This window comes from Sphaerodactylus townsendi, linkage group LG08 (genome assembly GCF_021028975.2).
Source record: "Sphaerodactylus townsendi isolate TG3544 linkage group LG08, MPM_Stown_v2.3, whole genome shotgun sequence".
Taxonomy (NCBI): domain Eukaryota; kingdom Metazoa; phylum Chordata; class Lepidosauria; order Squamata; family Sphaerodactylidae; genus Sphaerodactylus; species Sphaerodactylus townsendi.
Window position 1 is genome coordinate 81,240,688 of NC_059432.1, and position 121,787 is coordinate 81,362,474.

The 121,787-nt window shown below is 40.9% G+C and overlaps 3 protein-coding genes and 1 long non-coding RNA gene across 8 annotated transcripts; 3 read left to right on the top strand and 1 right to left on the bottom strand.

The window, feature by feature from the left end:
- The first annotated feature begins 2,478 nt into the window (after positions 1–2,478).
- On the top strand, positions 2,479–72,473 carry LOC125438371 (collagen alpha-3(IV) chain-like). The gene is made up of 50 exons (XM_048506799.1): positions 2,479–2,538; positions 3,855–3,899; positions 5,022–5,066; positions 5,285–5,347; positions 5,541–5,594; positions 5,919–5,945; positions 6,957–7,034; positions 8,020–8,082; positions 8,517–8,552; positions 8,647–8,688; positions 9,756–9,833; positions 10,945–11,007; positions 12,954–13,010; positions 13,555–13,599; positions 14,685–14,738; positions 16,471–16,512; positions 17,008–17,095; positions 18,671–18,706; positions 19,334–19,498; positions 20,514–20,606; positions 22,448–22,543; positions 24,065–24,135; positions 25,124–25,312; positions 27,863–28,031; positions 29,785–29,877; positions 30,802–30,906; positions 31,392–31,489; positions 33,580–33,730; positions 35,131–35,244; positions 37,215–37,382; positions 38,703–38,792; positions 39,313–39,366; positions 40,124–40,222; positions 42,347–42,436; positions 44,191–44,321; positions 44,403–44,529; positions 47,509–47,589; positions 50,103–50,201; positions 51,288–51,338; positions 51,777–51,962; positions 52,876–53,006; positions 54,456–54,528; positions 56,931–57,002; positions 57,088–57,207; positions 58,374–58,472; positions 60,602–60,814; positions 63,908–64,085; positions 65,275–65,389; positions 67,927–68,099; positions 70,163–72,473. Exons 3-50 carry the CDS (start codon positions 5,025–5,027, stop codon positions 70,251–70,253), a joined length of 4,653 nt encoding a protein of 1,550 aa, XP_048362756.1. The 5' UTR covers positions 2,479–2,538; positions 3,855–3,899; positions 5,022–5,024; the 3' UTR covers positions 70,254–72,473.
- Positions 72,474–73,586: 1,113 nt separating this feature from the next.
- On the top strand, positions 73,587–109,463 carry MFF (mitochondrial fission factor). 5 transcript variants are annotated; one of them, XM_048505765.1, is made up of 9 exons: positions 73,587–73,793; positions 76,152–76,314; positions 79,026–79,246; positions 81,139–81,311; positions 82,373–82,461; positions 88,055–88,213; positions 98,472–98,531; positions 106,362–106,446; positions 108,618–109,463. In XM_048505765.1, exons 2-9 carry the CDS (start codon positions 76,277–76,279, stop codon positions 108,747–108,749), a joined length of 957 nt encoding a protein of 318 aa, XP_048361722.1. In that variant the 5' UTR covers positions 73,587–73,793; positions 76,152–76,276; the 3' UTR covers positions 108,750–109,463. The 5 variants fall into 5 exon arrangements, with proteins under 5 accessions (XP_048361722.1, XP_048361724.1, XP_048361725.1 ...); XM_048505767.1 differs by lacking the exon at positions 98,472–98,531 and having other exon boundaries at positions 73,588–73,793; XM_048505768.1 differs by lacking the exon at positions 88,055–88,213 and having other exon boundaries at positions 73,588–73,793.
- LOC125437787 lies at positions 100,917–107,577 on the bottom strand. Its single transcript, XR_007245266.1, has 3 exons — positions 106,669–107,577; positions 103,943–103,983; positions 100,917–101,180 (listed from the first exon to the last, which is right to left on the bottom strand). It is a non-coding gene; the product is annotated as an uncharacterized LOC125437787 (long non-coding RNA).
- A 3,000-nt stretch (positions 109,464–112,463) lies between the features above and the next one.
- On the top strand, positions 112,464–120,880 carry MRPL44 (mitochondrial ribosomal protein L44). Its single transcript, XM_048505764.1, has 4 exons — positions 112,464–112,691; positions 114,341–114,809; positions 117,289–117,467; positions 120,257–120,880. Exons 1-4 carry the CDS (start codon positions 112,528–112,530, stop codon positions 120,426–120,428), a joined length of 984 nt encoding a protein of 327 aa, XP_048361721.1. The 5' UTR covers positions 112,464–112,527; the 3' UTR covers positions 120,429–120,880.
- The last annotated feature ends 907 nt before the right edge of the window (positions 120,881–121,787 follow it).

Consider the following 121,787-nt stretch of genomic DNA (forward strand, 5'->3'; position numbering starts at 1 on the left):
AGGATTACTAGTGGAGCACGATGTATCAGAAACTGCTATCACATATTTTGAAACTGCTGCGTATGGACGGTGGCCCCAGTTCAGTTCCATAAATACTCTGGCCATTTGAAAGGTTCTAGAATGAACAGAGGTCTTCCTCTTAAGTCCATGCATTCTTTCTTCTATGAAATTATAATGGCTAACAAATTTATGGCAGTGTACCCCCTCCAGTGGCAGATGCTGGAATAGCATAATATGCGAAAAAATTAAATCAGGTATGTAGGTTGCTCAATTATTGAAGTAATCACATGCTATGTAAAACAATGCCTTTATTAGGACTACCCAGTGTTCACATGTATTGATTAATTCTAATTAGGATATTATTTTACGCTGAAAAAAAAGTCTGTTTTATACCATCACTTTAGTTTCTGTTATAGTCCTATGATTGTGAGCGTAAAAACATTTCTTTCTTTTAACAGACATTCACATGCTAGATTTGCTGTTTAAAAAATAACTATGTATTAATATTTTAAGTGTGGTTTTTTCATTATTGTAATAACTTTAAAATCGGTCCTGAATGTGAAGCACAATATAAATTTTAGATCTATACAGCACAAAACATTACTGACTTTGAGAAATCTAACCTGTTAGGCCACTCGATCCAGAAGGCGGAGGGGGTAGTTTCATGGTGGCCAGACGTGGTGCAGCCCTGCCATCTCCAAAGAGGTTTGCAATGATGTGAGAAAAAGCAATGGGGCAGTGAAAAATACCTATGCACCTCAAATAGATGCACCATACTTTTAGCTGGCATAGGTGTACTCTAGCCAAAGGGGCTGTTCCCAGGCTGAAAACCCTCAGAAAGCTGACTAAAGTCAGTTCCGTCGCCATTTGTGCTCGCATGGCTCCTACACCTGAGGAACGACGGCACAGAACCAGCATTCTCATCCAGGTATGACATAGCAACATGGCTCCCTGGTGATGGCTTACGTGGCCCCATCGCTGGCATAGATGTTGCTTATGACACATGGAATGGCAGTTGCACCGGCATCAGGGTCACAGAGGCTCCACAGCCATTTTGTGTTCCCCACCCCCCACCCCACTTCCTGTAAACAAAGAAGTACCGATAATCATAGGCTCAAGCAATTTAGTTGTGAAGGAAGAATAATCAGGGGAAATCAGGATAATCAGGGGCGCTTGCTTATTCTGTTTACTTGATATAAAAATGTAATCCATTTTCAGTGATCCGAGTATACAGAGCTAACTAGGATTCAGAATTCACTGCAAACATTCTTTGATTTCAAAGCCACACAGACCAGTCAAGAAAGAATATTTTTATTGCCTGTATTGTCTTGTTTGCCTGTGTAACTTAATCCAAAGTATAGTTCCTGATTTGAGGTAACAAAGAAAAAGCATTTCAGAATTGGGATTTTAGTAGGAAGCCCCTCGGCCTCTGTGCCTTTGAAATAAGTTGTAACTAGCAAACCACCTTTGCTTCTCATGCACCTTGAAAGTCCCTTGCTGGAGACTCCGTCAATTGCTGTGACTTGATGGCTTTTTACACGCACATACACACAAATAACCTCCAGATGTGTTATGTGTTATAATGGCACCACTTTCAGAAAATGAAAGAGATCTTGTGAAAGCCTTCAGTCCTTCGGCGCTTGATTATTTTCGTTTCAGTGTAGAGCAGAACCAATAGACTGAAGTGACTATGTGTGAATTGATCTACTTTGCCTGGAAATGGTTATATGAGAATTTCACTGGGTGCCCAGCTTTGAATGTAGCACACACTTATGAGGCTAAACACCATATATTACCCATTATTTTCCACAGCTTTGATTTGTCATGATAAATTTGAACTAAACCCAAATTTTCAGTATGCAAATTTGAGTTTGAAGAGCTGTAGTAGTTTCAGCCGCTGCCAGAAAACTGGCACCACGGGCTCAACAGTTGGTGGCTTTATACCAGCTGTGCTGTTCAGTATTTCTCAATGGAATTTGAATTCTAGACTATTGATAATGTCCAAAGAGGGTGTCAGCTGTGTTGTTTGCACTGTTTGTACTCTCAGTTAACCAGTGTGTTGCAATGGGCCTGGGTAAACTAATTGAGGTTTAATTCTGAAATCACTATTTCTGGCAAAATTGCAACTACGGTATGGCCAGCTGGAGGTTCAGAAGGCAGCTTAACAGGAATCCAGCATATATCTTTCAAACAATCCGACAGCAGCACATCACATTGGTCCTCTTGTTATTCTCCTCCCAGCTACATCACAAGGGGCTGAAGCCAGGGATCCAACACAAGGCAGTAGAGTTTCTACAGTAGTAGTGGAGCAGTTGCTCGCAATCTGCTTTACCAGCTTTCTATTTTAAGGTGCAAAATCTGCAGTACATTTTCAGACAAACTAACATGAATGCATATAATGGCATGTAAATAATAATAATTTTAAAAGCATATAAATGCTTTTTCCAGGGTGAAAAGGGCTTTCCTGGTTTTCCTGGTTCAACTGGCCGTATAGGTTTCCCTGGCCCAGAGGGCCCTCAAGGGCCGCAAGGACCTAAGGTACTTGCAGTTTAAATATATATCCTCATGTGTTTCTCTGTGTGTGTTTGCTGTTGTGGGAGAGAGACTGCGAATAGCTTCATTGGAAAAAGTAGCAAATCATTCTAAATTGGTAGTTTAATGTAAAAGAAACATATTTAGAATAGATCTATTTCACATTTTTCATAGAACTTGCATTTGAGTCTTTGACAAATTCGTAATAAATTCTAAAAGCTCAATATGTTTTGACTGTCTATTTTCCACTTCTAACAATGGCACCTATTATTTAACAAAAAAATGTTACTTACTATTTAGTCGTGATCCAGAAATTATTTAAATCTGAATTCAATACATCACAAATGAAGCATTTTAAGTCCACTTGATTCCAATAGACTAGAGTTTGTTAACTTCCCACTTGATTCCAATAGAGTCTGTTAACTTCCCCAGTGAAATAGCGAAAATTAAAAGTGCTTAAGTTTGGATAAATTTTCCTGTTTTATATTAATTGATATGTATGAAATCAAACTCTTGTAACTTTGTAGCCTTAAACTGTCTGTCAACCTCATAGAGTTCATTCAGTGACACATCTAGCATTTTTCCTCAAGACAGTGGTTATTTTTAGTTACCTCATTGTAAATGTCAGCATGTATTGTTGTCTTGCAAATCAGTTAATAAATCAACAAATAGTGACAAGACATCTTCCTTGATATGGTTTAGCTTTAGCCTGTGGCTTGAATTTTTCCTTTCTCCCTCTTTTTTTCTAGTTGAGAATTAATACTACTCAAACTTATGCAGAGGAGTAGATAAAGAAAGAATGAAAAAGAAAATAAACCAATTTTTTAAAGCCCAGATTTTGAAGAGTTGGCCTGTGTATTAATTAAGTACCAAACTGTTCAACATATTAGGATGTGATAAAATGAATTAGAAATTAGAATTGAATGAGATGAATAAGAAGGTTACTTTATAGTTGAAAATATGATCTGTCATTCATTTTGTCTGTGAAAATTATATTCCATCAATTAGATATTACTTTTTTCTGTTGCCACATTTTAACCCTAGTGGTCAGTTGTCAGATCATTGCTTTGCATATTTTACTGGGGGGAAAAAAAGATTTCTTTGGGACTTATTTTTGTGTTTTTATTACATCTTTTGTTTTTCTTTCGAAAAAAGAAGGTATGCATTTTAGAAAGTCAGTATGCCAGTGGACTTGGTTGGATTAGCCGCTAGACTGCAACCAAAACAGGACCACAGAAGAAGAAAGAAATTTCCTCCTGGAATCTCCTGAAAAAGGATAAAGTTTTAGTTCTTCTAACTGTAACTCTCCTTTTGCTTTCTAGGGGTTTCCAGGCCTGGTAGGCTTTTCTGGGTCTAAAGGCTCAAGGGTTAGTATTTTGCGTAGTAGTATACTAATAACAAAATGCAAGCTCAAAGGGAATTACAAGAAGGGAGAACAATTTATAAATCTCACCCTCACTCCAAAATCTTTTCCTCCAGGATTCTGTAGATCCTCAGTGGTTTGAGAAGGCTAATTTATGCACCCCTTATCCTATAACTGCGGCCGTTTCTGCACGGCGACGATGGGGGTTGGGTCGGCGTATTCCACGCCGACCCAACCCCCCTGGGACCGTTCGCACAAACAGTCCCAGAAACAACCGGGAAGATGGCGCCGTGGAGCGCTGTTGCCTGGCCGACCTACCGTGGCCATCCGGCGTGTCGCCGAGGGCTGGGGACACGCCCCCCTTGCCCTGCGCGAGTGCTCTGGCATCGCAGGGCAGGGGGCGTGTCCCCAGGCCTCGGCAACGCACCGGACGGCCACAGACATGGTAGGTAGAGGGCAGAAGGGGGGGAGGACACCTTGGAGCCACTGCTGTTCGCACGGCAGCAGCTCCAAGCCGCCATTTTCCATAAACCTCGCTTCCCAAGTGAGGTTGGGAAACGGCGGCTTCGCGCCGCTTGGGCGAGGGCGGCGCGGCTGCGAAGCAGCTGTGCCCCCTGTGCGAATGGCTCCCTGGGGACGGCGTTTTTGCCATCCCCAGGGCGCCATAATCCGCCCGTGCGGAAAGGGCCTGCGCTTAACAGGCATTACTCATAGAGCTTATTCATCAAAGTCATTTGGGGTTCCTTCTAATGTTTTTCCAAGTAATGTTTTTCCAAGTACCAAGGGAGATTAAATTATTTAAATAAAAATCTAAAACTCACCTGAATCTGAACTGGCTGTACCTCAAGTAAGTTACTGGGATGAGAGTTTTATGCTTTGTGCATTTGCTATACATCTCAGGATGTTTTTCTCTGCCAGCTGAATTGTGTTATGGCACTTGTTCTAGAGTTAGTGAACAATATGCTCTGCAACCTTCACTCTGTGATTCCAGGAAGAGTTACATCTTTCTAAGCTTACTATCTTTAGGTTTTAAAAAGATTGTTTTATTTTAGTTCATTAAAAAAGTTTTATTTCATTAAGCACAACCATGCAATTGTTCTTTTTTCCTGTTCTGTCTTATTGTTAGGGAATGCCAGGAATACCTGGTTATTCAGGTCCTCCAGGTCTTTCAGTAAGTAAAGTAAAACTTTACATAACAAATTTCTAATGCATTTCTTACCTTAACCACCTTATCACTTGTTAATTTTATAAAACTTAAGAAGAGTTGTTGATTCCAGTATTTCATTACTCAAGTACAAACAGCATCTAATTTTGTTAATAATCAAAAGTCATATATGAGTTCTACATTTGCAATAATAGTCAATTTGGCAATGTTGTGACTTCTTTTAGGGTGAACCAGGAAACGCTGGTCTGCCAGGATGGCCCGGATTACCAGGATATAATGGAACCAAGGTAAGAATGTAACCAGTCAGTTGCTGACTACAGATAACCTGCATAGTTGTCAGTATATCAATCTGTGTCATGCCAGCACTGAAACCTGTAAAGTCAAAAGAAGGTGTGAATGTGGACTCAGAAATTTCTAAGGGCCTATTTCCCCTTTTTCTTTCTCTGCCAGTCTGTCTCTTATGGCCTCTTTATTTTCCAGGGTGATCGGGGATTCCCAGGGATTCCAGGACCAGGAGGATTTCCAGGATTACCAGTAAGTTTCAGTATTTCATGATTTACATTAACTGTGTGGTCCTGATTAGAGTTTCTTATAACTGTGGTTCAAAAAGAGGAAAAGACCGGGGATTGTATTCAAATTGTCAAAGTTTTTCTGTATGGGTCACTTACATTTTAAGAATGAGATCTGCTGTTCTTTGCAGCTTTGCTTTTTGCAAACTGTCCGTTTAAAATACTTTGCCACTTTGAACACCTTCTTCCCCCATGAGGCCCTACACCTTAAAGACTGCTTTGTTAAGTTATTGCTGTTAGATTTTATAATTTATAAAAGTATGTTTTACTTTTTTTTTTTGTCTCCTAGGGTCCTAAAGGCATCAAAGGAGAAAGGGTAAGTCTGTAAGCCAGTGAAAGTTCAGATTGGTTCGGAATAAGGTTGCTGGGTCCTGACTACGGCAGAACATCAGGGCTGGTTCAGTCCTTTTGCTGAGCAAGCACCCTCATTTGATGGCATCCTAGAGAGGACTAGGGAATGTGTGGGGTTGGCCCCCTTCCTTCAGGTTCCATGATGGATTCTAGACGTGGCATCTCTGTAGCCTCCCCAAGGACCTAGAAGGCATTGATAACAAGGCAAGGAGTTGGTCATGAGTACAAACCACACTTGTCACATCTTCTCAATTCCATTCAATTCAACCTTTAATGGCATACAAAACTGCAAATACATTCGTCACATCTTCTCACATAACCAGCATTTGATAATTATACAGTTATAGACGTTTGGATTGCTTAGGCAATGTACTGATTCTATAAAGCATATAATCCTCTTCATGTTACTCACGTGTAGATGCTTTTCAAGTCCAATTGAAAATGCTTGTCTTACCCTTTAAAGCCCCAAACAAATATTAAAGGACTGATTTTAAAGGGCTTTTTAAGAACTTCCTTAGAGATCTTGTTTGATGTACCACAGCAGTGGCACTAAGACTTTTTCTTGAGTTTACCACATTCCTCAGTGTTGCAGTTTTAAGGCAGCAAGAAAGCCAAACTGATTGTGTTTTTAAAGCCTTTTGAGTGGCCTTGGTAGCTGAAAGTCTGTGATACTGCTGCTAAGCCTACAATACTGTTTAATCGTTGTTAGAACCTTGGAAACTTGTAATCACAGATACTACACAAGAACTCCAGTTCCTGACTTTATTACTGCAACTCACTTTCTTAAATCCTCCGGCCGCCATCAGAGCATCATGTTATATTATGCTCTGTTTTCTGGCATAATTAGGATTTTTTGATACTGTCTGAGCATTCATCCTCTGTAGCCAAGTATGCTTGACCAATGGTTCATTTTTCTAACACATAGGATAACAGAAACATAATACATTGCATTAATTCACTTTTTCTAATTTCCAAGGGGTGTCCTGCAAATGGATATGATGAGGGTAACAGAGCAAGAGGTGATCCTGGGCCTCCGGGAATGCCTGGCTCTCAGGTAAGTTGTTACCACAAACATGATACTTAAGAATAAAAGAATCTTGGGCACTAAACAAATGTTGTGGTGACCTTAGGGGAGCTTGCTTAGTTGGAATGTAGAGGCAAAAAGTTCTGAAAACCTGTAAAATGGGCGGGGGGGGGGGGTAATATGGTTTCTGGCACCAACCATAGAATGGCTCAGTTCAGGACCTGGGACAGCAGTTCATGTGCCAGCTGGACAAAGGAAAGTCACCAGGGGCATCATTTCGCTCCCTCCTATATGTCCCTTTCTTAGCAGTGCTGGGGGGAGGGGTCTGTACGGATTGTGCAAAAAGTTCAGTAAGAAGTGGAATATCAATTTTCAGTAAATCAAATATTTTGATTTAGATACAAAAAGTAGAAAGGTTTTGGAGTGGGATAAAATAAAAACAGAAACAGCTAATTAGATTTCAGTCTAAAATACCATGTTGCTTCTTGCTTTTCCAATAGTAGTCAAGAATAAAACAAAGAACAATAACTGGGTTTCTTTTTAAAGATAACTTTAAAACATGTTGCCCAGATACCGCATTTCCCTGACCTATTAATGCGGGGATTTATGGACAAATCTTGAACGTCCATACACAGTTGTCATCTATATGCCATGCATTCAAAATATTGATAGAATTCTAAGGTCCTCCATTCACTGATTTACTGGAGGTGGGCTTTTTATTTTTCCAGTGTTGTAGTAGAAGTCTTTTAGCTGTAATAAGGGCATGGAGGATCCATTTTCAATCACCGTCGGTTAGTCTCCAAGAGATGTGCAGATAGCACATAAGCATCTTCAAAAATCAATGAACATTCTAATACAAAATCGATATGAGTCGTAACACTATACACATTAAAGCTCTAACACTCTGAGCCCGTGCAAACAGGGGGAACTGTCTAAAACTTGAATAAATAAATAACTATTTTGTATTTGCAAATTGTGTGGAAAATTTATTTGCATTTCTTGCCTTCACATAAAGGGTGAGCCAGGACCTCAAGGATTGCCAGGTGAAGTTGGAATGGAAGGTCCTCCAGGATTTCCAGTAAGAAGATAATCTGAATTTATTTGTTGATTAAATACTAGGATTATTCAAAGAGTTTCCATGACATTGTAATTAGAGTTTGTGAGATCCTATTTCATTAGGGCAATCACAAGATCCTTCACATCACTGCTGAAAAGTCAAATACTAGGAAATAAATTCATTGCTGCAAATACTATTTGCTGCAAAGCAGATCTCAGACTAGAATGTAACAATAACTCATTAAAAATCTTTTTTATTAAATTGTCTTATCAGTATTAATATTTTTTAAAATACACTCTTACGTAGTTTTACATCTGCAAGTGATCTCTCCTGATTTTCCTTCTTACAGTAAATAGTAGGTAGATATTAAGGCACCTCACTGCCTGTTTGTTCCTGTGACGAGCATAATGAAGCTTGAATCTGAATGTTTTTAACCTGTGTTTTTGCCCTCTTAGGGAGAACAAGGCAAATCAGGATTGCCAGGGCCCAAGGTATTTTCTGAATGTAATATAAAGACAAATGTTGACTTATATCTGTTGGGTGGTTTGGAGAAAAAATAAGAATAAATTTATATTTCTTTTATAGGGTCTCATGGGTGTTAAAGTCATTGGAGCCAAAGGTCGAGAGGTAACTGCACATACATGTGATTTATTTCTGTTTTGCTGCTCACTGAGAGCCTACAAGTACATGAGCTGTATCCATACCCTGTAGTCCTTTCTGCCACCATGCCTCTTCTATGGCACTACTGGCTCACCCCACCTCTCTCCCAACTCCACATGGAGTTTGGGGGCTTGCACACCATTCAACAGTGGGCTCAGCTTGGCTAGATCCAGCTTTAAACTGCTGGTTTCAAGTCTGCAGTTTAAAGCTTGACCTAGCTAGGCTAAACTGAGCTTAGTCAGGCCAGGTTTCACACTCAATTGTGTGCCCTGCCCTTGAACTCCATGTGGAATTTGGGGCAGGGTGCAGTTCAACTGTGGTTACTTAGAGGCTGTGGAGCAGATGAACCCTTCCAGGAATGGTGCCCAGGGTATGTGCTCTGCCTGTCCACATCCTAGATACACCTCTGGTGGCACGGTTTGTTTCACTAACAAATCAAATGCCCAAGTGTCATGCTATCATTGACTCATCTGAAGGATCATAAATCTGTGAAACCATAGAGTACCAAGGCCTAGACATCTGGCTGTTCTAAAATAAGAAAGGAACTTTTGAAACCACATTCTAAGACCAATGGATATTTATTAGTTGAGAACAGGTATTTATTGGGGTTAATTATAAGATTTCAAAGTTACATGGTTTCTTGAGCAGTCACTTGTATTTATTTATTTAGCACATTTTTATCCCCCCCCCCGCCCCATGTCATTCTACCTTTCCATTTTCTCTCCACAACAACTCTATGTAGTAGTTCAGGATTAAAGAGAGAGTGATATGCTCTCTGCTCTTCCTATAACCAGATACAGGTTTTCAGAAAATTATTATTTTCTGCCTTCTTTGATTTTCATGTTGTCTATTGATTTGCCAAAGAAATCAATGCTACTTACGGTATTTCCCCATTTTCCTTATTATTGTTCAATTATGTGTACCTTTCTTAAGCTTCACTTGTTTTAACATACATGTTCCTAGCTGCTGAAATCATAAACAGTAATAGTTCAATAGTTCTCATTAACTCCAATAGTTTTTCTTTCTAATTACAGGGTGACAGTGGATTAATGGGCCCCCCTGGACCACCAGGGACAGTTATTGTAACACTAACTGGAGCTGAAAATACAACGGTAATAGTACAATAAGCACGATTTACAACAATTGCTAGCAGTGTAGTCCTGAGCAGAGTTACACCTTTTAAAATATGTTTAAACTGAACAACTTAGAAGAGTGTAACTCTGTTTAGAATTGCACTTTAAATCATCAAATATATCTGTAACAAGTTTGAGATTTTCAACCATCAATATTCCTGCATGGCTCAGCAGGAAACACAAGGAAGGGTTCAAGGTTCTGAGGACCTGGAAAACAAGGAATGTTGTAGCACAGGATTTCCCAGCACTAACATTATGCTGTTGTGGTTAAGAGTGGGCAGACTCTAATCCGGAGAATTTGGTTCAATTCTTCACTCTTCCACATGAAGCCTCATGGATGACCATGGGCCACTCACAGTTCTCCTGGAACTCTCTGAGCCTGTGTAGAGGCAGGCAATGGCAAACCACCTCTGAAAGTCTCTTCCCTTGAAAACCCTACAGGGTCACCATGGCAGCTGTGGACTTAATGGTATTTTCCACCACCACCACCAACATTGCTTCTTCATTTCTTGTAAATCTAGGGTTAGCAGCAGTTGTCCCTAGTAATCCCTCTAAATCCCAGTTAGCAATTTGGCAAGAGAGCTGGAAGGCTGTTTTTTTTTTATTCTATTTTTTTAAATTTATAACTCACTCTTTTCCCTAATGGGAACCCAAAACAGTTTATCTCCATTCCAAAACTTTAACCTCATATCAACAACCCTGTGAAGTAGGTTGGTCAAAAGATTGTTCTGGGCCCAAGGTCATCTGATGAGCTTCCATGACAGAACGGGGATTCAAGGGATTCTCAAGATCCCTGCCTGCCATCCAAACTATGGCACCGCACCAGCTCTCGCCATTCACTTTTTTCCAGGTGAGCTTCCCAACTGGCAATTCCTATGTTGAACTGATCTTTTCAAGTAGGGAAGTTGTAGAACACAACCCTCCTTCTGGGAAATGGGCAGTTCTATAGAAGATGCTGAAAATATAAGAAATAAATTGCCTTTGTTCCTTTATATTACACTGTTGGGTACTGTTAGTTTTTTGTTTGTCTCTCTTCTTCAGTCATTATGCTTTCATTGAATTACCACCAATTTTAATACTTTTGGTACAGGAATTAACAGGAGATAAAGGAGAAAGGGGATCACCGGGACCCTCTGGACCATCAGGAGAATCAGTAAGTGTTTGTGTTGTTTTTGACAACTGTTCCTTTAATCTAGACCAAGGTTTTAGATTGTCCAAGCCTACTCCAGGCATTAGTGTGGGCAGGAACAGGAAGAAAGGAAGTTCTTGTTGCAGCAACTTCTGACAGGGAAAGAAGTTGATTAATTAAACTGTGCTGCTGTTTAAAACTGTGCTGCCTCCTTATTTAGATGCTAGCATTAAAGTGGCACTGAGACAGAATCTTCAGTAGTATATATTGCAACCCAAGCCAGACCATGGAAGTGGACAAGGCTTCTGCTGCTGTTTTTGTGCTGTTACACAGCCTCCAGTTGGCTTTTCAGAGGTGTGGAGAGGGAGAAAACATCAAAACCCTTCCCTGCCTCTGGAAAGCTCTCACTGGGGTCAGTGGACTTAGGCCACTCAAAAGGGTGGTGTAAGTCCAGGGCCAGGGCTGTGGCACAACTGGTTACAAATCCCAGGTGGGAGCTGATTAATATTAGCTCCACCCCCAGGAACACTCTGGCCTGGCCTCCCATGGTAGCATCCATTTTGGATGTCGGCACAGCCCTGCCATGACTGGGACTTCTGGCTTTTGTGTCAGTTGTACTGAGGAGTGCCTGGCCACTTGTATATCAGGCCCTCTGCTTGGTACATTTGCCCCTTGCACCAGTGGGTGCAAGGCTATGCCAACTCCACAGGTAGATCCACCACCACCCCTCCTGATTGAGCTGCCTGTGAACTATTAGCCTGAACTTTGGACAGAAAGTGGCATGATGTAGATCAGATATCAGAAGCTTAGCTGCATCAGTACTTGGAAGGGAGACCACCAAGGAAGGCTTTGCAAAGGAAGGCAAATGCAATGGCAGACCATTTGCCATGAAAACCCTTAGCCATCCTAAACAGAGTGACCCCCTTCGGAGCCCTTTGACTTGAATGGAAATAGAAGGATGGTTATGTGATTCTGAAAATAAAAGGAGCCACCCTGTATTTCCCAAAACCATGTGTCTGTCTACTCTTCAAGTATATTATAAAATAATGAATGTTCTTTTTGTACTCCCTACCAGAGACTCTTGGGGTAATATATGTATATTTGTTTTCTTGCCATAAAGTAGTTAGACTCTGGTATTGTAAAGTAGCCATGTTTTAGAGTCTGCTCACAAACAAAATTTCATTCATCTGGGGTAGGATCAACAAGCAAGGTCTAGGAGTTATCGGCTTAAAACCCAACTCCCAAATGTAAGGGGACCTAATTTGGATAGGCACCATGGTATGTGGGAAATGAAGGCTTAAGCTTTCCCCTATGCTATTTTCCCAGTCTAAAACCATAGTTGGGAATCATTATTTGTACCACCAAGAGAACCTATATGCAACCCATCAGTACAGTAAATATCCCCTGTGGGCAAATTACAGAGCCCTGGGGCTGTCTCAGGTTAGGAAAATGGCACAAGGGGAACACTTGAGCCCTCTCTCCCTGTGTCCTGAGATCCAGATCCAAACAAGGTCCCCACATGTCTGGAATTGTGTTCTGAACTGGGAAACTGCAGCACATAACTGATAGACAGGACCCAGGGAAAATATGAAGAAAACGTGACATGTAATTAAGCCTGTCAGTTGTAGAACTCCAGATGAATATATAGAACTCAGCTGAAAAAGGAGGGTGTACATAATGAAATACTGTCAATGAACCTGGACTGGGAGGAGCTTTATGAATGTTTTATGTGGATGAAGTTTTGTTTCTTGAAGCTCAAAAGGATTCAAATTCTAAATTCTGGAGGAGAGCCTCTAGAACCTGAAGTATTGTGCACTTATGCAGCTTTACAGCTTCAGTTAATATTCATTGATGGCAATTTTAGGATGCTACAGATGTGAAAATATTACAGGAAGATGCAAGCTTTGTGTTTGATGTGGAAGAACTTTTTTTTAACCCTCGTACCATGGTTTGATGGATCTTTGTTTTAGGGTTTACCTGGTGATTTTCAAAGTAAAAGAGGAGACACAGGAGAGCCAGGCTCTGAGGTGAGTAAACCTTTTGAAAAGACTGGTCTTTTTAAAAAGCTATTCAGTAGAAACATCATTACGCCCAGAAAATGCCAGGCTTACATTTAAATTCATTTATTATTGTCAGAGCAATGCTGGAAAAAAACTTAATTTTATCACAGTTAAGACTTAAAGACTTTATTTTTTTTTCATTGTGCCTTTTTTCTTCATCTTGCATGAAAATTTGGAGTGTTGATGCTGGGCAATTGTGTGTATCTTCTGTTTGCTGTCCGTTTCTCCTGTTATCTGTTGATTAGAGTTCTAATGTAACTACTGTGGTACCTTAACATGCTGCTGCTGTTGTTGTCATTGTCATCATATACTTTTAGAACTTTTGAAAAGCAGTATAAAGTGTCTTTAAAAATTCACAGTTCCGTAATTTCAACTTTACTAAATCATGCTTTACTATAATGATACATTGTATATCGGAGGAGCTGTTTACAGTATTTCCCTAATTTGTTCAATAATTACTATCATTTGCTAAGTATTTTGGTGATTTTTTCTTTTTCTTTTTTAAAATTAGGGTAAGCCTGGAAAGGATGGCATCCCTGGTCCTCCTGGCTTACGGGTAACCAGAACATCTTTAAGGGGTTTTTTTTTGTATTGTTTTGTGTAGTGGTAAAAGCACTAGACTAGGAGCAGAGAGACCCAGATTCCAATCCCCGTTTCCCATTTATTTGTTTGTTTGTTTGTTTATTTTTGAGATTTATTAATCGGCTTTCCCATGTCTGGCTCAGGGCAATGTGAAAACAGAATTGCAATACGTAAAAACTGTTTCGACATAAAAGACCCATGGTTTAAAAGACAAAAACCAATACCCAAAAGAATAAGATAAAACCACGTAGTCCATGGAATGCACTGGATCAGGGGTAGGGAACCTGCGGCTCTCCAGATGTTCAGGAACTACAATTCCCATCAGCCTCTGTCAGCATGGCCAATTGGCCATGCTGGTAGGGGCTGATGGGAATTGTAGTTCCTGAACATCTGGAGAGCCGCAGGTTCCCTACCCCTGCACTGGATGATGCTAGGGCCAGTCTTGCTGTCTCAGCTCAACTTATGTCAAAGAATTACTGTGAAGATAAAATGAAGGAGGGGAGAATGAGCACCTTGGAGGAAGGGTGGAATGAAAATACACTAAATAAATAAGTGTAGCACTAGTCAAGGCTTGGAAAGACCTTAGGATGCTGGCAAAAGAAATGACAGTCGATATCGTACCATCATTCCTGGATGGTGGCTCAGTACAGGTTGGATAAGAGTGGAGAAAGGCAATACAGGGCAGAAGAACCTCTCCTCATGTCGTGAAGTCTGGTTCACACATGCAGGAGAATGATATTGCATGTAATGTAAGGATGTGGCAGAGCTCTGCAGTGATAGAATGGACTGTGCCACTTCAGACTGTGGGTGAAGAACTGTAGCTCTGACTGTCTTCTTGCTTTAAAAATCAATGTCAGAGTGCTTGCAAGCAAGCAGGTGGGAGATGGGTAGGTTGACAGGAGGGGAGGCATCATGTGGTCAGTGATGGTGGGCCCTATCAGAAGCCCTAACCCAGGGTTTCCTTGTGACATTTCCAAATTTAGTACCGTTTAAGGTAAAATCCTGAAACACTTTTAAATGGTATATGAAATGAATATTAAACCAGTTATATTTCTGCAGGGAGCAAAAGGTGATCAAGGTTTGCAAGGATTGCCTGGAAAAGCTGGATTAAAGGTAAAATCAAAGAAACATTTTAATGTTTATAAAACTGATAATTAGCAAGAACACTGACAGGAATGAGGGCCACAAGTAGAAGTAGGAAAGTTCTTGAAATAGTTGAGCCTCTAGAATACTTGAAGGAGAAGAACATGCTTTCAAGACGCAAGCAACCTGATCGACAGGGCGTTGTCGGCAAGAGATGAGCAGAGGTGGTTAGCCATTGCCTTCCTCTGCACAGCAACCCAGTCTTCCTTGTTGTTCCATCCAAGTATCACCCAGGCTAGCCCTTTTTAGCTCCCAGGTTTTGACAAACCTGGGATAATCTGGCCCATTCAGGCTGCTCTAGAATGGTCCAGGGTATCAAAAGCAAACCAGAAAATTGGAAACAACAAAAGCAGAGTTCTTTATTCAAGACAAAATGCATGTTTATGCCAGAAGGGCCAAATCATTGCCATCAGGACTTTGTCAGGATGGTTCAAAGGACATAGTGTTGAAAGAGATGTAGCTATGTTTAAGGAATGAGAATATAAAGCCTATGGGAAGGACCATGCAAGCAACAGTCAACACTGGATCCCAGCAGTCGTGTAGACAAACCTTCAATATCCCCACTCCCACCCCAGATTCACTTATAGATGTGAGCCAATCAAAGGGATTGTAATGGCCAGCCAATCAAACCGAGGCTATCATTTATCTTATGGTGAAAGTTTTTCTATGGCAATAGAGATGGCATTCCTGCTTAGACACTTTCAAACCTTGGTCCAAACACCAGAGTTTCTGGCTGACTGGTGTTGACTAATACAGTAGTCTCTAACCTTATTGAGCCTGTGGAAACCTTGGGAATTCTGACCCAGGATGGTGAGCACAATCCCAAAATGGAAACTTAGTGTAGGGGGAAAGAAGGTTAGTTTTTAAAAAGTACACTGGGAAAGAGGAGTGAGAGAAAATAAAACACCATAATCACAGCTACTCCTGAAACAACATTGTTTAATCAGCATAGCCAATTGATCTTCAGTGGCAAATCAGAAGCCCAGCTGGTCAAGAGTCTCACCTGGCCCCACCTACCTTCTAAAGCATTTGGCGGGCACCAAGAAAAGAGTTGGCACATACTGTGGCACCCATTGGGGAATTAATTATTACAAAAAAATATATGTGCAGGCCCTACTGCAAAGCAAAATACTCTGGTATTCTCCCTGATCCCTGGCATGCATTCAGTGTTGAAGGGAGGGGAAACTGTGCCTGGGACATGAACTGCCCACACACCACCTCCCACTCCACCCCGACTCCGTCCCCGCCCCAACACATGAGCCCCCCAGATGTCCCCATTGCAGCTTTGCCTCTGCATGCATGGTTGGTTGCATTTACAATAATATAAAGGGGAAAGTCAATTTACAATAATTGGTTTAAGTTCTCTCCCATGCCCAATTAAAAATAATGTTGGTAAATCTGATTTTATTTGTTTTACCAAGTTTGTTAAAAATATATTCACGCAAAATTATATGAACTTAGTAAACCATTTGTTGCCTAAAAGCAGGTTTCAAAGTCAGTGTCGACCCCCGGTTTGCCACATGAACAAGCCCTGTGCTCATACATTCTCTCATAACTCTTGCATTTGGAAGCAGCTTTGTAATACTTCTTTGAAGCAAAACAAAAATATAGTTTACTGGTTCTGACTGCTTCAGATCGACAGTTTGTTTCTCAGATTTATTTCACTCTGACCAGTCTTTGTTTTATGTTGTTTTTAATACAGGGGAATAAAGGTGAAGTTGGCCAGCAAGGAATTCAAGGTCCAGTAAGTGCAAATTATGTTCACCTTGATGTAGCAGTTTATATCTCAAAATTTGAACATACACTGTAATAACTGCCTCACTTTTAGACATAAGAAGCTAAAATGTATATAAAAGATATTTCCGTTGTTTTTCCTTGCCCAGGAACCCTTAATCCCTGAACTCTTCTGTGATCATCCAGAAGAGGTCAGAACCTGAATGCTCAGGTTTCAAAACGCAGAACTGGCTATCATTGCCATGAGCCTACAGTCAATATACGTATACAGTCTAGTGCAGAAAAGGATCAAGTTCTAGTTTGGTCTGTAAACAATTAAAAGGTTAGAAGCAACAAATATAATTACATACATGCAGGAGGTAGAATTCTGAAAGAAGATGAGATGCCATCACACAATGGTAATTTATCTGTGTCAAACTCTTGCTTCTAGTGACTGTGCTTTTCTCTTCATTGTTACTATTTCTCTTCCTTTTCTTCTATCTTTCTCTCCCTCTTTTTTTTTAAGACAGAGTATTACAATGAGATGCCTGGTGAAAAAGGAAGTAAAGGCTACCCAGGGCCCCCAGGACCTAAAGGGCAGCCGGGAAGACCTGGTAAGAGACCTTAGCAGATTTCAGTCACATAGCAGGGGCTCGTTGTACATGGGCAGTGCAGGAAGAATCATCTGGCTGGGAGAACCATGTTTGCATCATGTGCTACTGCTGAAGAAATGTGGCTGGAGAAAGAGGGTGGGCTTTCAAATTATGTCTGACTAATTCATGCCAGGAGTGCTTTGTAAATTAGGCCTGGTTTGGTTTACACACAATATTCCTAGACTTCTGAGGTGGTAAAAAAGTAGTACGTACAGTAAACCTTTACCATTTGTGGATTTGTAACTCGTGATTTTATTTGTAGGTGGTCTAATCACATTCTCTTGTTTGCAGCCTGTTTTTAATCTGTCGCTGTCGCTGTCACTGTAATCTCTACATCATTAATTGTTGTGGGGAATGTAGTTGTTTTGATACTGGGAGGCTGCTGGGTGGATTTCACCATTCACTCCCAGGAATGGATTTGCCGCATAAATTGGGAGGTCTTCTGCAGTCAGTGACGTAGCTGCAATGGGGTCACATGGGGACATTTGCCTTGGGCGGGGCCCCATTGCATCATGTGGGGGGAGGCGAAAAATCACCCCCCACACTTCATGCTCACAGCCTGCTCCTCCTGGACCGACGCGCCAAGGAGGAGGCTGGGACAGCGCATGCCTCTCTCGGTGCATCCCTCTCCAAGAGGAACAGGGCTGACCCGGCACACCAAGGAGGGGGCTGGTGTGGCGTGTCCCTCTCTTGGCGCATCTCTCTCCAGGAGGAGCAGGGAATTAGACTAGGGCCCCTTCTGCACACGCAAAATAATGCATTTTCAAACCACTTTCACAACTGTTTGCAAGTGGTTTTTGCTATTCCGCACAGCTTCAAAGAGCACTGAAAACAGTTTGAAAGTGCATTATTCTGCATGTGCAGAATGAGCCAAAATGGCCTATATGTCCCCTTCAATGCTATGATGCTGTCCTTTTTCAGGCATCTTTCAGCAAGCACCTTACAACATACATGCTCAACAGGGCTTCCAAAACTCTTAATAAGAGGTTAGGGGTAATTAGAGGCCATGGCAGGAATAAGGCAAAGACAAAATATCACCTCTGAAAATACACTGCCACTACTATCTACCCTCATCTTATTGTAAAGCAAGCCATAGCTCTCCATCTTAAAAAAGACCTTACAAATGAAAAATATGGCACTTCTAGGATAAATGCCTGGAGCCTAGCCTATTTCTTGCTAAATTAGTTTCTTCTTGCAAGATGTTTTATGTAAGAGATTATTGGAAAATGTGATCCTTTATCTGCAGCTGGAAATTGTAACATCCAATCTACTGCCTTTCATTGCTGTTGCATAATGTCGTGTGTATAGATCCAAATTTAGTCTTTGAAAAGGGCTAAAAGGCAAGTTACATAAAGTGTTTACATCTTTTCAGCTTTCACTGCTGTACCGTGAATCATAGTCATTTGTTAGTGTGCCCACATACAAGCACAAAAAATACAGAAAGCTAGTATGGGTAATGTTCGCCAGATTGAGTTCACAGTAGACTATTTAAATAATACCAGCATAATCCAGGGTGTGAATATATTCTTTTTGCAGGGCTACAAGGTTCTCCTGGGGCACCTGGGAGGCCAGGTATGTATTATAGCAAAGATTGTCTCATGTTCCAATAATCCTGCTACCTCTTGCCTGTTTGGTTTTACACGTCATGAGGAGGCAGATGGGAAGCATCCATTAGAGGAAAGTGGACTACTTGCAACCACTTTCTTCTCAGGCTTGTGGTCTGTTTTCTGATTAACCAGAGTAATAGGTCTCCTTCTTCTTCACCTTCCCTCTTGTTCTGCCATTTACCTGCAGGTTTCTGGTCATAACTTGTTTCCTGCTTTCTCTCTTTTTTTCATGAGTAGTCTTATTCACAAACAAGTTATTGTTCACTTGAGAAGGCTTTCCTGCTGTTTACAGGAAACAGTTGAGGATACAAATGAACTCATTGCCATTTTTCAGCAGGGCTGTTTCTTCCCATCTGGCCCTCCCAGTTGTTGGGGAACTTTGTTAACATGGGAGTACCCCTTGAAATTCCATATTTGTACAAGAATTTGTGCCAGGAGAAAGTCAGTTTTAAAATGTTGAAATAGATGCTTCTGGATGACTGTGAACATTGGTACACACCAATAGTAGAAACAAATATTAGAAGTTCTAAAATATGGTGTTAGTTTATTGCAATCATTTCAACAACTGCCTAATTATAAAATTTTACATTAGGTGTTTCCAGAGCTAGTCCCAGAGGTCCACAAGGTGCTCCAGGCCCCAAAGGAAGTAAAGGAGAGAGGGGGAAACATGGCACAAATGCTATTGGACCACGAGGATTTCCTGGGTCTCCAGGTAGACCTGGCTCACCAGGATCACCAGGTTCACCAGGAAAACTAGGTAAAGCAATGTAGTGCTATCACTGAGTCCATCTGGGGTCATAATGGTTTTGTCATTGAGTCAGTACAACTTGGGGACTATTGCACTGTCAGCAATTGGACTCTAAGCCAAGAACAATGTCTGGTCTCACACAACCAGACAGTAAGACTCAGGTGTGTTGATTATTGAAGGCAAGCAAGTATGCTGACATTTCCAAACTATACTACCTGATATAAACCAAGAGCCAATCCTGGCTTTCCTCCACCACTGAAGAAAACAGTGCTTCAGTACAGTGCTGGTGGCATCACCTTCAAGTTATCAGAAACATCTGCCTCCATCGTGGAATGGCTTGGAACCTCACATTTTTCGGATTGGCAATGACAGATATTTTGTGACGTACTACACCCTCCCTCCCCACAGAAACCATTTTGTGGTGGTCCCCACTAACTGTTCTGAAAATTCCAGAAGTACCCAAAGGTTTAACAAATTGCATTGTGGTATGATTTTTATTTTTTTTAATTTATTATTCTTTTTAGCATGTCACATTTCAAAATGTAAATAATGTTTCAGAGAAGAATATAAGAAAATTAACAAGGAACAGATTTGTTTAATATTGGGCTACATGACTTGAAATGTTCAGACCTTGTCTTTGTTTTACTCATTACAATCACACACACACACAGAAGACAGGGTATTTTGTGCAGTACTAGAAAAGGAATTTGGTCATTAGTTATCAAAACATACTTTGATAGTAGGCCAATAAATGTTACAGCTATTTGACATGCCAGTTATCTTCCCCAAAAGTTAAGAATGTTAAGAATTACTACTGAATGTCAATATCCAATGAATTTCTGATATTTACTGAGTTATTCATACATATAGCTTGGGATTAGTTTCTGTCTTTTTACCATATTCTCAGTGATATTACATGAATGCAGCCTCTAAAACTGAGCTCCATAGGACTTTTTAAAAAACTAGTATCTTGACAACTTGCAAGTCATAATGCTATATTTTTGTCTGTCTCACCCACAAATAGGTACAGTAACTTTTAAAGAAGGACCACCAGGACCAGATGGGAGTTCAGGATGTATGGGTTCTCCAGGACTTACAGGAGGAAGTGGAGCTAAAGGTTGGTTATTCCACAAGCAAACATCTTTCCGAAATAAGCAACTAAAGATAGCAATCAGAGATGTTAAATAGAGATCAAGCACACAATACTCAGGATCAAATTAAATGTTGCAGATATAGGTTTGTTGGTTCGATACCCAATCATATTCAAGGGGGTGGGGGGGTTGGGAGGGTTTGGGGCCAAATACCAAAATGCAGGGAAACAACTCAGCTGAATAGTAAAAAAATCCAAATAGGTATTCAAGTTATCAGGTTTTGTCTGTTTAATCTTTAAAGGGCCTGTTTCCTATTTGTAGCCCCCAGAAAACCTTTTTAACAGCTAGAAAAAATTAAAAATTTGGAGACTCTCTTTTAACCCCTAGCTTACCTTGGTTGGGTCTCTGGTGAGCTCTGCTGATTAAAGCCCCCCTCCCATTGCTGATAGCCATAACTGAATTGTTCCCTGCCTCCTTCATGCTCTATGTGTAGTTTCCAAGGCAACAGAGAGACATTCTGGCTGACCAATGGGAGAGCTTGCTGGAGATTCTCTGTTAGCCAATTGCTGCCATGGATTTTTTCAGTGAGTTGAATTCCTTGCAGAGTTAGAACCTTTGTAGAGAGGAGGGGGAAGGGGGAATGAAAGATGCTAGTGACCAGTGGACTATTAGAAACATTAGGAAACAATGGAAAATGGGAGCACCCCCCTTGGGGGGTCATAGAATTGGGCCCCCAAACCAAACTTCACCAAACTTGGGTGCTCTTCTCAGGAGAGTCTCCCAAGGCCACCCTGCAGGTTTGGTGCCTCTACTTTGAAAAATATCATATCTATAGACTGGAACCTCCAAAATTCCCCATAGTCTAAAATGGACCTGAATATTTTCTGGTTTTTCAGGAAAAACAGAAAATATTCAAGTTTACCAATACAAGTATTCAGGTTTTTTGACTTTAACCAAAATTTTAAGGCCAAAAAAACCAAACCTGAATTTTACTAATTATTTTTTTTTTGCCCAAGCCTAGCAGTGAATTCATGGCTGCCACATGTTCTCTGTTGCAATTTTAAAGTAATTTTAAAATTCTGCAAGTGTCTGATCCTAACAGGGGCCCCCACTTTGCGCCCCCCCTCATCACACTTTTTAACCAAAACAACCATGGTGATCTAAGTCCTCTCACAGCTGTTTTAGCATTTGAAAAGGTATTGGAATGGGGAGGGGGGAGAGTTCTGCACTGTAGGCCCTCATGGCATTTCAGTTTAAATGTCAACAGTGAACTTATATCAGCTATGAGTTCACTGTCACTTTTAGTCTGGCCTTTAGACTCCTTCAAGATTTATTAGGTGAAGAATGTGTTCATATTCCTGTATGTCACACTAAGAGCAGTAGGACATAATTCAGCTCTCAGCCCATACAGACAACTAAACTTCCCCAGTGATAACTTATTTGTATCATCCTATCAGTTGGTAATAAGAATTTTACCACTTACTGGTAAACTGGGGGTGTAAACAGTGTGGTAAATCATCACTTGTACAGGCTTTCCTGCTTCTCATTGTTGAGAATTCTGAAATATAATCTCAGTGCATGTTAATGTGGTACCAGGCTTAGAGATTGCCTGAGAACACTAACAGCTTTTTTTACTATGTTGATGAATAAAAATTAAATATGAAAAGATTTTATTACAACAACTTACTTCCTGGAGCTTCTGTGCCAGTAAATACAGAAAGCATGTATAACAGGGGATTAGATGTACAAACATGATTCTAGTTCAATATCCTTACTCATTCATGCAAGCTTGCCTGGAGGCACTCTGTGCTTGTGACACAGAGATAATTTGCCAGCTAACCATTAACAGACATAATTTTTACTACAGGTGAAGAAGCAGGCCCATGTAACCAGTGTACTTATGTTATTGGAGCACCTGGCCCTACTGGTATTCCTGGACCTGAGGGCCAACAAGGAGTCAAAGGTAAAAGACAGTAGTATTTAAATATAGTATGTTTTTATATATATGAGGGAAGTGGGAAACTTCTCAATTGTATATTTCAATTTATAGAATATTTTATCTTGGCCATTCACAGCAACACCTTAAGCAGAATTAGTTAAAAAGGAGCTTGATGACTTTGAGGGTGGCAGATCTGTTGGTATAATTTAAAAAAAAATACAATACCAAGACATACTAAATTAGCCATGAAAACTAAATGCACCTCTGGCATTAGTCTGAGTTCTGGTTTCTGGGAACAAACAATGCGAAGGACTGTTACCTTCATTTTCTGCTTTAAGGGGGTTTCAGAAGCATCTACCAAGCCCCTGTTTGAACAAGATGCTGAATTAGACAAATCCTGAATCTAATTCTTATGTTCTTAACTGTTAATTTATTAAAATATTTATGTAGTCTTTCCAATGCAACAATAGAGGCTAAAGATTGCTCTCAAGATTAACAAAATGAAAACACAGTAACCCAAAACTACAGAGATAACTACTGCTGCCATTAGTCACTAAGACCCCTAAAACTATTGCCTTATGAGCTTCTCTAAAAGCAAAGAAAGCAGAAATAATTCTGACATCCAAGGGGCTACAGGCTGCCACTAACAGATTTGCTGTGCAAAAACTCTGTTCTCACCATACTGGGAAGCACAAAAGGATGCTGACAGTCAGAGAATAGTTACGGTATTGTTTGAGCCTGTAGTGTTAGCAATTTATTATTGGACTTTATTAGTTTATTGGACTTTATTAGTTTATTGGACTTTATTAGTTTAATAATTACAAACCAGTTTCTTCGTCTTTGGGTTAGTCTTCGTTGATGTCTAATCCATGAATTTTGCTTAGGTAGTTTGATCCTACTTTAGTTCTGCTCATCACCCCTTTTGATGATGGCATTTGGAGCAACACAAGTCACTTGTGATCCCTCTACAGCTACCCCAGTGTAACTGGATCAGGTTTGTGGAGTTGGTACATAACCATACGGGAGCAAGCATTAATTAAACTTCACTGCGATTTATTTCCATGTAAGACTGAGGTGCCAAATGTGAACAACCTTTTTGAATAATGTCCTTCAAACATCAAATCACAGAAAAGTGAAAGTCTATCCCATACATTTCTCATTTTGGTTTTACTCCTGCTTTATCACAGCCTTATAAGAAATTTTAAAAACAAGAAATCACATTTGGAAAAGATTGTGAAGGAACTCATAGAAATACTGGTGTAATTAATACAATATCCAGACACAATACTTTAAATCATATATAATATTTTCTAAGTATGTATGCACATTCCAGTGATACTGAAAAAGACAATATTCGTATTTTTAGGAAACCCAAAATGAGGGAATGTCACTATCCTAGTAATCAGCATTTCTTTGTCTATGCCATTGATGTCACACTGAGAATAGACATCTGAATTGTATAAGCACTAGTAGTGTATGCCTTATTACTTCAGCCTGATTATTTTTCCCTATTTCTTCTCCTAAGTCATGCTGTTTCCATCATAGGTGGGGAAGGAAAAGTTGGCCCTAAGGGATCTGGAGGAACCCCTGGGCCTCAGGGGCTTCCTGGAATTCAAGTAAGATTTATAGTTTTGCAGGTGCTCTGTTCGTAGTTAATTTTAAGCAATTAAAACTCTGTGTTGGGAAGGCAGAGCTTTACATAAAATCAATCTCCCTTTCCCTCAACCCCTGCATCAGATTTCAGCCAATTTATGGCAACTCCAGAGGGTTTTCAAGAGAGCAATTAAGCAGAGGTAGTTTGCCATTGCCTTCCTCTGCGAAGTCTTTCTTGGTGGTCTCCCATCCTAGTACCAAGCAGTGGCATAGCACCAAGGGGCCGGGGGGATGTATGACACACCGAGCACGTGCTGGTGCGGGGTTGTGGAGGAAGCGGGTGGGGGCATGGCAGGGGTGCAGGGCACACACATGCCCCGGGTGAAGTTCCCCCTCTCTCTGGCCCTGGTATCAACCCTGCTTAATTTCGGAGAAGATGGGATGTATCCGTGTAGGCAGCAATTGGACACCATGGAAATAAGGCAGGTTGCTGTCGCACATTTGCACAGAGGCGCATCTATTTTTTTCTATTTACCTCCCACCAATGAGTAGCTATGCAGGCATGTACAATTGAACCCCCACAGCCATGCTGACATCTCACGATACCATAATATGGCCCTTTGCACCTGCGTGGCTACACAGATGTAAGCCGGGATATTAAGAAAAAGAAAAGCGCAGCCGAATAAAGCGCCTCCTGCCCGGCTGTTTGCTCGCAAGCGTCTGCAACCCGGGATTTTTAAAAAGACTCATGGATAGTGTGATCCTTGAAAAACCCGGTTTGAGGGAAAAAACACAGGGCAAACTTTCTTTAGGGGTGAGATCTGTGTGAAGTCCCCCACCCCAAAACGGGTATTTTAGTGTCGTTAACCCGTGTTTATTGGCCCATGGGGGAGGGGCCTATGAGAACCTGCTTTGCATGTGATGAGAGCTGTCACCAGGCTGCAATCTTTGTGTAGTGATCCACAATCATACTACTATACTTGACATGGATACTGTTTACACGTGTTCTAGGGTCTTCCTGGGCTTCCAGGAAAACAAGGCCTTAAAGGTTTGAAAGGTTTGCCAGCATATGCACAATCAGAAGGTCCCGAAGGAGACAAAGGAGAACCAGGTCACAGAGGATGCTCAGGTGAAAAAGGTGCAGATGGGTTGCCTGGACAACCTGGGTTGAAAGGTTCGAGAGGTTCTGTGGGAGAACAGGTTAGTACAAGTCACTTTCATAAATAGTTATGCCAAGTACAGCCTTACTCATTTTGTGTTTCTTTGGATATATTACAAAAAGGATATAGGACATGTTCACCTTTTACTTTACATATATATATTAGTGATATAAAAGAATTTTAAAGTTGTTCCTAGTACCTTGTGATGGTCATAAGAAAAGGCTGCATTATTTATTTTTCTTCCCATACCTTTGTTCAACCATAATAGTGTGACACATAAGTAAATGAAAAGTCTGCACTGAGCATCGGTCTGTTTATTATAGCAGAGCAGTTCTGCTAATCGAGGATTTCTTCACATTTCTTTCATCCTTACCAGCCTTTCCTGTGATCAGCAGCACTAAGTAGAATTTATGCACTTCAGTGTCATGGGATAATAATATATCAGTGATTTCAGAGAGTAGTTCAAAACAAATTAAATGTGATACCCCTAATCTCCCTTGCATGCCATCCCTCCCTCCCTCCCCTTCCCTTGCATGGCATACCTCCCCCTCTCTTCACTAGGGTGGGTGGGCCATGTCAAGACGCTGGGCCCGCTCCCCCTCCCCTCCCTTGCATGCCACCCCTCCCTCACACCCCTCCCTCACTCCTCTTCCCTTGCATGGCCCCCCTCCCCCTCCCTCTCTCCACTAGGGTGGGTGGGCCATGTCCAGATATCCTGTGGAGATCAGCATTTGAGACCACCTCAAGTGCTAAAACCATGTGCAAGTTTCCTGAATTAATCACGATAGATGTTGAAGGGAAGGAGAAATCTTGAGGTCTTTCATCAGCATCCTGTGTAGAATACCCTGCAGATTTAAGAGACAATGGTTAGAGTTAAAATCAAGTTGCACCTTTGACTTCTAGGAAAAAAGATTATTAATCAATGGCAGCCTCCAATTCTATCAATATATTATAAAAAGCAAACCGTGAGTATGTTCCTGATGGTCTAGCACAGGAACTGCTGGGCCAATTCCTCTGAAAATTTTCAGCCACTTTAGTCAGCCAGGCGGGAGTGTTTTTAGATATTCACATACCTGAAATTTCACACCTGACCCAGGTAAAATGCCTTTTTCTTGACTCTCCATGGTGAAGGACATGCAGCTGGCTGTGTGTAACTGTCACCCTTAGAATGTTTGTGCCCTTAGAATGTTCATTCAGATGGCCAGATATGAGCAGTGGAAACAGTACATAGGTAATAACTCACGTGGAAGTGAAACACATACACACGTTGCCGTGTGAGACGTCAGGTGGGGTTCCCTCCCCTCACATGCAGGTACTTTTCACTCTCTGTGCCTCACCCACTACTACCACACAACACCCATACTCTCATACACATCCAGCTTATCCTCACACTCCTCACTCTGCCCTCCCTCACATCCAACCACCACTTAACTACTTCCTCACCCATATTCCACACCCATATTGAACAAGCTTGAATGTAAAAGACAGCTGGAGGGAGGGAGAGGGAAGGGACGGAGGGGGAGGCATGCAAGGGAAGAGAAGTGAGGGAGGGGAGAAAGTGAGGGGTGGCATGCAAGGGAGGGGAGGGAGGGGGCCCAGCATCTGGATATGACTCACCCACCCTAGCAGAGGGAGAGGGAAGAGAGGGAGGGGAGGGGTGGCATGCAAGGGAAGAGAGGGAAGGAGAGGGAAAGAGAGGGAAGGGACAGAGGGGGAAGTATGCAAGGGAAGAGAAGTGAGGGAGGGGAGAGAGGGAGAGAGGGAGAGAGGGGTGGCATGGGAGGGAGGGGAGGGAGGGGGCCCAGCATCTGGATATGACTCACCCACCCTAGCAGAGGGAGAGGGAAGGGAGGGAGGGGGAGGGGTGGATATGACTCACCCACCCTAGCAGAGGGGGAGGGAAGGGAGGGAGGGGGAGGGTGCGTTTCCATGAGCACGTACTGCTGACCTCTGCAATTGATTTGCTGCTATTGTTCCTTTCCCATTTCACCACAATAACCCACAGCAACGCGTGGCAAGGTACCGCTAGTATAGAATAAGAGTTTGCATAACAAGGCAATCAAGCCATAAGTATAACTCCATAAGTGTTCTTAATGAAGCATTAATCAACAGAGTTCCATAGAGCTTACTGCCAAATAAGTGTGCATAGAATTGCACTGCATTTGTGAGAGGCAAACTCAGCACAGCAGATTGTGTAAAGAGAAGAAAATAATGTACATATCTTTTATATCCAGTTTTTCGATCCTTGCTTAGCATGGCTATCTGAACAGTGTGTGAAAACTAATTCCAGTAAATTAGTTACTCTTTAAATTGCTGCAGGACATTTTTGGCTAGATCAGATGTAACAGCAAACTGTGGTTTGGCATTACTAGAACAACAGTACAATCTTAAGCAGAGTACACTCTTCTCAGCTGATTGACTTAAGTGGACTTAAACAGATGTGATTGTTTAGGATTGCACTGCAAGTCTCAGTGGTCTGGTGTTACATGTGAATTGAGTTTTTTCTCAGTTGTTGAAATAGACTAACATAGCTTTTAGTCTGAAATTTGAGCAGTATATGTTAAGCAACTGTTTTCTAAATTATTCTCAGGGAACTGATAGTCCAAAAGGGGACAGAGGCCCTCCAGGGAGAACTGGTGAGCCAGGTCTTCTTGGAGAGGTAGGGTTGCATGGACCACCAGGATATGGACTACAAGGAATGGAAGGACCTAAAGGATCTCAAGGAGTTCCTGGTTTGCCTGGGTTACATGGAGTTGCTGGTCAGTAGATTCCCATTTTTTTTATCTGCATTGTGATGTCAATGGTAGAGTTGAAAGCCAACTGCTATAAATTCATAGATGTAGCACAGAATGGGGAGATGTCTTTATTTTATGTTAGACAAACTTAGATAATCTAATTGAGTTCTATGTAATAAAAATCTGTTCTTTGTTGTCATTTGCTTTTAAAACTTTTATTTCTCATTTAACAGCCATCAATAAATTTTTCATTGCCAGTGTGGTTTAGTGGTTAAGAGTGGTGGACTCTAATCTGGAGAACCAGGTTTGATTCCCCACTCCACCTGAGTGGTGGACTCTAATCTGGAGAACTAGGTTTGATTCACCACTCTTCCACATGAATAGCGGACTCTAATCTGATGAACCAGGTTTGTTTCTCCACTACTCCAAATGAAGCCTGCTGGGTGATCTTGGGCTAGTCACAGCTCTCTCAGAACTCTCTCAGCACCACCTTGTAGCTTCCCTAGTGGTACCTCACAAGATGTCTGTTGTGGGTAAAGGAAAGGTGATTGGAAGCTTCTTTAAGACTCCTTAAAGATAGAGAAAAGTGAGGTATAAAAACCAACTCTTCTTCATCTTCACTGCATTAGACTAGTCATAAAATGTTTCCAAGTAAACACTAATGTTAATTACAATTTTCTTTCATATGAATAGGACACAATATGTAAATCTTCTCAGATGTATTCTGTTCCTCACAGTGTAGGAAAGGTTGCAAGAGCCATATTAATTCCTTGAATTTTTTAAATGATAGATGTTCAACAAAATCTTAAATGTTTCTGGGATGTACTTATATGTTAAGATGAGGGATGGGAAGGAGGAGAAGGATCCTGCAAATGATATTTTAAAACCGATTCATCTGCAGTAGGATTCTGTCATTCACAAACATGCAAACAAAAAGTAGGCAAAAGAAAAGGTACTATCTGCATTAATCATTGTAGAGTAATATACATAAGATCTATTTTGTGCCTTGGCTGAGTGGGATCTGAGTGTATTCATAATTAATGCAGAAGTACTTTTCCACTAACCAAATTCAAAGAGTTTATTGGTCATCTGATTACTAAAGATCAAGGATGAAATTCATTAATTTTTTATTCCTTTCTGATATGGATGTGATCCTAGTCTTACATCACAGCTGCAATTGAGGTACACTCAAGACCCACTCCGCACAGGCCTTAAGAGCGGTGGTGCACCGGCATACTGGTTTCCCCCCACAGGGCCATTTGCAAGCTTCCATGTGCATGGCCCAGAGCCACTGCGGCACGTGGAGGCACCTCTGGACAGAGGCGCGCTGCTTTTTTCTTTACTTACCACCTCTACCCTGCGTAGAACTGCAGAGACGAGGGGACACTCCCCCATGGCCATGGCAACGCCTTGGGTGTCAGGGGCCATGAGGCATGTCCCTTTGTTCACACAGAGATATGCAGGGAAGAGGAGGTAAGTTTTTTAAAAGCTGCGCACCAAAAAATGGCGCCTTCCTTCCGGTGCCGTTCGCTCGGCACTGGGTGGATGCCACTGTTTTTGTCTCAAAAACAGCGGCATGGGGGGGAAAGTGCAGCACTGCCTCACCCAGGAGGTGGCAGCCGTGTGGACAGCACCCCTGGGACGGCGTTTTTGCTGTTCCGGGGACGCTGTTTATGGCCTGTGCGGAATCCGCCCAAGATGTAACTTGAAGAACCTTGAGTTCCTGCAGACTTTTAAAAAATGCTTATTTTATACATTTTTATTTTACACTTTTAAGGCCCCCAAGGTGAACCTGGTAAAGTAAATACAATTCCTGGACCTCCAGGACTTCAGGGGCCAGATGGTAGACCTGGATTACAAGGAGGAAGAGGTAAGAACTACTTTTCAAGCTGAATTACTTCAGAACCATGTAAAAGGTCATGGTCAAGCTTATAAAGCCTACTTTCTAAAAATGCTTGATGGACACCAAGTGGGGGGATCCTGATCAGAATGTCCAGGCTCAGATTTGAACTATGCCATGAAGCCAGATTGGGTGACCATGGGCTAGTCACTGAGTTGTCCCTACGATCAAATGAAGTGGGAGAATGCCCTCTGAGAGAACACGAAAGAGAAGGATGGAAACAAGAACCTAAAAGAGAACATCAAGGAGTCTGAACCTTGCAGACAGGACTTTGCCAGTTTACTTTTATTTTACCTTTCCATCTAAAGCAGATTCAAAGTGTCAGTTTAGCATTTATAATGTATTTAGCAGCAATTGTAGAGAGTAGTTTATCACCAGGATTTTAAGGACTCAATCATTTCCTTAATGATTGAGGAGCAGCAGTGGCATAGTGGTTAAAAGCAGGTGCATTCTATTCTGGAGGAACTGGGTTTGATTCCCCGCTCGGCTGCTTGAGCTGTGGAGGTTTATCTGGGGAATTCAGATTAGCCTGTGCACTCCCACACACGCCAGCTGGGTGACCTTGGGCTAGTCACAGCTTTTCAGAGTTCTCTCAGCCCCACCCACCTCACAGGGTGTTTGTTGTGAGGGGGGAAGGACAAGGAGATTGTAAGCCCCTTTGAGTCTCCTACAGAAGAGAAAGGGGGGATATAAATCCAAACTCTTCTTCTTCTTAAGGAAATGTATATTAATGGTTTGATCAGTGAATAAGAGAGATAGAGCTGTTAGTGGTGTCCTTTTATAATATACATGCTGTGCAGACAAAAGCCAAAACAGTTATATTTTTAAGTCTTCAAGACATTTTATTTGTGCTGTTCATAAAGGGTGTCAGAAGTACTTTGCATTCTTTGATAGGCAGTGTTGGATCCAGAGGTCCGCGTGGCAACCCAGGCCTCCCGGGACCAGAAGGCAATCCTGGTTTAGCAGTGATTGGGCTTCCTGGGCAACCTGGTCCAAAAGGTAATGTAATTTTTTTTCGTTAAAGAAAGATATAAGTACTAAAGCAGAGTGGTAAACCCAGGAAAAGGCATAATAAACATATGAAGAAATCAGACAAAAATCCCAATCTGCATTGTATGTGAATTGTTGTGTTTTTTTATTAGAACAAGCAGATGCAAATATAAAACAATATAATCTTTTTTTTTCAGAAAGCAAGTAACCTGAATTTAAAAGCAGTTGGTAAATGCATACAGACTAAGGGTCTTCAATAATCCTATGCAGTTGTCATTTATTCCAAAGGAGTTTCAAAGTTTTACAAATCTTACTGTTTCCTTCTCACTTTTTCAGCTTTGTATGGTATTTTATCTTCATGTATCTCAAACTTTTTGCTGAGTTGTATTATATTTTTCTTCCCTTTGAATTATGATTATCATGTTCAATTAAAATTAAATTTTTGTTCATAACCAAGACTCTTAACTACAAAAACATTTTAAAAATCTTTTTAGGAGACAAAGGACCTCAGGGATCTAAAGGACTACCAGGATGCCCAGGAAAATTAGGAGAACCAGGATTACCTGGAAAACCTGGAATCCCAGGAGAAAAGGTTGGTTAGAACAACAATTGCTCTGTTAGGGGCAGCTCGAGTTAGAGCTGGGTGGAAAACTGTGGCCAAGGCAAGGTAGCAAAATCAAGGGCAAACATGATCAAAATCAAGGGTCAAACATCAGATTAGCTTTCAGTATGTCAAGTGACATGGCCAGGCAGAAAGGTGACTCCAAGATCAGATAATGAGTCCAAAGGCAGAAGGCTAAATCATGGACACAAAAATGTTCACATGAAAAGTTTGCTGTAAGTGAGGGGCCAAGTCACAGTTTAAGTAACTTCAGCCCTGTTCCGGTTAGCTCTCTCGTCAGTCATCTGCCTCTGCTGGGGAAGGGGAGGGTGGCTACGCTGCAGTTCCCAGGATGGCCACTTGCAGAATGATGTTGTTGCTGCCTTTAAATTTAGGCTTCCCTCTGGCTGTGGTAATGTGTAGAGTGCTGGGTCCTTATACTGAATAAGACCCTTGTTCTAGCAAGATCAGCATTGCCTACTCAGATAGGCAGCAACTCTCTAGGGGCTCAAGCATAGGTCTTTCATGTCACCTACTACCTGCCTTATCTTTTTAACTGAAAATGCCAGGGATTGAGCCTGGGACCTTTTGCACGCCAATCAGGTGCTCTCTAAGTGAGCTACAGCCTACCTCTAAGTGGTCTGGCTTCCAGACTCCTGGTCCGAGGTCCTTGATGTCCTTAGGAGACATCTGATATCCTAAATGGGTCTGCCCATAAGTGAAGGCTTTATTCTTTTAAAGATAGGCAGAACTTTACTCTTTTGGATTGTATTTGCATAAACATACTTCATTTGAGGTGCTGTGTGGTTTCCGGGCTGTATGGCCGTGTTCTAGTAGCATTCTCTTCTGACGTTTCGCCTGCATCTGTGGCTGGCATCTTCAGAGGATCTCATAGATCCTCAGATCCTCTGAAGATGCCAGCCACAGATGCAGGCGAAACGTCAGGAGAGAATGCTGCTAGAACACGGCCATACAGCCTGGAAACCACACAGCACCTCAGTGATTCCTGCCGTGACAGCCTTCGACAATACTTCATTTTATTTTTTTTCTTGCTTCCACCCTGGAACATTTTTTATATTAGGGATGTGCTGTCAGATATTAACTAAACAAAATCTACGTTCTGCTATTACCTTTAATATCTTAACACTTAAAATTATATTTGATAATCTCTGAAAAATGTGTAAAGTTATTCTGGTATCTCACTGCCTGCCCTGATTTGGATAGCCCTAGGCTAGCCTGATCTCATCAGATCTCAGAAGCTAAGCAGAGTCAACTTTGGCAAGTATTTAGATGGGAGACTTCCAAGGAATTGCCAGAGTTATGATGTGGAGGCAGGCAAACCGCCTCTGAAGGTCTATTTCCTTAAAAATCCTACAGCTTCACCATTGGTCAGCTGTGACTTGACATTCCCCCCAAAAGTGCCATCTGAGACAATGGCTTGTGGGTTTAATAGTGATCTTTTAACAACCCTATCCAGAGGGTCCTGGCGGGTAGGGACAAAAACTTTTTTTAAAAAAAACCATTCAAGAATCCCCCATGGGGGGAATAGAGATATACCACGAAAAATGTGGTGTATCTCCACTGACAGCATAGGACCCAGACATACAGTGGAAACTAAGGTTGGCCTTATCCCCCAACCTGCCCCTGGAATCCCCCCGGCCACACTGGTGCAGCATTTCATGCCAGTAGGTGTGGGTAAATGCAGCAGTTTCTAGACCAGGCTGTGAAACCATGTGGCACCATGTGGCAAGGTAAGTATCACTCCCACACCCCCACTGGCACACTTGCCCCTTAGAGCTGCATTGGCTGTAGAGCGGGATTTGCCCCTCTGAGTTGAGCTGCCCATGTGATTTCTTTATGTTTGTAAGTTTTTGTAGACATTTATTCTTCTCTGTATTCTGTTCAATGTTTTTATGATCTACAGTAGTTCTGAAAATCCTAGGACAGTTATTAAAAAGAGGACTGTTATACATGCAAAGAATGTGCATGTGCAATATTAACATATCTGCATGAGGAAAAATTGTTTGTTACTTCAACTTAATTTACAACATAAAAATTAGTTTTCTTCTTTTTTATTTTAGGGGGAACCAGGTCCAGTTTTTCCTGGACAGCAAGGTAGACTAGGCTCACCAGGAGAAGAAGGCTCATCAGGTGAAAAGGGTGAAAGAGGAGTCCCAGGACTTCCAGGTCAACAAGGTCGACCAGGTTATGATGGTGCTGATGGGCCAAGAGGTAGAACTATCCGGCCTGAATTCTATGTCATAAGAGCATTTCTGTCATTCATTACCTTTTGCATAAAAATGTTTGCCCCTTGAAATGTTTCCTGGCAACATCCAGAAATTGATTATTCCTTCCATTTGCTTTGGAGTCAAGGATGGGCGAATAATTTCATGCTGAGTTCTTCCCAATGAAAAGATCTGATATATTTATAGTTCTGCCTGCTTTGAAACAGCTGGTCTTTTGTGCAGCTTCCAGCCTGTAGGGTTTTTTTTACCTTTTCCTCTCCACCCTAGTAAAGTCAGTGAGAGTTGGAAAAGAGTCAGAATGATAGTTCCAGCTGATTTACCTGACAGTCAAGCCAACAGCAAGTGGGAAGTCTTCCCCCTTTAAAGCTTCACTTTCGTATTAAGGGAAGTCCTCTTGTATGACTGCCAGAAGGGGTAACAGAACTGCCATCAAAGAGATGCTTAGTTACTGGGTTAGTTCTGGCAAGGAGGTACAAGTGTTCCAGTTCAGCTTGTTTGATCTTGCTGAAAATGGGCCAGCCCTTCTGAACTTTTTGCAATCCTAGCAAAATAGCTATTTTGGAACAACTCTAATCAGTTTTGTTACTGAAGCATGAAATGATAGGCAGAGCCAAGCATTTGGAAGCCAGAGAATAGTAACTGTTGACTGAGAGCCAAACTCTGGAAGTTCCATGAATGGAGCTCATGGTGGTATGTATGTGTTTTTATATTAATTATCAAGCGTGCAAAGCCCTGGTTTGAACTGCAGTCACAATGGGAGAAGATTAAGCTTCCCTTTATACCATGTTCTTGATCTGGCAGTATTTGTCCATCTGGTGCAAATTTGTTAATATGCCCTCTCTTATGCTGTGATCCTGGTCTGAAATGTGGCTCCCCAAGTCTGTTAACTGAATTTTTTTAAATGCTGAGAATTTTGTTCATGGAACTCCCAATATTTCATCAAGCTTGCTCCTGAGCTGCTGTATACTGATGGAATGCCTGTTTTAAGAAGAACAAGAAGCCCGGAGAGTTATTAAGAAGGAAGGACTGAGCATATATGATGATCCAGCCAAAATAAAAGGACACATAGGACAAGGCTAAAGAGGAGTTATTTCATGCCTCTGCCATAAACAGAGCGTGTGAGACATGGAGAATGAACTGAGTGCCTAAATTCCCTGAGGCCATTTTGTATAACGGCTTCAACTGACTAGCAACTACCAATAACAAGATTTATATTCACCTTACCTAACTCATGGGTGATAATTGCAATTTTCTGAAATACATACATCAACAAGATGTTGAGATAGATGCATGATGTTTGTGAATGTGTCAGATAAGAAGTAGAGACGTGCTGGGGATTTTTTAGATAGATATAAAGTGAACAAAGTGAACCACACTTTCTTTCAGGAGAGCCTGGAGCCCCTGGCATTCCAGGAGAAAATGGTATTCCAGGAAAAATGGGTGACTGTCTTACTGGTTTACCAGGACCATCAGGCCCTTGTGGAATTATGGGCCCACAAGGTGAGTCATTTGCTAAGGAACTAGCAGGTATTTGGTAGCTGGAATGCTTGGTGTTTATGCTACAGGGTCTTACAATGTTCCCTCATATCCCCTGTGCTATTTAACATCTACATTTACATGCTGGGAGAGGTCATCTGGAGATTTGGAGTGAGGTGCTACCAATATACAGATGACATGCCGCTCTAGATCTCTGTAACAGCTGAACTGGGTGGGTCTGTGAAACTCCTGAATAGATGCTTGGAGAAAGTATTGGGATGGATGATGGCCAGTAAACTGAATCTGAGTCCCAACAAGACTCTGTTAGTCAAAGGAGAAGCTGCTCAGGGACTGTGGAATGAGCTTGTCCTAGAAGGAGTTGCACTCTCCCTAAAAGAGCAGGTTCATGACTTGGAAGTGCTACTAGATCCTGGCTTATATTTGGAGGTTCAGGTCTCCCCTGTGGCACATAATGCCTTTTATCAGCTGCAGCTGGTTTACCAGCTAGGACTGTTCCTCAGAAAGCATGATCTGGCCACAGTAATCCATGCTCTTATCACATGCAGGTTAAATGACTATAATGTACTCCATGTGGAACTGCCTTGAAATGGTTCAGAAACTTCCATTGGTCCAAAGTACTGTGACCATGCCACTCTCAGGGGCTAGTTACAGAGATTGTATCACCCCTGTGCTGAAAGATCTGCACTGACTATCTTTCTGTTTCTGGCATAATTCAAAGTACTGGTTCTTACCATTGAGGCATTAAATAGCTTGGGGCCTGGGTACCTGAAGGACTGTCTCCTCCCATAGCATCCAGCCAATCAGTTAAGAACTGCCTCTCACGCCCTATTGTCTGTGTACCCTTCCTCAGAGGTGAGGTGGGTGGTGACTAGAGGCAGGGCATTTTCCATGGTGGTACCGTGCCTTTGTAATGCCATGCCTACTTTGTAACGTACCATGCCTATTGTACTTTCTTTTAGGCGCCAGGCTAAAACACATCTTTGTATCCTATTTTATCTTAATTTTATCTTATCAGCTTTCTAATAGGCTGCTTCTGTTTTATGGATAGATTTCTGCTGCTTATGTCTGATACTGAGGTTTTCAGTTATAAGCTGCCTTGAGCAGGACTCTGAAGTGCATGGCATAGAAATATTCTAAACAAATAAAATAAAATGGCATGAAATATTTTAAGCAAATACAGTAAAATAGTAAACAAGATGTATGCTGTACTGTGTGGCCTTATAACCTGATTGACTGTGAAAGCATAAAAAGATTAGGTTCAGATGCAACAGCTATTGTACCTGTGCAATATTATATGTTATGATATTTCACAAGTAAACTCTGCTGAACCCAGTAAGGCTTACTTTTGAATGAATAGCTATAATGTTAGCATGTAAATTAATTAAGTCATAAGGGAGATTGCAACATATTTTGTTAACCAGTAGTACAAGTGATACAAAGTTACTTTTGTCCTTTGATTTTCAAATTGCTAAGAAAAACCTTTTCATCCAAATTGCTTAGGATTTGCTTCCTTTTCTATGCTAGTTTTTGATTTATTTTTTACAAAATTAACCAACATGTTCTTGCCCTATTAATTGTACAATTTTTATCGATTTGCTGGTACAATCCTAATTGTCTGTTTTCTTGATATCTACTTTAATTAATTTTGAGGCTCTGGGTAAAGATTATTTTATTTGTCCAGGCTTTTAATAGTATGTTATTATTCTCCCCCACCCACCCCCCACCCACACTTGCTATATTTGATATTTTGTATCGTTTTCATGTAATTTTCTTTTGGCCTGTTTTATTGTTGTATAAGCATCACTCTAAAATATCTTGAAGACTGAGATCAAAAGATTAGGTGTAAATATCTTAAACATATGGTTAAAGATGCTCACGAACTTCTACTGATGTTTCATTTTCTGGATTTCAGGGCAACCTTGCAGATTTCTTTTGTAAACATAATGTTCATTGTGATATGAATGTTTCCTTAGGAGTCAAAGGTGTACCAGGACCCCAAGGAGACCCAGGTATTCCAGGATTAGACATCCCTGGGCCCCAAGGACAATTTGGACTACCAGGATCACCTGGCTCTCAAGGAAGTAAAGGGCTTCCTGGCCTCAAAGGCCAGGCAGGCAGGCCAGGAATATTAGGAACAACAGGTATTGGTTGTTTGCATTTTTTGTTCTGTATAGATAATTGTCATTACTATCTGTTAAAAATATAAAGCCAGTAGCCTAATATTAAATCTGTGTGTAATGCGCAAGGAAAGGATTATCAGTGTGCAGCAAAGCACACATTGTTTAATTCATAGCAGAATGACACTCCTGCACCAGCAATTGATGTACATGGTTTAGGTCTACAGGACCATCTTTCTCAATATCCTCCAACAGCTTCACTAATCTGAGTCAAGTCTTCTGAAGATACCATTCTGCAAACAGCCAGCCTGAAGAGGTCAGGAAGATTCCTGTGCTTTTAGTATTATGAGCATTGTATACAATTAAATTGTTCAGGAGGGCACTTCAATAAAGGGAATGGGACATTTCATGGCACAGTTCTTTGTATATTATATACTGTTCAGAGCTTGTTCTTAACCATGCAATCCATTTCCATTGCATCGTTTGTTGCTTGCATAACAAAGTCCTTATTTGCATTGTTTTTAATTGTATTTTACTACCCTTATTGCATTGTTTTAAAATGTATAATCTTCACTGAGTGTCATTGAGAAAGGAGAACTGTAAATGAAATAGACATGAAATCATGTGGACAACCTTCTAAGGACTAAATAATAGTACTGTGAGACATACATAAGGCATTTCCCCCCGGTTCAGCAAGAGAGATCTGAGTGCTAAAATAACCTTTTATATACAAATCGTTATTCTAACTTGGATCAGCACATGCAAAAAGATAGTGGCTGCACAGGGAAAGGGAAAGATCACATCCATCATCCAAGCCAAACAATCAGATGGTTGGCATTGACTGTCAACCTGGGTTATTGCTTGCTGAAGCTTGTTTTGTTTTTCTTTATTGCTGCAGAGCATGAATATTAGCCCCCAAGTACAAATATTTTATTAAGGGCCCAACTGCATGGGATACTGATCTTTCTTTGACATTTCCTCTTTAGCATCCCAGCCATCTGCAGCCTCTTGTGTTGAGTCCATGCCAGTTGAAGTAGAAGGAGTGGATGGGTATAGCCACTGGGGTTACGGAGGGAGAACTTCCTTATTTTAATCCCAAATGAGGGTGAATTTTTGTGCTTGCACAGTGTCAAGGAAAGATGGGTGGCAGGGATGCAGTTTGGGAGGGCCTGGTAAAGATCTCAGACAACAGAGGCAGGAAAATAACTTTCTCAGCAAGTCAATGATCTGACTCACAAATAGTTTCATATGTTCAAAAAATTCCAGATATAATTGTTTTCTGTTTCTCTTATAATTTTTTAATCAATACCATTCAGAATGTTTTGCTTGGCTTGCTTCCCACAGGCCCAAGAGGAGACAGAGGCTTAATGGGTCCTGTGGGTATGCCTGGATTACGTGGAGTCTCTGGAAATCCAGGTATCCCTGGAAGCAGAGGTAAGTGATACAGCATTTGCCTTGCTTGTTTGTTGTTTCTACCGTTTGTAGACAGATTACTTGTACAGACATTGATTTAATACGTTCTGTGGTTCTCAGAATAGAAGGCAGGCCACTTATCTCCATCAAAGTAGTTGCTTGAGGAAGTTTGAACTGCTGTCTTTTGTCCCTTTACTTGTTAAATGGATTACAGCTCTGTAACAAAAAACCGCTCTTTGAGTTGCTTATAACAGTATAACGTTTGAAGCAAGCATCGACATGGACCAGTATTCCAGTGTCTGCATATGTCTGCATATGAAAATGTCTGCATTTTGGCTGTCATGCCATTACTTTTTAAAATGCATACAATAGTAAAACACATTGCAAGTTCTCTTTAAGCTTTGGATTCAGATGTGAAAATGAGGAGTATAAAAAAGACTAGGAAGTTGCTCTTGCTGTTCTACCTTCGTAGAAAGGAATTCATTGCAGTCCTTTGGCATTTGATAGCTCTTAGAAAGATTTCTTCATTCTTTTTTTTCAGGTTTTCCTGGCCTTCCAGGACCAAAAGGTAGAAAGGGATCTTCCGGGGAGCAAGGTGAGCCGGGTGACAAAGGTTCTCCTGGAATATCAGAATCCCAAATGAGCTTTGGAGACAAAGGTGAACTAGGAGCCAAAGGTATACAGCCACTTCTAGTGCATTTACAAAGCAACTATGGATTTGTTAGCAGGATTGCACTTGTGGTGAATTTTACAATTGTGTAAAGTTGCAGGTTTTAAGACATTTACACTTCAGAAAAACATATAAATATTTACTTAAATGTTAAATGAAAATATAAAAAGATCCACATAACCCATTTCAAAATACTATTGATACTAGAATAACAGTGCGATTATAAACAGGATAATTCCCTAGTAAACTCATTGACATCAATGAATTTAAAAGGATGTAACTCTGCTTAGGATTGGGCTATAAGTGTGATAACATCTAAATTATAATGTGATGTCATGTTATTGTTTGAAATACAACCCTAATTCCTATTGTATGACTGCCCCTTCACTGGTATAAATGCCCCTTATGCAGGCACAAATGGTATTTACGCAAGTGCAGGGGTCACACAACTTCCTCAGCAGTTCCCTCCTTTTTGGATTCCAGTGTTTTTCATTTTTGTAGATTACTTAAATCATGTTCTTTTCTACCTTGGAGACCTGCCTCAGGTAGAACGAGGATATAAAATGCAAATAGTTGCACGAAGGTAGGGAACAATACTTGTGCTTTTTGTTTGCTTGATATGTTGAAATGAGGGTTCTGCTGATGCTGCTTTTCAGTTTAAGTCCTTTCACTGCTGCTTTAGGACTGCCTGGAAGAGTGGGACACAAAGGAGAAAAAGGAGAGCAAGGTGCACAAGGATGCATGGGTCTCCATGGGCCGCCAGGAACACCAGGTCCATCAGGTATATATAACCTTCCATATTAATTATAACCTGGACCTTAAATTGTCATTCCTTTGGCATAGCAGCAGTTCTATTGACCTATCAGCATTTCCATTTGGAAAGAAGGGGAGGGGAATTTTCATCAGTTCCCTGTAGACCCCTCACCTTGCCCACCACATGGTCCTTTTGGATTGACTGAACCACAGGAGTATATTTTGAGGTGCACGGAAGACTGCAGTGGACCTAGGGAGGTGGTGAAGTTGCCTTCCTCTAGTGTGACTTCACGTGCACTGTTTATGGTGTTAAACAGCCATACCAGCCTTGGAAAAGAACACTGATCCACATAAACCTTTTCTCTGTATCTCATTTTTTAAATGTCCAGATAAGAGACACTTAACATAACAAAAATGGCTTAAGGTGGCACTGCTGGAACCATCCATGATTGTGCTTATTGCAGAAAGAAGAATCTAATTTATGGATCCAGTTGCAAACTTATGATGTAGGCAGGCTAACTCTAAGAAACATTGTTGGGACATGATCAGAATGCATGTTTTAAAAAATAATAAATTTCATAAAATACCGTTTTAAAAATAACCACAAGGCTGAACAGTAATATTTAGAGTAATGGTAACAATACGCTGATTGTATTTAACAACACACTGGGACAATGTGGAATAAACTCTGTTGACCCTTTTTCTGCTGTCTCATTTCCTTTTCACATGACTGTTGTATCGGTCCAATAAGATCAGAGAGCCAACTATGGATGTAGATGGACAATCAAATGGGTGACCCCACCCTATGTACAGTCACAATGATCTGGCATCCGTTTTCACTGTTGCAGGTTGCTTTTTTCAGCATCGCAGTCATGAAAACTGCTGTCAGGTTTCAGTGACTACATTTGTAGACAGAGTCAAGGTACTAAATTCAGCTGTGCTCATGAAGGCATTCAAGGAGAGTCAGGACAGTCAGATCTGAGGATGCATTTCAGACATCTCATGAAGTCAGAAGTGGGATCCAACAGGTTCTCACCAGTTCCCGAGAGTGGGTTACTAATTATTTGTGTGTACCGAGAGGGGGTTACTAATTGGGTCCGCTTTTCCATCTCCACGCCCTTGCCTCCCCAAGAGGCATACTGTCTTTGAATGTGAAGGTTCCATATAGCAATTGCGACTAATAATGTAACTCCCTGAACTGGGTTAATCCCTTTCAGGTACTGCAATTCATTGATTCTCAGCCTTTCGTACCTTTTATCATAGAAAGAACCTGTGTGTTTCACCATTGCTGTGTTCAGATTTGTGAGTTGGGGCATTTTCTATAATGTGATGATGATTTAGAAATGACCTGGTGCAAAAAAAATTTGGTGGGGTGGCTGCCCATGGGGGGGGGCATCCAACTCAGGTTTTGCCCAGGGCTCAGGTTTGCCTACGTATGCTTCTGCCCCCTTTGCTGAGGGGGGGCTGGGGAACCTGTTACTAAAATTTTTGGATCCCACCACTGGATGAAGTGGATTCTGGTCCATGTAACCACATACCAGCATAAATCTGTTAGCCTTTGAGTAGTCACAAGACTGCTTTCTGTTTTTGTATAATTATATTATTCTGAAAGCCAGTTAAGACAGTGGCCATTATATAAATATATTTGGAAAACCTAAATCTCTGTATTTTATAAAAGGTCTTGTACAAGATTTTTTATCACATTTGATTCTTTTCAGAGGGGTTTTCATGCTAAAATAGAATATTTTGAAATGTTTATTTTGTGTGAGGAGTATCCATTTTAATATATGTGTGATTGCTATCTACCACTGACTTCTATAATATGTTATAATCAAGGTGATAAACAACAAAATAAATGTTTTTAGATGGCTATTGGAAAAAGGCATTTTAAAACAGATATCAATGCACTGTGTTTTCATTTTCCAATTCAAACCTGTGGAAGAATAGAAGTCTGAACTTTGCTGTATTCCATTAGATGTAACAATCCTGGGAGCAGAATGAATTAATACCCAATGCAGAAGCAATCATGATCAAATGCTAGGAAATAAATTCCCTTTATTTGTTTGGATATTTTAGCATTCCATGGTAAGCATCCCACCTAATCCTAAAGTGTGTCAAAAACATGCAGTGTCAATTTTGATTACATTTTCAGGTTCCAAAGGTGATAAAGGACTTTCTGGAATTCCTGGGATACAAGGACTGCCAGGAACCCCAGGAGACAGAGGGGACATGGGAGTTCCAGGTATCTGAATGGTCACCTTGAGGACAGTTCTGTAATACCTGCTAGTAGAGTAACAAATATGCTGGATTCATGGCATTGTTTCCTAGGTCTGAAAGGCAGCAATTTGTACCTAAGTGAAAATATTATTATACTGGTTTAAAATTATGGAAGATAAAGAGCATGTAATATAGTAAACAATTTTAACAAGACTGAAATACATTGGATTCAGTGGAGCATTTAGAATGAGTAGAAATGGGATAGTTTGTGCCAATCTCCTTTCATGTTGTTCCTGCCTCCCACACATCTCCCAGGAGCATTTCAGGGAGCACTTTTTTGAAGCTGCAGTGAGAAGGGTGCGTGTGACAAAGACATGTTCCATGGATGCAAATCCCTTCCATCAATATAAATTATTGGTGAATCCAAGCCTCAGTGTGTACCTCCCCCAAGCCATGCTACAATAATATTATTTTGAACTGCTATCCTCATAGCATAATTAGTTAGTTAGTTAGTTAGTTAGTTAGTTAGTTAGTTAGTTAGTTAGTTAGTTAGTTAGTTAGTTAGTTAGTTAGACCGACCGACCGACCGACCGACCGACCGACCGACCGACCGACCGACCGACCGACCGACCGCTCGCCACCGAAGGGCTCTGGGCGGTGTACAACAATAACAAAAAACAATACATAATAAATATCAAACCTAAAACAACATTAAAAACCCTTAAAAACACAGCACAGCAGCAACATCATAAACCCATACTAATTGTTATCGATGGCATCCAAACCAAAAGCTAAAACCGGGAGGGAAAATGGTGTAGCATGGTCCCAGCATCAGGCAGGGGCAGGCAATCCACAGCTGGCCTCCCCAAAAGCCCGGTGGAATAACACAGTTTTACAGGCCCTGCGGAACTCACCAAGGTTCCGCAGGGCCCTAACTGCAGCTGGAAGGGTGTTCCACCAAGCAAGGGCCAGGGCCGTAAAAGCCCTGGCACGGATAGAGGCCAGCCGTATCATGGATGGTCAGGGGATGGTTAGAAAGTTGGCCTCTGCTGATCACAGAGGTTGTAGTCATATCTTAGACATTTGAGGTTTGGAGCTTTTTCCTTTTTATGATGTTCTGTGAGTTGTGAAGAATGTGAGTAGAAATCCTCTATTCATTATTAGGACCATTAGCTGAACAGAAGGATATTTGCTCAGGAACCTACAGTTATTTAGACCACAACAAGAAGGTGCCAGTTGAGGGTATATCAGGTTTAGAGTTGCTAGCCTCCAGGTTGTGTATGGAGACCTCCCACTATTACAATAGACCTTTGTTGCCCTTGAGAAAATGACTGCTTTGGAGGGTGGACTCTATGGCGTTGTATCCTCATAAGGTCCATCCCCTCCCCAAAACTCACCCTCCCCAATCTAGCCCAAATTTCCAGGTATTTTCCAACCCAGAGCTGGCAACCCTAATGAAATTGCAAGTTATATGCTTTTAAACTTTGTTTAGTATTTTATTTTTATTATTTATTCACTTCATTTTATTTCATTTATACCCTACTTTTATCCTTCACTGGGACCAAAGTGCTTACAGCATTATCCCCTTTTCCATTTCATTCCCACAATAACCCTGTGAGGTTAAGCAGAGTGTGTGTGACTGGCCCGTAGTCACTAGCAGCCTTGCATGGCAGAGCAGGAACTTGATAAATGACTATACCACACTGGCTTCTTTTGACTTCTTCTGGTGGTTATGATCTTCTCAGGAAGTTTCCAAATAACCTAAAATTATCATTTCAGGTCCTAAAGGTGAGCAAGGTTCTCCAGGTTTGCCTGGACCTGTAGGTATCTCCGGTCAACCTGGCCTTGCTGGTGTTCCAGGGGACAAAGGAGAACCAGCTTGTGCTACACCAGGAAATCCAGGACCCAAGGTATAGAAAGAGAATAGTAGTTTTGCTGGGACTGTGTACTGCTTCACAGGTTGGTTATTTACTGAAATTAATGCTTCATAGGGCGATTCAGGTCCCCCAGGAGAAAAGGGAAGAAAAGGCGAAAGTGGATCACCAGGGCTACCAGGTCTTGTTGGAGAACCTGGACCTCCTGGGAACAGAGGGGATTCTGGATTACCAGGGATTCCAGGTAAATGATGGCTTTTACAGAGTTGTAGTCTAGAGAAGAATTCTACTAAAATTCAATCAGAAAATAGTTTTCTTGCTTGAAGAGGTACTACCTGTTGGGGGGGGGGGTTAGTTGTGAGAGGACACTATTTCTGACTGATGAACCACACTGATCCTGCTTGATCGATTTAAACTAGCAGTGACTTTCCCAGTGATCGTTCCAGTACTTGTATGGCATATGTTTAATGATAAAGAATGATCTATGGAAGTACCCTGACAGTAACTGTGTAAAGCTACATAAATGTATTTGAATCATTAACTTGTAAGTGCAGCCTTGAATGTTATTCTAGTGGAAACATGGGCTAGAACTCTTCGAAATACATGATATTTTTGTTTTATGTATGATTTTAGATTGGTTGGATTCAAAGGGATCTTTCCAATCACAGATAATCTGCTAACAGAAAGACAGCTTCCATGAGTGGATGATTCCTCTGTGAACACAAGAACACCTTGGAATCCAATCCTGAATATTTTTGAATACATTTCAGACTATTTTGATAAATGTTATTTTAATATATCTTCCTCAAGTTCCTGCATTGGCTGAAAAATGTGGGATACACATTAAAAATAGAATAAAACAATAATTTTCCATACTGCAGGAAGCACAGTTCACAGTGTAATCCAAAAATCAGAGCAAGACTGATTGAACATGCATAGACCCATTTAGCACCTATTCTATGGCAGCAAAAAGGCAACATTTCTCTGCCACTGTTGCATCTGCACATAATTGTCCATATTTCATTTGGTCTACATCATAGGGAATTAGATTCTGGCCACATGATGGTCCATTATGATCAATTGATTACTTACTTTGCAGACAAAATAGCTCAAATCTACTCAGGGTTAGATATTGGTGTGAACGTATGTTCAGACCACATACTTTTGGCACCAACTTGAACTATTTATATGGATATCTTTCAGCTTGTGGAGTCTGAGGATGTAGACAAGATCCTTGGAGGAATGAGGCCTATAACCTGTGTTCTTGACCCAGCCCTTCCTGGCTGATAAAAGTTGCCAGAATGGGGCTTGCTGAGTCATGAAAGGAAGTGGTAAATTCTTCTTTGAGAGTGGAGGTTGTACCACCCATACTCAAGGAGGCAGTGATAGATCTGTTCTGAAAAAACCCTTCCTCAGCACAACTTTGTTGGAGAATTTCTGGCCAGTTTTAGCTTTCCATTCTTGGGCAAGGAGTTTGAGCAGGTGTTCAAGCCAGGTTTGTAACAGAGACAGCTGTGGTTGCCTTGGCTAATGACCTTAGTAATGTTGGCTAGCGAAGCATACCTATTCACCCAGTATTAGAAGATCATGCCTATTATATTAGGTGCTGTGGAACACAGACAAGGTAATGCTGCTGCAGCATCTTGTTTATGGGCTTCTTAGAGGCACCTGGTTGGCCACAGTGTGAACAGACTGCTGAACTGGATGGGCCTTGGTCTGATCCAACATAGCTTTTCTTATACTTTTATGACCTCTACTGAGAATTTGACAACAGAAGTATGACTCTGCTAGTTCTGCTAGATCTCTCAGCTGTCTTTTATACTATTGACCATAGTATCCTACTGAGCCACCTCCTGGCACTGGAACTGGGGGATACTGTTTTAAAGTGGTCTGAGTCCTGTCTGGGGTACTGATTTTAGAGAGTGGTGCTGGGGGGTTCCTGCTTTGCCCTGGCTGTTGACTGTGAGGTGCCTCAAGGTTTCATCTTCTCCCTCATGCTATTTAATATTTATGTGAAGCTGCTGGGAGAGGTCATCAGGACATTTGGACTACGGTGTAACCAATTTGCAGATGTTACCTTCCTATACCTTTCTATCCCATCAAATTCCAAGAATGCTGTTGACATTCTGAACTGGTGCTTCAAGTCAGTAATGGGCTAAGTGAAGATGAACAGACTGAAATGTAATCCTGACAAGACAGAGATTATCTGGATTAGTAGAAAGGCAGTCCTAGGACTTGAGATCTCCCCTGTTTTAGATGGGGTTATGCTACCAGATTCGCAGCTTGGGTATTACTGCTTAACACAACAGTCACCTCAGAAAACCAGGTGGCCATGTTGCTTTTGCCCAGGTTTGGTTGGTGTGACAACTGCATCTGTTCTGTTCAGTCACATCTAGTCATGGAGACCCATGCCTTAGGTACATCTGCTCTGGACTATTGCAATGCACTCTACTTGGGGCTATTCTTGAAGAGTCTTTGGAGGCTGCAACTAGTTCAGAATGCTGCAGCTAGATGCTGTACAGGGCTAGCTATCACAGGCACGTGGCTCCAATATCATAACAACCATACTGGCTATCAATCCATTCCTGAGCCCAGTTCAAGGTGCTGGATTTGCTTTTTAAATCCCTACTGGTTTTAAGGGATATCTGAAAGACCATCTTATTTCATCTTCTTCCTGCCTGTGAATTAAGATCACAGGGAGTAGCCCTCCTGATTGTCCCGTCAATCAAAGAAGCTGGTTTGGTTGGTACAAAAAAGAGGGCCTTTTCAGTGGCAGCCCCACAGCTATGGAACAACCTCTCCGTGGTGGTATGCCTGGCTTCATCACTTTCAATCTACAGCAGGCAATTGAAGATGGTTTTAATTAAGACTGCTTTCAATTAAGTTTGAGTAGTGATTTTAAATTTTATGTTTGTAGGTTGCCTTAAACTCAGTGAGGAAGAAAAGTGGCAAATAAATATTTTAATAAATAAAAACACATAAATGTTTACACAGATATAAGAACCACTATATTCAATTAGACTGTAAAGAAAGGATTGCAGCCTTAATATTAATTCACACAGCACACTGTGAATGAGTATAATGTAAATTAATGTATTTTCAAGGAATAATGCCATTTCAGTTCAAATTATTCTTTTCTTCAGTTGTGACCAAGAATTCACAGATACATTAATCAAAGAGTCTTTTAACACTCCTGCAAATGATTTATTCCCTCTATGCACAGGGCATCCAGGATGTGCAGGTGATATGGGTGATAAAGGGAGAAAAGGATTAGCAGGACAAAATGGCGTCAGAGGTCCTCCAGGTCTGTAACTTATTAATTATCCTATTGGCAGTGCTTTTTTGTTCTTTTAAAAAGTCGATATTTTAACATTTTTGTACCCTTTTAACTGGAGGGTTTGAGTATAATGAATGAGAAGCTATTGTTATCTTTTCAAGGCCCAGGAAAGTCTCTCAGATTTGTCAAGTACAAAGCAAAAAGTGCAGTTATGTTTTAGAACAGACCTACGAAACTTAAGATCCACTGAGACAAATGCACTGTCTACCATGATTGTGTCTGCTGGGTGCTTGACAACCTTTTTGTATTAGCAGTCCCAGTAAGCTATGAAAACAGGAGGCATGTCAAGCCCAGGTGGGTCTCGCATTGTACAGGTCTGTTCCTCTAAAGGAATTATCAGAGAGTAGAGTGAAACTTACAGTGCTGTTCTAAGCAAGTCTGAGTTAGGGGCTTTCCACACTACAGAAGGGAGCTAAGGTCGACTCGGTTCCCTTCAGTGGGGGGCGATTCCAGGCTGTCCGCACAGCAACTTACTTGCCCCCCTGGAACCAAGCTAAGTGGGCGGGATCATCTTGGTGCCATTTTTGCTCCTCGATCGTGATTGGAGCTTGTGTTACCATGGGAAACGGGAGTGTTCTTTTTTTTACAGTTTTTACAGTTTACAGTTTACAGTTACATGCCGGCCACGACTCTCCTGTTCTGCGCATGCCACAAAAGTGGCTCCTGATTGGTTGAACGGATGAAGTGTCGTTTTGATGCGTCCGCACTTCGAAGCTTCGAAGTGGTATCGACCTTGTTCCAGCAGAAAGGTGCAGTTCATAACTGCGACAGGGATGTCGCAGTTCTGAGGGGGGGGGGGACTGAGACAAAACAACGTTGAGCTCAGTTGCAGTGCGGATACACTGAGGTGAACCTAGATAGAAACCAGTACAACTCTGTCAGTGTGGAAAGCCCCTTAGAATCGTACTGAAGCTTATTCATTGAGGCTTACGCACAGAAAACTGTCATTACGATTGCACAGCATTATTCAGCAGTAAACGTAGCCATAAACTCTTCAGTTTAACATTTGTGTAAAAGAACTACTTCATTATCTCCATGACAACCTGTTAGGCCCTTGCAAGCAAGATTCTAGCATAAGTAGTTGGCCTACGTCGCCATCCTTTCTTTGAGGAAACAGATTTTTTGGACCTATTTCAATCTGATTTCAGACCTGGCTTTAATCTTGGTCGCTCTGAGCTTTCCCGAGATAGAGAATGTGCGTCCCTGCTGATTCCCTTCAACCTCTTATCAGTGTTTGATACCATCAATCATGATATGCTTCCATACTGGCTGGTTGAGGTGGGAATCAGAAACACAATATTCTTATTAGTTCCAGTCTTATCTGGTGAACAATATACAGTTGTGGGGACAACAGTTTAACATATCTGCAGGGTTGGATTTCACAGGGTTATATTCTGTCTCCTGTGCTATTTAACATCTACATGAAGAGAGACTGTCCAAAGGATCACCCAGCTCTATTTTTCATTCTCAGTTGTTAGGTGAAGCATTGGATGTCCTAAGCCATTATCTCGAAGTGGTAATTAGTTGAGTGAGAGCCTATAAACAGAAACTTAATCCAGGAAAGACCGAGGTGCTCTTGGAAAATAATGAAGTTAATCAAGATTTTTATAGTCCACATATTCTGGTTGGGTTGCACTCTTCCTTAAGGAGCAGATTCATAATTCTGGGGTGTTGCTGGAAGTACCGATCTTCTTTGCAGCATGTATTTTTATAAACACATTTCACTACTTTGGGCTGCTGCACTTGTTGTAGTCCTTCTTTGAGACAGTTAATTTGGCCGTAGTCATCCATGTTCTGATTACCTGGATCCTGGGCTGCCTTTCGAGGCTGTTTGGAAGCTTCAACTGATCAAAAATATAGAGGCAAGAAAGTGTAAATGTTAAGGAATAGATTGTGTCAATTTTAAAAGACATCCACTGTCTATCAGAAACATAGCTGGGCAGGAGTGCGCCCAGGGCACAATCCATGTTTTCCACCCCCTGCGGCCCCTCCCCCGCGCCCCCCAACCTTTTCCAGCCGGCAGAAAACAGCTTTCTGCCCGCTAAAAACAGGCCAGGCTGGTGGGCCTGGCGGGGCAAGGGGGGAAGGGTGTCAGGATCGCGGGGTGATTTTTGCACCTCCAGGCATGCACCCGGTGCAACGTGCGTCTCCCTTCCCCCTTGTAGCTCCGCCACTGCTATTGCAATCCTAAGCAGGTCTACTCAAAATCATACTGAATTCAACTCAGTGGGGCTTTTGCCCAGGAAAAGTGTTTTTAGGATGGAACTGTGAGTAAAAAAATTTGACTGGATCCAACCCAGAATCGTGAACTTGCATCTGTGTTTTATTAATAATTTCTGTGAGCTGCATCTTTTTACCAATGTTAACATCGGTATGTTTGTGTCCTTCATGCATATTTATCAGATAAGCACAATTTCCAATTATTGTGCTTTCAGAAATACCTGAAGATAAACAATTTTTAAAATATTTACAATCCTCAGGTTCATCTGGATTACCAGGAGATGATGGACCAGTTGGTGAGAGGGGTAATCTGGGACATGATGGTATTCCAGGTTCCCCAGGTGAAAAGGGAGCACAAGGTATCTATCCCATGAATAACTTCCATTCTATAAAGACCTTATTTTATTCTAGCACAGGTATTGTTTGGAATTTTATCTTTCCAAAATCATTTTAATGTTTCTGGGGTTAGATCTTTGTACTTGTTTTGACCTGTACAGCCGTAAAAGGTCTAAAACCAGGCTGCCTTCACCCATATGAATTTACCTGGGAATTTAGATCTTCTTTGAAATACATTCTCTGTGAACCCTACTGGGCACTTAGGTATGTCTGAAAATGACTTCTCTGTAGTGCTACCTGGAATTACGTTTCTAAAGAGATTTACCTGCCGCCATCTCTACTGTCTTTTAGGCATCAGGCTAAGCCAAACTCCCCAAACCCAAGATTTTAAAATTTGATTATAATCTTTCCTGCTATGATTTTAGTATTTTAAAAAACGTTATTTTTTTACACCTTTTTATTATTGGACAGTGCAATTGTAAGCAGAGCTGCACCCTTCTAAGCCTGTTGACATCAATGGACTTTGAAGGGTGTGACTCTGCTTATGTTTGTACCATTACTGACCTTTTATTATATATTATTTTAGTTGTGTAAATTTGTTTTGAAAACAGACAGCCCAGTGCAGATGGAATGGGGGAACATGGTGGCCTCTTCCTATCAGGTTCCACAGTGGTATGGGCATCCTCCTGCCCCTGGGAAACTCCATAGGGGAAAGGAATTTGCACCATGAAAATCATTGTGCAAGATGGGTCCAGCCGCTGCAGCATTTGAAAACCTAGTGGAAGCTGCCTGCATTTGGCTCCACTGTGGGCTCGCCCCCAGGTTGCCCCTTCCTTCTCTGATGCACAATTCTGTGGGTGCCCACATTTCCAGGTGTGGGCTCTGTGAAGTTATGTGGTACTCCCTGGGGGTGTGGGTGCCCTCACTTCCAGTGCAGGTGCCCCTCACCCCACCAGAGTGGGCATCCCATTGGCATGAGCCCACGCCGTGGTGGGGAATACCCCTTCCCTACTGCTGCATTGGGTTCAGTCTGAGATATGTTTGATTTTAACTATGACTAGTAATTAAGGACTTTTTGTTCAATATAAAAATATTATCCTATCCTACAGGGTCTCCAGGTCGAGGAGCTCCAGGTGCTCAAGGCCTACCTGGTCCTAAAGGTGAAGTGGTCATTATTGTTTTTTTGTCAAGCACTGTGGGGAAATTCATTTTATTTTGAGGTTTCACCTTCTAAGTTTAAAGAGCCTGCTCCAAGGTAATGGGAAGCTTTCAGAACTGTGGAGCTTGCCAGCTTAAAGAGTCTGCCTTAGAATAAGACATGCTAGGGCATGTACACAGCTGAATGACAAATAATTTCTAAGAATTTTCTACTTGTGGTCATGAGATGGTATTATAAAAGACGGGAAATGATACTTTTGGGAAATCATGGGTGTTCCAAAGACAGCCATGGGAATTTTTGTGTGAAAGAAATATTTGTTCAAGATTTCTGTTTCAAAGTGCTCTTAAAATGCATTTTACTGTGACAGAACTCTACCTGTTAATGTCATATTTTTCTCAAATGTTTTAAAGCTAACATGTAGCTTTTTAAATATACATAGGTATCAAAGGAGATATGGGAATGGCTGGTTTTCCAGGACTACAAGGTGTTAAAGGTCTTAAGGGGGACCAAGGACCAAGTGGACCTCCTGGCTTACCTGGACAACCAGGACTTCCAGGGGAACTAGGGTCAGTGATTAGTGGCCCAAAAGGAAATAGAGGCCCCACTGGCCCAGATGGGAAACCAGGTAGGAATAAATTATAGGTGTTTTTTAATTTAATATTACAATCAGATCCATTGTGAGCTTATATAAGATTTAACAGGTTTTTAGGCAATCAAGTTTTTAAAAACAGCAAACTCTGTAATTGACTTAATTATGCAGTTGTACAAATTTGCCAATATGTGTACGTTTTGTGTTCTTTTTTGTATTCTTGGGTACTGAAATAGAATATAGAAATGTATGAAAGAATGTTTTGATTGGTACAACATTGCAGCATGAATCATTTGCAAAGAGGCAAGAGGAAATGTGTTGTTAGAAGACCATGCAAGCTCTCTTAAATGTAAAATTTCAACACTTTAATAAATCCCATCTACTTTTGGCAAACTTCCTAGAAGTAATTTAGGATATACTATACACTATACCAGGGGTAGGGAACCTGCGGCTCTCCAGATGTTCAGGAACTACAATTCCCATCAGCCCCTATCAGCATGGCCAATTGGCCATGCTGGCAGGGGCTGATGGGAATTGTAGTTCCTGAACATCTGGAGAGCCGCAGGTTCCCTACCCCTGCACTATACTATACAATAGCAAGAACTGGCTAAGAAAGATTTTCAGGACTGACTGAAATTTTGCATCATAGAAGAAATTCTATGACAGGTGATGCATTGTCAACTATGGGGACTGTTGTATTCCAGCCCTTGCTATTGATTTTAACTGAAATTGGACTCTATTGCCCCAACTATTGTTAGGATAGTGATAGCTGTTGTTCAGGATCTATTGCCAAAAAGGGAGTTCATAAATAAAGATAGACCCTAATGTTTGAATAACCCAATAGAATGTCAAATGATATGCTGAGTTTTGTTTATGTCTGTTTGTACAGGATTCCTTATTTGAATCATAATTCCTAATTTCCTTTAATAATAAAACTCTTTAAATATAGGTGTTCCTGGTAATCCAGGACCTGCTGGGCCATCTAGTTATAGTATTAAAGGAAGTAAAGGTATTCAAGGAACAGATGGCTGTCCAGGACTTCCAGGACCTAAAGGTGATGTTGGTCTACCTGGTCCCCCAGTAAGTGAAATTTCTTTACTTATTTGTTATTTTAAAATATATGCTTTGGAAGGCAACATTTAATGTAACTACTTATTCTAGTAAAGCATTGACTGTTTTGGCTTGAACAATATATACCTGAAGATTTGCTTTCAATATAGCTAGTCAAAAATAATCCCAAGGTTACAACACTATGAAATTGAAGTAAAAGGGAGACTCTAAATACAATATTATAAAAACACAGTATACAAAAATCCAGTTACAATGTAACAATGTCCAGCAGTACAAAAAAGTGCATTATTTGGCACTTAAGGCTGTGTACAACATCCTACTAGACTGCGAATGTGCAGTTTTGATGTCCTTCATAGCAAATGCAGAATCATTTATTTGAAGGTCAGATAAGTAGTCGGAGCATCCACAGAGAACCAGTGTATGAACTTTTCACACTAACTTCATCAAAACTCTTCTCAGCCTTCTCCAAAGCTTTTAACTGAATAAGAGACTTTATTTCTTTTGCACAGCGACACTCTGGCTATTGCCTGGAGTAAACAGTCTCTCTAAAGCTGAGTCTGAATCTCAGGCAGTAGCCAGAGAGTTGTTGTGCAACAGCAGGCAGCAATTGCTACCACCTGCACTCTGCCTATATCAGCAGAAGAGTATGCCAAACTAAACCTAGTAGACTTAGAGCCCGTCCAAAGGTGGAGGCAAATGGTCTTCAGGGAGCTGTGCACCAGCCATGCAAGTTGATTTGCCCTCCCCAGAGCACTTACCCCAGCAAAGGGATGATCCTGTTGGCATGTGGTTGCTGCAGTCCCTACCCCCAGTGCTGGAACATCGTGCTGAATGCTGCACCAGTGCCCACCATCATCGGCATAGCGGGCGCAGAGTTGGGGAGGAGCTGGAATTAGTTGACTCCCAGCCTTTGCTGGGGGTATGCTGCCAGGCTGCAGTTCACACTTACGCCAGCCTTTTGGCTGACATAAATGTGGTGCAGCCCATTGGGCTTCTTGGCAGCAAAGTAGCTTTTTGACCTCCCCAGGATGCCAGGAAGCCTCTTTGGAGGCAGCAGCTGGATTCCTGGCTCATGGATGGGGCTGTTAGTAAACTTAGTATACAGGATCTTCCCAAAGCGATGTTTTTCCCAAGTAGTGCACTTCTAGTTTTAGACATGGCAAAGGCATATATATATATGCACATGTATGTATCTAATTCCGCCCCTGCCAAAACCAGGTTTTGTTACTGTAACAACAGAAAAGAATGCTGAAAAGGAAAGGTGACTCCTAAACTTTGTACTCTAGTAATGTCCAGGTATTTTCCAGAAATTTACATTACATGGCATATATGGTTATGGGATTGTGATTCCCTTGGTTCTCCTTATTGTCTTTATCAGTCTCCATCTCCCGACTTTCTCAGAGAATCTGCTAGATCTGGGCCCCCTACCTTATATATCCATTTTTATTTTGCTTGCAGGGAATTGATGGTATCCCTGGGTATCAAGGTCCTAGAGGAGACATCGGTCTACAAGGACCTCCAGGCAGAAAAGGTATAATTCTTTCTAAGAACGAAGTGGTTGCCCCCATAATTCTGTCCAACAGAGCCAACCTTTGACTAGGTAGCAGTTTCTACGTAGTTTTCACCCAGTATTCCAAAATTGTGACTTCATAAATAAACCAAAAGAAAAAAAAACCCAAACATCTGAAATTAGGATAGGATATGCTCCAGAGGCACAGAATGCTGACAGAGGTCAAGATTCAATGAAAAGAAAAATTGGAAGGAAATTGGCCTGCACAAACCCAATTGGAAGTCAGGGGATTTCCAAATAGTTTCTCTCTACCCCAGAGTGTTTTATTATTTTCATTACATTCACATTTCCACAGTTTGAAAGGAATCATATTTTCTTCTCTTGTATGGTATATTTCGTGAATACAACTAGACATCTGGACTTTCCCATGCAAAACAGGGGTTGGAGTCAAGGCATCTCTGGAACTGTAGTTTTCTGCAAGAATTCTGAACTAACACTAAATTGTTAGAGTCTTATTTTATTCCTCTATGATTTTTCATGACCAGTTAACTCAAAGCAGCGCAATTGTCTATATACTGAGACTGAGCTGGGAAAGTTCATGTGAAATAATGGAGTTATCTATATTCATGGGACAGAATGAGTGATGTTTTATGAAATCAGATGTTCTCCGTGGTATTTTAGTTTTATTGGCAATTGTAGGAAGAAGCTCAGCATTAGGAGCTATAATTACAATTATGCCTGGCCTTGTTAAACAGCTGCTTCCTTTCCAGTATTGAAAGGACACTAGAATGAACTGCAACTTTTTTGTAGGTATTCTAAATTCACAGCACCCAGTTGATTTCTGTGACACAGTGTAAGTCTACCCTTGATATGGAATCCAAAACTAAAAATCAGTGTACAGACTGCAGAATAGCACACACAATATTCTTGACTGGCTTGGAACCCTCATATCTTTGAAACTGCAGCTCTCCGTATTGCCCAAGATGCTCTGGGACTTCTGACAGTAATCTGCTGGTGGTCCCTGGCCCAAAGGATATCCAGTTGTCAAAGAACCAGCTTAGTGACTGACTGACTCAGAAGGGCCAGCTGCTATTGATCTGCTGACTAGTGTGTGGATCTGGGACATGGACAATTTATACCCCACTAAAAACATTCCCTTCTCACTGGACACAGTGCGTAACAGACTTCCCTCTATGATACACCTCTGAAGATGCCAGCCACAGATGCAGGCAAAACATTAGGAACAAGATCTACCAGACCTCGGCCCCACAGCCCGGAAAACCCACAACAACCAACTGATAAGATACAGATTGGTTTCCCCATTAGGGCAAATAGAGCTTTACCAGGACCGTTTCAACTTAGGAAAGCAGTGCATGGTCCTAACCTGAATCAGGCTGCTGCACAATTTCAGCATTCATTACTAGAGTCACCACCACCACCAACAAGCCTTTATTGGCATACAAAACAGGACAAAATTTCAAAGTAAAACAAGATTAAAAAACACAGTTAAAATTACTAATTCCCAGCATAAAATTTGCAACAGTCTCACAAAAGAGCACATCAGAGCTGATCAGGAGGTTGGGTATCTTGTAACACTCTTGTAACACTGAGAACATTGCAAGAAAATGGAATTCATATATTTCATGCGTATCTTATCATATTTAGGGCATACAAACAGAGAATGGTCAAGTGTTTCAACTGTAACCAGATCTCAAGAACAAACCCTTTTAGAACGTTCTATATTCTTAAATCTTCCCTCCAGGAGAGCTGATGGCATCACATTACATCTTGCAGTAGCCAAAGCTCTCTGGGTGGGATTAATCAGCAGACGAAGATATGTTGCCATAATTCCACGCTCGCATGGGATTAATAAGGTAGTCAGGGAGCAGGTTGTCTTGGCTGCATCATTACTAGAGTCACTGATAAAATCAATTTCATCCTGCATTAGTAATGTAAATCACTAGGAAAGTAATCCTAAACAGGTCTAATCAGAATACTACTAGAATCTGTTTAGTGGGGTTTCCACCCAGGCCAGGGTTCTTAAGATGGTACTGTTAACAAAGCCACAGTGCCATTTAAGCATAATTGTACCCTTCTAAAGCCAGCATGGTGTAGTGGTTAAGAGAAGCCTGCTGGCTGCTGCAGGGCCAGCCATAGTTCTCTCAGAATACTTTTGGCTCATGCGGAAGGAGTCAGTGGTAAACCCACTGCTGAATGTCTCTTGCCTTGGAAACCCTGTGGGGTAACCAAAAGTCAGCTGTGACTTGAGAGCACTCATACACACATACTGACTTATGTTTAGAAGGGCGTAATTTTGTTTAGGACTGCGCTTCACAGATTAGCTTTGAGGATGCCATTGTACTCACAAAGCTGTGATGCTTATAACCAAACTCATGGTTAATTGTGTTGTGTTGTCCTTTCAGGAGAAAAAGGCAATCGTGGACCACCTGGGCTAAGAGGAGTGGCAGGGCCTGGGGGGCCCAAGGGACCACCTGGTAATGATAGCCTCAATCTATTTTTCCATCTTTCCTATTTGATGTTTAATGAAAGTTAATCAGTTCTTTGTAACATCATTGTTAGGTCAACCTGGACCACCTGGGCATGCTGTCTGTTTCCCAGGAAATCCAGGACTACCTGGACCTCCAGGAATCCCAGGAAATCTGGGAGATCCAGGTGCCCCAGGACCATCTGGACCACCAGGTATACATGTCATAATATTTTCACATTGGACATGGATAGTGACAAGAGAGACATAGAAAAAGAGGGGAAATAATTAAGAATTTGTAACAGTTCTATGATAGTTGAGTAAACATTTGTTGTATGTCTTATTTCAAATGGATAGCATGTGATTGTAACTTTAGGACATCAAATGAACCTCATACAAACAATCCCCAGTGAGTTTCATCTGAGTGGGTTTTGAGTTTGGTTTTTTCACATCCTAGACTGACACATCCATACAGACACTTGAGTGCTGGCACAGGCCACACGTCAATGGCTGAGAGGAAAGGTTTGTGTCTGTACAGCTGAGAATTAGTTGTTCTAATGAATATTTCTGTGTAATTCAATATCTTGTTCATTGCTATCTTAGTGGCAGAGAAGCCAGTGTTACAATATAGAAACTGGCATCGATCGAAAACAGAATGCGGGATTATAGCAGTTTGTAATCATTTTTTTAAAAATGAATAGCAAAATACCAGGTTAAGAAATAAAATAAGTAGTGGTTTGATTTTCATTTGTGTTACAGCAAAGTTATCACTGTTTGGTATTACAAATCAGTTTCTGCTATCCTGTTTCCACAGCACAATCCAGAGCTGAGGTGGAAGGGGATGGCGCCATTTGAGTGCTGCTCTACCCACTCCACAGAGCTTTCCTGCAGCATGGGAAGCCCAAAAAAGCTTTTTTTTTGTTTTTTTACAAAAAACACTCCATTTCCCCCATAGGGGAGAATAGAGATACACTGCAATCTCTGCTGGAAGCTCCATTGGTGTACAGGAACCGAAAAGGATTTGGAGGCAAACAACAGTTGGTCCTGCCTCCAGAACCCCCATGGAATGCTGGCATAGTTGGGGGGAGGCATGCAAACACCATTGCAAGACCAGGAATCAAGGCCAGGCGCCACAGTGGCCAGGCACCAGTGGATTTTCCCCTCTGCTGGCGTAAGTGCCCTGGAGAGAGTACTTATGCTGGCAGAAGCCCGCAGAGGTAGTTTCTTTTGAAAACTGATACTTGTAAGAAATCCCTGATTATAAAGCTGGGGCGGGGGGCAGCAGCTAGCTTTCTGGGAGTGCTTTTCTTAAAAGAAATTCAAAATTTCTCTACATGGATAAATGTTGTTTGTTAACATGTGTTTTTCTACCTGAATTCAGGGCCTCCAGGTATGAAAGGTCAGCCAGGCAGACTTGGGATTTCTGGTAGACCTGGACCACCTGGGCTGAAAGGAGCCAAAGGATTTAAAGGACAAAGAGGTACCACCCTCCAAAAAAGAAATGGGTACTGACCCATAAACCATTTGGCCTGAAGCAATACTGTTGACTGCTTTTGCATTATCACAGTATTATGTTGAGGACTCAAAACGTGAAACTCTTCAAGAGATCTTTTGCAGGATTTTAAAGCCTACCTTGTTTATAGCCCTGTTATTTGAAAGGTGTGGAAGTGCTGCCAGAATACTCTTTCTAATTGTAAATAATACAATTGTCCATCAGACAGTGTATTCCCTCATTTTCAGATGATATGCAATGATTATATGGAACATACAAGCTCAGTTCCGTCAGCAGTCCCAACAAAGTCCTCAAGTCCTGTCTCTTGTTAGATTGTGAATGGATGTGAAGTAGATGTGATTAAAAAAAACCTCTGTAATTAGGATCTCCTGTGATTTGAGTCACTGGGGGACTGCTTTTCCTTGCTCCTTCCACAGTTCCTGCTCTGAAGGTGCAGTTGGCTCTGTGGGATTAAACAGACTAGGACAGTAGTATACCTGTCCTTTTCCGTCTTGCGCTAATTGCAGGTTCATAGGAGCTATAAAAATTGTGAAAGAAGCATGGGAGCAAAGGGTTAAACTGCCTCCCCAGTTAGTTTTCTTTAATCCTTAAAGCAACCTTGTGGCTGTGCTAACACGTTTTTAAAACTCTGTGAGAACGCTTAATAATAGAACTCTTGTGTCAGATTTAGTTTCCCCTCATTTATCAGGTATGCATGTTTACATTTTCCACAGTTTTTTGTCAACACACAGTTTGCAGAACTGAGGGGGGGGGATCATGTAGGAATCCCCAGATAAATGCTGAGCATAAACTCTACAGTCAGTAGATTCAAACTGGGAAGCTGGGATCTGCCCTAGCCTCCCATGATTGCATCTGTCAGTTGTTGGCCATGTAATATTATCATCAATATACTGTTTACTTAACGAAGATTCATACATTACCAGCATGATTTCTGGTTCTCTGCTGTTTGCAGACTGTAGTGAAAGGGTTGAGACAGAACCAACTGAAATTGAATCCATTTAAGACTGAGGTTCTGTGGGAGACTTGTGGTTGGGGTGCCAGCTCCCGAGTCTTCAAAGTGTGCAATTGACACCAGTGTTGAACGTCAGGAGTCTGGGAGTGATTTTGGATTATCAAAATATAGCCAGAGTGGTGTTATTGCACTTTATCCAAGTCTGACTGGTCTCTTACATATCACACCCTAACTTAATCACTGTGATCCACACAATGTTCACCTCCAGATTAGACTACTGTAATTCACTTTTTGCAGGGTAACCCTTGAGACAGCTCCAGAAACTTCAACTGGTCCAGAATGTGCTGTCTTGGGTCTTTACAGGGACCTTGTGGAGGGCACATATTCAACCAATGCTCTGTCAATGACATTAGTTCCAGGTGAAGTATTGGATCAGGTTCAAGATTGTTTGGTTAACTTTTAAAGTCTGGGACCCTTGTATCTGCAGGACCACCTCTCCGAAAACACCCCCAACAAGACCTTCACTCAGTAGGGAACTACTTACTTGTGGTCCCTGGTTCAAAAACTCTCTTTCCTCAACCAGAGCAATCATCTTCTTGACTCTGGCCTCAACCTGTGAAATGCTCTATCAAGTGAGACCTGGACCTTGTTGTGATCCTGTAGGGCCTGTAAAACGGAGATGTTCAGCCAGACCTATGATTGAGGGCAGTAATAATTTTCTTCTAGCTGGCCTCCCACTCTCCCTCCCCCTTTTCTTTCTCTTGCCTTCGTCTATTTTTGTAATTACCTGGTCTATTTTCTTTTTAATTTAGTTTTAAGTGGTTCCTCTTTTCCATATTCCCTCTCTGATTAGTCCCTATTAAGGGATATGCTTCTATGGCACCATCAGAATATTAGTGAGGCTTTTAAGTTCTAAATATGTAATTTCAATTGTGAATTTCTGTTGCAAGCCAACCTGAGTCTGACTTACTCAGGAGTTAAAAAATGGGAAAAAAATAAAGGATGTAAACAGCTTCTTCCTTATCCCCCATAATTCTTATATCATCAAAAGGTCCTGATATTTCAATCTCATATTTGCACAAGGACACACACAGTCATGCAAAATATACTTTAATCCATTTATTTTTATTTTTTTCATTCACAGGTTTACCTGGATTTCTTGGTTTACCTGGTATAAAGGGATCACCCGGATATCCAGGAACATACTTACCTGGGACAGCAAAAAGAGGCTTCGTCTTTTCACGGCACAGCCAATCAACAAAAATTCCTTTATGTCCACCTGGGACAACTCAGATCTATAGTGGTTATTCTCTCCTTTTTGTACAAGGGAACGAGCAAGCACACGGGCAAGATCTTGGTACTTTTATAAATATATGCTTCAAATATATATTGATAAATATATTTATTTACTTCACTTCTAGCCAGACTTTCTTAATCAAAGTCAAGGCACATTACAATAGAAACAAAAAACATCATCTAAAGTGTGATATACATAATTCAGAAAATGAGTTATACAGATAGAAAACCATGCAGTAAAAAGCAACATGATATATACAATAAGCATTGCAATATATTATTGATATATCTAATTCTCACTGTGGTCAAATCTGTGGTTACTTAAATCCAGAGATTAGGACCATGAACAGACAAGATAGATCACTCCGCAAATATGTCAAATGTCTCACTGTTAGCAGAATATATATGTTAAAAATCAAAAGTGAAAGAAAAATAGGGCTAACTTAGCAATGTGGTAGCAAACCAAAAAAGGAAAAAAAGACGCCAGGTGACAGTTGACAGCTTTATTGTCTTGTAAAACCTCTAGGCGTTTTTGGTTTATAACCTTAATTGGGGGCATCAGAGTTCTTATGTACCAACTAGAGGTGTCACAATTTTTTTGATATTTTTGGATTCAGATTTATTGGACCCAAAAATTTTCTTTCAAGTATAAAAACACTGAATGCCCACACCAGTAAATGAGTTTTTCAGCTTCTTTCCAGAAATCTGAAAAGTTGTGGCTCCATTAAAATTTACGGGGGGATTATTTGAGGCTTTGTGGGGTGGGGGGGAGTTAAGGTAGAGGCACCAGATTTGCAGAATAGCTGCAGGTGACTCTTCTTAAAAGATACCCCAGTTTGTTGAAGTTTGGTTCAGGGGTTACAATTTTAAGAGAGTGTTCCCATCTTTCATTGGAAACAATCGAAGACTCCAAATCTTGTCTCATACTCCTCGGCCTCTCCCTCCCTCCTGTGGTCCTGAGAAACCAGCCACAGGCAGAAAAGGGATAACCGGAGATCGCTCCTTTCAGAGCAATCCAGCAAATGAGAGGGATTTTTGCTTTTGCCAGCCTAGCAGAATCCACCTGGAAGCTCACCAGAGCACCAGGCAAGGTAAGTTGTTTGCGGGGTGGGGAGTTAAAATTTGAAGCCCAGTCATCAGCCTTGCAATTGGGTTTTGATTTTGTAAAGGATTTTTTAAAAAATCCTTAAATGGGCAATGGGAACTGGACAAAGGAAAATGCAAAAAAACCCAACAAAAGACCAAAAAGATTTCTGGCTTTTGGCTTCATACAAATAGGCATTTTTTTTTCAGCTGAAAAAAAAAGACAAAATGGCTTTTTTGGCTTTATTTTTGGTTGAGCTTTATCCGAATACCCAGCCCTAGTGTCGACTCTCTTCACAATCAACAGTACAGCTCAATTGCTGTAGAGGAAGGAACTGTGATTTCCCCAATAAAGGTTGTACAGCCTAGGGCAGTGGTTCTCAGCCTGGGATATGTGTACTCCCAGGGGTACATTCCAGAGCATTTGTTGGTACGCTAAAAAAAAAAGGTTTGGTAACATGGGCGTACAATTTTATGGAAATGGGTTGCCAAGGGGTAGGTGAGTAAAAAAAGGTTAGGAACCACTGCACCAGGATTTTACGCAATAAAGCTGTCAACTGTCACCTGGCATCTTTTTTTGTTGTTGTTGTTGCTTTTCTGGAGTTAAAACTACCAGTATAATAGAAGCAGGAGATGTAGCTTTAAGAAATGGCTGTTGCTATTCAATCACACAGTATTGCCAGCTTCCATGCCTTGGTTTCTGTCAGTAAAGGGCAGGGGGAAGGGATGGGGCATGACAGCAATCACTGTGCAACTTCCTACCATATGATTTGCATGACTCACCTGGGCCCGACTGCTTGCTACTGTTCAACATCAGCCACCTAATGAAAGCCAATCTGTTTTATAGGTTAGAATATTAGAATAGGATCTGGGAGACCCACTCTGCCATGGAAGATTACTGGGTGACCTTGGGGTAGTTTACAGTCTCGAAGTACCCCACAGGTTTGTTGTGAGGATGGAATGGAGGAAAGAATTATATAAGCTGATATGGATCTCCATTGTGGAGAAAGGAGGGGGGTATAAGTAGAATAATAAATATAACTGAAGATGTGGCACAGATAAAAAGTAGGTTGTTTGATGGAGGGAAGGAGAAAGGAAGCAGAGAAGTGTGAGAATATGGGAGCTGCCAAGAGCAAGGGAAAAGGAAAGGGTGGGTAGAAGGGGATACAGGGGAAAATAAGGTGACCCCTGCAAGTTCTTGCAGGTTCTGCACAGTGCAACTGGGCATTGCTGGGAGGCCAACACTGCACAACTGAGTTTTCCAGCGAATTAAAGCTGCCAAAAGGAATGAGGGAAGGAAAGCTGGAAACAGGACAACAGATAAATGTAGGCTGGGAGGGTGGGGAGAGAGAACAAAGAAGGAAAAGGAGAGATGCTATGGGCTTTCAAGAAAGCAAAAGAGAAAATAGAGATGGGAAAATGAGTTGCCCCCACAAGTTCTTGCAGGTTCTCCACTGATATAAAAGCCACCTCCTGAGTTATTCCATTTAAAACAGTTCTAATCTCTTTATAAAAATGCCCTTCTGAACATTTATGTTTTGAACATTATGCAAAATTAACTGCTTAGGCAAGTCATTCCACACATTGCTAAGGACAGTTGCATCAACTTTGCACATAAAACTAAGCCTCAAAACATTTATGTAGTTAAACATCTGTATTACTTTTCCTGCCAGAGGAAATTATGCATATAGAATCAGTTATGTTCAACAAGCCTATTGTAGTTATTTCACCTGATAAAAACCTCTAACCTGGAATCACGCCTGATGCTCCTGATAGCTCCTTATCACTATTTTTTGGACTTCACACCTTAACTTCCCTGTTTCATCTTAATCCCCTCTATACTAGTTATTTCAGAAAGATTGTGAAAGAGTACTAAATCAGAAACTTCTTACTTTCCACTGTTTTTACTCTTTTTTAAACTATAGTATCTTTGTGCCTTGTTCGATCACACTTCTTTAACTATAGTGCTTCCCAAGACTATGTGTCTTTCCTTGCAAGTATGTATTTATTAAGATTTTGCAACATTTCTGTTCAAAAGAGCTCATCCTAGCATCTCCTCTGAATCTTCCAGGAACAACAGGCAGCTGTCTTCAAAGATTTACCACCATGCCCTTTTTATTCTGCAATCCCAGTAATGTATGTAGCTTTGCTTCTCGCAATGACTATTCATACTGGTTGTCAACTGCAGAACCAATGCCAGCTGATATGGCACCAATTTCTGGGAAAGCATTGGAGCCCTACATTAGCAGGTAGTATTTTAACACCTTGGGGTGTTCCTTCTTTAATTGTATTCCAGCACAAATATTTCTTTTCATAAGAATATATCAGATTGTGACTTATCTTCCTCTATGGTATATTTTAGTACAGGTTATGAAAAATTAAACAAAGGGAGAATTTAAAATGAAACTGTAGCACCACAAAAACTTTGCAAATGAATAAAATACCTTATCTGTTTTCCATTGTTCTTAATCAGTTATACACTTCTGAATGAACATAGACAGAAAATAGTTTTGTACATTTATTTATTTAGAATGTTTCTGTGCCACTGATTCAGAGTCCTGCTCAAGGCGGCTTATGATTAACAACCCCAACAGAAAAAGAACAATTATAGTTGTGTATATTAGATACCATCTGACAACCGGGTTCCTGGCATGGTTTCATACTCTCTATAAAGGAAAACAAGTTTCACTGCAAATTTGCCAGTATAAGTAGTAGTAGTAGTATATTTTAAAGCCTTGATCATCAAGCACTTGGGGGCCCATTTTGAAACAGGAGGGGGCAGGACAGCAAAAACTGCCAAAAAAAAAGCTGGACTGAGGCTCCCGGCCCCCTCATCCTCTTCTTCATGTTCCTTGAAACTGAAAAAAAGAGTGGACTGTATTGAATAAAGGGAGAAAGAGAAGTTTCCCTTTGGCAGGTCTCCATCTTCTCCTTTCCATTTGTCTTCCTTAGTAAAGCATTCTTCTTTCTAATGACATGTTCTAGAGTAGGCTTTCATTGCCCTCTGGTGAGGGCAAGGAGGAAGACTGGCTGAAAGCAGTGCATTTCCCCCCCTTTCGCATGTGAAGATCTAATTTTCTTCCTCCCAAACAGGTTTTTTTTTAAAATGAGGGAGGAAGGAAAACAAGATAGTTTTGGGTTGCTGGACATAGCCCATCAGTTTTTAATTACCAAGAATCAAAGAAAACTCTATGATAAAAATCACGAATGGTAATTTTAAATGTTTCTTCTGCAACAGGAGGAAGTGGGAATGGGGGATTTCCCACCAGGAGCCTGGCAGCCCTACTTCAGAAACTTGATCTCCGTCTGTGGGCTGATTTGATTATCACTATCATAAGCTGTCTTGAACAGGTTCTCTATAGAGAAAGTTTAGACGTTTTATAAAACAAATTAAAAGATTAGGATCTCTTTTTACCTAATAAATTTGTAACATTGTAGGTGCATTACCTGTGAAGGCTCTGCAATGGTAATAACAGTCCACAGTCAAACAACTTCAGTCCCACCATGTCCTGAAGACTGGCAGTCTCTTTGGAAAGGATTTTCTTTTGTTATGGTAAGAAAAATAAAAACTTATTCCTACAGCTCTGAAAATGTAAAATGGTGGGCAAGAAAATTGATTGCTTCTGAATTTGGACGGCACAGGGATAATCAAACAAATATTAAACAAATATTTAAAAATTTAATTGTGCTTAAATCATAGGGCCATTTGTATTGGAAGTAACAGATTGTGTGCCTCCTACAAATTACCAGCAGCCATACGAAGCCTCTGAAGTGATTCTGTTCCCTAGTCATGTTTATTTTGCAGGTAGAATAAGAGAAGACCGTGCTCTTGCCTTAACCCTCACGCTAACTTATTATTTTTATTTAATTTATTCAGTCATAAATTGGTCCCAACATTGTAACAAAAAATAAATTCAATAGAAATAATAAATTAGGGTTAGGGTTAAGGCAAGGGCAGGGGATCTGGCTTGCCTTAGTGTTACGTTGCGTTCTAGTGCGCAGTCCGAGAATAGGGCTATGTTCACTTTTAGGTTTCGGTTTTTTGTTTCAATTTTGGGAACAATTCATGACTTAACAAATTAAATAAAAATAATAAATTAGGGTTAGGGTTAAGGCAAGGACAGGGGCTCAGGCTTGCCTTAGTGTTACGTTGAGTTCTAGGGCAGAGTCTGAGAATAGGGCTATGTTCACTTTTAGGTTTTGGTTTTTTTGTTTCAATTTTGGGAACAATTCATGACTGAATAAATTAAATAAAAATAATAAGTTAGGGTTAGGGTTAAGGAAAGGGCAGGGGGTCTGGCTTGTCTTAGTGTTACATTGAGTTCTAGGGCACAGTCCAAGAAAAGGGCTATGGTCACTTTTAGGTTTCGGGTTTTTGTTACAAATTTAGAAACAATTTATGGCTGAATAAATTAAATTTTAAAAAATTAGGGTTGGGGTTCAAGCCAAGCAAGGGCAAGGGTTAGTGCAAAACCCTGAAACCTGAAACGAACCATTTATTCAGTCATAAATTGGTCCCAACATTGTAACAAAAAAAATTAAATAAAAATAATAAGTTAGGGTTAAGACAAGGGCAGGGGCTCAGGATTGCCTTAGTATTACGTTGAGTTCTAGGGCACAGTCAGAGAATAGGGCTATGGTCACTTTTAGGTGTCAGGGTTTTGTTCCAATTTTGGGAACAATTCACGACTGATTAAATTAAATTAAATAATGAAATAAAAATAAATTAAATAATATAATATTAAATTAAATTAAATAATTACATTAAATTAAAATATATTAAATTATATTAAAATATATTAAATTAAATTAAAATTTAAGTTAGGGTTAGGGTTAACGCAAAAGCCGGGGCTGAGGTCTCTCCTTAGCGTTATGTTGAGTTCTAGGGTGCACTCCGAGAATAGGGCTATGGTCAGTTTCAGGTTTTTGTTACAATTTTGGGAACAATTTATGACTGAATAAATTAAATAAAAATAAAAAGTTGGGGTTGCGGTTCAAGCAAGGGATAGGGTTGAGGCAAAACCCCGAAAACAGAAATTGACCATTGCCCTGTTTACGGACTGCGCCCTAGAACTCAACGTTACACTAAGGGAAGCCTGAGCCCCTACTCTTGCCTGAACCCTAACCCTAACTTACTATTTTTATTTAATTTTTTTCAGTCATTTATTGGTCCCAAAATTGTTATAAAAACCCAAAACCTAAAACTGACCATCACAATATTATTGGTCTGCGCCATGGAACTCAACGTAACACTAAGGCAAGCCTGAGTCCCTGCTTTTGCCTGAACCCTAACATTAGGGACAAGATCTACCAGACCACGGCCACTCAGCCCAGAAAACCCACAACAACCAACATTGAAAATGATGCTGTTTGGGGGTGGGTTGGGAATCTACTCTGAAACAGCATCACTTTCAATGTTGTTTAAACTAGGGAGCCCAGAGTTGCCCTTTAAGGTGGATTTAAAAGGAGAATCTGGGCTCTCTAGTTTAAACAACATTAAAAGTGATGCTGTTTCAGGGTTGATTTCCCCACCTTCAAAAACAGCATCACTTTCAATGGTTTTTAAACTAGGGAGCCCTGGGGGTGTTCAGATTTGTGTGTTGGGGCATGTTCTATAATGTGACAGTGACTTTGAGATGACCTGGTACAGAAAATGTTGTTTGGTTGTGGTGTGGGAGGGTGGCCTCGCAGATGGGCTGGGGGGCGTAAAACTCAGATTTTTGTCCCGGGCTCCATTTTCCCTAGCTGCGCCTCTGCTCTGGTCTCCAGGTAGTTCAAACCTATTTCCAGACACAAGATGGAATAAGTCACATAATTAGGAATGCCCAACAGGCTATGAAGGAACTTTGATTGTATTAATTCAAGATTTTTAATATTGCTGCTCACCCACATTGGGGCGCCATATAGTTATTTGAGGAAGAAGTTTTGATTGATAGACCTGCATCACTAAAAAAACCCCACCCTGTACCAACTCCATGTCATCTTCATAGTGCATACGAAAAGTTCAAACTGTTTTTGACTCCTTTATTACTTACTTGCATTGAAAAATACAATTGGACATGTTTTTATGGAAGACATTTATGATTACAGTATACAGGTGCCGGCTCAGAAGCATCTGGACAAGCACTAGCATCCCCAGGATCGTGTTTAGAAAATTTTTATGCCATCCCATTTATAGAATGTCATGGCAGAGGGACATGTAATTATTACTCAAACTCCTACAGTTTTTGGCTGGCATCATTAAATTCAAGAAGAATGTTCAGGTATGCTAGTTTATTTTGCATTCAGGATCCGTGGATCTGTTGTTTATGGCAAAGCAGAGTGCGATTGTTGCAAAAGTGACAATTGTTTCATGCAGTTCAGTACCAAAGGTAAGTTAATGGATATTATATTCCCTGCATTGACTCTGCCTTCTCATCCAGTCTATGATATCAACAGCTGAACAAAGGTCCTTGCTCAGCTGCGCTATACAGGAAGAAGGTGCTAGTGGAACCAGCACAGTAGTGCTATAACAGGGCAGAATTTGATTCTGGGTAATATTGATTATAGCCATGCCATTGATTTCATAGACACCAATTATGGAATATTCTTTCTCCTGTTTTGGGTGTTTCATACAATGGAGTGTGTCTTACTCCATTCCACTATGCAAAGGTTATTTATTTAAATATTCATAGCTTACTTTTCCTTTTGAGTCTATGTTCTATTGGAAGAAAATGAATAAAGGCTCCCTTAACTGCAGAAAGGCTATTTGGGAAATGGTTAATGGGAAAGGCTATTTGGAAAATGGTCAACTTCGCTGCAGATGTCAACATGGACAGATCTGTGGATATTTAAATCCAGATACTGGAACCATGAACAGATGAAATCAATCCCATTGCTATCTGAGAAAGACTCAAATTTGCAGAGAAATCTGAGAGATGACTCATCAGGGCTAGTCACTGGTTAACCACGGGATAACTTGCTATCATGCAATTTGTATGATTTGCCTAGGCCTGACTATTTGCTCAACAGCAATTATCCCATGATAGCCAGTGTGGTAAGGTGTTGTATTGTGGTTAGTTTCAGATTAGGATCTGGAAGATTAAGGTCTATTATGCATGCAGTGCTCGTCCCGTGGTTCTTTTCCTCGCAGTGAGCTTTTCTCGTGATTTTCTGTTTAAAGTAAAGATTTTCTCACTGCAAGGCCTTTCCAGTCAAAACAGCTGCCAGTTTGCTTGCCCCCACTTCCTGTGTTGCGTTTTGTTTATTTTTGGCTGTTTTGGGTCTAGTATTCCTTGGTTAGATCAGAAATTCTAAAAAAAAAAAGAAACCCTTTAGGCTGCTCTGCTGAACCGAGGAGTAGTAGGAACTTCTATCAGGTAGGCAGAGGAAGTGGGAAGTAGAAGCAAGAGAAATTCATGCTCTTTCCATTCACATTCTCTGCAGGTGGGTGTGTGTGTGTGTGTTTGCACTTGGCTCACTTTTACAAGCAACAGAGCAACTTCGAATTGAGCCACAGTGAATTCTAAAATGAGTGTGAAACCGAGATCCTACCTGAAGGGGATGGACGCTCAATGTGAAGTAGATCACAATAGCTCCACTTTGCTCTGGTAGTTCACTAGGTGCCCTTTGACCAGTAATATATTTTATATTTTCACTTAACATATCTCATGGGGTATAAGTGAAATAAATGATAAATGTAGATGAACATGTGAGGAAGGTTTGATGAGTAGGAAAGAGAGAAGGAAGCAAAGAATGTTGAGATGGGGGGGGGGGGGTTGCCAGTATGAGAAAGAGAGAAAACAGAGGGGAGGAAGTACAGGAGAAAGCAAGATGCCCCCCACAGGTCCTTATGGGGTCATCACAATGTGCCTAGCCCCAAGCCAGAGGCCAGCACCTTGCAGTTGTGCCTGTCTGGTGGCTGACAATGCGCAACTGTGCCCAGTCCAGTAGCCAGCACCATGCAAATTGATCATATTTTCCTGCTGTGGCAGAGGAGGAGGAAAGACTGAAGAAATGGGGGAGAAATTGGTGGATGGGTGGGAAGGAAAGTAGGAAGCAGGGAAGCAGGAGAGACTATGGAAACTTTCAGAGAAGGGAAAGAGGAAGTCGCGTGGAAGGGAAAAATCAGTTGCTCCCTCTTGAAAAACCCCTGCTTGTTTTTATATAATTTTATATACATTTGGTATAGCTAACTGCCTATCATTGTACCTCTTTACATGTAATAACTAAGGACTAATTGATTGTTAAACAGCTCTCATTCGGTTTTAAGAAATGCTAATGCCTCTAATTTTTAGAACTAAAGGATTTTTCCTTTTATAAGGACAGATTTTATTAATTTTTTAAGGAAACCATTGCCACAAACTGTGAAAGCTGGAGAACTGGAAAAAATCATCAGCCGGTGTCAAGTCTGCATGAAAAGATCACTGGAGAATTAAATTCTTGACTCGATGACACAACCTCTCCCCAACAGCAAAGTTTAAACAAAACCTAAAATATTTTCTGAACTTTTAATATGTTTTCACTGAAAACTGAACTGTATTTGTACTTGAAAATGCCAATGTTATGCTGTAATGATAAAGTGCAATATTTTAACTATTTTGTTTCAGATGAAATGCAAAGCACTTTCTCAAGGTAAATTGTTTATGCTGGCAGTACCCCGGAGGGTTTTTTTCTTTCTGAACGGTGCCATCCCTGAGGCCACTTCAGTTACAACTTAAGGAGTGTCAGGCTTTGATCTGGAAAACAGAGCTGCCATCTTTATGGTAATTTTCCACTGGAAACAGAGTAAACATGATAGCTGTGCTTTACATCAATGTTGTGAAAGCAGATATTACTTAAACTGAAACTCTGGTATTACAGGAAACGGCAGTAAAAACAGGAAAAAACAAACAGAACACCCTGACTGTGTCTTTTTGACATTTCATCAAGCACATGCCATCCTCACCAGCTGGTCTTTTCTCCTGCTGGATAAATAGGAATAGCAACATTTTTGTATCAATGCAATAGCCATGCTTCTTGACTAGTTGGCAATGCAATTTACAATATGAACTTGGTTTTTAGTTCCACATGTACAATATATGTTGTTTACATATTGCTGGATCCTTTACTGATTTTGTTAGGACTTTGATTGGGTCTTGCTAACCTAAGTCTAAAAGATGAAAACACTGAGGAAAGTGATTGTTGAAAGCTCTAATTTATTTCTGGCTGTCTTTTTATCTTTAATAAGACAAAACTAACTATGGCAGGCTTGTAAATCCCCATCCCAACCCTGATTAGCATCCGGTAGCTGTGGCAAGTTAGACCAAAACAGAGAAACTTTTAAAAACTACCTAACAATTGGGTCTCTTTTCTTTTAGATTGTTGATATACCAAATATAACCAACAAAATGCAATTGAACTAGCAAAATTTCTTGTGATTGCGTAGACTAATTTGCAAACCAAGACAACAATACTAAAAATGTGCAGAACATTTAGATGAATTACACAGTAATAGCTCAAAGGACCAACACCAGGAACTGCTTCATATGGGCAGCCCCATCCAAAGCTCTGCTGCCTCCAAGAGGGCTTTTTGGCAGCACAGAGAGGCAAAGAACAATCTCCCCACTACCAAAAAAGCCCCCATTGAGTTCAGTGGACTTATGGCACCCATAAGGTGGTGTAAGTGAGAGCTTGGGCTGTTGTGCAACCACTGCAAATCTTGGGTGAAAGATGATGGGGCTAATAGAGTTGAGGGAGTACTGATGCAGCACTGTGCACCATGTCCAGGCATTGTAGATTGCATCGGCTGCTGCCTGCAAGCATTTCTGCTCCTTCACCAGGATAAGTGCCATGGGGAGGGCAGATCTGTTGGCATGCAGATAACTGATCCATCAAGTTCAGTATCATTACGCTGAGTGGCAACACCTCTCCATGATCTCAGGTAGCGGTGTTTCACGTAATTTACAACCTGATCCTTTACTGGAGATGTTGGAGTGAGACCAAAACCTAGCATTACATCCAACACATGATACCTGTTAGAGCACCAAATTCAAAGAGCTGCTACATTCACCACGATGAAACTAACAATTATAATCTACACATTAACGTTTTAGTAAATACTGGTTGAAAGCACTGGATGAATTAAATTTCATCCTGTGAATTCAAATTAGCCAAACAGTAATATTGTTCCAGAGTTTCAAGTAAAAGGAACTGCAAGATTTACACCGGAACGTTAAATTGAAACGGGTTGAGTTGCAGTCATTCTGATCCAACAAGGAAATCTCCCATGCACCACTGATGTATATTTGCATCCAGCTGTGAATGCAAATCATAACACATTTATGGTCTGCATTGAGTTTTATAGGTGTTCCATATATCAGTCTGGGGCCAGTAGTTGTGAACAGCAAAGCACACTGCCAGCTGCATCAGTGCCTTTATGTAGAAATATAATATATTTTTAAAAGTGTTGCTCAAAATGTTTTATATTTTTATTGCTATGTGTGAAACATTTTTAGATGGCCACTGCTTGTGATATTTGCACAAGTGTCAGATTGTGATATTTAGCCATAAAAATAACATTGCAACTTACATATTGATGCAAATGCATGATTTTAAATGAAGGATTCGTTGATCCAGTAAACTGTCAGTTTTCTCTTGTTGCAAGTAAAGTTTTTTTTTTAAAAAAATAAAATTTTCCATTTAATGCTGACATTGATTCTTATTTATTTATATTTATTTTTATACCCTGCCCTTCCCAATTGTGCTCAGGGCAGCGAACAAGCTAGACTGCATGTTGCTTCTTGGGATAACATTATCAGAAGCCAAGATTCATTGGGAAATACAATAATTTTTTAAAAAGTTGACGGCAGAAGGAAAAGCAGTAGGAAGAGTCAATAAGAACTGAATTGACTCCAGGGTTGCCAACCTCCAGGTTGTGGCTGGTGATCTCTAGCTATTACAACCAATCTCCAGGCAACAGGCATCCATTCACCTGGAGGAAATGGATGATTTGGAAGGCGGACTCTATGATCTTATACGATTATTCCACATTGAAGTCCTTCCCCTCCCTAAGCCCCACCCTCCTCAGGCTCCACCCCCATAATCTCTCGGTATTTCCCAATCTGGAGCTGGTAACCCTAATTGGCTCTCTAAAGGAAGCTAGGGCCCTTAGTTTTCAAGACTTGAACAAAACTGTTAACAAAAGGACATGTGGGAGGTTATTAACTCATAGGCTTGCCATCAGTCAGAAGCAACTTGAACGCACATCACACACACACACACACACACTACCAGATCCTCGTATGGCAAGCAAAGCATTACATCATACATACCCCTGTTGCCCTGCCTTTCCAGTTATTCGGAGCTCCTGGTAGTGAACAGCTGGCTTTCATAAATAATTAACGGTAAGTTTAATACGAGTGTGATCAACAAGAGACCAAGTCTCCCAACTTTCATCATAATATGAGATGTTGGCTCCAGTATTATGACAATTCCATTAGCTCTAGCTGTGTTACTAACAAAATAAAAAAAAAATTCCGTGTAGTACGAACAGCTTCAATCCAGCATGAGCTTAGCGCTCACTATGTATCTAAAGAAGTAGCTCCAACTCACTAAAACTCGAGATGAAATAATAATTTAAGATGCCGGTGGGCTCTCATTTTACTTTCGAACAGGTTGACCGGAACGGAAGGACTCTCTTCCGCAGCACCAATAGGCGAAAAACCCTGTTTCCGTAGTAAAGATGGCCGCCACGCCTTCCGCCCTTCTTTGGTCACATGCCTTAAGCACGCTGCGCTTCTCGTTACCGGTTACGGTGGCTCGATGGGGGCAATGCGAGTCGTTTGGTTTCTTTTTGTTCCGGAGTTGTGGACGTGAGGTGCCCGGCGCTGTTGTTCGCATCCCGCTAACGGCTCCCGACTGAGGAAAAAGAGGAGGAGCTTCACAGGCCAGAGCCAAAACCCCAGGGACGAGGCAGCCGCCTTCCCGCTGGGTTTAGGGTGAGAGCGGAGGGAGGTGTTGGGCTGGGCCTTCTCCCCATCCGAACAAGCGTAGCTGAGGGCGAAAGGACGAGAAGAGAAGTGGCTGCGGTCTCTTCCCCGGCTGCTGCTTCAGCATCCTCCCCGCCATGTCCTTTCCTCTCCCGCCGTTTCCTCAGGTGTCTTTCGCTGCTGCGACGTCAGCCTGTGCCCCTTCGTCTCTCCCCCTACCCAGCTGCCCTGCTAATCTGTTGCAACTTCATTTGTTTCTCCATGAAGGCCTGGCCTGCTTACACTTCCATTGCAAATATATTTATTAAGACAGCTGTACCCCACTTTTTACCTATTGGGAATCCAAGTGTGTCTCTTTGCCCCGTGTTGTGGCCCGGGTAAGCGACGGTTTGGGAATCCCAGCATCTAATGTTGCCAATTCTGAATTGGGAAATACCTGGAGATTTGCGGGGGAGGGATTTGAGTATGGGGACTATAGGGTTTGGGAACAGGAGGGATCTCCTTGGGGTTAAATATCGTTGAGGCCGCCTCCAATGCATCCATTTTCTCCAAGGAAACTGATCTCCGTTGTATGTAGATCGCTTGTAATTCCAGGAGTGCTCCAAGCCCCCACCTGGAGGATGAAAACCCTACTAGGTTCAGTCCCCAGCATCTCCCCCATAAATAGTTTGTTATGTTAGATGTTCTCCTCTGGAGTTGCAGCCTGTCAGAATGGACCATACAGACTTTAACAGATGTCAGCAGTGTGCCACACGTGTATCTGTTGATAAGAGGAGACACCTAACTAGACCACTGACTCTAGATTCAGATCCTAGAATTTTCATTTAAAAGAAAAAAAACAAGTTTTTTTATATAGGCTTGTTGTGTCTGACCTCCTGGAGAGATGCTTCCAGGTAGTATATACCATACTGACCTTGGTAGGCCAGTGGTGTGACTCAGTAGCCCTAGATTAACGTTCCTGTGCATAAGCAAGTGGGATTTTTTTATTTGTACATATGCCAAGGTTCTTGTGTTAAATTCAGTGTGTCTACAGCTGAATGTAGATTAAACATAAACATTTCTCCAGGTACTACTTCTCAGTTTTTGTTTTAAATGAATGCACTTTTCCTTTTCCTTGTAAACAGACATACACATGTAAGACTAGTGTACAGCAGCTTCATCTCTGTAAGTTAGTTGAGTGAGGTGGATATGCTTCCACAGGCAAAGAAGAATGCTTGGCCCACAATCACTGTGGCAGCTTCCATAATGATCCTTACAATCCTCTGTGCCAGCCCAGCAGTTCCATGCAGAACTAGAATAGCACAGGCACATGCATTTGGGGAGTCCACACTGGCAAGTCTTTTTCTCTGTAATAAAGTAGATGGGTGTGGACCACCTTCTCTGCTTTCTTTGTTGCTGTTTTTACCATAGTTGGCCCACCTCCCTCCTTTGGCCCAGTATGTTTCAATTCTGTCACCAGTTTAGCTGTCACTTACACCAGAACTGCTTTCACGAGGAAGTTTTTTTCCCCATATTTATTTATTTATTTGGTCCTCCTCTGGAGTTGCAGCCTGTCAGAATAACTAGACCAGACCATTTTTCTGTGTCGACATTTATTAGGTAAGACATGACTAGGCATCTCTGGTTTCAGGGATGAGGGATAATTCAGATCAATAGAGTGCTCCAACTTGCCTTGTTTTGTCTCCTTCCCTCTGCAATTATATATATTTTGAGAGCTTAATAAAAGTTAGGGAATAGGCCCACTTAGTTGACAACTTTTGTTGTCAATCAGTTCACAAGAGCCCTAAGTCTGTTATAGTTTTCTTACTTATTCTCCTTTACCCTTAAAGAAGCATGGTCATTTGTTGACCAATGCCTTCATTTATTGGTTGTAAGAATAGTGAGGTGGGTCTCCTTTAGCACAGACAGTTGTAAAACGATATCATCTGGGTAGTTGTGTATTGTATCTTCAACTCACACCACTGCTTCACTCTTTGGGGGTTTTACAGAACACCACAGGCTAAAACTGTCATATTCTCTCTCTTCATCAGCTTGCCCTGAAGCCTAGGACCAAAAACATTGCAAGCCAAATCGTTTTGTGTTTTAATTGAGAATGGCTGGTTTTATAGAGAAAACAGATGTCAATGGGTTGCTTTGTGTCTTCAGGAGCACTATAAATATCATTCCTCTCTTTCAAAATCAGAAATGGAGACATCAAAAGGAAGCAGCATCTTTGAATCCATACACATATGACTATTTGGAATATATTTAGCCTATTTTTGTTAAGTTGCTATTACAGAATAGATGCACAGATTATAAATGCCTTAGCTAATTAATATTTCATAAAGTGATATGCCTAATGCTGCTCTTGTTTTTTTCCCCTTACAGCTTGAAAAAAAGTTGTCATGCTGTCTTATGTACAAAAGTTCCACTGTTTAGGGAAACTGTTATGTAACAAAAAGAGTGCTGCAGTGTAGTAACATTTGATTAAAACCTTACAAGCAAACAGCAAAATGAGCAAGCGATCGAGCAGTGACATTCCTTTAGGAAGGTTAGTGGAAGCCATACAGTTAAGCTTGTGCTTGTAGTAGTGAGTAGAGAATGCTTATAGATTCTGATGATTAAATTGTTGCGTGAACTGTTCTCTGGTCTGGCGAGTCATCTTAGTTTCCTTCCTAATTAAAATAATTTATTTTGAACCTAAAACTGGTTAAGGTTTGTGCAACTCCACAGGGATAGAAGAAATCAGTTGGCCAATTTTGTAGTTATTTTTTTTTAAAATGGCACTTTTCCTATCCCTGTTTATGGTTGCTAACAAAAAAAAAACCTTATTCTATTGGCTCTTTATCTATAAAAAGCCAGTTCCCAAAACTGATGTCCTGTTGTGACCTAGAAACAAAATCTTTGATGGTGTAGAGCTATATTTGTAGGATCAAGATGCATGCCCAGTAGCTGCAAAGACCAGTCAGGTTTGGTGTCCATTTCAACAGTGTGTCCAAGGGTATTTCTATACTTTCCCCCATGGGATAAAAAGGATGCAAAGGGCTAGATTTTGGGATATTGTGTTAAAAGCAAACACTGACATGTACTCCCACTTCTAGGTGGCTTCCTGCATTGCAGGGGGTTGGACTTGATAGCCCTTGTAATCTCTTTTAACTCTATGATTCTATTAATGATATTAAGCATTCTTCAGAATACATTGTGCTAAAATCATACTGAGGTACCTTATATTAGATAAATCCTTGCTGCAGACAAATCCACCCTAATAAAGTAGTATTTTTGCTAGTTTGACATTGTTTCAGTCTTGATTATTCAAATATTTACAATTTATTTTAGACATTTACTGGGCAGTCTTAAGCAAAGTTACTCCATTCTAAGATCAGTGATCTAATCAAACCCAGTGAAATCAATGAGCTTAGACTGGCATATTCCTGGCTGCATTTTGCCATAAGATACTGCTTTTGGGGTATGTATTCATTGTGGCTTATAACAGAAAGAATCAAATTACAAAATACAGTAGCGAAGAATAAAATTACAGTAGTATAAAATAAATTAATTTAAAATATCATTCAAGGCTAAAAACATTTCACAAACTGAAGAATTTCTAGTATTAGAAATATAATGAGTGCTGGCCCCATTTAAGTTCATTAAAGCAATGATGGTATTGTTTTATTTCCTTTTCCTTTGTAAGATCCTGAGCACTATGTGACAGATTACCTTTGGGCATTTTATGTGATGAATGAGTTAGTAAACAATCTGATGCCCTACATATTGGCATATAAAAAGACACATATCGAGATCCATGGCTAGATGTCAGTGCTAAACTTCAGATGAATTCTGTTAGCAGCATAACACTGCTTCTGAAATAATACATAATGGCCATTTTTACTGTGAAGGTTTACTAGCACTTAGCCTAGAGATGGACAAAATATATACTGTGGTCCACTAATGGACCATTCAGCATTGCTGTTATTCCTAAGGAATGCTGTATTTGATCTAATTCAACAAGGTACTCTTTATGGTTTTAAGCAAGACTTCATATTAGGGTGACAACACAGAAGAGTGAGGTGTTACTTATTAAGAGGTCCTGAGTGTAAATTCTTGGTTTAGTGGGCTTCAAGAATTCTTTTTTTAACTACCCAGTACTAACCAATTACAAATTATGAACTAGATTAACCATGATTTAATAGTTTTAGAAGGTAGCCATTTTGGTTTGCAGTAGAACAGCTAGATTTTGGGTTGCAGTAGAACAGCTAGATTTGAAGCTTAGAGATCAAGAAGATTTTAAAAGGGGAGTGAGCTTTTGAAAGTCAAAGCTGTCTTCATCAGATATCATCTAGCGAAGCTCATAACTCCCAAAAGCTTGTTTATCTCTAAGTTGCTACTGGACTCGAATCTGCATGATTCAGACAGTGAAACTTGTGTGTGTGTGTTAAGCTTGCCCAATGCATTTAACATTGTTTTGTTCGGTTGGCTTGGCAAGAAGCCTAGTTGTGTGATCGTACTGTTCCTGTTGGTGCAGATGGCATGAGCTGCGTGCCGAGTGAAATTACTAATTCCGCTTATTATGTCTACTGTCACTTAGACCAGTAGACTCTTCAGAAGTTAACTGGACAGCTTTGTTCTGGGCACTTAAGGCTCTTTTAGTCTGGTAGCTGCTAAAATAAATTTCACAGAATGTATGTGTAATGTTTAGTTAATGGCAATAGTTAGTCTTGGTTTAACCACAGGTCTCACTAGATAATGCATGCAGTTATTTTCTGAAACGGTTGCAAAAAGCTGTGGGTGAAGCTGCAGGGGTGGGAGGAGAGTCTTTCATTTTCATTTTTCAGGCCAGAATGTATGCCAGAGCTTTAGCTAAGTGCAAGTTCTTTTATACCCTGACCTACCATACTTGCAGCATTGCCCTCTGTTCCATATGCCCTGGGTGGGCATCCAAAACAATCCTTATTTTTCATTTGTTCTGTAGTATCTCTTTCTGCTAGGGCTTCTAAGCTTGTCCATGCTTGAACAGATGTTAGTGATCAATAAAAGAAAGCAGCTGGCCAAATTTTAAGTTGCATGTAAAATCATAGGGGCATTTTTTTATACATAATGTCTGTATTGCACTACACTCCTTTACACATTGGACAATGCTGTGGGGGCGGGCAGGGGATCTGCTAAATTAGGGAAGAGCTGTATGGTTTTTGCCAAGAATACAAGAAGCCAATGTATTTCTTTTTACTGTGTGGAGATAATTCAAGTTGTTTTGTTTTATGTCAGGATGAGTGCAGCAGCGTTCCCATCTCCAGCTGCTGAGATGGCAGAAATGAATCGAATTCAGTATGAAATTGAGTACACTGAAGGGATCAACCAGAGAATGAGAGTTCCAGAAAAACTCAAGGTAGCTCCACCAAATGCTGATCTTGATCAGGGTGTTTCTGATGGAGGGCTTCCCCATGCCAGTGTGACAATGCAGGTGCCAGAGCGGATTGTAGTAGCAGGTATGTTTACCTTTGGGTGAGAGGCATTAATAAAGTGTTGTCAGAATCTAAGTTTTTGTGTGTTCCTGTCTACTGTAACAAAAACAGCTGTTCTGAAATAGTATCTTTAGTTAGAGACCTATTTGCACAAATACTTGAAGTGAATCAACCTAGAACCAAAGTGATTATAATGGAAAAAGGAAATGAGAGAAATTAGGTATTCATAGGTATTCCTGTGGGATTTATATGACAGTGACATATATGGGATGTTTGTATAGAATACTTGTATCGATTTCCCAAAATCAGATGTGGTCTGGTCCTGCAGTTTGCTGTGTTCTATAGACGAGCATTCCTAACTCTGTTCATGTAGAAGTTCCTGCGATTTTAATGGAATGTGACTTATAAGAAAATGGACATAGGATGCTACCATTCAAATCCACATGTCAGTGATAGGGCTGTAATGAATTTAAAATGCATGCAAGTCTTTCGTATGTGTTCTTATTCACTGGCTCCACTGGATGGGGGGTTTGATAATAAAAAAAAAAGTAAAAAAAAAAGCACACAGATATAATTATATCAAAGAAACAGAAATCTACCCCTCATTGTATTAAGTACATATTACATAATTGATTCCAATATAACTGATTATAGAGACTTTATAAGGTTTTAAAAGCTCCACCGGGTTTTTAAACATTTTAATTAGTTTTCATTTGACAACAAAAAGGAAGTTCACTGGGTGATCTTGGGCCAGTTGTTCTCTCTCATCTCAACCTACCTTACAGGGTGGCTGTTGTAAGGATGAAATTGTGAAGAATGGTGTTGTAAGCTGCTTAGAGTCCTCAGTGAAGAGGAAAGTGGGGTGGAACTACCGGAATGAATAAAATTTTTAAAACTTTTTTGCTGTGATGTAAGAATTGACGGGGCATGGCATACCAGAACAGAAACGATGGTTTCAAGTAGATGTGAAAACCATGGGTCTACAGAATGAATACACTAATTAGGTCAGTTACTCTGGCTCCAGAGGCCCTTTCACCTGTAGACTCAGTGCTAAGGAGATGAAAAACTACAGCAGACAACTCCAACCATGGTTTGTCTGACTGTTGAAACCAGGCTTTGGATTCTAAACTGGAGGTAATGCCAACCCTGTTTGGTAATGATGCTTGTGCTGAACCCATAACATATGTGCATGCTTTTGTCCTTGTTCTCATTAGCACAATAATAGGGAGAGTGCAAGCTACCTGTATGCCATAAATTGATCACATGTTTGTTCATGTCAAAAGATCTGATTGTGTGATTTTTACAAAGATAGTAATGGAAATCAAGTTCCAAAATGAGTATATTTTAATTCTAAATCCTGATTCAACTGTTGAGAAACCTAGAGAGTGATTTAATTGGATTAGAATTATCAAATATTTTTTCCATTGCAGTCACTGCCAAATATTAGCCTATCTGTGCCTTAGCTCTTATTGAGCTGTTGAGATAGCTGAATAGTAATGGCAGTTGAGAGTAATATTTAACACTTTGTTCTGATGCAGTTATATGGAGAAAAAAACAGTTTAGGTTGAGAATGTTGTATTTAAAATATTGTATGGCTATAAGCTGCGTAGAGCTTTTACAAGGTAATCTTACGCAGAATTACTCTAGACTACACTCATTGCCTTCAATAGCATCAAGTAGTGTAACTGCATAAGATGTACTGACAGTGTGCAGAGTGCCTCACAATTACAAAAGCCTGGTTATTTTTACAGGTGAGTGCCATAGTGGCTTACGAATTGTTACATTATCACCCAGTGAATTCCTGAGGTGGGATCTGAACTTTGACTTTCCCAGGTTCAGCTCCAGCATGCTACCCACTGAACACACTTAAGAAATAAAATGTGTTCATGTCCTGGTTTTCCATGCTTTTGTTACAGGCAATAGTGACGACATTCCACTTTCCAGACCCGCAGATCTAGATGTTCTCCAGTCAACTCCATTCAAGCCTTTATCACTGAAAACGCCTCCTCGTGTTATCTCGCTCAATGAACGACCGCTAGATTTCCTGGACCTGGAAAGAGCTCCTGGTCAGACTCCTCAGAATGAAGAGGCTAGTATCCATTCTGTCTGGTTCCATCGCATCTTGTTTCTGGGTTTTATTTATCAAGGAAGTGACAAAGACATCTGAGTATTTCCTGCACTGAACGGTATTGAACAGGTGTTGTGTATAAAACTCTGTGTGTGAGTAAAACGCTTAAAGTTGTACTCAGCTTGTGGAGTTTTCCAGGCAAGAGGATGACCAAGATGGTTTTCCATTGCCTTCCTCTTCATAACAACCCTGGTATTCCTTGGTAGTCTCCCGTCCAAATAAAAGCCAGGGTTAATCCTGCCCAGTTTCTGAGATCTTATGAGGACAGACTAGCTTGAGCCATCCAGATCAAGGCAACACAGTGTATTCTGAATTTGAATATTTTCTGTTTAAAGGGGAAATATTAAAGTTCTTTTTATGATCTCTCACTTGGCTACTGTAATGCCCCCTGGCTTTATTGCATTGGAATGAAGTGAGACTGTTAAATGACAGGAGAATTCCAATGTGTCAGAGCCAGGAAAGAGAATGGACTTTCGGAATGGGGACAATTAGAATAGTTGGATAGAGAGTAAAGAGTAGTGCAGTAGGACTGGGGAAAGAATTAGCCTTTCCCAGTCTTTGAATATTGTTAGTAAATGTGCTAAGTGATAATTCAATAGTAGATATTCTGTTTTGTTTATAATGCTTTTTGAAAATATAGAAATACCTTTCTCCACCAATGGAGTAAGGTAACCTTGAATAGTCCGGAGCCCAGTCCAGAGAGTTCTGGCATCCAGAGGGGATCCAAATGGTGTAGGGTCTGGTGCAGCAGTGTGGAAAGGCAGAGAAAGGAATAAAGTTCCTGGCGAAATTGACAGGGTGTCGTAAGTCTGGCTCCTGTGCCAGGGGAGTTCCCAGGCCAAAAGCCTAGTGGAAGCTGATTAAAGTTGGCTCTGCCCTAGGAATGCCACTAGCCTGTCTCCAGCTGCGCCAGTGGACAGATTTAGACCGGCACAGCTGTGGGGCCAGAGCACGCTTCTGGGTCAGGTGGCATGAAGTTTCACTTAAAATTTGTGTGTTTCCTTTTTGCCTTTATTTTGCAGGTTCACTCAATTAGAAGGCTGAAAAGAGAACGTTCTATGAGTGAAAATGCAACTCGTCAAAATGGTCAGTTGGTCAGAAATGAATCAATGTGAGTAGAGATCTTCTTCACATGTCAAAAGTTCTAATCTGTGTGTTCCTTCCCACTTCATGATCAGAATCTTCTTACCAAACGCTTGTAAGCAGTATTATAGTTACCTTAAAATCTGTTTGTTGAATGAATAAGTTAACATGACATAACATTCTTGACATTTTTATTCTCAAAACTATATTTTTCCAGCTGCAAGAATCTGTCTTAGGACAGCTGCAAAAATGCCCACGTACTACAAGTTGGTAATATATATGTGCGCATGATCAAATGCTTATCAAAACATTTTGTCCACTTTTCAAAATCTCCAACACATCACCAAATGTTTTTATAATGTGCTTCATTTAAGCATACAGGCAAGTTGTTGCTTGGTTATCAAATTGATTTAGCATATTGAGAGTCATTAAGTAAATGTTTGCTTAGAATTTAAAATCTGGACCGGATTCTGAAAAACACAGACTCTATGTGAGTTTTATAACAGATTCACAATATGTGTATCTATCTCGCTAAAACTACAGTTTTTTTAATCAATGAAAAGCAGTTCTGGTTGTGCCTTGATTTTTAAAAAAATGTTTTCTCCTTGTTTTTTTTAAATTTGTATGTGATGAAGAATGTTTGTGAAATGCTTTTACGCTACATTCTTGCTGAGATCCTGTGAGTTGTGGCAGAATTCGTTACATCTTCTCTGTTGAACGTACCAACAAAAACAGCTTATTCCCAATGAAAACTCTAGGGTAGTAGATATCAAAAAAAATCTGTATGATGGGTATTTCCTGAGGTGGGGATAGATGTGGGGCATTAAAATAGAACAGGGACATCTGCATGTACACCAGAACTGCAGGGCAAAAAACTTTGGCCAACATTTTGTGGTCATTCTCAGGGGATAAAAAGGAGTTGCTGTGGTGTGATAGGTAGGTCTAAGAAGAAATGTCTGAGTCCCCTTAGATCTCCCAGAGTTACTAGCCTTAAATCCTCTGTTCTCACTGCAGATTCCCCCTTCGGGACAATCTCTAGGTTTGAATCCCTCCTTGAGCAAGTTGTGGACACCCTTATGAAATCCTGTGTTGAGGTACTGAGAAATAGTAGTAAGGGCACTTCTTGGTTCTATAGGGACTGCTTGGAGTGTAACAGTCATATCCACGCCCTTTATTGGAGCTACAAGGGACCTAGAGCCCAGATCATATACCTTCTCAGTCAGTTAAGACAATGCAGGAATAATCTCCGTTAGTTAATCAAAATGAAACAACTCGAACGTGCCAATGCTCAATGGGAACATCTCCACTTACCAGTGGTAACCAACAACTCTTAAGCAATTCTGGGCTGTGATTAACAATGTTGATTGAGGGGATCTACCTACTCCTACTTGTATTTCCCCTGACATTTGGCATGACTATTTTTGCAATCTTTTTAAAGAATAAGAAATGGGCCTCCCTTGACCATACCTTCAGGTTTACCAAATTGGTTGCCTGTTTCAATACAAGAAGTGTCTGACCTATTAGATTACCTTGAAGGAAGGAAAGCCCCTGGCCCTGATACTACCATTCCAGAGGTTTTGAAACTACCTACTGCCTGGTGGGCCCCCATTTTGGCTCCTCTCTTTACTCAAGGTAATAACTCGGGTATGCTTCCTAAGTGTTAGCTGTTAAAACTGTGATTCCCATTTATTAAAAAAGGGGGTCACTCAGACCCAGCTGATTTTTACCGCATCAGTTTTCTTTCTGTAATTAGGAAAATTTATTACTGAGGAAACTACAGTCTTGGCTTTTTCCCTGTTGTATACTGGGGGCTGAACAAATAGGTTTCTGTAAAGGGAAACTGCCCTTAGACCATGTCTTGGTTCTATTGCACTTAGCCAATAAATATTCATTTAAATCAAACAAACGCTAAACTGCCTTCATTGATTTGAGGGCAGCCTTTAACTCTGTCCCCAGAGCATTGCTCTGGGCAAAACTAGCTGACTATAATATTGATTCCAGACTTCTCTTTCTAATAAGGCAATTACATACTAACACCAGTTGCCAGATTAAGTTCTCCCAAGAGGGTCTTTTGTCTGATAGTATCCCCATTTCTAAAGGGGTCAAGCAAGATTGTGTCTTCGCCCCTACCCTTTTTAACCTCTTTTTAAGTGATCTTCCCTCTGCTCTTTCTGAGGTTAATAGCCATGCTCCGAAGCTAGATCCATCTCATGTATCAGCTCTGCTATACGCAGACGATGCTGTGTTACTCTTCCGGTCCACAGTTGGCCTTAGACGATTAATGAAGTGCTGTGCGGAATACTGTGAATCCCATAGATTAGCAATCAGTTATGAGAAAACCAAGGTCTTGGTCTTTTCTAAACACCAAAAGAAGTGTAGCTGGGTAATAAAAGACATTCCAGTTGAGCAGGTCAAATGCTTTAAGTACCTTGGCCTCTTATTTTCTCATAACCTATCATGGATTTCCCATAGGAAGGTTGCACTTTGGTAATATCTAGTACTATTTCTGCGCTTGCAAATTTTAAAAATTGTCTTGGTTTATTCCTTTAACTCTTTATTCCTTCAACTCTTAGGATTTTTAATCCTATAGTTGGCTCACAGCTGCTTTATGGAGTCTCAATATGGATTCAGGCAGTTAATTACTCCTTGAATTCCCTTCAATCCAAATTCTTTCATAAAATAACAGGACTCCCCAATTGTATGTCCTTTGCTGCTCTTTGTTTGGAGTTAGGCCAAAGCCTATATGGTTAAGGCAGCCTAAATCAGTGGTTCTCAACCTGTGGGTCGTGATCCCTTTGCGGGTCGAACAATCCTTTCACAGGGGTCAACTAAGACTCTCTGCATCAGTGTTCTCCATCTGTAAAATGGATAAATGTTAGGGTTGGGGGTCACCACAACATGAGGAACTGTATTAAAGGGTCATAGCATTAGGAAGGTTGAGAACCACTGGCCTAAATGTTTCTCTGCTCAGCCATCGTAGAGGTGATTTTATCACAATATCTATGAATATAGGTGTGGTGTTGTATCCTACTAAGCTGAGATCATATTTTGGATGGATCAGCCCCCATTCTTTCAGACACTGTATGCACGATCAGCCTTGCAAAGAGTCCCTGGGGCAGTTCTTGTAATGTGAATGGCATAAACATGTGCAAGACTCTAATCTGTAGATTTCTTCCTTCAGTGAATTTGAATACTCAATTATAACATCAGTTCCAGGAGCTTGACCCTCTTGACTGATTTTTGTGGCATGTGAAGGCAGCCAACCAGAAAACAAACTTCAGTTTATATTAGATATTGCCAAAAATATATTTTTCAGGTAAATGCTCATTGTCAAATCTCTTCCGCAGAAGTTACCTAAAGCCTTTAATTATGGGAGCCCAACTAGAGCACAAGAGGGATCTTTTGCTTTATAGTATATTAACATCATTGTAAATCCTGCACAAACCACCTTTTCCTTAGCAAACTTCCCTGCGTCTCACTGAGTAGCCTGTTAGCTGTTCCTAACATGTAGAGTTCTTGAAAACTGTCCTTTCTTTCTTTCTTTCTTTCTTTCTTTCTTTCTTTCTTTCTTTCTTTCTTTCTTTCTTTCTTTCTTTCTTTCTTTCTTTCTTTCTTTCTTTCTTTCTTTCTTTCTTTCTTTCTTTCTTTCTTTCTTAACACAACAGGGATTCTTTCTCTTGGAATCATTGCATTGATCTTGCATCAAGTCACATTTGCAAGATTTTCCCTGGATCTCATTTAATTCAGTGTGAAGCAATTTCCTCACGTGTCAGACTTGTCTTATGCACCTCTATATCAGAGGAAGCTGTATTGAGTTCAGCAAGACATGTCCATGAGTAAACATGCATGGGCTCTGACTGCAGTGTTTTAAGGTCCTACAGGTAATTTGTGTGATGATGTTTAGTTAGGGGTTTCTGTTGTATGAACCATAGTACATATTTAGCATAAAATCTGTTCTAACATCAGTAATATATCTTACAAGCAGTCTTCAAAGGGCATCCTGTTAGCATCTCATAAAAGAGCTGGTAGTTTGCCTGGTATGTCCTAGAGTAGAAAGTTGCCAATGGTCTAGTTAAAATAGGTAGTTATATTGTTTTACCATGGTTGCAAGGTAAGATGGGGTTGGAACATAAATGTATTTCCTTGGAACTGTGTCTTTAAATCTCTTTATGATTTTTATTAGGTATGCTCAGGATTAGAATGTAGCCCACATATGGTGTTGTTGTTTTTTTCTAAGAAGCTTGGTTTATTCACTGGAGCTGTTTGTACAAATAAAATCCCTTTAAAAAGAGATTGGTTTAACACAGCATTACCCCATGGCATAACTTTTGTATGGTTGCATGAATTTGATGTATTTGTACAGTGTCTTAGACTGAAGCATGATTTGCCTGTCCAGATTAATGGCCCTGTTTCTCTCCCTCACACCAAAGTTCTGTCATTTCTCCTTTCCATATCTTCTCTTTTTTTAAAAAAAAGCCCCCAAAACAATATTATCTAAAAACTGTTTGTGATTCAGGATCAAAGGCTGGACCTTAACTGTGTTTGAATTTTCTTTGCTGATTTTACCAGAGCTGCTTCTTATCAATGTTCATCAGGTTTACCTGGGGGGAAAACTGACAATATACTTAGCAACCTCTCCATTTAAATGGGCTTTCTTGTCAAAGGCGCTTGTGGATTGGACCCAGATTGTATCATGAGCTGTTTGTTCAGATCAGCTCAAACCACCACTCATCTATGTCTACTTTTAAAAATATTTTGATTGATGTTAAGGTTGAAACAAAGCAGCAAAATATTTACAGTTTGATTGATACTTTTTACCTCTTAAGATCTGTCCTTTTCTGAAATCTTGTTGAGATCCTTCAAGAATCAGCCTTTGAAATATAATGATTTAATCAATGTCCAATTGAAACCAGTATTAAATTTTATATTTCTAGTCTTTGTACCATAATTTGTTTTTTCATTATGACAAAGTTTTGGACTCTCAGTAATCCAGAGCCTTTTTGCTTTGGAGATAAATTCTTAAGAGCATTTAAAATAGATTTTGTTGGAAACTTTGTTTAGGGCGATGCCTGGAAGTCTTCAACAATGTCTGTCTTTCTTCCTGTATTTGTTTATGATACTGGTACATTTTTCATGTTCTAGCCTATGTTTATATACCAGAACATACTATCACTATTGTTTTAGATAAACCTCTGTTTTCCAAAACATTTCCTCTTATCCTTTCTATTCCTGTACAGTTGTCTGTGATGTTCTTTTTTTATATGATTCTGACACACAGCAAGTCAAAGTCCAACTGTATTTAATATCTGCTAAAGAATAATTACTCTTTAAAAAATAACAGCCCTGCATCTTGCTGGGTCGGTTCTATGTTGACATAAAATTTCTTGGTCCCCATGGATTAAAAGTGAGTTATCCTTCAATTAGTTTCTTTTGGCTCATGTAAAGGATTTCTAGATGTAATTCACAACATAACCACTAACTCTTACTTAATGGTGTTGATGGGGAAACCATAGGACAAAACAGAAAGTTTTCAAAAAATGGTTGCTTGGTGGGTAAAACGTTTCCTGTATAAAAGCTGACATCAGTGTTTCTCTCTTCATTTGCTACGCTTGCACAAACAGCGTGACACCATCACCTCAACAGGTTCGTGTCTGCCCTCCCCAAATGTTCTCTGAAGATGGATCTAATCTTTACTCTGCTCGGGGCATTTTGTCGCTTATCCAGACTTCCACCCGTAGGGCTTACCAGCAAGTCTTGGATGTGCTGGATGAAAATCGCAGGTGATTGGCCATCACTGATTCTGCCCAGTTTACTGTTTCTTACTTCCCTTTCTTTTTTCTTTTTAATTGGTTTTGACTTGCTAAATTATATGGAATAAAATTAACTTGGGGCTTTTTTTGCTTTCTTTTGCTTTTGCTATTCATGAATGATGTTTCCAAAATTCACATTTCATGGGTTGCTTTCACTCTGATCCAAGAAATAAGCTAAATATTTTTATTGTGATTTAAAATTCCACCTCTTTCTAAGTGGAAATCTGAAATGGAGCAACAAGGTTGTATAATCCAGACCAATTTAACCACTTTAAATCCTGTTGATGATTTCAATGTGTGGAGGCTTTTTCCCTTTTAATCACACTTGGGAATGTGAAATATTAATTAGTTACTCGCCAGTATCAAAATAACTTCAGAAACAAAGTTCAAAACCTTTTAGTATTGTGTAAGATCTAAGTGAATAAAATATTGACTTTGATTTTGGCTCTCTGCTGTTGTCTTCAGTTGCCTATGGTTCATATTGTTAGAGGAAAACTGTTGTAGTTCTACCCTGAAAGACACTATCTAGTGACTTTAGATGCGAGATAGAAGGAAAATAATTCTTGAGACCTGGTATATAGAGGAGAAACCTCTGTACCAAGGTCCTTCAGATGTCCCAAAGTCTTTGTTCACTATTTATCCATCAATTAAGTGGTAAGCAAATTTTAATAGTTAATTAAACTTTAGCTAGTGCAGTACTTTCATATGTCACTGTTTTAAAACATTTTTCCAGGCAAATTAGAACGACGTTTGGGTTTGAATCTTGTTAATGCTGAGGTCCTTCTCTTGTTCAACTATTTTGTAATCGGGACTTCCAATCTTTATTTTTTACCATCATAGATCAGGCAGAATTGACAAACAGTCATTGGCATGTATTTACATATGGTAACATTTCAAAGCACCAAAATAGGCTGAGTTCTATATTCATATAGGCCAAATAGTACAGACATAATTAGTAAAAAGACTTAATTAGCTGTTACCTGGTTAAACATGCTGAGGTGCAAAATTTAGCTACCTTAAAAGTAGTATGAGATTTCCAATGAGAAATCTACTTACCCTGTTATTGCTCAAGCAATTTTTGACATAGCTGTCAGGAATCTCAGCCACATGAATGGCTTTTACCCAAATAAAGGTTTTATCACTTACAAGAAAGCCCCCACATTGTATGTGTGTGATGGTTGTGAATGTTGACACGAGGAAATCTTAATAAATTGAGCAGGACCTTTTACCTAAAAGGTGAAAGAGTACTTATGATCCTTGTAGTCCAATCCAATGAAAACATTCTCCAGTCTAAGCTTATTGGAATAACTCTGCATGGAACTGCACTGTTAGTTTGTTTCAAGATTGGTGGAAGAGGCTTACAGTGGAGCAGCAGTGGCTCTGATTCCCTCCTCCTCCTCCAAGCCCTTGTACCAATCTTGGAATAAGAAACATCTAGATTAGATGGTCTTTTTCCTCCCTCTTTTTGTCCTCTTGATAAAGCAGTTGTTGAAAAGCTACTAAACAACAAAATCAGACTTCAGAAAATTAATCATATTTTTGTGAAGTTTTTGTTGTCTGTCTAGCATTACAATGTCAAGCAAGGTACTTGGAAAGAACTAGGACTAGTTTTTAGTGAGACATGCTTATATATAGACAGTGCAGACCTAAAGCTCTGTCCTGTTTGTGCATGGGATTTTACATGGTTAGGAGCTGGTTGTTTAATTCAGCACTGATAGTAGCTCTGTGTGCTTTGCAGAAAAGTACATGAAGAAGGTGTGTCATATTTTGAAATGAATGGAGTGTTCTCCTACTCACACATCCCATACATAGTGACACTGGATTAGAGCTTCTGGCTTGGATCCTGTGGTGTTTTGCATGCTCAAAGTTCAAAGACCTTTATTAGGCATTAAAAACGTAACAAAAACTAGGTAATCCAAATACAGTTTAACAAGATAAAACAGGTACTCCTGTTTCATAAAGTGTCACCCCTGAGAGAAAGAGGAACTAGGATATTATTTAAGTAATAGTGAGGCAAAGAATTTAGCTACCCACTATGTCCAGTTGCTTAGGATTCTCTGTATTCTGGAGATGGTTCAATTTGAGATTAAAAAGGCTTGGGTGGACCAGTAGGTGATACCCTAAAAACAGGTTTGGTCTAAAATCGTTACATTTTGGACAGACTAATAAAATGTATAGTATGACTCCCTCAGGAGGTTTGTGAGGTATTCACAATGCAGCTTTTGCTGTGAAGGTACCGTGAATCTTTCTGGGGAAAAGGTTAGTGGAAACATGTTGGTTCTTGCTCTGGTAAATAGCCACCTCAACTTAGGGTCAGACAAGATGTTTAAGTATGCGGCTGCTGTCCTGCATTTCCTGGGCATGATGTTAAAATGGAGGGGGGAGAACAAGCTCCTTGCTTTACTAACTAGATGTTGGTATTCCTGATCAAATAGCTGTACCTTGATACAATGTCATATCTCACTAGGAGAAAGCATAAGGAGCTGGTCCCAAGAAAGACCCAGGGAGGAAATCTTTGATTTGATATGTGCCCAGCAGGTAGAATATTGGAGTTCGTGGAGGGTGCTGTAAATAAGATTATTAGGGTTATTAAGTGCTTTGCATGCATTATGCTTTGGCCACAGCACAGTTCACGCACTCTAATGCTAGCATTTCCATTTGTGCAAAGGCTTTTGGAAAATCACCGATCTTGCATAAACAGAATTAGTAGAGGCAGATGAAGTGAGTTTTCCTCTCATGTAGAATGCAGTCATAGGATTCAAGCTACTGTGAGATTTTTCATAGTAACTTTGTTTTTGTCCTGTTAGTAAAATGTTGTAAAGGGGCGTATATAAATTGTTTCAAATTTTGTCCACCAGATAAAATAGGCATGTAACACACTCATATCAGAATCACTGGGGCAAACTGTCTTGTGGTTTATGTCTCACTTCTATGGCTTCTGTTTCTTCTGGTTTTTTTATCTCAAAATAGTTATCCAGGTTAGATCACTGTTTCCCTCATTATACAGAGATGAGGACTAAATATTCCAGAAGGGATGGAATGTTGAGAGCAACTCACTTGGTTTAAAAAGATAAGAGAACTCAGCCTACTGAAAGTCCTGAATGCTGCCTTAGAGAATCCTGAAGGGAGAAATTTTGAGGAGTGGAATAGAATTTCCAAACTATTTATCTGCTCCTGCCCCCTCAAATCCTCACAGGTCCCCAAATTGTTACCTTCCATGGGAAAAGTCTACTTTTTTATTCAAATCAGAATAGCCTCACTTGAACATTTTTTAAAAAAATTAAAATTGTTTTGAAAATTTTCTGGGAAAATGTAATACATTGTATGAACAGTTTTCTGTTCTGCGCATTGACAATAGTGTGACTTCTCAGTTCCTTGACAAAACTCATTTGGAAGTGGAAAAAATAGTATGTTCTTATTCCTTTCTAATACATAGATCTGTTTTGAATGAAGTTTCTCTGCTCTGCATGTAGGAATGTGAAATTTGGAACAATGTATCACTTGCATGGCTACAAATGCTGCTTATTTCATAATATTTAAACTAAACTGTTGCTTTTATTGGCTTCAGTAGCATACTCTCACTTTTCAAGATATGAATTCTTGCACTGAGTTTTAGCTTTGTTCCGTTCCCTAGAATTTCTGCTTTTACTTCTTTTGACTTTCCTCCATTCAGAATATTTTCTAATACATGTTTTTGTTGTTTTTATTGGCTATGCACCTACTGTTTAGTTTGGATGCATGCTGTACTGGCAAAAAAATGTTGAGAATTTATAATTGTTAATACAATGATGAACTAACTCTTCTCTGTTTACATATTCTTCCTCTCCTCTGGAATATTCCCCATGGGGAAATCAGACTTTTTTGGACCTTCCTGATATAGGGCAAACTACCTGAAGTGGCACACCTGACACATCTGAAAGATGTCTGTAACAATGATTGCTTGTATCACCCTACAAGTATCTTTAGAACATTGATAAACATGCTTGGGAATAGTGACTACTTACTGATACAGCGTTAAATTAATGCTGTTCATATTGCCCCAGTACCCCTTTTTATTTCATTTAACTTGGACAATGAAAATGAATCAGTTTAACTTTCACTTTTAACAATTCTGTGTTTTAACACAAAAGAAATTAAGGATAGTTTTAGGACGGCTTCATTCTCTAACATCAGAAATCGCTAACCACAACATTTGCAAGAAGAGATGGGGTGGGTAGATGAGGGAGAAAATATAAACATTATTTTCAAGAGGCTGAAAAATTAGAGATAGAAGAGAATGAATAGACTAGTAATTATTGCACTTTTGTGCCCCGATTCCTTTGGAAAGTCTTGCAAAGCTTTAAAAATCTCTCTTCGTGTATGCCAACTATACTCTGCTGGACATCACTTCCTGGTTATCCCCTCCATCCAAGGTTCCTTGCTTGGCTTTGGCTAGAGCCCATTACTTTTAAGTTGTTAGCCCCACTTTTATAAAATTTGTTTCTTGAGGAACTAAGAGACACATCCTCTCTGGAGATTTTAGAGAAAGTACTGCAAGAAAATAGAAGTCCAACTTAACAGATGAAGAATACCAGGAAGAACACAAATGGTGGCAAAAGAGAAGCAAGTTAGCTGTAAGGGAGGCAAAAAAGGATTATGAGGAACGCATGGCTGCGAACATCAAGACCAGCAACAAACAGTTCTTCAAGTACATCAAAAGCAGGAAGCCAGCTAGGGAAGCAGTAGGCCCATTAGATGACGAAGGAACAAAAGGTGTGCTAAAAGATGACAGGGAGATTGCAGAGAAGCTGAATGAATTCTTTGCATCTGTCTTCACCCAAGAGGGAGGTGAGGAAAATTCCCTGCACACCTGAACCAAGCTTCTTAGGAGGTGAATCCGAGGAACTAGCTTAAGATAGTGGTAGACAAGGAAGCAGAGAGTTCTGGCAGCCATTGATAAAAACTAAATGCTACCAAATCTTCCCTGGCTCCAGATTGCAATTCATCCAAGAAGCGTTCTTAAAGAGCTCAAGCATGAAATTGCTGCTGATCTTCTCACCTTTTAATATGCAACTTATCCCTGAAATCTGCCTCCATCCCCTGAAGACTGGAAGATGGGCCAATGTCATCACACCAATTTTTAAGAAAGGGTCTAGGGGGGGGACCCGGAAATTACAAAGGCCAGTCAATGGGGTTTGACATTGTTCCTGTTGTCAAATTAGTAGAGAATCTATCATTAAAGATAAAATTATTAAAACATATAGAAAAGCAAGACCTGCTGAGGAAGGAGCTCAAAGCAGGAAAAACTTTGGCAGAGTGCAAAGTCCTGTCTTACAAACTACATAGAGTTCTTTGAGGGTGTAGAAAAGTAGGCATGTGGATAAGGGGGAACCAGTGGACATTGTTCTACTTGGATTTCCAAAAGCAGCACTTTTAACAAAGAGTTCCTCACCAGGAGACTCATTGAGAAAACTCAGCAATGAAAGGGAATAAGAGGAGGAAGTCCCTCCCGTATGGATTAAAAAACTGGTTGAGGAACAGGAAACAAAGGGTGGGTATAAAATGGGAAGTTCTCATAATGGTAGAGATGTAGGGGAGTGGTGTCCCCCAAGGATCCGCTATTTTGGGACCAGTGCTCTTTAACCTATTCCATAAATTACCTGGAAGTAGGGGTGGGTAGCGTGGTGGCCAAGCTTGCAGCATGATACCAAATTATGTAGGGTGGTGAAGGAACCGCGAAAGGATTGTGGTAAGAGCTTCCAAGCCGGACTCCTTGATAAATTAGGTGAGTGGGCTAAGAAATGGCAAATGCCTGAGTTCGAATGTAGCAAAATGCAAAAGATGATACACATAGGGGCAAAAAATCCAAACTTCACATACACGCTTTCACAAGGGGTCCAGTGCTATCAGTCAAGCAGACCAGGGAGGTAAGGGATTTGAGCATTTTATTTGATAGTTCCATGGGAATGTCAACTCAATGCATGGCAGCTGTGAAAAAGGCAAACTCTCATGCTGGGGATAATTATGGAAAGGAGTTGGATAATAAAACTACAAGGGATTGTCATGCCCTCATAAATAACAAGCATTAGTGCGATTGGCCACACTTGGAGTACTTGTGTTCAGTTCTGGTCACCACATCTCAAAAAAAGGATATTGAAGTGAGGATAGAAAAGAGAGAAGTGGCAAACAAGGATGATTGAAGGATTAGGAGCACCTTCCTCTTATGAGGAGAGGCTGCAAGCGCCGCTTTGGGACTCTAGTTTGGAGAGGAGACGCTCTGAGGGGTGATATGCGATTGAAGTCTATAAGAATTATGCATGGGGTAGAAAATGTTGACAGAGGAGACATTTTTCTCTCTGGTTCACAATACTAGGAAACCAGGGAAGGCATACATTTAGAAAATGCTGGGGGGAAGAACGCCTTAAGATCTAATAAAGGAAACACTTCTTCACGCCTAGAACGATGGTGCATTGGTGTTTGGAATATGCTGCCACAGGAGGTGGTGATGTGCTACACCTCAATCCTCGGGATAGCTTTAAAAAGGGCTTGGACAGATTTATGGAGGAGAAGTCAATCTATGGCTACCAATCTTGATCCTCCTTGATCTCAGATTTCAAATGCCTTAGCAGACCAGGTGCTCAGGAGCAGCAGCAGCAGCAGAAGGCCATTGCTTTCACATCCTGCATGTGAGCTCCCAAAGGCACCTGGTGGGCCACTACAAGTAGCAGAGTGCTGGACTAGATGGACTCTGGTCTGATCCAGCAGGCTAGTTCTTATGTTCTTATGTTCTTAAGTTTGCAAGGGCATTTAGTGGCACCTGAGCGGCAGATGTTGGTTCACTGTGCAGTGTTGATATGTGTGGTATATTTTGCATAAACAGTTTCAGTGGAATGAGTCTTGAGTTGAAAAGGGGCTTAAACGTTTAAATAAATGAATAGCATTAACTAGAACTTTGATTAACTGGCAGAAACATATGTAAAGGTCTAATGCTGCTGCATGGATGTTTATGCTTGTAGTTAGGGGTGAGGTACCGACTAGGATGAAGCATTTGTTTAGTCTTATGAAAAAGGAGTAATGTTTTCTAGTCAACAAATAGATCATGGCAAGTCACAGCTCCAGTGATCGGTCCCATGCTTTGCACACAGGAGGGTTTCAAGTTCAATTCCCATCATTTCCGTACAGAGCTGGAAAAGAGCCAGAAGACCAGCTGCAATCTTTAGTACTTGGTCCATAATGTGATATAATAAGGCAGAGTTGTGTACGAACGAACCTGCCATCTGCTGCCATGTTCCATCTACGCTTGTGCTAAACCTCTCTCTCCTTTTAAAAAGTATGTTCCTCATTTGTGAAGGTCAGGAGATGCTGGGGAAGCCTACTTCCCACCTACTTCACTATTAGAGACAGAAGTTAAGCTGGTAAATGCATACTGTCCTCTCTTTATGCCTTCTTAAAACTGGAGCTGATTGTCTGCTTCACAAACAGCACAGAAATCCAGATTTTCAAATTTTAACATTTCAGATTATTTGAAAATAATCTTAATAGGAGCCAATTCATACAGGAAGCATATGGGCATCCTTATTATGTAACTTCTTACTTGATGGCTTTTGACTTAATGACATGGAGATGTGTGGCTTAAATCTTTCTGTTTAAAATGGTCTTGTGTTCGAGGTGATGTCAGATTACATGAAAAATATGTGCATGATGTCTCAGTGTGATATAAATATGAAAACACATTTACCCCGGAAGAATGGGGCAGATCAGTGTGAGCCCCCCACCATCATACACGCTGCAGATCCCTGTTTTACTCCCCATTCTCTCCTGCAGATTCCCTGTTTCCTAAGAGCAATATTTCAGGGAGCTTAGTTGGTTGCACCAGGATGAGGGAAAGTTTTATTCTGTTAGCAGAGCATTGCAGTGCCTAGATAGTGTATTCCACTAGTGATGTGCATGCCTGTCTAGACCCATCTTAATTAAGTCTGGACATTCTTGTATCTTGAAATGTTAGTACAAGGCCATCTGTCTCTCTTTAAAACACATCAGAGTGGATCAATACATTATAAGGTGCATAAGCCTGACCGTGAACAGGGGGGGGGGTCTCATTTGAATTTCTATTCTTCCCCTTATGTAGCATGTCCTAATGCCATTATGTTGTGTCATTCTCTGTCCCAAACACCACATTTGACTGTTTCTTGCAGTGGCAGGAAAACTCTCAGTCTAATGAGCTGGGACACAGGTTCAGTTGTACTACCTGGTACTAAGGGACAAGAAGTAAATTTGATACCAGGCTGCCGATGAACATGGCATGTTCCTTATAATATGTATTTCCATTGTAAGTAGTTTTAATACTAATTAGCTCTGAGAAAAGCTTGCGTTCCCAAGTTGGGGGTGGGGGGAGGTTTTGGCATCTAATTTTGGCTGGAATAAAGATTCAGTTTCAAAAGAATGTTGATTTTGTGACTTTTGAGTGCCAGTTCAAGCCAAGTTCAGGTTAACTGTGAATGGGATTTTCCTCTCTAATAGAATTTTAAATCTTCTGCATGTGTTTTATATCTTCTGCATACACTTGTGTGTATTATTTAACAGATGGTTAAATAATACACACACCATTCAGACATAAGTAGTTCTTGACAATACTTGCCATCTTGACAGACTCCCAGATTATATTAATTTAATAATGCTGTAACTTTCTGAAAGTATGCTAGAGGAAGTCTGGTTCAGAGAGATTTTGTTTAAATTGGGTTGTAGTTTTTGAAAATTTAATTTGATTGTGGAACTACAACTTTGGACATTCCCTGAGATAATTATTATTCTATTGAAAAGGCTGAGAAGTGTAGGTTTTCCACTTGTTTAATAACTGCCTAATTCTCTAGTAGGCACCTTGTCTGAATTGGCCAAGTTGGTCTTGGATGTAGTTCTGGAGACACCCAGGCCCATTGTTTTGGGGGACTTCAACATTCATGCTAAGGATATCTCACTGGAACCAGCCTGGGATTTTATAGCTTCTTTGTCTGCCTTAGGTCTCTCCCAGATCATGACTGGCCCAACACATGAAAGAGGCTATGCCTTGAACCTAATCATGTACATTAAATCTTTGACCACAGGTTTGATTTCAGGGCTGGAGATTCACCCTGAACCATAGTCTGACCCCTACCTACCCAGAACTAAGGTCAGTGTGGCTCCAACACCCTGCAGAAGACAGGGCCTAGTTAAAATGGTCTGTCCATGGATTCCAGAATGCTCTAGGGGAATTTATGATTCCAAACATATGCTCTATTAAGATTGCAATAGTAACATGGAATTTGAACTTCCTTGAAGCTGTTGACAAAATTGTTCTTTGATGACCTCTCCCACCCTTGAGATGAAACCCATCCCCCTGGTTTACCACTGAGCTGGGGAACATCTAGAATAGCACTGGCAGAGAACTCAAACTGATGTTGACTGATCATGCTCTACATATTGCCTTGTGTTTTAAATAATGAAGCAAACTAGCTGAGCACCAAAACAAAATTATGTTCAGTTGCTGTTAAACTGGCACAATGAAATAGAAGGAATGTGGAAAAATTAGAGAATGGGCCATTGCAATGATATTAATTTTTAACTCTATAGTCTCATCTTGCTTGATACTTGGACCCCTTGCCAAACAGTCAACAGTGTTACCTAATGTAGCAGTAACACTTTTTTAAAATTTTGAGAAGGGGGATCATTGTAGGGTAATTGCCAGGAAAGTAATCATTCCTTATAAAGCACCTATAGAATAAAAATCTGCAGTGTGCTTATTATGATTTATCAAAGTATGAATCCTCTTAGATCTGCCAAGTAGATTGTACCAATTCTATTCCCACTATTTATGCTGTGGTGAATGCGATAAGACAGAGACCTCTGTTGCCAAAGCCATAATTTTAATCTTGGGTGCTGAACTGTGTAAAATTCTCTTTTCTCCGTTTAAAAAATGGAAGTCTTATAACTTGGAAGACAATCTGTACAATGTAAGACATCTTTGTGCCAGTCTCAATTCCTGGATATCTTCTTCAAAATTAACATTGGGTAAAATATGCAGATTATTAAGATCCCCTTACTTTAGTAACAATATTAGTATTTTTGACTGACATATTTCAAGAGATTATGCTGTGTCATATTTCATAATAGAGACACTCTAACAGTCTTTGACTTTGGGCTTTGTCTTCTATTTCTTTATCTCTCTCCTGCTTCTGTCTTCCCTGTGTCTTTTGTCTACAAAAACTTGTCCTAGGCCAGTGTTACGTGGTGGGTCATCTGCTGTCACCTCCTCTAATCTTCATGACAACACCAGGTAAACTTGCATTTAGTTAGTCACAATATCCCATATTCATCATTCACTGAACCTGACAATGATCACTTCCTGGCTGTACTCCTAAGTCCAGCAGTGCTGATGTGACAGAGTGTTTAAAGTGTTGAACTACGCTTGAGTATGACTGGGTTCAATTCCCATGTTCTGTCTTGGAAGTTCACAGGGGGACATTGGGCCTGTCACAATTTGTCAGTCTCACAAGGTTGTTGTGGGGATTAAGTGGAGGAGTGGGGGATCAATGTGAAAAACTGCTTTGAGTCCTTTATCGGAGAAAAGTAGGATAACATTTGTTAAAAAGCATAAAGTTACTTTCAATCTGCAGCAATCTGAAAAACAGGTACATGGTTTCTTTTTCTGAATATCCATCTATTTACTGTCCTGCCCACCTAGAGTTTTATAATCCTTTCACTGACATCTCCTAATCCAGTCATATCTCAGAAGCTAAGTCAGGTCAACCCAGACTAATGCTTGAATGGGAGACCTTCAAGGAATACCAGGGTTACAATCAGAGGCAAGCAATGGCAAACCATTTCCAAATGTCTCCTGCCTTGGAAATCCTAATAGGGAGCACCATAAGTTAGATGTGACTTAACAGCAGAAAGAAAAGACTTATGTGGCAGAAGCAATTGTTCAGCTTCTCATTGATGTTAGCGTTAAAGAGCATTTCAGGTGAAAGGTTTTCTTTCACAATGACTAAAACATTCATATGCTGTTAGTTTGATAGTAGGTTACATATTAAGTTTGCAGAGTACCTAAGCTTGATAAGTAGACAAATATGTAAAACAAAGTTTTCATCATTGGTCCCTCCATATTGTGCATCCCCATATTGGGACTGCTCAGATGCAGGCCAGCCTCTGGTGAAGTTCTATAGCTTCAATACTAGAGGGCACTATTGCAGCCATTGGTCTCGTGGGCGTTCCCTCAGATGGCTACTTGACCAACGGTCGGATGCCATCTCCCCTCAGTTCCTTTTTTGCCGTGGTCAGGAAAGTTCTTCCGAGTTTCATTTTGTTATTGTTTGTCTTTCTCTTCACTCCTGTTGTGGACAGAACAGTGGAAATGGCTCAGCAGAGAAGTGACTGCAATGCAGACTGAAATGGACTTGTACAGTTGAACATACCTTGTATTTATATTGCGTTTGTGAAGAGCATGATGTGACAGCATGTACAGTTTGTCAGCAGCTCACACAGAAGGCCTGGCCAGATAGGGTCTTGAAATTGGAGGCCACATTGTATGAGAAGAAGTTATTGGCACAGGAAGGTCCAAAGAAGTTGGTTCCAATGGGTAAAGCACCATTTGAAGTGTCAGTAAAGTCAGTGCAGTTGAGGTTCTGTTCTGATCCAGAGGGATCCAAGAGATGTTACAGGTCTCCGTCAGTTCCATAAAGTAGCTCAGAATCGCCAGCTAAGAAGGCAAAAGACAAGACTAAGCATAGGATGGTTGAGAAGGGTCCATGGATAGAGCTTGAGGAGCTGATAAAGGGGACTTTGCCTGTGCTGATGCCCTTGGTTAGATTTGTGTCACCAGTGATTTGTTTGTCTGGAGAGGAAGAAGAGGTGTGACTTGAAAAAGTGCCAAAATAGGGGCAGTCGGTTCCACAGGAACCAGTGCCTGATCCAGGACCACCAGTTTTACAGAGAGCTGACAAGGCAGCGGCACTGGTGCATCAAAACCTGTTGAAGAGTTTAGTGTCTAACTGGCACAGTTGGTTCAGAGGCTGAATCTGAAGGTTGCTACAATTTTCACCATTTGCATTTGATGGCATGGAGGATCTTTCTGGTGGGGAGGGGAGAACGGATTGAGGAGTTGAGGGGTATATTGGTACAGTCTAGGAAGCATTCAAACAGGCAGCTGTATTCCCATAAGTGGACATGTTTTAAAGAGTGGTAGCAGTTAAAGAATGTTGATATGTCACAACTGACTTTATTAAATATAAGGAAAATTTACTGTCTCCAAGGAAACAAGGACTGTCAGTTTAATCAGTAAAGATTCATCTGATGGCAATTTCATCATGTCACACTGGATTTCAAGGGAAGTTAGTTTTTTCTCATGATTTGATGAAATATTTTTGACATGGCTGTGAAAAATATACCCTCCAGTACCAGTGGTTGTGCTGCAGTGGTCCTGATCACTGGTATTAACATATTAAAAGCACAAACTGTTGGAGGCTTTGACAATTACTTTGTTGGACTGTTTGTCTTTGAAAATTTTAAGATCTTCATTAGAGTGCCAAAGATGGTCTCTGGGTTTCATATGACTCAGAAGTTGATGCTTACCAGTGTTTTTCCCATATCAGAGACAGAAAGGAGTTTGCATAGCCTGGATGTTAGAATGGCATTGCTCTTTTATTTAAAGAAAACTCAGCCATTTAGGAAGAATAAAACTTTATTTATAGCTTACTTGGGACATAGAAGAAGGGCTTCATTGCAGACTTTGTCCAGGTGAATAGTCTTCACTATAAAACCATGTAATAAAATGGCAAAGGTACCATGTCCTTTAGTTGTTCGTGTTCACTCTACAAGAACTCAGGCATCTTTGGCTGCATTTCAGAAGGGGGTCCCTCTGCAGGAGGTCTGTCGAGCAGCCACATGGTTGTCCGCTGATGCATTTATTCGGCATTATGCGATTGATCTGGAAGACAGAAAACACAGTGGTGGGGAAAGCTGTTCTAGACTCCTGAACTCGGCCTGAACTACCTTGTGTTTTCCTGAACTCGGCCTGAACTGCCTGGTCAGATGAAGCATGCTAGAATCCCAATGTAGGAATGCACAGAAGACTAATGATGAAGGCAGGGTTGCACTTACCTGTAACAGATGTCCATCAAGGTCTTCTGTGCAGGCACAAACATCCTCCCTCCTGTGAGTACTATAGTAAGGTACTTGTGGCGGCTCAGGCAGAACTGAGGGAAGAGGGCATCAGGCCATTGGTCAAGTAGCTGCTTGAGACCAATGGCTGCATGAGACCAATGGCTGCAGTAGTGCCCTCTAGTGTTGAAGCTGTAGAACTTCATCAGAGGCTGACCTGCATCTAAGCAGTCTCAATATATACCTACACAGAAGACCTTAATGAACATCAGTTACAGGTAAGTGCAACCCTGTCTTATATTTGAAACCTGCTGAAGATAGTACTTTTTCAAATACTGCCTATGGAATGTGGTACGTAACTCATTCCTCCTTTTATCTCTGGTTCCTTCATAAGAACAGCCAAACAGCAATTAGCCAGTTGCCTTGGAGGGTCATCAAAAAAGGGACAGAGGCCAAGGTCTTTCTTGATGTTGTCTTGTAGCACTGGGTTTCAGAAGTTCACTGCCCCTGCATGTGGTGATTTCTTTCACTCATCATGCTCTAGTAGCCATTGGTGGACCTCTCCTCCGTGAATCTGTCTCTAACCCCCTTTTAAAGTAGTCTGTGTTCATGGCCATCACTTCTGACACCTGTTGAGGAAAGAAGTGTTTTCCTTTTGTCTTTCCTGTACCTATTGCCCATCATCAATTTCACTGGTTGCCCCAAGCTCTAGTATTATGGAAGAAGAAGAAAAAGCTCCCTCTATCCACTTTCTCTGCCCCTTGAATAAAGTTATAAATTTGTATCATATCTCCCATCAGCCCTCTCTTTTTTCTAAACTAAGAAGTCCCAGACTTTCCTAATTGGAAAGGTATTCCAACTTCTTGATCATCTTGGTTTTCCTCTTTTACACTTTTTTTTTGTGTAGGAATTGTAGTTAGGTTTAAATGCTAAAAAATTATTCTTTTTTTATATGCTACCTGAAAAAACTACCGTAGTAGATGTCTTAGGAGGTGGGTTTGTGATTTTCTGCCTTTTTTTGAGTGCACACAAGAATAGGAAAGCAAGATGGCTAGACCTTTCTATTTCATCTGATTTTTAGCATCATAATGCTTGGAAAGTTTATGATCTGTTGTGTAAGATGGAAATGAGATATCCTTTATAATGGCAGCACCTAAAGGGCTATGTATGGCCCACCCAAGCATCTTGGCATTTCTGAAACCAGTGAAACAGAATGTTCCAGACTAGTGCAGAAATCTGATAGCTAGAAGGTATCTCATTTGAGAGTGCACTAAGGAAGTGATTGTCAAGTCCACGTCAAGGTTCAGAGCAGAATAAGAACAGTGCCAGGATAACTCTTTGTAATAGCTGGTCACGACAAGTGAAAATCATTTCCTCACAAGTAGACAAGGACATGTTCGTTAACTGGATGTTAGTTTGCTTTCTCTTTCTTCGCCCCAGTTTCTCTGGCTATTAGTATATCACAAAGCACTCTCATAAGGGTGTACTGACAAGTGAGATAATCTAAGGATTAAAATTATGGGGTAGTCATTTTTATGCATTTATATGAAAGGTTTTAGTGATCTTTGGCAACAAGTTCCTTAGCTTCTTCCAGCATTGTTTTACTGAGACTTATTGCACCAAGCCTAAACTGCTGTGGGTGCACTTAGATGTCACAAACCATCATTTGTTCATAACAACAGACCAGGCAGACTCTGGGCACAGACAGCTCTTTTCCTTATGAACAGGCTGAAAACTGCATGGTTTGAAACCAATTGAAATTTACTGGGTCAGTTGAACTGGATAAACTATGCAGACCAGATTAAATAATGGCTTAAGATCCTGCTTTGTAGACAAGCGAACAAACTATACTTTATTGATTCACCTAGTTGAGACTTAGTTTTTTCAAAGTAAGGAAGTCTTCGATCCACATACTGTATATGATGGGAAAGAGAAGGGGACATGCGAATTTAAGAACTTACTGGCTTATTCAGACCACAGAGTAAACAATATTTCTTCAAATTGTTGGAATATAGCCTTTGTGCACAAGTGAATAATAACCAAAATTAAGAACGGGCAGTGCAATCCGGGGGAGGGGGGGAGTTAACTGTGCTGGGGATGGTGCAGCTGCACTTCATCCAAAGAGGCTTACTGCGCTGCCAATAACAAGCCAGAAGCAATGCTGCCACTTTCCCTATGAAAATGGGCTATGCAGCTCAGTGGGGCTGCCTCACTGATTTTGTCAGCATAACTCTGTGACAGAAAATGGGGGTGTTCCCGGGCTGAAAGGACTTTGAAAGTCAACTAAAGCCATCCCCACCCTCAGAAATACTCCTTTTCGTGCTGGCACCAGCTCCTGTGCTGGAGGAGCATTGGTGCCAATGCCAGCCCTGGTGCCCAGTCATCACACTGCCATGCGGCCTCCCAGCAACGGTGCAAGTGCCTCTGTGCCAGAATAAATGCCAGCACCTCTTAAACATTTCCCCCTCCCCTGCCCCACCAAGGCTGCACTGCTGAATTCTCTTTAATTCTGGTGAGCTACAAGAGTGTTCAGTCTTTTCACATTTGTCAAAATCTAGCTTCTGTCTTTGTTTCATAAGACTCACTTACCAGTTAAAGTAGTTCATACATACGATAGATGTTGTATAACCCTGTTAGTGAAATAAGGCATGATGAACATAAAAGCATCTCCTTAACGGACACTTCTTAATTTAGTATATTAACATATAATCATGTTTATATGGAACGTTTTAAAACAAAAGAATTGTTAAAATTGAAAACTAAATCAACCATTCCAGAGACCATGTGGTTAACTGTCTGATTTATTTCATTGTCCAAGCTCATAAAAAATGCATACTGATATCAATTTGAGCATGAGTTTTTTCATTTACTGCAACTTGTAAAATTAATAAAAGGTTATTAAAACTTCTGAAATTGTCAGAAAATCCCCCTGAGGCAGATAAAGTTGCATTTTTGCACTGATGTACAGAAAGCAACAAGGAAGTGAAATAATAAATGTCTTGTTTGGTCAAATATTGATAGAAACCTATACAATTTAGCTACTTGTTGGTTTGAGTAAATATGAGTAAAGTTCAAGTTCAGAGACCTTTATTAGGCATTAAAACATAGCAGAACTAAGTAATCCAAATACAGTTTAACGAGATGAAACAGGTACTCCTGTTTCATAAAGTGCATACTTCAAAGTGAAAGAGGAACCCAGGAAATTATTTCGTAATAGTGAGCAAGAATTTGGCCACTATGTCCAGTTGCTTAGGATTCTCTGTATTCAGGAGATGGTTCAATTTAAGATTAAAAAGGCTTGGGTGGACCAGTAAGGGATCCCCTAAAAACAGGTTTGGTCTAAAATCGTTGAATTTTGGACAGACTAATAAAATGTGCTCCAATGACTCCTCAGAGGTTTGACAGTATTCACAGGTTCGCTTTTGCTGTGAAGGTACTGTGAATCTCTCTGGGGAAAAGGTTAGTGGAAATGTGTTGGTTCTCGCTCTGGTAAATAGCCACCTCAACTTAAGGTCAGACAAGATGTTTAAGTATGTGACTGCTGTCTTGCATTTCCTGGGCATGATGTTAAAATGGAGGGGGGAGAACAAGCTCCTTGCTTTACTAACTAAATATTGGTGTTCCTGATCGAATTGCCGTACCTTGATACAATGTCGTATCTCACTAGGAGAAAGCATAAGGAGCTGGTCCCAAGAAAGACCCAGGGAGGAAATCTTTGATTTGATATGAGCCCACCAGGTAGAAGATTGAAGTTCGTGGAGGGTGCAATAAATGAGACTATTAGGGTTATTAAGGAAACATAACCGAATCCAAAATTTAAAGGTGGCCCACCATGCTTTTGTTTCTAAGAGGTGTAGTCCTGCCTTGAGGCAGAGGGCAGCGTAGGGTACGCAATGGGGGACCCCGAAAAGCTTATATAAAAATTTAGATTGTATTTGCTCCAAGGATATATGCCAGGCTTCGATCCATAGGGAAACCCCATAGAGAAGTTGTTGGGACACCTTGGCATTAAATACCCTTAAAGCGGCCGGAATAAATCTGCCACCCTTGGTAAAGAAAAACCTTTCAATGGCAGCGAAGGTGATTTGACAGCTCTTGGCAACAGTTTCCCTATTTGACCCAACTAGATTTGTGATGGAAAGTAATGGCCAAATATTTAAGAACTTAACCTGTTCAATAGAGTCATTATCTAGGTGCCAGTTAGAGATCTTGAAGGTACTTGAAAAGACCATGATTTTAGATTTGAGAGGGTTAATTGACAGCAGGTTGTTATTGCAATATTTGCTGCATTTATGTAGGAGGCGAGATAGACCAACCTTAGTAAGAGCGCATCATCAGCATAAAGCAGAATTAGCAGTGGCATGTTCCCTAACAAGGGACAGTGTGAGTCAATTGTTCTCAAAGTTGGGGCAAGGTCATTTAAAAACAGATTGAACAGGAAGGGGGCCATAATGCAACCTTGTTTGACTCCTTTGGTTACTCTAATTTTGGGGGTCAATAGGCCAAGAGGCGGGCATTTCACTTGACAGGTGTTGTTGGTGTGCAGGGCTTTTATAAGCGCTAAAAGTTTGGGATAAATATGAGTAATTAAGGATATCCTGACAAATCAAAAGGGCTTAAACTGAAATAACTTTCCATAAAAGGACATTGTAAGATTTGTGCAAGAAAAGCACTTCTAAAACTCATCTTAAAGAAGGAAGTTTTAAATTATTTTTAAAACCAAAAATAGTATGTATTTTGATCAATATCCAAAGAGTTCCTTTTATGTGCCAAAGTGCTTCAGTGTGATTACAGAGGAATTGTTGGTTTCCTTTTTCAATTGTAGGCTCTTGGAGTGCACTAAAAGTAACTGACTTTTCATTGAGTGCAAAAGCTATAGTGAGAATTCAGGGGACTGAAATGCCACAGTGTGTTTATGAAATGCCGTATGTGAACATTAGGTCCCTTTGCCTACAACTCCCTCTCTCCTTGCATACCATTGAAGCATATTATCTCTCTCATCTCATAGATACGGTCTTTCAAATGTGGATACAACATTTGAGGGAACACCAGAAGATATGACAGTTGTGGATGCCGCTTCATTAAGACGACAGGTACCTACAAAACTATTACAGCCTGCATGTCTCTTACTAGTCATGTAGTAAATTCTGTTCTCTATTAACATCATGAGGATTTGAAATGCAAAGGTGTTAAATTTGCACTAAAATTAGGAACTACAAACTCCACAACTCTTGCATCACTCTCACAATTGCTTGTAACCTTGTCCATGAGCTACATCTTGAGCAGGAAATTCCTGTAAATTTGTTAACACTCACCCATGCAAATGGAAGTACTTTCTGTTTAGACAGCTCCAATCATCCATTTGACTAGCAACCATGGTCCTGCAGCCATCTACCCTGTTTCAGGAAGAAAGAGGCAGGGCCGGTTAGGATCTTAATATTCATATAGATTTGTATGGGAGCAAGCAGGCCCAGATCATTTAGGGGATTAAACGACCATTTATGGGGCAGAAATGAACTAGAAACCAGTGAAGTTGTTGCAACATTGGGGTAGGCCTTTTGGGATATGTATTACTTGTCAACAGCTTGGCACTTTCTTAACTGCTGGCACTTTTCCCACACTTCCCACACAGTGTGTAGTACAGTAGTTAATCCTAGCTGTCAGGCATGAATCAGTATGAACAGGTAAACCTCTACCTCTGAAGCATTTAGATAAGGAATGCATGACATAGACGGTAAAAGATTGAAGTGCTGTAACTTTTTATAAGTATTTGTGAAAGTGAGAGTTATTTATTTATTAAAGTACATTTGTATAGCATATGAAGTAAAAAAAAAACCCCACACAGGGCACTGCTGTCTGGGGGTTGGGGGGTAATGCATGCACAACATGTCCATATCCCCTGCATTAAAATGAATAAAATAGGCTGTTGTCACACAGGGATTTTTCCCTACGTGGAAAGCAAGGAACCCCCAGATTAAAGGGAAATGTGCATTCATGACATTTCCAGGGCTTTCTCCTTTAACCTGGAAGAGAAGAGCGAACTGTAGGGTGGCTGTAGGTAGAGTATCCATCTGAGCACTCTGGGACATCTTGCTGCTGTATGACAAACCCCTCACAGCTTTTAGACCTTTAAAGCTTTTTTGTCTTGTTTTGCTTTCCCTGCTAAGCTACTCTGCAGCATTACTGTGTGGTTCACTAGAGGAAAGCTGTTTTTTCCAAGCTACGAGGGATTGTAGCAAAAGTACTACTGAGCCAGCATTTCTGCATAAACATGATGGGGGAAATGCGGGTCAGCAATGAGCAGTACAGGAACAGGGTGGGTTGATGCTGCCTGCATTTACATAATTGCTGCAGCTGCAGTGGTGGTGTGTTTTCAAGCCCTAACTAGAAGCAGCCAGAGGCAGGGTTGGAGGGCAGAATCAGCAAGAGAAAGTGAAATTACCTGTATTCATTCACAAGCAGTGGATTTTCCAGACCTGTAAGTGGTAATTGCTGAATTCTACTTTGATATGGAAGACAATGGAAGAATTAGCCAGGATTCTGGTCCAAGAGGCTAGAGCCAGAGAGAAGTCTTCTGTTGTAAGAGTTGCACTTGCAGACTTACAGCCCAGTTTCAATTGGGGGGGGGGGATGAATCATCCTATGGAGGCAGTGCAAGGCCGCACCAGCAGATTTGCTCTCTCTGTAACACTTACCCCAGTGGAGGGGCAAACATGCTGGTGGGTGACAGCCCCTCTGAGATGCCCAGATGCAGATCTGGGCATCTCAGAGGGGCTGTCACCCACCAGCATGTTTGCCCCTCCACTGAGTGCGACATCAGCACTTCCCTGACACTGCCATCCCTTTTCGTGCAGCAGGGGCATGACAGAGGCAATCCATGAAGGGTGGAGCTGACATTAATTGGCTTTCACCCCAGGTTTGCGGGGAAGTGCACAGCAGCACAGCCCCAGGCCTTGCACTTAAGCCACTCCTTTGGGTGTTGAAAGTCCATTTAGCCCAATGGAGGGGTTTCTGGTGGTGGTGAGGTTATTTTGGGTTTTCCTCCCTCCCCATGTTGTCAGAAAGTTTTCTGGGTGCAGCAGAGCAGTGCCACAGTAGCCCCAGCTATCCGGGGCTGTGGATTCGGCTGTCTGATTACTAGTTCCCAGGTTACAAACCTTTTTGCAATAATTCACATCTAGACTGGATGGGGGGGAGATCTTGAGGCAATAAGCTTGTGCTAGGCAGTCAAGCTGAAAGACATTTTCTTTCTCCCCTATTTTAGATAATCAAACTTAATCGCCGTCTACAGCTTCTGGAAGAAGAAAACAAAGAACGTGCTAAAAGAGAAATGATCATGTACTCAATTACTGTAGCTTTCTGGCTACTAAACAGTTGGCTTTGGTTTCGGCGTTAGAGATGGCCACCCAACTTTAAAAAAAATTGACCTTGAGAAAAATATAGAGAATTTGCAAAGTCCTCTGTTTCTGTCTCTGAATTGTATGGTGACATGATCTGCACACTGGAAATTCTGCTGCCAAAAACAGCTATGACATTACAGTGTTAAATGGATGGCTGGATGATTGTATTTATTTTTTCAGATTTGTGGTACCATTCTGTTATGCTCCTTTGCATGTCTCAATGTACATTTGAATTAATTGTTTTGCAAAGGGAATTGCTTCCATTTCAACCTAGCAAAGGTATTCTGCAGACAATTCTGTTGTGAAGGAGGAAACAAATGTTGAATTTGTGGAATTAACCTGCAAACTGTCATAATTTAAAGTATGAGTTTCTTATTGTTATTCCATTATTAAATGCAGCACCTTTATAGCTAACCTTATTGCACTTGTTTTCTTTTAGCCAAACTGGGATGCAGTAGTATGTCAGATTAAAAAAAACTCCTAGCACGAGTATCTCTCTTGTTCAAGCACATGTATATATTGACTTAACTACATTCTTTGCTAACATGTCAGCAGATTATCCAGAGGTGTGTTGTAAGAGGTATTTTAGCTTTAATTTTGCAAATGTTTTTTCTAAAAATACGTTTTTAAGCAAACCTGTCCATGAATTATCTAAAGATTATGGAACAAAGTACCAATGGTAGTGTATATAATAAAACAGTCAACCCAAAGCAATGTTTAATTTCTTATTTTTACAGTTCTGGAGACTGTTCTTGAGATGTCTGAAGAATCTGTACTTTGAAAACGCTTACACTTTATTTTTGAATATACAGAAAAAAGTCAACTATGAACTAATGCCCTTGTCCTGTAAGTGCAACTATATTTCCTCGTGGACTTTTAGTCAACACAATCATTTACCCAAACTTTATTTTCTTATATTAATATGTATTCTATTCACATTTCTGTTCTCGTTTGACAATGTGCTATGAAATATTAAGTGTGTTTACATGTTACATATCTTAAGTGTTTACTGTCCCAAATATTTTCCGTGATAAAAACGAGTCAAGCTGAGTGATGTGCCGAAATCTTTAAAGAAAGAGTTTGCCGTCACCTAACAAGAAGTACAGATGGGACACGATGTAACAAGGACAGGAAAGAAAATTACGCGCCATATGGAGGATGGTGAGACTAAGCTATTCACAGATCACACAGGAATAAATATAGAACAACTTGTGTTAGTGGAAACTGCGTTAAACACATCACACTGGTATTCTCCAGTATCACTGTGGATTGTGCCACAGTTAGCAATAGTCCAGTTATCCCTGGATATCTGGATCCAAGGGCTACTTCCAAGAGGAACTCAGTTGTAAAACCAGCTGAGAGGCTTCTATAGAGGTGTCCTCACATGTTACAACAACAGACCTAATTAACTCTAGAGGGAAGGCAGACAGATTGGGTTTGCAGGTGGAAGAAACAGCATCATTGACAATCCACGTTTCTATGGGAACAAAAATGAAAGGTAAATCATAGGCTTGTCCTGTAACAGTTGAGTGTGGAAGGCAGGTTTAAAGTCCAGGAGATGAAGAAATAATGGATCTTTGAGGGATCTTATGATAACTGTTAAGATGTGACTGTCATATTGCCGGCTGAAATCAGAGGAGTACCGTTTGAGGAGCATCACCTCCCGCAATCAGTAGGTACATATTGCCAATAAATTAATAAAACAATTGATTATAGAGACATACATTTCAACTTGAACAAATAACCAATTATCAATACAACTAAGCTATGTTCAGAAGTAACCCCCCCCCCATCTCAGGAATGTCTCACTAACCTTCTAGAGATCTTCAAAAGTTTTAATAAATAGGCAGACAAGAATGAGGCAGTAGACATTATTTGGATTTTCAGAAAGATTTGATGAAATCTTGCACTAATGACTGTGAGCAAGCTTCAGAGTCATGGGATAAATTGTCCCTTTGCACCTTGGTGAGAAAGCTTAGCTTCGGTCACAATAAAGTAATAACACTGTCATTCTCCACTTTACTGGGATGTGAAGTTTCCAGTGGGAGAAAAAAAAAGTTTACAGCAGGGGTGGGGCCCAGCATAAGCCCCATCCCACTCACTGTTGCCACCTGCACTACTATCCCCTTCCTTAAAGGTAAGGGTCGCCTGTGCAAACACCAGGTCATTACTGACCCAAAGGTGATAGAGCTTTGAGCGTAATTTACCACTACGCCACAGGGTTCTATCACCTGGTCATCTGCTATGAAATGCTGACTGCCAGCAGCTCTCCTGCCCCAGCTACCTCCGAACAGGCTCAGACCCTATGCCAGGGTGTAATGGGGCTGCAGTCAGATGCCTTCCAAGCATCCTCCAGTGGTTGTCTGAGGCTACCTTGTTAAGGTGAGGACTTTGCCTCTAAGACCATTGAGTGCTGAACAAACTGAAATGGGCAAGGAAAAGAAGGGAGTAAATCAGTAGCTTTGGAGCCCTCTTTCTGCCCAAAGCCAAGTGCAATGCACTGGGAGACGCAGGTCCTTGCCTGAACCCCTGGAGAGCAGCTCTCGCTCAACAACATGCTGTGGGCGGTCCTGTAGCTTCCTGTGTTTTCCTGTGGATGCCTGGAAAAGATGGAAGGGTAATCCACGCAGAATCATAGGGTTGAAAGCCCACAAGAGCCATCAAGTCCAACCCCTTGCAACGCAGGAGCACACAAAGCATATGTCAGGAGTTGCAAGGGGTTAGACTTGAAGGCCCTTGTGGTCTCTTCCAACTCTATGATTCTATAGTCCCTCTAGTGCCTATCCACAAAACTGCAACAATCCAGAAAACTGCAACTTCAGTCATGATAAAGTAATAATGCTGTCATTCTCCACTTTACTGGAATGGCTATCCAATTCAGGTGGCCATCCAATTCAAGTACCTGTTGGAAGTCACCAGTTTCACCAACTACATTGGAGAAGTCATTCCTATTGCTTGCAAAGTATTGCAAAATATTATTTTCATTTTTTTTCAGTCACAGCAATATAGTTTGTATTACTATCAATAGCCAATGCCTATAAAAACTTCCTTCCCAGCTGTTGTCAACAACTTCAAACATGAAAAAAACAGAAATAGAACCCAGTCCCCACAAATCATTATTAATTATCCCCAGTAATAAAGTGGAGCTCACCTTTGACAGCAAGACCTGAGAGTCTCCTAAGTAAAGTCCAAAAGCAAAACTCTCTTACCTACCATTTTTCCAAAGATATTTGGACTCACTCTTTCATAAATGCTTGCCACATGTTTGTGGGCGTTCCCATGTATCTGAAATGCTGATAAGCAGAGTACTCTATACAGTGTGCGGTATTTGAGAAGAGGGTTGGAGGGCAGTGCGATGTGGTCTGAATTCCTGAACATACCGTTGTGGCTGTACTTCCTGGCTGACAGTTGTCTGAACAAGTCATGCCAGCAGATCTCATGTTCATGAGCTTTGCAGTGTGCAGGCTTCCTGAGCAGCCAGGGATGCTGATCTGAGGAAAGCACCTTTGCGATTACAGCAATTCCATGAACCTCTAGGAAACGACAGAAGTCGCCTGTTTTTTTGTTTTTTTTAAGGGTCCAAACTACGTTACGCGCTCAATACAACTTCGGGGAAGGTTACTAGCACCCAGCACCCTGGCAGAAGGCGTCTTGCCAGCTGCGGAACCAAAAGTGCCCGGTACTGAAGGGAAGGAGCGCCAATTTCCCGACGAAGACGCGTTGGCGCATGCGCCTGACTTCCCTTTTTTTTCCTGCCCGATCTGTTTCACAGCAATGGCGTCCGTGCTGCTGCAGGGTCTGGTAGTCCAGACTTACCGCCGTTTTCTGACTGCCGCTGCCAGCCGTGTCGCGCTCCGCCCGCAGCCGCGCCGAGAGAACAAGCGCTGGGTCCGCGCTTACCTGGAGCAGCAGCGCGCGCTGGAGCCCCCGATGCGCCGGTGAGGGAGGGTCTCGCCTTCCGCCCTCCGCCGCCAGGGCGCTTCCGTCCGAATGGGCGACTCTGGGGCTCGCGAGGAGGTGCCCGGGGCGGCCTTGGGGGACGGTCTGTTGGGATTTAGAGCCAGGGCTTTGCTGAAGGTGCAGGGCTTTGCTGAAGGTGCCTTTGCAGCCTCCAAAAAAGAGATGTTCTAGGAAAGTGGGCGGTCCGTTTTTCTTGGGTGCCCAACTCGCTTGGAGAGCCTTCTTGAGCCAGCGTGGTGCAGTGGCTAAGAGCAGGTGGATTCTTATTTGGACAACCGGGTTTGATTTCCCTTTCCTCCACATGAGCACCTGAGTCTTATCTGGTGAACCCGATTTGTTTCCCCACTCCTACCCATTCCTGCTGGGTGACCTTGGGCCAGTTGGAGTTTTTTCAGAACTCTCTCAGCCCCACCTACCCCACAAGGTTTCTGTTGTGGGGAGAAGGGAAAGGAGTTTGTAAACTTCCTTGGGTCTCCTTGCAGAAGAGAAAGGTGGGGTATAAATCCAAACTCTTCTTCTTCTTAAAGAGGGAATCTTGCTTTGCGGATCACCCAACAGGAACCTGGGGGGTGAGCTGGACTTCTGGAAAAAGATATACCTAAACTGACAGTGTGGCCTAGTAATTTAAATGCCCAACTGGGATCTGGGAGATTCTGGTTAAAATCCGATTCTGGGACAGCAGCTTACTTGGTGGTCTTGGCCAGCCATACACTCTCAGTGTAACCTTCTTTATAGGATAGTGGTTGCGATAGGATAAAATGGAAGAGCAGGAAATAGCGGAAAAACAACCATAAAATGTGCTAAAAAATTAATTCCTGAGTGACTTAAGAAGAGTTGACACTTTTTAAACTGGAGAGAGTGAATGTGTGTATGGGATGAATGGAGTTGTGTGAGGCTGGCCCTACCCAGGTGCGTGTTGACAGAATCTACAAAGGTAGTTTCTGTATAATTGATCAGGACTCTGCATTTGCCAGAGTTTCTGATCATGGGCACACATTATATATACCAAATATGTGAGTGATTGGGGCCAGTGTGTTCATTCCCATTCCTTGATACACACACTCACTTGCCCAGTTTGTAACAGCTCCTAAGATACCAGAGAGATAGAACACATGCAATTGCCATTCCTTGTGGTGTACTCTGAAGCTTTTACTCATGCACTTGCATGTGAGAAATAGAATAAAATCTGTGTACAAAATTGTGGTAATCTGGCTAAACTGCAGTCGGTTTCCTAAATAGAATTATTTTCTATATAAAGTATGCCATGTATAAAGTGAAATTATTGTACAGTCAGGTTCTTGGACTGTCTGTCACTTTGCAACCAAAGGAGTGTAAAATATCAGGGAAATACAGAACAATCCTCAATATGTTTTTTTATGATATTATTCCCAGTCAGTTTAATGGGGCTTGATTCCTGGTAACAGTTTTATATTTCTTTGAAATATTGTTTGCATTCTCTATTTGAAGTTTCCCAAAACAGAAACTGAATATGGAAATGGGATTCATTGAAAAATTCAGTTCAGTGCAGTACTTTTCTTTAGTACAGTTTGTCCCAAAGTCTGTTAAAGATTGTTTTGTGAAATCAGTGGTTTTGTTGCTAATTATTATCTATTTTTCCATTATGCAGCTCTGAAAAACCTAATTGGGATTACCATGCAGAAATACTAGCATTTAGTCATCGATTGCATGAGAAGTTTTCCTTGGATATTCTCAAAACTGCCTTCATTAATCGTTGTTACATTAAAAGTGAAGAAGCCAGACGCAAAATGCTGGGACTAGAAAAAGAAGAAATTGCTCTTAATCTCAAGGACAACCAACAACTTTCAGAGCAGGGGGCTGCTTTTTCTCATTCATATCTCACAGAATGCTTTGAAAAGGCCTTTCCAAAAATTCCACCAGCTGGCATTGAGGCTATTGTTAACTTTCTCACTAGTGAAGAACTGGTATCTTATTTGGCCAAAAACTTGTCTTTACAAGACTTGACACTTTGCGCAGAATTTCCTGTACCACCTAACGTGCTTCAGCAAACACTCTTTGCTGTAATAGGCGCATTGCATCAAAGCAGTGGCCCTCAGAGAACAGAGATCTTTGTCAGGGTGAGTTATTGTACAGTATAACATTGTTATGTATAGCAGAATTTATAGTTCTTTGGCACCCATCCAAGGCTACAGAGCTTCCTGTTACAACACACGAATAATGAATTGCATCCTGTTACTCAAAAGTCAATAGAGGGTAATTGCCTATAACCCTCCTGTTTAATTATCTAGCTTGTACTCTATGAAGTATTTGTGCATAATTGAAGAAGAAACTAAGCAGCCTGGGCAATAGAAAGGGAATGTGCCTTAGGGAAATTCAAAGTTTCCAATATTGTTACAGAATCTGAATTTGGGGACTTTTGCTTTATCAACATCTAACATCCCTGCTTGACCTTCTATCCATTCAGATGTCACTCAGCTCATTCCAGTTGTTACACTTGTAGTATACAACATTAAGAGAAAAAAAGTCCGCTTAATAATTTAATAGGATTTTTGGAAACTATTTATGTCATTTATAGTTCACTTCTCTCACAGAGGCTCATTCCGCACATGCAGAATAATGCACTTTCAAACTGCTTTCAGTGTTCTTTGATGCTGTGCGGAATGGCAAAATCCACTTGCAAACAGTTGTGAAAGTGGTTTGAAAACGCATTGTTTTGCATGTGTGGAAGGGGCCAGAGACTCAAGGACTTCTGAAGTGAAAATCTAATGCATGCACATCCAGCTAGACATTTTGATTGTTATATTTTCTTGTGTGCTGGCTTTTTATTGGGACTGCTAAACGTTCTGTGGCAAAAAGTGAGGTTCCTTGGCCTGATTAAATGACCAACCCCATCACATATCTTTTGCAGTGTCACTGCTGAGTTGAGAAACACTATTTATTTTAATTAATTCGTTCTTCTCCAATTTAGATATGCAGCCTGAGAACCCCTTCCCCTTCTTGCTGTTCTGCTGTCAAGCAGACAAGTTGGTTGCTTGCAAACAACAGATAGGTCAGCAAATAAACAATTCTCATCCAGCCCTTTTGGACTTTTCTGACTACATGCAAAGTGTATCCTCTGTAATAAAGTCTCTGGGGTGCCTAATGTTACAATATCATTCACCCCAGAAAGAAGAGCTGGGGAAGGTCCACCATTTTGGGAAGACTATTTTCTGAGTTTGAGGCCCCTTCCTCATGGGCAAAGTGCAGCAGGTTGCAGTCGGGACTAAGCAACCTGTGTTGCCGTCGTGGCATTTATATGTTTCCATGTAGGCAGCAAACGGAGCCTGCAGAGGCAATGCTGGTTGCCGTTGCCCCTTCACTCACCTCTCTCTGCTGCATAGCTACAAAGCCAGGCAGGCATGAACCTCCACAGCCATGCTACCATCCCTGTGCCGCTAAGTAGCTGCGCAGCAGAGAGGCGGCGACTGGGGGAAAAAAGGGAAGTGTAGCCAAGTAACATGCTTCTTGGGGCAGCCATTCGCTTGGCTGCGACTGCAATTCACGTTAAAACTAAAGAATTGTTGATAGTGCGATTCTTGAAAAACTCAGTTGGGGGGGGGGGACGCAGAGCGGACTCGCGTTAGGAGTGGGATCCATGCGAAGTTCCTCCCGAACACAGATTTTATGCCGTGGTTAGCCCACATTTATTGGCCTGTGCAGAAGGGGCCTGAGTCATGCTCGCAATTTTGGGGCTCTTTTTCCTGTTCAAATTTGGGGGTGGGTGAGGAAGGTTGCCCTATCCTTAGTTATTAGCAGGCATTCCAGAGTGCAGAGCTGTTGGTGAACAGGAATTGGTGCCTTTCCTGAAAGAGCCTTCCTTGTCCTCAGACTTGAGGAATATAATTCACAGGTAAACTGTCATTCTCAAACACCCCTCCCCCCCCTTACATTAACACATCAGAAGGTTTCTTTTTACTAGTATTAACAAAGATGCCTTGTGGTGTGTGGTGGCTGAGGGGTAAGTTGATTTGTGGTAGGTACATTTCTTGCAAAAACTATGTATAATGTATGTCTTTGACTTTAAGGCATTACAACCTTTGTTGGATGGCTTCAGTGAAATTATGACCTAAGACATTCAAAATAACAAGCTTTGGCACTTGGAACAATACATAGGAGACATTTCACCATTATTTCTTCCACATCACAGGGGTCAGGGGTATGGCACCCCCATCCCCCAATATGGAAATCCACTTAAAAAATTTTTGGCCCTCTCTTTGTACCCAAGTATATCTTATTTTTTTCTTTTCTTTTAACTTTTAAAATGAAATTGTGTATATTTATGGTATTAAAATTGCTGGCCTTCGCATGTCGTTGCTTCTGCAAAACTCCCCTAAAATTCCCATTTAATTTCTTATGCCAACCCGCAGTATATCAGAACCACAGTGAGGAAAGTTGTGATGTGGAAGGGATAACAGTATAAGACTCATTATGACTGTAGTTGTAAAATAGGTCTCAGCCACACTTTGTATTTCTGTTCTTCTATTGTATCTTTAATTTCTTTGTATATCAGGAATCAAAACATGGCCCCTATTGACTTTTCTTCCTTTTTCTGTTCAGGACTTCTTCATTCCCCAGTTGATAGGAAAAGACCTATTTGAACTTTGGAATGTGGTAAACCCCATGGGCTTACTGGTGGAAGAACTGGCCAAGAGGAATGTGTCTGCTCCAGAGCCAAGGCTAACAAGACAGTCAGGAGCCACCACTGCCTTACCATTGTTCTTTGTTGGATTGTACTGGTTAGTAAGACTCTAGTCCACTTATCTGTTATGTTTACATCCTACTTTTGTTCTGTCATGGAACTGAAGGAGGTTTATGAGGGGTAACTCCTGGCAATGCCATCAGCTACCTACCAGACTCATTAGTTTCAGCAGTGTTTCACAAACATATGGCTACCAACTGAGGCCAATTCCACATTTTGTGGACCTTGGACAACGGGATAAAATTGCCCATTTCTCTTTTGGTGGTTCCTCCTCTAGTTCCTCCTCTTTCCTACAGTGGCCCCACTCTTCCTCTTTATTTATTTCAGAGATTTCTTTGTCACCTCTTAAGAGTTCTGCTCAAAGCAGTTTACAATTCAAATGAATTATCAGTATAAAAATACAACCCTGACCTGTATAGCCCAGGCTTGCTTGTCTTGGAAGCTAAATAGGGTTGACCCTGGTCAGTTTTTGGATGGGGGACCTCCAAGGAATATCAGGGTTGCTATGCAGAGGCAGGCAATGGCAAATAATCTCTGTTAATCTCTTGCCTTGAAAACCCTTAAGGGTCTCCATAAATTGGATGTGACTTTGCAGCACTTTCCACTCTGATAAAAATACAACCACTTGACCTTACCTCTTTGGTCCCACCGTCCTTCCTTTAACCACACCTTGAAGTCACCTTGCTCTTTCCTCCTTGCAGCTTGAGCAGGAAGAACATAGGCTGCTGCCTCCTGCCAGCCTGCTTTAGTTGTAAGATGGGTGGAGAAGACTGTCAGGAGGGAGCGATCTCCTTCTGTTCATTCAGTAGAGCAGTTTGAGAGTGGTGGTGACCTACTTTCTCCCTGAACTGTGATCTAGTTGATTTTAACAGATATACACGGCAGGAGAGCATGATCATGCCTGCTCTGACTTTTTGACCTGTGCATGGAATTCTTTTCTGACTAGCGTCTACATGTAAAAAGTCCAGTTTTACAGGTTCAGACTTTGAAACTGATAGTTCATGTAAGTTCTTGTAATTGACTGTGCAGTTTTGAGCCTATAGTTACTGGATTTTTCCACATTGGCAGATAGATGTCCTGGCTGGAGCCTACCATCATCACACATTACAAGCGTATTTCTGCATTTTTGTCAGGTGCAGCTTTACAAGCTTTATCCTTCTGTTGGCCTTTGCTTCACAAAGACCACTAAACCACCAATAACAGTTGCACTGGATAGCTCTGTAAGCCATGATAGTCAAACTCTCATCAGATTTCTTTAACATAAAGAAGCTTGTGCTTCTGGAATTGTTTGACTTGAAATGCAATTTGTAAATTCAAATGTAATTGCAGTTTAGAACTTGTGTTAAAAAAATAGTCCTTGCCTTGTTAACCTCTTAAACCTGATAAGTGTGTTTGTGGGTGCTCTTTTAATTTAATTTCACTCAACCCAGTCCGGCCTTGTTCCAACATTGCTTTTACCTTCCCTTACACTATCACCACTGTATTCATTGCCAGTCCCTGACCTTTCCTTGTGCTTATCCTTGACGTCTGGAACTAACTTTCAAATTCAATTGGAGCGTGTTGATCTATACTTCGTTCCCATGCCTGATGCCTCGTTGGATCTCACTCATACTTTGTTAGTTCTTGGTTTGTCCTTGCAGTTCTTGTTGTTTTCAGTACTAGATTGATATGTACTGAACATGACATTCAGATGCCTGTTCCTACTTTTGGCTTCTGTTGTTTAATAAAACAGACTGCCTTTAAGCCAACAAAGGCAACTCATGTTATCTACTCCTGTAGGTATTATTTAAGAGAGAGCACACACAGAGAGAGCCTAATTTTTCTTTACTTTCTATATGAGGTGAGAGAACTTTCAGGTGAGGTAAAATAATGGCAACATATTGAGAGTCAGCATGGTTAGTGGTTAAGAGCAGGTAGACTCTAATCTGGAAAATCCAGTTTGATTCCACACTCCTCCACTTTTATCTGGCAAACTGGATTTGTTTCCATGTTCCTCCACATGAAGCCTGCTGACTGACCTTGGGCTAGTCACAGTTCTCTGAGAACTCACGAGGTGTCTTGCTATGGAAAGAGGAAAGGAAAGCTTGTAAGCAGCTTTGAGACTCCTTAAGGTTGAGAAAAGTGGAGTATAAATCCAAACTCTTATTGAGCGGGCCTACAGAAGCAAAGCACATAGTGAAAATGAGTTTAAATATTGTTATTTAGAATGTCTTAGACATTCTACTGTTTAAAAAAAGTTTAAAATATTTTAAATAAACATAACTTTTCATTTCAACCTGAAGGTGGGAGGTTCCATAGCAAGAAGAAGAATTTTTTGTGTAGAAAACTAACATTTGAGGTGATAGTTAGCCTACTGTTGGTTTTCTGCACATTACCGGGTAGGAAAGGCATTCAGTCCCATAACATTCTGCATCTCTGTCACGCGTAGTATGAAATCATGCAATCTTGAAAAACTTTTTATCACACATGAATAGCCTGTATAGAGTGGGCTTGAAAGAAAATACAAAAACTTCTTAATTTATTTCCACTTCTTTATTTACTCAGAGTGTACTTTGCTGTGACCTTCTGAAACATAGTTCTTTAAGGAAGGCAAGGTTTAGACCGCAAACAGATTCTTGTTCCTGTAGGAAAGCTCAACTCCAGTGAACCATTGGAAGTCACTGTCATTTATATAGCACAGCATACAAGTTGGGGTGCACTGAACAAAAATTGAATTCTGTGAATATGCATTATTTTGAATATGCAAAATGAGTGTGTGCTGCTGATATCTTTTAGATATTGTGGAGTAACAGAGATTTCCCATAAAACTGCATCCTTTTTTTCCAGTGACAAGAAGCTTCTGGCAGAAGGAACCGGCGAAACAATATTGGCTGCTGAAGATGAGGCTTCCCGTGTGGCCCTCCGGAAACTTTATGGGTTTACTGAGAATAGGCAGCCTTGGGATTATTCTGCTCCAAAATTGGAGCAGAGAGCAGAAAATGTAATTAGCAGCAGTTAGGCAGAAAAGTTTGCTCCTACTTTCTGTACAAATCTTTTCAAGAAACTTTATTTAACCAGTTACTGTGTAGCTTGGGTTTTGAAAACACCCACATTTCCTTCAACAGGAAATAATACTGGGGCAGAGAGAAGTCTTATGTTCACAAATAAATAACTTTGAAGAGCAGGACTTTTGACCAATACCATCGTAGGATTCACACCCCTTACCCGGGAAGTTTGACCCTTGGAAATATTAAATAGCTGTTATCCATGGACACTGCAAAAAGGCAAACAAGTATGATTAATGATCTCTCTCAAAAGTTTTGCACAGTATGTGGAATGTTAGCTCAGTTGAGACTTCAGTTGCAAAATAACATGGTAACAAGATGAAAAGCTAAGATGTAAAACCTCAGTCTAATTTAGGGCAGTACAATGTTTTATATCCTGCCATGGAATAAAATTTATTTATAGCTACAAGTTTCTGTTCTTTGAAGAGCACAAAAACACTGTGGTTGTGTGTGGGGGGGCGGACTTCACTTTCCTCTGTATTCCCCTTCCCACATTATTTGTTTCCCTCCTTCTGGAAACCTCTATACTTTGTTCCTTTTCCATGACTCATTTTTGCCTTCTTAGCCTTTCACCAACCTATCTTTTATCTATCTTACATCTTTTCTACATTGAATTTTTTTCCCCATTTCCACATTTCTCAACAGTGGGGACCACAACAGCTTACATTGTTCTCTTTTCCTTTTTATATGCACAGCTGACCTGTGAGGTAAGTTAGGCTGGAAGTACGTGATTAGTATGTGACCTACTCCAGTGTGCTTCCATAGCAAGACGGAAATTTGAACCTGAGTCTCTAACAATCTACTCTGAAATTCTTAAAATGCTATATCACGCTGGCTTTCATAGGGTGGTTCCTGCAGAACAGTAGCAAGGAGCCAAGTGTTGTTGAGTCATCCAAGTTAGATAGCATCAAGTCACCCAGAAGTTGTTTCCATACCTAGGATTGTCAACCTCCAGGTGGGACCTGAAGATCTCCCAAAATTACAACTGAACTCCAGACAACAAAGCTCTGCCTCCCTGGAGAAAATTGCTGCTTTGGCAAATCCAGGTGAGGCCTCTTCCCTCCCCAAGCCCTGCCCTCCTCAGACTTCATCACAAGGTATCCAGGAATTTTCCAAGCTGCATCTAACAACCTTAGCCAGGCCTCCCCTCAAGGTGCCTCCCCTCAAAGGCCAAAGTAGGCCTGAAAAGGATTGTTCCCCCTCCTTGCTTTTGTTGACAGAACCAAGCCTTGGAATGCTGTGGTCGCCTAGGAACTGACACTGAGGGACTCTGCTGCTTAAAGGTCCAGATGCTGTTTTTAAAAATGTGGGGT

Coding starts and splice junctions, on each gene's coding strand:
- LOC125438371 (XM_048506799.1), top strand. CDS start 5,025: ATGCCAGGAATACCTGGTTATTCAGGTCCTCCAGGTCTTTCA. Junction 13,011..13,554: donor CAGGAGAGCCAGGCTCTGAG/GTGAGTAAACCT, acceptor TTTTAAAATTAG/GGTAAGCCTGGAAAGGATGG. Junction 17,096..18,670: donor AGGGCAGCCGGGAAGACCTG/GTAAGAGACCTT, acceptor TTCTTTTTGCAG/GGCTACAAGGTTCTCCTGGG.
- MFF (XM_048505765.1), top strand. CDS start 76,277: ATGAGCAAGCGATCGAGCAGTGACATTCCTTTAGGAAG. Junction 88,214..98,471: donor GTGCTGGATGAAAATCGCAG/GTGATTGGCCAT, acceptor AACTTGTCCTAG/GCCAGTGTTACGTGGTGGGT. Junction 98,532..106,361: donor AATCTTCATGACAACACCAG/GTAAACTTGCAT, acceptor CTCATCTCATAG/ATACGGTCTTTCAAATGTGG.
- MRPL44 (XM_048505764.1), top strand. CDS start 112,528: ATGGCGTCCGTGCTGCTGCAGGGTCTGGTAGTCCAGACTTACCGCCGT. Junction 114,810..117,288: donor GAACAGAGATCTTTGTCAGG/GTGAGTTATTGT, acceptor TTTTCTGTTCAG/GACTTCTTCATTCCCCAGTT. Junction 117,468..120,256: donor TTCTTTGTTGGATTGTACTG/GTTAGTAAGACT, acceptor CTTTTTTTCCAG/TGACAAGAAGCTTCTGGCAG.